The sequence below is a fragment of the Stegostoma tigrinum genome, chromosome 13 (assembly GCF_030684315.1).
Source record: "Stegostoma tigrinum isolate sSteTig4 chromosome 13, sSteTig4.hap1, whole genome shotgun sequence".
NCBI lineage: Eukaryota > Metazoa > Chordata > Chondrichthyes > Orectolobiformes > Stegostomatidae > Stegostoma > Stegostoma tigrinum.
Window position 1 is genome coordinate 41453450 of NC_081366.1, and position 144179 is coordinate 41597628.

At 40.8% G+C, this 144179-nt stretch overlaps 1 protein-coding gene across 6 annotated transcripts; it reads left to right on the forward strand.

The window, feature by feature from the left end:
* The first annotated feature begins 11278 nt into the window (after positions 1 to 11278).
* Positions 11279 to 121140, forward strand: slc23a1 (solute carrier family 23 member 1). 6 transcript variants are annotated; one of them, XM_059650718.1, is made up of 17 exons: positions 11279 to 11392; positions 20569 to 20645; positions 46235 to 46339; positions 48923 to 49172; positions 53034 to 53153; positions 57594 to 57751; positions 60461 to 60549; positions 63902 to 63969; positions 69639 to 69820; positions 70798 to 70918; positions 75067 to 75223; positions 75755 to 75902; positions 86613 to 86718; positions 107319 to 107448; positions 108201 to 108344; positions 117040 to 117135; positions 120155 to 121140. In XM_059650718.1, the coding sequence occupies exons 4-17, from the start codon at positions 49065 to 49067 to the stop codon at positions 120394 to 120396; spliced, it is 1869 nt and encodes a 622-aa protein (XP_059506701.1). In that variant the 5' UTR covers positions 11279 to 11392; positions 20569 to 20645; positions 46235 to 46339; positions 48923 to 49064; the 3' UTR covers positions 120397 to 121140. The 6 variants fall into 6 exon arrangements, with proteins under 6 accessions (XP_059506701.1, XP_059506702.1, XP_059506699.1 ...); XM_059650719.1 differs by lacking the exon at positions 48923 to 49172; XM_059650716.1 differs by lacking the exons at positions 20569 to 20645; positions 48923 to 49172 and having other exon boundaries at positions 11286 to 11392.
* The last annotated feature ends 23039 nt before the right edge of the window (positions 121141 to 144179 follow it).

Sequence of the window (144179 nt, forward strand, 5' to 3'; positions counted from 1 at the left end):
CGGCCCCCCTGACCTGTCCATTCTCCCTGGGCTGATCTATCCACCACTGACTCCCCACCTACATTCACCTTCACTGGCTCTAAATCCACCTCTTTGACCTGCCTGTCTCCTCTCATCCTATCTTTTCCTTTATCCATCTTCTACCTGCCTCCCCCTGTCTCCCTACTTACTTCAGAATCCCCTTCCCCTTCCCCATTTCTGAGGAAGTGTCCCGACCTGAAACGTCAAGCTTTCCTGCTCCTCTGATGCTGCTTGTCCCGCTGTGTTCATTCAGCTTCACACCGTGTTATCTCAGATTCTCCAGCATCAGCAGTTCCTGCTATTCCTCCGCCATTGCTCTCTGTATTGTGCCATTAAGCCAATTACAAGTCTGATTGGCAAGTTCATCCTGAATCCCATGTGACCTAACTTTACTAATTAGTCTACCATGTGGAACCTTGTGAAAAGCTTTACTGAAAATCCAAATAAACAATGACTACTGCTCTGTCATCATCAATCTTTTTGGAAACTTCCTTAAAAATCTCAACCAAGTTTGTGAAACATGATTTTCCTCACCTAAAACCATGCTGACTATCTCTAATCATTTTTTTTGCTCTCTCTAAATGTCCATGAATCCTGTCTTTTATAATCACCTCCAACGATTACCCCACGACCGACATCAGACTCACAAGCCTATAGTTCCTGAAATGGAATCTCAAGAATGCAGAGAAATTAACATTGATGCTTTAGAAATGATTCACATTATAGAAGAGGATGTTTGTGAGGCTCTAGGACCTGATTTAATGTTTCCAGAATGTTGTGGGAAGTATGGGAGGAAATTGCTAGATCCCTTGCAGAAATATTTGCATCATCTATAACTATGGGTGAGACGCCTGACAATGGTCAAGATTCACTCATTATTTCGAATGATATCAACAGCCACAATGCTCTTTGAAAGGCACATTTTAGCTTTAAGCAGTACAAGTTAACTTTAGTAACACTAGCAAGCACTGATACTTGGTGCTCTGTTGATCTATGCTGTTTGGTCATGGAAACATAAAGCATTCTGCCTCTATTCATCTTGGTAGGCATTATTTAATTGAGCATTGTGATCACTGTACATGTATAATGGCACTATTCAGTATAATCCTCTGGTTTTCCCTGGAAGTAAAGTATACTTAAAAAGGGCGACATAACCTTTGGAGTAGAATGAGATCAGAAAGCAAATAAACTGGTTGGGCATTTTACATGTCCAACTTCCTTTTAACAGCAAAATTCCCCTTCGTTGTTTTTTCTTCCCAAGAGTAAACTGGTGAAAGGTAAGTGATAAAGGAAGTAGAAAATTATTTTACAGGGTACTATGTGCTTGCTATTGAGCATTAATATATTTTGCATTCCACTGTAAATTAAATTAAGAAAAAAAAGTAACTTCTAAACAGACTCAACAGTTCTGAAGAAGGATCTAGACCCGAAACATCAGCCTTCCTGCTCCTCTGATGCTGTTTGGCCTGCTGTGTTCATCCAGCTCTACACCTTGTTATCAACAGTACACATTAGTTTTTGAATACCTAAAATTCTGTACCGAGTTACCTTTATGCCTAGGGTGGCACCATAAGTGGCAACTTGTAAACTTTTCACTGTACTCGTGAGTATATGTGACAATAAACCTAATCCAGTTCAAAAGATCAGCCTGTCCTGCAATCAGTACATTAATTTAGGTGCGATATTTCCACTATCAGGCTCAAACACTGCTCTCAGATTTGACCTTTACTTCTACTCTGACTCATTGCTGAGATGACATTAAACATTGCCTTCAGAAGCAACTGTCTCTGCCAGTGTCTGTACATCATTAATAACATTAATAAATTGACCTAAAATAAAAGCAGTAATTATATTCTGAATAGAAAGTCGGCTTATTGTAGTTTGTTCAGTTTGCTTAGACATTAAAGGAAGTAAGTCAGATTGATAGGCTATAAAAATAACTAATGGAATTCTAGGCACAGATGTAGATTTTAAAAGTCAGGAGGTGATGATTAACTTGTGTAAAATCTTAACAACGCTTTAGATAGTTCTGTGTGCAGTAGTAATTTCCTACTGCGGAGAAGGATATTGAGACTTTGGACTGGGTAAAACATGAAAACATTAAGATCTTACTTGGAAAGCTAAAATAAAAAGAAAACAAAAGGCTTAGAGACATTTTGTTTTGTTATATGATAAAATTGTTGAGAATTGTGAAAGAATGGCACAGAGAGGGTAAAAGCACGTTGATTTCTGGAGGTGTACAAATAAGGACCTCAAATTCCAAACAGCTTTATAAACCCTATATCCAACAGGGCTCAGACTTCTAGCTCTGCCCAGTTTCTGGATACAAGCCAAAGGTATTAAACTGTGGAGACCTGTTCTGGGATGTTTGGAATCAACACGGAAGAAGGTCATCGCGGAAACCACAACCCTGTTCCAGTCAGCAGTGTGCCATGTAATGTGATTTCAATGTTCAATAACACAGCCAATCATTTTGACAGCTCCTTAGAGAAGATAACAAGACGTGGAGCTGGAGCAACACAGCAGGCCAGGCAGCATCAGAGAAGCATAAAAGCTGAAATTTCAGGTCTGGATCCTTGTTCAGAAATTTCAGCTTTCCTGCTCCTCTGATGTTGCCTCGCCTGCTGTGTTCTTCCAACTCCACGCCTTGTTATCTCAGACTCCAACATCAGCAGTTCCTACTATCTCTGAGAGAAGATAAATGTGTAAAGTAAGTGAAGGGTGAGAGTGTCAGGTGAGTGGGCTAGAGTAATATGTTGATAATTGAATAGAGGGAGTTAGGGTGGCCTGTAAATCATAGAATCCCTAAGGTGTGGAAGCAGGACATTTGACCCATCAGGTCTTCACTGACCTTCTCAAGAGCATTCCACCCAGAAAATCCCTGTCCCCCATTCCTGTAACCCTGCATTTCCCTCGCTAATCCACACAACCTGCACATCTTTGGGCTATGGGAGGAAACTGGAACACCCCGAGAAAGCTCATGCAAACACAAAGGGAATGTGCAAACTCCAACCTGACAGCCCCCTGAGGCTGCAATCAAACCCAGGACCCTGATACTGTGCAGCCATAGTGCTGACCACTAAGCCACCATGCCATGGAAATGAATGAGTGTTTAGCAGGTCAAGGTGTTTGGCCAATGTTGTGTGATGTTGGGAGGTGAAGTCAACTCAGCCCATAGGATTAGTTTGAGGTGTCAAGTACAAGGGGTAGGCGGGTCATATTGGAGGGTGTGGAGTCAGGTCTGATGGGTATCTAGGGTTGGATGTGAAAATAATTGCGGTGAGTCAGCAGTTTAGTTTAATGGTTTCAGTAGATTTTTAATTCTCTAGCGTCTCCTGGATAATCATTTAGCTGAAGTGAGTTTGAACTCTCAGAATTATCTGATCCAAACAGAGGCTTTTTCAGAAGATGTCATACACATGAGAATTGCCCATTAGGGTTTTCAATTTCTGGCACAATACTCTTAAAGTCAGCTGCAACAGGAGCTCCACATGGTCCAAATGTGCCTCTCCAGTCTACCTTGTGGCAACGACTACCTGGCCATCAGTATACTTGGATCAAGATGTCACATAAAACATTTGGAGCAAATGAAAGGGAACTACCTTAAACAGAGTGTTGTACAGAACTAAAATTAATTAAGTGCCTAGATTAGTTGATGCAGAAACTAAGTCAATGCACATGACTAAATAAAAACCAAAAGAACTGCGGATGCTGTAAATCAGGAACAAAAACAAAGTTGCTGGAAAAGCTCAGCAGGTCTGTCAGCATCTGTGTAGGAGAAAACAGAGTTAACATTTCGGGTCTGCTGACCCTTCCTCAGAAACATTAACTCTGTTTTCTCCTCCACAGACGCTTCTAGCCCTGCCAAGCTTTTCCAGCAACTTTGCTTTTGTTCTAATGCACAGGGCTAGATTGCATAGGTAGATGAAAGGTTATGCATTAATGGAATATACAAAGAAAATGGATAAAGAAAGTTGTAGCTACTTCCTCACTAGAAATGTAATTACTGATGGATTGTTGGAGCAGAATTGCCTGTTCCAAATTGTAAACATGTTCTCACTTGTGATCATTTCTCTTTCAAACATTAAATCTGCCACTTTTAGACTTATTTGACAGAGAGAACTATTTGCTCCAATTCTAGTATATGAAGTAATGGCATTGAGTTTTACAAAGCTAATATGAGGCTGCGGTGAAACAATGGAGAACTATAATATTGCATAGCAATAAATATTAAGTAGCATGCATTCGTGTGAGCTACAAATTGGCACTGTTCTGAACTTTAAAAGCAGATGATGATAAATATATGTTTTATTTAACTGATAGTGGACGTGTTTCAACTAGGAAATTTGCAGTAGACGATACGCTCACTAAGATTTGCCAGGCAGTACTGGATGTAAAGACCATTTCTTACAGTTACATTAAAGATAAATCTCAGCTGGGTTGTTATAACGAGAGTTGTGTCTGACATCAAAAGTATGAGCTGTGTTAGAACAGTGGGCAGACCAAATCTAACAGTAATTTAAATTTTTCCAAAACATCTGACACCAACTGATAAACTTTTCTAATTCGATCACTAAAACAAGTGAACTTGTTCACTTCACAGCATTTTCAGTGGACTGAAAAGTTGCCTTTAAACAAAGTGAACAGAGTTAGTAAACACGCAAAAATACTTGATGCCAGAACAGATTGACCAATGCAACATTTCCCATCAATTACATTGACATATGCAAGATATGTAGGAAGCTAAATTCGACTGCAGGAAGTTCAAGCATGTAGATCGCTATGCGTGTTTACCCCAATCTCTATTCAGAGTGATGAAGGTAATATGCAAACTTTGTGCAGTCTAATTATTTGAATGATTCTGGCAAGCTGAAAGGATGGCTGAGGGTACTTGCCACATGCAAGTCTAGTATCACTGTATGTTGCTCATACAGTTGGGGCTTATTCTGAATGCAGGATGGCAGAGTCATAATAACACTGGTAAAAAGAAGCAGAAATCATGCAACAGGTCAGAGAGAGAGCCACCTCATTATTACCCACGCCACCACACCGCCCCCCCCCCCCCCACCACCCACCACATGCACACCCCACTCCACTACCTCCATATACCACCACCAAACCTTTGAATGCCTTGGATATAGGAGATTCTCTTTCCACATGTTAGCTGGGACAAAAGCTGGGGAAGGCTATGAAAGCAGCAGGCTAATGGAATCAATGCAAAGAGTCCAGCACCAATGTACTTGATGCAGGGATACAAGAAGTTTAAAAACATTCCAGGAGTGATTAAGGCCAGTGAATGTATTCTTACATTGCAGTATCTTACCAACTGCAGTAGAAAACTCACATACTATTACATCCACCATATTTCCTCACCACCAATTGACAGTCAATAGCGACCAGACTCACAGTTCACATACATAGTTTCATCTCACCCTGAAACATGCTTAAAACTGCTTCAAGCTGCATGGTCATGTCACATAATATGCACAAAAATACTAGCTATTCAGCTGTGGTAACCATGTCAACCAAACAAATTGCCCTGCACTCACTCATACGCTTCCCTGTTTAATGAGACAAAGGTGGCTTTTAGTAGATGGCAGTAGCAGCAACTAACCCATGCCTCGCGACGTGGTTGTACATGCACATCTCCATGGAAGATCTGGTTTGGGAATAATTGGAATGGTAGCCACTGAAGTAATCGATGATGGTATTTTCCTACTTAATGTGCCTTTTCAAATTCTGTTTCATTATCATCCTAAATCTATTGTGCAGATGATGTAACCATAGCTCCCCCACCATCCTCACATCCCTCATGCCAATACTTCTGTGCTTTTGTATGATAGGTGCCCACTAATTGAAAAATGTAATTGGTGGATGAGGCCAAAAGCCTAAGGGGAAAATGAGATTGAAGAGAAAGAAAAACCTACTCAATTTCACATATATAGCCAACAGTTCAGAAACTGGCATTGTATGTACACTAAAGTATAGCTTAGAGATAGGATCTGCATATAATGAATCATCGGGCACAAGTAGGCTGCAACAATAGTGACGAAAAGGACCTTACAGGTACTAGCTCCTTGGATGGCAAGGTTGCACATGGATTCTGCTGCAGAGTACTCAGATGAGGACTTTAGTAAAGTGTCATGTTGCAAAAGGCTCATGGGCATTCAGTCAGAATTATTTGGTACATCTGTGAGAAAAACAATTGACACTGTCAAGGAGCATGGAGGGTTCTGATTCCAACTAAGCAAAGGACTTTATGTGGAGCATGGGCATGAACTCTCATCATCTTCAGCGTAGAAGTGTTGGTGAACTCCATGAGAATATTAATAAACTGTACTACGTAACTGATGGCAAGACAGCATTTGAGTGTTGCAATGGGAACTTATACTGAAGCTACGACACCTCTGCAAGCCCAAGTAAATGACATATAATCTTGGACTGTTGTCAACATGGTTTCAGATGCTAGTGTTCAAAAAGAGGATACACAGGGTTTCACAGCAGTCCGTGAATCTGCCCTACAGAAGATTATTAGAGCTTTTGAAGTGCCTCGGCAGAGGAGCGACAGTGTCTGTGTGGGTTATAAGCCTTCTGTTCAATATTGAGATTCCACCATTACTGTAATCAGATCTGACTGTTAATTGTATAACAATTGTGTTTAACTATATACAACTAGACAGCATTAATTGGGGTTTCATCTGAGTATATATACGCTCGCAATGGATCATGTAACATAGGGTCCTGCGTTCCTACCTCTGGCCAGAGGTTTTGGTTTCAAGTTCCAACTGCCCTGGACGTGTGTCATAATTCATTAAGTTTTTAAAACATTAAAAATCATTTATGGATATCGAGATGTGTCTGAGTTAGGAAATATACATAAATGAATGGAGGAATGAATAAAGATGGTGTTATTCCTTACCAACTGGCTTTGCGGAAGAGAAGCGGGACTGCTAATGCCCATGCCAATGTGGCGTAGTCTGAAGCCAGGCCTTCAAGGATCAGAGCTAGTTGAGGTGAGTAGCCACTTATAGCCTACATTCATTGAAAATCTGGTGCCTTCTATCAATCATATCACAGCCAATGGGCTGTGACCTTATAGGAGCATTATTGTAGTAATAAACCCACTATAAACTTGGCATTAAGGCAATGGAGGGAAGTCTAGATAACCAGTGCAGTGTGAACATTAATGAACTGCTTAACTGATTCCATACAGTTGCATGGATTTATCAGTAAGAACATCACCAAAAATTAAAACGTTCACTAATAGAGAAAAGGCCATGCAAGGCTTATTATTTCTGTCAAATATAATGTTAGCTACAGGCGATGAAACAATCAAGACAAAGGTTTATAGCACAGCAGTAAGTCAATTAGTTCACTTGTTCCCATTCGTTGCTGAAGAAATCCATAAATAATCCCACTACCTTGATAAATAATTTAAGCCCATCATCATTCTCTGCTTCAAAAGATCAACTACTTTCCATTTAAAAATAAAGTAATACCTATGCCTCAACAATACTACTTCTTGTGACAAAGATTTCTATACTTAACACCACTATGTTAAGGATATTGGGCCACATCACATGTTGGCTGTTATATAAATTTGATTCATCTTAAAGTTCTGATAATATTTTGGAATACAGTGAATTACGTTGTTGTTATGCCACTCTGTAATGTTGGAAGGATCACTGTTCAGCACCTGAGGTCAGCACCTCATACTCTATCCACCATGAAGATATTGATTTAAATCTTGTTTGATTCCCCATTGAGAGAACATTTTTTAAAAAAAATACATAATGCAGGAAAAATTATTGCTTGAGATATGATCAGACTGTCCAGAATAAGTCATTTCTAATCTCTGTTTATTTATTTACATATCCTTAATCTCATCTCAATTTTCATAAGAGATATTAAAAAAAACAGCCTTGAACAGCCATTATGCTGTCAGTTGACTTACAAACAGCACATTGAAAGCATTACATTGACATCAAAATTCAAGGAAGCTTATGGTTAAAATATGACTAATCAAAATTGAATTTTAATTATGGAATGTAACAATGAATCATGAAATGACTGGATCAGGTCATTTTAGAAAATAGTTTACCATACCTGTGAAAAATGATACTTATTTTCATTTGTTGATTTATATTTTTGCTTCTGTATAATGTTGTTTCTTACAATAAATCACTTGTGCTTCATATAATTATGAAATATTATCATTGCTTTACAGATAAGGCAATGGTAAAAGAATTAAATCATTGACACAAGGGCAAGAGAAGGAGCCAGGGATGGAAGATGTAATGGCCACAATAACAGAACTGGAACTGTATTTGAGTCATCTTTTTAAATTTCAGTGCTGAACTGGAAATCCTACAGGGAACAGAGTGTTTCGCAGTGCAAAATATTTGAAGAATTGAACAATTTTTAATTTCAAACATTTTAAGATTGCAAATTCTCATTTCTTATGCAATAATTAGCAGTATGAATGACAAAATTATGATTCTTACTTCTAGCCTTGGGTCATCATATATGTCAACTATCATGAAATTCATGTGTTTAAAAGAGATCCTTCTTGCAAAGGCAAGACAATCGACTGATGATTTTTATATTGTTGGCAAAGTAATTCAAAGTAATAAGAAAGGGTATGCAGTGAGATAAAAAGAGGGCTTGGAATGGATAATAATAAATTGGAGGTTATTTCTTTATAAACTAGAGTTATGGTTGCTTTTAGGAGTAAGCAAAACCAAATGAGGTTGATGTGTTCTAGCCAAGTGAGGCAATGAATGACTAAACCACTGAGTGGCAGCATTACTGAAGACTGCATTCCTTGGAATTAAAGGAATGAAGTTAGCGAGCATTTAGGGAAATGACTGCAATAGCAAACATTCAAGATTTCTTTCATAGTAATGACATTGAAAAGGGAGCTGAAGGAAATGGCTGAGCATATTGACAATTGTTGAATTTTGGGATAAATCTCCAACTGAAAGCTAGGCAATATTTAAAAGTGAAACCTTAAGCAATTTGTAGAAGAGATTTCACTAATTAAAAAGTGCATTGCAAACATTATGCAAATACCCTTCCGTTGTTTGTCTAACACCCTAAGTAAGATTAAGCTACCCTTCCCAGCATTGCATTCATTTAGTACGTGGTTTACTTTTAATGACCTAGATTCAGCATTAGAGCAAACTGATATGTTCATCTCTGACATCAAAGATGGCTACACCCATGGATCACTTGAGCGCTGGTTGTGAATTTCACCTTTCTTCATATTAGTTTCATTCTGGAACAAGCTACAGTAAATCTCCAGTAACAGTGATGTCATCAGCAGGCTAAGCAGTGAAATGCATTAGAAAATTCTCACAGACAACAAATTAAGAAGCAGCAGATATGTTTTATCATTGCAATATTATTCCATCTTGAACGGATAGCATGCTTGCACTCAAGCCCTGCCCTTCCTGAAGTCACCACAAAAATTAAAGACTTTGCAAAAGAATGCAAAAATTACCCAATGTATCTGTGGATTATACCCAGATTGACAGAAAGAATGGATGATATTTTTGCATTTATAAGAATGATTATTTATTACCGATAAATAGATCTTTACTAGAAATAATTAATAATGAGCCAGTGACATATAACTTACTGGTCAAAAATCTATCCTCTTTATAAACCCACTCCCTCTCAATACATGTATTCAGACAGACACAGAGAAATAAAAACGAGTTTTATTGGTGGAGGGAAAGACTAGGACAACACTTCAACTGTCTCCATCTACAGGGCTTAGTGAGATCATCCTTTTTGCTTTTCAGGATGTGTTGCACCTTGATTTTCCTTCTCCAGGTATTTTCATTTGTTTCTAGAAGGCAACTGGCCGTCACTTAGGAAGTCTCTGACTTCCTGGGCAAAAAAAAACAGATAATGTACAGCAACTAATAAAGGGAAATAAATTGGCTTTCTTCAGACTTGAGGTTAGAACATAAGAACTAGGAGCAAGAGTGGGCCATCTGCCCCCTCGAGCCTGCCCGCCATTTTATAAGATCATGGCTGATCTCTTTGAGACTCAGCTTCACTTACTTACCCACTCACCATGACCCTTAATTCCTTTACTGTATAAAAATTTATCTCGCCTTGCCTTAAAAACATTCAGCGAGGTAGCTTCAACCCCCTCACTGGGCAGGGAATTGCACAGATTCACAACCCTTTGGGTGAAGAAGTTCCTCCTGACCTCAGTCCTACATCTGCTTCCCTTTAGTTTGAGGCAATGCCCCCTAGTCCTAGTTTCACCTGCTAGCGGAAACAACCTCCCTGCCTCCACCTTATTTATTCCCCTCATAATGTTATGTGTTTCTATAAGATCTCCCCTCATTCTTCTGAATACCAATGAGTATAATCTCAGTCTACTCAGCCTCTCTTCATAATCCAACCCTCTCAACTCTGGAATCAACCAAGTGAATCTCCTCTGCACCCCCTCCAGTACTAGTATATCCCTTCTCAAGTAAGGAGACCAAAACTGCACCTAGTATTCCAGGTGTAGCCTCACCAGGACCCTATACAGCTGCAGCATAGCCTCCTTGTTTTTAAACTCCATCCCTCTAGCAATGGCAGACAAAATTCCATTTGAAATTATTTGTTAACATACAAATTTTAACATCAAGTAATATTAATGGAGGATCAGGCCTTATGCAAGATAATTTTAGTAATTTATATTATGTTGTTGCATAATTATAAGCATATTTGCTGAAAACCCGTCAGACATATTTATAGTGTTTTTAGCTTGAAATTCTTGAACATAAATCTAGTTTAGTTTGGAAAAAAAACAAAGTTGCTGGAAAAGCCGAGCAGGTCTGGCAGCACCTGTGAAGGAAAAAAACAGGGTTAATGTTTCAGGTCTGGTGACGCTTCCTCAGAATTGGGAAAGGGTCACCAGACCCGAAAGGTTAGCTCTGATTTTTTCTTCACAGGTGTTGCCAGACCCACTGGGTTTTTCCAGCAACTTCATTTTTGTTCTTGATTTACAGCACCCACAGTTCTTTTCATTTTTATTTAGTTTAGTTTGGAAGTGAGCATGGCATAGGTCGACATTGTTGATGCATATCTTCATGAACAGCTCACAAAGTTTAGCCAAAGATAACCTTAGTTATAATTTACAATACTTGAACTCTCAGTCTATCGGTTAAAGTCCTTCACACGATTTTGAAAATCATTAACTTTCTTATTCTTCCTAAAGTATTTAAGGTGTTTGCTACTAACTTGAAATTATGTTTTTCCTATTTTTCACTGGAGCTCATTAGGTACTCTGGAACTGTGACACTATTTGAAAAGGATAAAATTAATCTACAAAATGAAAAGAACTTCAGAATTGATGCAGCATGAGGTAAAACCTTTTGAAACTTTTCTCATGAATTAACTAAATTTGTTTAAGAAAATGCAGTTGAAATTAATATGTAGCATACACACTATTTTACTGCAAATGCTGTGATTTGATGCCTTTTGTATTACGAACCTTTGCCATCGCTTTGATGTGGAAGTGCAATTTAAATGCGGTTAAATATCATTTGTAAACTGAAGATGAGTTGTAAAATTATGTAGTATGTTACCTGGGAAGACAATATTTTGGCAGGTCAAGTCTTGTTTATAATGGACATGCTACATGTTATTAAAAAAGACTAATCTTTGCCTCAGGTCGAAATGACATTTTGAAGCTAACTGAGAAGAATTATAACTGATATAATTTGGTGCCAAGAGTAAATCATTTGAGAACTAGCCGTGCTCATGGTCAAGTTTACTTAACTCAAATTTACATGAAAATGTGGAAAATTGCCCAGGTACATCCTTTCCACAAAATATAGTACAAATCCAATGTAGCCTATTACTACCCAGTTAGCCTATTTTTGACTGTTAGAAATGTAGCAGAATGGATCATCAACAGTGTTATCAAGCGATGCTTGCAAAATTACAATCTGTGCATATGTTCAAACTTTGGAATCCTTAGGGCAACTCAGCTCCTGACCTCATCACAGCCTCGGTTCAAATGTGGCCAATTGAGCTGAACTCCAGAGTTGAGGTATGAGTAACTCACCTCAAAATCTAGGCAGCATTTGACCTAGTGTGGCATCAAGGACCCTAAAAATACTAGAGTCACTGGGAATCGGAGAGGAAACTCTCTGCTGGTTAGAACCATACCTGGCACAAATGAATTTGGTTGTGGTCATTGGAGACTAATCTTTTCAGTCCCAAAATATCACTGTAGGAGTTACTCAGTATAATATCCTCAAGTCAGTCATCTTCTGCTCCTTGATAAATGACCTTCCCTTCATCATTGGGTCAAAAGTCAAAATTAACATTGATGATTGCACAATATTCAGCACCGTTTATGATTTCGTGGATAATGCAGCAAGACCTGAACAATAGTCAGGCTTCATGACAATTTGCAACTTGCATACATGCCACACAATTGCCAAGCAATGGCAGATCCAAAAAGAGAGAATCTAACTATTGTCCTTTGACAGACAATGTCATTACCATCACTGAGTTCCCCAATGTCAACGTTCTGGAACATATCATTGATCAGAAACTGAACTGGATCAGACATATATGTATCTGTAAGAGCAAGTCAGAGGCTAGGAATTCTGTGGAAATTAATTCATTTCCTGACTTCCTAATACTTGTCCACCATCTACAAGGCACATGTCAGAAGTGTGATGGAATGCTCTCCACTTGCCTGGATAGTGCAGCTCCAACAACACTCAAGACACTTGACATTATCCAGGTCAGAGCAGCCAGATGATTGGGACCATGTCCACCAGTATTCACTCCCTTCACCACTGATACACAATGGTAGCATTATGTGCCATCTATAAGATGCATTGCATTAATTCACCAGGGCTCCTTGGACAATATCTTCCAAACTCACAAGTCTTACCAAATATATGAAAAAGAGCTGTAGATACATGAGAACACCACCATGCACATCGTCCCCTCTAAGTCACTGCACTATCAGGGCTTGGGCCTGTACTGTTGTTCCTTCACCTTTGCTAAAATCCTGGAGCTCCCTTTCTAATAGCACTGTCAGTACTCCTACATCCCACATACTGCTGTGATTCAAGAAGAAAGCTCCCCAGTACTTTCTCCAGATTATAGAGATGGACACAGTGTCTACATAAATAAAAAAAAACTCACTTATCCCAGCTTGCAAATTACTCATGTTTTGTCTCTCATCATAATATTATTAAGTGTATTTTCATATTTTCTCATGTTCAGCATTACAACAGGTAATGAACAAAACAGTAAACATTTCAGAATTTAAAATAATTTAAGAATTAACCAAATGAATTAATTGTTATGAGGTTTCTAGTTTTAAATACAGTTTCAATGTATAAGCAATTTGAGGTAATCCACAGGCCTAAGCTAATGTTCTGGAGGCAAGGGGTCAGATCTCTTCATTGCGGATGGTTGATTTGGAATTCAATTCTTAAAATCTGGACTTGAAAAATTGTTTAATGATTACAGTTACCAACATTAACATCAGTTTTTATTTTTTTAAAAAAACCTGATTCATTGATACCTGATAGGGAGAAAATCTGCCATCCTTATTTACTCTGGTCTACATGCATCTCCAGACCAACAGTAATGTGGTTGATTCTTAATTTCCCTCTGAAATGTCCTAACAAACCATTAAGTTCAAGACAATTGGAGATGGCCAAGAAATGCCAGCCTCAGCAACAATGACCATATCCAATGGAAGAAGAAAGTATTCTCCCTCTTAGCAAACACTCAGCTGTCTTTGGTCCAGATTTTATGGTCACAATAATGCTGAGGATGTTAGCGGTCACCATTATTTTAAAAGAAAGTAATTCAGGAAAGCATCTGCTGATCACTGGACAGGTTTATTTAAAGGTGGTCATCAAGCAATTGCAACTTTTGGGGCACTAAACTTTCAGATCCTTCAGCATAATGTTATCTTACTGAAAGATACGGCTTTGAAATATATAGAACCTCTTCAAATTGGGTACTCAGAGAATAAATTACTAATAAACATACTGGTAGAAGCTTGTCTATTATATTGTAAGTAAATATTTTTCCAGCCTAGGTTCTGAGTCTGACCTGTCCCAAATGCATCCTTCAGGGGAAACTAAGGAGAAGCCTACTCAGGACAGGAGTAATACTGCAGGCCAAGACTCATCCTTTCTTACGGTACTTGTGAGGCTGGTTGCAGTGATGGGAAGGTTGGTTCTGGTAGAGTTGGTGTCAGGTCCATTAGATTGGGTTTGGTCAAGAGCTAAGATATTGGTTTTGGTAGGAGTGATGTGTGTCAGGAGTGGCAGGCTTGAGGTGGATGAGTGGAGACAGAAGCATGGGTTTTAGGTCCAACAGGTTTGGATAAGGTGGGGGGGGGAGCGCACAGTGAGGTGAAGTTTGATATCAGGTCTGGCAGCCAGAGGAGGTGGAGGGTGTAGGGGGTCAAAAAGCGATTGGTGTCAGATCGGGGAGTGGCAGGGGTCAAGGTATATATGTGAGGAGCTCAATCATAAGTCTGGGGCTTAGTTTAATAGGTACCCAGGACTTAAAGTAAATTTTAGTTCCTTTATCTTTTCTTGAGTAAATATTAAGCTGAAGTGAACTTAACAAATTCTCTGACTTTTGAGGAGTTTCTTTTTCTTTCTGGATGGTTCCAGATGCAGAGGGATTGCCATCAGTATCTTCAATCCCCTGGGCAATCCTGATACAGTCAACTCTATTGGGTTTTCCACACGATCCCAAACATGCAACTTCAACAATGATCTGGCTATAGGAATATCTGGGCCATTCATCCATTCCCTCTTTTTGGGCTCAATTTAATGATATTCAGGAACTGCATCAAGCTTCAAGACTTTGAGCTGTAACGCATCCACATAAAATGGTGTTGTCTCCCTTTATTAATACATGGCCTTAATCACAGTATTTGAAATTTTAAAATGCATGATTGTAAAATATTTTAACCTGAACGCATTTCCTTTTAAATCCCAAAATACAAAGAGAAAATCAGGCTTAGGTCTTATTTATTGTGGCAGATCATCACTGGTACAAAACAAAGAAGATATCAGGAGACATCCAAAGCGAAAATCTGGTAACAGTGATAAAATCTTGGGAAATAATTGTGGGAACATTTCCGTGTGCAAAGACAATGGTGGACCAAATGTGCTGATGGTGCTTCTATGAGACTGGAGATGTGGTGCAGCTGGCAGAATCACAGGCTGTTCAATGTAAATTCCTCCATTCATCACACTAGCTTTTTGAAGTAATATTTAAGCACAGGGTTAACACTATGGATCCTATTGACTCTCCAACTAGAGGTGAGACTGTGAAGGTGGTTGGAAGGTATTTCACTTGTCTAAGAGTTTAATGATAAGACTCCATTCCCCAGATCGATGTTTCTGGTCAGGGCATCGACGACTGTACAAGCTCTCACACCTTCATCGTGAGTTCTAATGGCTAAGCCTTTGCATTACATTAAAGCACAGACACTCAGAACAAGCAAAGACATCTCAAGTTCGAGACAATAAGTCAAATTACAGGGCAGTCCTGGAAACTCTGTCAGAGTTGGTCACTCTGCTACTCACATGATTGTCAATTCCTCTGGCATTAATGAGACCATGTTTCCCTCGTGCAATGTTGAGATAGAAGTAGGAATGGAATTAATCTTGCTTACAGCACCAGAATCAGTTCAAACCAGGTCAATTTTCAATGCAGATGCAATTTCTTCAATGCCTCTGAACTGAGAACTGATTTAATTCCTAAGCCATTCTTCTGATTTTTTTTTTGCTCAGGAATAATTTTAAAATTAGTCGCCTCCGTTAGGTAAACACTCAGAGACTGAACTTAACTGATTGTTAATTTTGTGTAATTGAATGTTCCTGATGACAAATAGAGCTGATTACAGAGCCTTGATTGATTACTGTGCCTGAGTTAGCAAATGTACAACATGGATCAGACAACTAATTAGCATGAGAAATAACATATTGACACAGTTTGGAACTATGTTGATCCAGTTCTGTAATGGTCAGAAATCACACAACATCAGGTTATAGTCTGACATAATGGGAACTGCAGATGCTGGAGAATCCAAGATAACAAGGTGTGAAGCTGGATGAACACAGCAGGCCAAGCAGCAAGTCAGGAGCACAAAAGCTGATGTTTCGGGCCTAGATCAAGGGTCTAGGCCTGAAACATCAGCTTTTGTGCTCCTGAGATGCCGCTTGGCCTGCTGTGTTCATCCAGCTCCACACTTTGTTATCAGGTTACAGTCTGACAGGTTTATTTGAAAACACAAGCTTTCAGAGCATGGCCCCTTTGTCAGGTGAAATCACTGGCACCTCCACACCACAGTTCTGTAAATGAAGACTAGCTTTGGCTTAAAAGTCACTGAAATCAAGTCTAAATGCTGCTCTTCAGAGATTTGTTTGAGTAGCTGCTAAAGAGCCGGACATTGGCTAAAAAGGTTTTGAGTTTAGGAGTCTAATTGCCTCAGTAGGTTTGGCAACATCTGTGGAGAGAACTCAGAGTTAAAGTTTTGGGTCGAGAGGCCCTTCCTCAGTTCAGATCTTCTGAGCTTTACCAGCAACTTCTGTTTTTGATTTTACTTTGCAGCATCATCAGTTCTTTAGGTATCTATTTAGTGTATTTGCCACATTGTACCACTGCACTGGTGGTTTCAAGACAATAGTATGCAGTTGAATCCTATTTACCTGATCTTTCTTTGTGGCTTCATTCTGAACATCGATAAATTAGAAGAGAGAATAAGGGTGCTTTCTTTATCATTGAGTTTCCCTTTATTTCTTGCTGTGTAGTAAGAAGTTGTGACGTTGCTTCTACATCAATTCATTTTTTAGGTGTCAGCCATGGTTCAGTTGTCTTGCCTTAGATCAGTATTAGTGCTTTTTTCTATGGACAAATCATGCACTTATTCATCACCGAATTTGTGTATATGAAGCAACATTATTCAACATTATATTTTCATTGCAGAATATGACTAATCAGATATACTTTATTTCAATTACACACAAACGATATTGTTTTAAATATTAGTCTGAAACCATTTAATAGTGGGTAAAAATAATATCTCTCCTTTCCCAGTAAAGATTTATTATTGCTAAAAGTCAGTGACCATCCAACAGGGAAAGGGGTGGTCCAGTGACTGGCATCTGGGGTAAAGGTTGGGGTGTGGATGGGGATGGGGAAATTGTGGAGTTTCCATAGTGGAGAGGCAAGTGCTGTCAGGGCCTGGGAAATATCATGTCAAGTCTGGTGTTGAAAGAGGGGATATCGAGGGGCAGGGTGTTGAAAGTCCTGGGGTGCAATATATCACATCTGGTGGCAGGACAGGGCAGGGAGTGTTGGGTTTCAGGTTCAAGGCAGACATAAAGATGCATGGCCCAGTGCTGGAGGTAGGAGGAAAGTTTCAGGTCTGTGGTAGAGATGGGCCATTAGCTCTGGGCACATAGGGTTGCTGTCACTTTCAGGACCCAGGGGAGACGGGCGTGTTGGGTCTCGGGGGCATAAAGGATCTGGGGGAGATCTAATTGGGATGTTTGTCATAAATTGGAGATTTAATAGCTACCCTGGGATTAGACCAGATTTTTAATCATCTAATATTTTCTGAGTAACTATTGATGCAACTAAAGAGGAGCCATCTAAATTCACTGATTTAAATGGATATTTCTGAACGGTTCCAGGCATAGGGAAATTTCCTGGTGCAATCTTCAAATATCTGGGCAATTCATTCAAAAACTGTCACACCAGGAAATTGTCAGGGCCCTGATGGCAACTCCCACCCACGCTGCAGAAGGGAATAGTAGAACAGGCACAAGGGACTTACTAGCTTAACCTGATCTTATGTTTCAATCTATCCATCAAAAAATCCAGATCAGTGATTCCAATGCAGGAATTACAAACACATCATGTATTTTTGCAGAGCAATAGAAAAGCAGCAAAAACAGTCAAGCCGAACTTTCCAAAATGGACATCAGGCAAGAAATTAGAAATGAAGGGAAAAAGCAGCTTTCTTAGGGGAAATAAAGGGAGAAAATCCGATTCTGGTCAGTCATAGCAGAAGTATAAAAGGCTTCAAGATAGAGTTTAATCTACACATTGGTGTCTTGGCAGACTAGTGGCATCTAGCCATTAAGAATTAAAGTATAAGGTCGTGGAGGCACCATCTTCAAGTACCTGGTCAGATCAATGTCAATGACAAGAGGCAAGCAATCAACAAAACTCTCTCCATCTTAAAGAATCAAAGAACAGCCCTATTCTGTAGAATGCATGTAAACAATGAGGTTTTCTGAGGAAAACCCGGCCCATCGTGTCCAGAGACATGCAGGTTAGGTGGATTAGCTATGGCAGATGCAGGACTACAGGGATATGATGGGGATGGGGGGCAGGGGGGAGGAGGAAGGGTCTAGTTGGGATATTCCTCCGAGGGGCAGGGTGGATTTGATGAGCTGAATGGCCTGCTTCCACACTTTAGGGATTCTATGATTCAATGAAATCAAAGTATGATTCAATGAAATCAAGGGGTCCATTTCCACTGTCTAAGTAATCTAAGGAAAGATTACGACTGAAAATTGCTTCAAGATGTTAAACTAATATGTCCCACAAAAGTAGCATGATTGTTGGCAAAAGTTAAAGAATATCTTGACAGAATGCTATACAGAGCAATAACATCACTGCTCATGCAGCCAGCTGCATGGTGTCTGTAATAGTGCCCAAGCGTTATGGTAAGCTTAGTCTATGTGGAGACCTGTCACAATTAAATAAAATAGTCCAGACAGAAGTTCATTCAATGTCTTCAGTACATGACAGTCTGGGAAAACTCACCAACAGTATTCTGCTTACTAAGCCAGCTGCAAACTGCAGATTTTGGCAATTCCCCTAGAAAAAAAAATCAAAGCTATTAATGATACTTATCATTCCTTTTGGGTGATTGGGCTTCAGTTGCTTTCCTTTTGGAATATCGTCAGCTACGAGATTGTCAGTGCACAACGTCACACATTCTAGAAGGTGAAAAACTGAGTAATTTGATGATATAGTTGTATGTAGTGTTACAAAACAAGAGCATAAACAGAGTTCAAGAAGTTCTGATGAATCATAATAGTCAGACCTTGCATTGAACGAGAAACATGAATTTGTAAGAATGACAATTGGGACATCTTATCAAATAGAGAGAACTATTAATAGATCTTCAGAAAGTGAAAACCATAAACAAATTTCCCTGACCAAAGAGTATTGATGGTGTCTGAAAATTTCTGAACCAGCTTGGGAAGATCATTCAAAATTTGATTACAACCACAGAACCTTTAGTGGGTCTTTTGATAACTTTGGAGTATTGAGAAAATTGTTGCATTATAGAAGATGAAAGAGAAGTTAGTTTGTTCAGATATTCTGTTGCATTATAATCCAAAAATGCCAATATCGGTGGCTACAGATGCATCTTCAACAGGCTTTGGAGTGGTACTCATCCTGGCTCTGGATAATGGTAGAAGAAACCCAACCTCCTTCATTCCCAGAGAATTAACTGAAAGAGAACACCATAGGTAAAGAGGTGAGAGTCAATCTTAGAGTACATTTGAGGAAGTGTTCACCTTGCAGCTTAACGAAGTTCTTGCTGTGAGGTATTGGTGAACGCCTACCAGAAGAAAGGGACAAAAACAGAAGTTGCTGGAAAAGTTCAGTAGGTCTGGCAGCATCCGTGAAGAAAAAATCAGAATTAATGTTTTGGGTCAGGTGACCCTTCCTGGACAGGCAAATAGTGAGGGAATCCTTTGAGTGCATTTCACTCAAGAACCCTTTAGCAAAGAGTTTGCAAGAACTTTGTAAGTTCAGACAGCAGACAAGGTAATTACCTATTCAGCAACAGTGGAAATTGAAGGCTATACTAAAAGGTCCTCTGTTCATCCAAAGGTAACCACTGAACTGTTCACAAGTCAAAATAACCTAAACAAACAAAAAGCATTCATGAGAAATGATGCTTGCAGTGAAGACACGTGGTCAGAGAAGCTCATCTAATTATTTTCTTTATTAGGTTGTATGAACATCTTGATATATGTGGTTGAAATTTTCTTAACTCGCCACTAATATGCTGACCAAGTAAATGAGGTATCTGAGCACAGTTAGTGGACAAAGAGCAACTGTTGTGAAATGCATTAATTGATTCCTGGATGATGAGTTAAATTCTTGACTATTTTTATATGTACATGGGATGTGAACATTGCTGGTAAAGCCAGAACTATGCCAATCCTGCTCGCCCTTAAGAAGTTGTTGATGAGCTTCCTTCTTGGGCCACTGTTGTTCATGTGGAGAAGTTGCTTCTCATACAGGAAGCAGCAGAATGTTACTAGAAATGAAGAAGGAACAGCTCCATATTTCAGGGTCATGATAAAATCTGAAGTAGTGGGGAACTTACTGGAGGTTATATTCCCATATTCCTTTATTCTCTGTTTTACTCATTAGTTGAGGTTACTGTTTGGAAGATGCTGTTGGAAATCATTAACAATTTACTGGAATGTCATCCTGCAGATGATACACACTGCTGCCACTGAGCACTGGTTGGCGATGGAATGAATAATTACGGTGTTTGCTGAGGTGCTGATCAAGTGAGTTGCTTTGCCTTGGATAGAATAGAACTTTTTGAGTGCACTTGGAATGGCACTCATTTAGATATAGAGAGTATTTTATAGCATTCCTCATCTTACCTTAGATGGCAGAAAGGCCTTGGAGAATTAAGACATGAGCTGCTCTTTAGAGAATGCTGAGCCTCTGACATTTTCTTGTAATCACCTTTAATGCGGCCCATTCAGCTAAGTTTTGACTTTATTTTATAGGAGACTATTATTGTATGTCAGTTTTGGCTTGTCAACACAAAATTGAATATTGTCCAGAGATGGTAAGAACTGCCAATGCTGCAGTCAGAGATAACCAAGTGTAGAGCTGGAGGAGCTCAGTAGGCCAGGTAGCGTCGGAGGAACAGGAAAATTGATGTTTGGGGTCAGGACCCTTCTTCAGAAATAGGGGAGGGGAAAGGGAACTCAGAAATAAAGAGAGGTGGATTGGCTCTGGGGGCTGGTAGGTGGGATGGTGATAGGTGAGTGCAGGTCCGGAGTGGTGGGCATTGGTCAGTGAGGCGGGAGGAGCAGATAGGCAGGAGAGAAAATGGACAGGTTGTGGTAGGTCAAGCAGATGGGAATGAGAGGGAGGGTTGGTCATGGGATGAGGCTGGGGTGGGGAGATTTTGAAACTGGTAAAATCTATATTTCAGCCATTGGGCTGTAAGCTCCTGAGGCAGAATATGAGGTGCTGCTCCTCCAGTTTCCGGGTGGCATCATTGTGACACTGGAGTAGACCCAGGATGGACATGTTATTCCAGGGAATGGGAGGGGGAGTTGAAATGGTTCATGACAAACAGCAGACGAGATGGATCACTATCCCAACTACCGACATCCCCACTTCTTCTCTCTCTATTTATTTCTGAGCTCCCTGCCCACTCCCTCATTTCTTTCGGAATGAATCCGAAAGGAAATGTTTTTCAGTTTGTTATAACTGTCTCTAATTTGGGTTATGTTAAAGGTTAAAAATATACAGTTGTACTTTCAGTTTAAGGTAAACTGTTTAAGGTTCAGTTTAAGGTGGCTTTCTTTCAGTTTTGCAAAAAAAAATTATACCTGTGTGTTTAAAAATTACAATTAGATATTTGATCTAGATAGTGGACTTGAGTGTATTAGAAACAATACCTGAATTTTTGACAGGCTGCAAGACTTTTAGAAACAAGAATGCCCAAGGTGCCCGTGTGTCAGCCATGATCCATTTGAATAGTGGAACAGGCTTGAATGGCCAAATGGTCTATTTCTATTCCTAAGTTTTATAGTCTTATGCAGCTAATCACTGACGAAGGAACAATGATTTAAACAAAAAGAAGCTGGTAAGGTTGGGACTTTAAATATAAGTAAGCTCCTCACACCAGGAGAGTGCAGACATCCAGTTTAACTGAGGATCACACTTCTATTTGTTTAGGAAGAGAGAGGTCAAGAGGATTATGTAGGGCCACATTGCTCTGTAAAGAGAGAAGTCCAGCTATAGAATGGGAGCTAGGGATGTGTTGATGTGTCCCACGGGCTTGTGTTTATCAATCATGTCTATAATTGGACCAAAAGGCGTACTGGTAGGATGTACAAATAGCTCAAGCTGCAAACTATATTCTAGATACAGATTAGAAAGGAAACATCTTCCAGAGGATAAATATTTTTAAAAGCTTAGCTGACTGGAAACCACAACAACGAAAATACCTTGGATTAAGTCCGTGAGATTGTGTCTGAAAGTAGAAGCTTATACTCTTTAGAATCATTGTGTTCCTTGATTAGTTCACCTATTCAGACATTATTGCTTGTGTTCATGTGTTCAAATTTCTGTAGAAAAGATTATTTTGAAATTTAAACTTAATCTTTGGAATTTCGCTGCTCATTTTCTTACCTTCTCACTCTTCCAAGGATTGTGCTTTTTAAATCATGGCTCAATTTAGCTTGATAAACTAACAAATATCTGGCTTGCTCAATGTTTTAAATTTGAGATCACAAGACATTATTTTAGTTCATTTGCCATGAGCACAGAATCATACAATCCATTATTTACTTCACAGGAAACTGTTGAAAAACCTAACTGAAACACAATCTTTGTTCATGATAATATTTGGCCCAACGACACAAATGTTAGGTTGGCTCCTGAATGATAAAAGCTACTCTCTATGCAATGGAGCTTAATATGTTTGCTGCATTGCAGCGTCCATTAAATGTTAGTAAAACTAACTGAAAATACCTACTCTAAAAGGGGATAGCAATCAGCTTTGAGGCTTTTTGCTGTCTAAAAAAAGGACTATAAGTGGCCTTTAACTTTAAAAAATCCCACATTTGGTATGAGGAAATGAAGGAAGCTTACTTTTCAGGTATTTTCAAATCAGCCAGTTGAAAGATGTTATTATGCACCGCAGATATAAATGGGTCTAAAACCTGTGTCTCCTAGCCTCAGAGGCACAGACATTACCACTATACCACAAGAACCACCACATCTACTTTTACTTTAATCCAGATGGGCCCCGACACATGACTGATTTTTTCACATCACCAAATCACCCATTTGTTTTCACCTATTAACTACCACCAGTAAATTATTTATAAACAATTGTCGAGTACTATTGAACTTAAACAGTGCCAAAAGTCAGGAAACAATGAAGCTTTTCATCGTGCAGTTATCAGAACTAGAACACAAAGGCCTTGGGATGCAAATTATACAGAATGAGAAGAGAAATGCGATTGATTGAGCTATCATTGGCATGGACCCAAACCAAGAACAGTTAACTATTAATCTTAATTCTTGGAGCAGGCTGTTGACTTTGATTGGTCAAGGTGTTGCCAAAGAAATGTAGCAAAGATTGGCTGTCGCCACGCCACTTTTTAAAAAATCTTTCTCATAGCCTGGACCTTCCTTGTCCTTAAAAACTATGGAGAGGAGCAAAAATGCTCATAGGAAATACTGGCTTTCCAGGTTTAACTGTGCATGTGTGGACTCCAGGTGTTTCCGCCAGATTCAAACAAGTAATGACAGTAAACATTCAGAATCTCACTATCATGACTGCCACAAAATTGTGACCATCAGAATGGTAAGGGAAGAGCAAGTTTGCATTAGAACTGTTAATTATGAAGGTATCATTTCCCAAATGACTAATTAACTGATGTTGGAGAACTGATTATTTTCTTTCTTTTTCCATGGGGAAAACTTACATGGTTGATGGATGGTCTTGACAACCAAAGCTTTACTCAGTGTGTTGTAAAATTAATGCTTTCAATATAGTAAATTGATCATCACTTAATTTAGAAGAGACAGGGTAATTGGAATAATTGGCCTAAAATAATATATATTCCTTAATTGTTAATTTGCACTTGAGTCAAGACTAACAAAATGAGATTCAAAAGAAAGCTTCTGGTGTGTACATGCATTGAAAAAAAACAGCTGCTGGGACCAAAATAATTACTTAGTTAAAATGTGTAAGCATCAAAGTCAACAGTGTCAATGTATTACTGCTAGAAAGCAGAATTCAAAGCAAAAATGAAGGGTTAAACTTATCATAAATGTACAAAGTGAGTGTTTGCTTCCCTATCTTGGGGTTGGGGGAGGAAGTAAATGTACACAATTTCGTGCTGTTGGCCATTTCATTGTTTGAATGCTTTTTGTTGAGATTATGGAACAACTACTCTTTAGCAGTTCGGATAATTATCAATTTGCTTCTTAATGTAACCGTTGTCAAAGCAAAGAAGTCAAAATCATATCCAATTAATCTTTTATGGCCCTCTGAGCCCTTTTGATGAGTCTGAAGGTTTAAAATAATTATTTGATTTTAATAAACTGCAATTTATTTGATTAGTACCTTTAATACAGTGAAATGTCCTAAGTTGTTTCACACTATTATCAGTGTAGAATAATGTTATAGAATAATGTTAGGACAGCTGAGCAATGGCTTGGGTAAGGAGGAAGATTTTAAATGCCTTTTAAAGGAAACACAAGGTTTAGAAAGGGGATTCCAGTTGCTTGCTGAAGCATGGTGAATTAATTGATTAAAATTGGGGATTAAAAGAGATTAAATTAGTGCATAAATGTGTTTGTAGTCTGTAAGCGTTGCTGGAGCAGGCTGGAAATATGAAAATCTAACTGGCAGCTCGGAGTAAATCCCATCTTTATAAAACCTACAGTGATTGTTAAACTACTTTGGTTGAAATTAAACAAATAGTCATTTGAGTGCATTTGGTTTGTGCATTTTAATTCTTAGCAGGCGTTGCAACTGTTAAAGTCAGTGGCCTTTATATAGGTATGTACTTATTCTCTCCTTGCATTCCAATGTTTTCATAGTGCAATTAAATCTTAAATATTCATCTTTACTACTGTCATCTGTCAACATTGTAGCTTGATCATTCTTGATGAAGCATATGTTTATTTTCATCAATTTAAATATACCCTTAATTCAAAAGCATTGATGAAAAGTATGACTTTTCTGTATGGTTAACCATTTGAATTGATCCTTTCGTTGAAGTAATAAAAGTGGAGTTCAGAGGAATGCATGATGCTGTGCTTAATACATTGAATAGGTGGATATATCAGTTGGGCCAAAGGCCACTTTGTCAATTGACCTTTACATTTGTTACATATTTAAGCGTTAAGCTAAATGACTCTTTGGGGTCATTTGGTCCTAATTGTACTTTTACTGAGGTATTTTTGCAGATGGTCACTTTGGATACTTACCAGTTTTACCAGTATGTGGAATTGGTTGGGGCTTATTTTATAATTCAATGTTGCTTATTCATAGGGCTTGAACAAAACAAAGATTATCTTGTGATTAGTGGTAGAGATACTCCATCATAGAATATCTATCATTGATGACCAGTAGGTCACACAAACAGTAAGTGTAACTACATTTAATTAGGTCTTAGTAATAAGACCCTGGAGTTTCTACAGATGTACCTGCTCCTTCTGAAAGCTGGAGTGGAACTTTTTGTCTCCATCCACACGCTAATACCTATAGAATATTTTTATTTATTTAAGGAGACTGGTAAGAATTTGGCTTGTGCTAGAATGTGTTTCTTTGTTCTGAAAGAGTTTCCTGGTGAAATATTTTCTTGACTACATTTTTATAACTTCAGAAAATCTGAAGTTGAAACAAGAAATTATTTTGTAAATGTTTGCTGTTCATTTGCTGATCGCATATTAGCGAATAGTAATAGTTGCTTATAATAGTGGCCTGCCAAACAATTTCCTGCTTAAATGGTCAGGAAGCAACCACATAATAGCTGCTTCTAATGTAAACGTTGACTTGACTTCACAGGATTTCTCCATGTATTTTAGAGTTCCAAATGAAGGAAAAAACAGACTTTTTTAAGCACCAATTCATGAAGTAACTTTTTTATGAATTTTTGGTTAATATTTACAGAAAAATACACAGGTTTGATTGAGCAGCACTGAATCCAGGTTGTGGGGAAGGGGTGTTTCCTAAAGGCTAATCAGAAAGAACCTGGTGTGGCACCTTGTTTGGGAAATCCTAACTTAAGTGTTAGTCAGGGACATAAGTAGTTAGTAGTGCACACCCTTCTTTGGAATTGGTTAATGCTAGATTTGCCTTAAACATACCTGCATGGATCAAGAGTTGCTGGCCAATCCAAAGTCAACTGCAGTTCATTTCAGACAGTGTCAGCAGAAATGGAGTTTATTGCAGTCAATGGGAAGACCTGACTGAGGCAAGGACAGGTTTCATAGGGGATAGGATTAAGAAGTAAGGCAAGAGGTGGTTCTCAGTACATCCTGATGCTGGGCACTCCATTTAGACATGGAGGGCCTTTGAATGAGGGGCCACTACCCAGTGTGAGAAAATATTATAGGGTTAGCTTTTTGGGCTTACTATGTCCTGAGCACACTAAAACTAGCAATGGCCATAATGGGGCTCTTGAGTAAGTAATAACTAACCACTTGAGGTCTCCAACATGCAGCGACATATCTGGACAGAAAGGTTCCGATCTACCCCTCTTCTGCTTGATTAAGTGCTCAACATCCATGGTTTTATATGTTTGTTGACATCAACACTAGTGTTCGTGGTGCACAGCAAATGTTGTTCGTTTCTGTTTTTCTGGCTCCCTTGGGTGGTGGTGTGAGATGGCCTCTGGATTCCATGCGTTCTTCAAATGTGGTGAATATTGTACAGAGAAGCTATGATAAAATAACCACAGACCAATCTGTGTTACAAACGTTATTCACACTAAGAGTTAGCCTCTGCAAGCTTGCGGACATCTGTAGGTTTTATGAAACCAATCATGCTGACTGTAGCTCATGACCTTTCTATTTTTCTTTTTAAAATAAATTTCCCCTGTAAGTTGAAGCCTAAAATTTTTAGCAATATTCTGCGACTTTCAAAATATTGCATGCGCAGGATACATTTTGGTTCTGTAATCAAGAGCTCAGTTTGAAAAATTCTCAACTTTCCTGATATTGAGAAGTGTCCTGGAACTTCAATTCATGTGTGTGTGTGTGTGTGTGAGGTGATAACTCTGGAAATGTTGTGGAAGCTGCTGGTTGTGGAGGCAGGCTGGATGAAAATCCTGCCTCAGTGCAGAGTCAAAGAATAGTTTTACCAAAGAAACATAAACATTTCTCCATTTCTCAACACTCATATCCTTTGTGCCCTCCACCACACCCATAACTCATTTATAGTCCCTGCCTCAATATCGCAAAAAGTCATCCCACTTTATCCCTCGATCTGCTCTTGTATTTGTTAACTCACCCAGTATCCACCATAGACAGACCTCATCACCCAAACCGATAGTAAGATAGTAATTTATTGAAGAATTCACTTTTCGTAAAAAAAAAAGTTTAAAAGCTGACTGGCTACAATGAATTTCCCTTAATTCCTTACTTTCCTTTTAAAAACTTGGACTCATTCAGGCTTTGAGTCTGTAACCACTTGGTGCTGTTATTTAAATTATAAACTTACAGGCATCCTACTATAATATTAGGTTTTGAAATTAGTCATGCAGCCCACACTGTCGAGTGTGATAATTGGTCAATAGTTGCATTAATAGAAGTCACTAGAGCTGATGGCTTGATTGAAATTTCATTAACTGTGCTCACCTCTGTTGCCACAGATGAAAATTAGATGTATTGGCAGAGTAACGTGCATTTGAAGCTGGTAAATAGGTTTGCAGTTCCAAACAGTATGACAGCCATTTTAAGTAGGAGTAACAGGGATATTCTCAGAGCAGATCAGTCCCTGTAGCATTTGGTGGTTTGCATTGTGGGCTTATTGGTGCATTTCCAGAAGACTTGCATGGGTGTGGGGCCAGGATCCTTGTGTCAATAAGTAATACGTACAGAGCTTTTGAGTGTTTTCACAGGATGTTATCTGCCATTTTAGCAGTTTATTTGTTTGGGAAACCTCTTACTTCATTTTGTGCTTCAACTCATAGAATCCCCACAGTATGGCAACAGGCTATTCAGTCGTTTAAGTCCACACTAACCCTCCAAAGAACATTCCACCAAGATCTAACACCCTACCCTATCTCTGTGACCATTTTCCATGGCTAATCCACATAATCTGCACATCCTTGGACTGTGGAAGAAAAAAGGAACACCCTGAGGAAACTCACACAGACACAGGGAGAACATACAAATTCCACAGTCGCCTGAAGGTGTAGTCTAATCTGGGTACCTGACACTGTGAGGCAGCAGTGCTAACTACTGAACCATTGTGCCACACATTAGATTACTACAGTTCTTTTAAACACTGGGAAATATGAGCCTAGTCTCCATCTCCTCTCCAAAGGGTAATATTCAGGGAACTAGTTTAATGAATCTCAATTGTAGTGGTTTTAGGGCAATTATATCTTGCATTATTTTGTTTCATATTCTTTAGTCAATCTTTAATCCTTGCTAGCATATTACCTCCAACCCCATGAATCTTAATTCCGTGCAATGCTATTGCCACTTAGTGCTTTCTTTAAGAAAATCTATAATTAGATTATTTACTATTTTCCTTCTATTGATTCTTCCAAGCTACATTCTGATTTGATGAACACAATGTCCTTTTGATAATTTATGATCTCTTTAATCTTATTATGGTTTTCTGGGTATTCTGTCATCATAGATTATAATATTTATCCAACTTTGGTTCTTTAGCATTGGTAATGTATAATCCAGTTATGTTAGGCTCTTCCACAAGACTGATCTAATGAGCAATGTCTTTTTAGATATTTCAAAGATAATATCCATCTAAATCACAGTAAGAAATATAACATGGTCAGGGTTCATTGTAACATTTCAGGTTGCATTAGTTCAAGAAAGCAGAAAATTAGTATGCAGATTTGATTGTACAAGGGCTTTTGTTAAACTAATTAAGGCTTGAACTAATCATTTCTGCTCTGTATCATTTAAATGTCAAAGCTTCCAAAAGAATATGAAACCATGATTGTGCAACTTTGATATTAGCCCTCCTTCCTAGACCCATCAGATTGTTACAGTGATACACAGGAATAGAACAATGTGAAATTTCTCATTACCTAAAATGTGCTGATCAATTACATTTCATTGAGATTTATTTTGTAAGTTTTTTTTGGGGACGGGTAGTGCCATTATGGTAATATAAATACACTAGACTCATTTTCTAAGAACATGAGTTCAAATCTGACCATGGCAGCTAATGTCTCTACATATTCAAGTATTATGTATTTTTTTACTGTGTTTTTAATTGTGGTCTGAAATAAGCAAATATCTCTTTCTTTTTCTAAAAACAAAGGAACAAGGACAACTGGAAGATTGCATGTTTTGAAAACAAGTCAGCTGATGCTCAAACATAATTTACACAACTTGTTCAAACAGTGCTTGAAACAATTCACAGATGAACTGGAACCAAAGGGTTGGGTTTGATTTTGAATTGATTTATTATTGTCACATGTACCTAGACACAGTGAAAAGCTTTTTTAGTTTTGCATGTAATACAATCAGATCATACCATACAAAAAAGTGTATTAAGGTAATAGAACAGAGCAAAGAATACAATGTTACAGCTTTAGTTGGTAAAACATAGTGGATTAGTTCTTAGATAATGGGAATTGCAGATGCTGGAGAATCCAAGATAACAAAGCGTGGGGCTGGATGAGCACAGCAGGCCAAGCAGCATCTTAGGCTCCTAGATGCTTCTTGGCCTGCTATGTTCATCCAGCCCCACACTTTGTTATCTTGGATTAGTTCTTTGACCAGTTGACGGATATCAGTGACAAATGTCTTCTGCCTGTGACTGTGTGCAAGATGCTCAGAAGGCTTTGGGCTATGGGCAGCTTGGAAGCTCTCTCTCTTCCCTGCAGTGAGCCATATTAAGCCTGAAGAAAACCAGTTTATCTGTCCTTTAGGTGCTATAATTTCTGACTTTTTAATTAAGTCAGACCTAATGTGAGCTAACCCCCTATGTAAGGGTCTTCCAAACCAGTGGAAACATGTGGAGAAGGACAACTGAGAAGCAACATTCTGGCACACACGAGCAATCTCAATGGACGCTGTGTACAATGACTACTGACCTGTTTTCCCAGTATTACTCCATCATGTGATCTGTACCTCTGCTGTGGATGCTTTCATTTTAGATTATGCCAGCCAACTGATATTTTCTTCCATCATGTCAATCAAAAATTCATTTCACGCTATTTGCTCATTTCAGACCACAGTTAAAAACACAGTAAAAAATACATGATTCTTGAATATGTAAAGACTTTAGCTGTCATGGTCGGATTTGAACTCATGTTCTTAGAAAATGAGTCAAGTGTACTTATATTACCATAATGGCACTACCCGTCTCCAAAAAAAAACTTACAAATTAAATCTCATTGAAATGTAATTGATCAATACATTTTAGGTGATGAGAAATTTCCTTCCTGCCTAACTTTTCTGAGATTTATAAGGAGTTTGCAAGAGGATTAGAGTTTTAATTACAAGTTGCATCTTTTTAACTCAGCCTGACCCGTGATATTATTACACATCTCTGGAGCAGGTGGAACTTAAACTTGGGTTCCTGGCTCAGAGGTAGAGACACCAAACATCAGCATAACAGTCCTAATTTAGTTGTATGAAAAGGGTCATGATCGCCTAACTGTAGCTAATCTAGTTACATGTGATAAATGATAATTATTTTTAAGTCCAGAAATCTTGTCCTTTTATTGTCAACTAGATACAGAAAATGGGTAAATTTTGGTAATTTTGTATATTTATTTTTAAAAATCTTCAACTTTTGTGGTGATTCTGAGAATACCAAGGCTTGACTTTCAGAATTTTATGCCAGTTAGTTATGACAGAATGAAATTAATTAATCTTGAATGATGTTAATATGTCAAGGATAGTATGATTTTAAGAGAGATGCTCATAAGTATCACTATCATAAAATATGACCCACGCGTATAAAGATCTTATACTTCACTGTACTTTGGATCACCTGCAGTTTGGTAGTCCACTGGACGCATGTTTCTTTGTAATCTAATAGCTTAATATTTGCCAGACACTTCAGTGCCTAAGGAATACAATTCTCATACATAAGAATCCAACAGACATTACAACCACACTACCACAATATCTATAAAAACCAAAAGAACTGCAGATGCTGTAAATCAGGTACAAAAATAAAGTTGCTGGAAAAGCTCAGCAGGCCTGGCAACATCTGTGGGGGAAAAAACAGAGTTAACGTTTTGGGTCCGGTGACACTTCCTCAGAACTGTTCTGAGGAAGGGTCACCAGACCTAAAATGTTAACTCTGTTTTCTCCTCCACAGATGTTGCCAGGCCTGCTGAGCTTTTCCAGCAACTTTATTTTTGTACCACAATACCTATGCCCAACGTCTTATGTTGCAAAAGATAACAGCATTACTGCAGCTATTAAAACACTGTTGGAAGCACGGTCATCAGTGACCATAGAACTTTAATTGGTTGTCATGGAAGCACAATTGGCTCATTAGGTTCCTATTTTTAAGGAAGCAAATTTGCCTGCTTATCTGGTCTTTCCAACTGTCCAGACCACTTCAATGTGATTGACTCTAAACTGTGTGTCTCAAATGACCTGGCATGTCATTCAGTCCCAGGGCAAATAGGGATGGACAAGAAATAGTAGCCTTACCAGTTAGATTCACATCCATAACAATATGAAGAATATAATACCAAGATTGAACTAAGTAGGCTTCCACCTGATTATAAATTCCAGAGGTATCAATCTCGTGATTTGGTTTTAATCTAAACTTCAAAACGGATGTGTATGACTGCAGCTTACTTCAGCAGCTGTGCCATGCTACAGTAAGGCATTTACATTAGGCTGCGACATACTACTGCACATTATGATTGTTCTTCACTAAAGCCACCTTGATGAAAGATACATTTGGTAGATTATTTGACACTAAATTTTAAATGTTGGCATCTAAAGGGTTTGACTGGACTAGTGTGGCAGTAAAAAATCACTTGGTAGTCCTAACCAGAAGTGATCTAATCTTAAACCGGATGAAGTTTATTTCATGATGATAAAGTACAATTTATAGTGGTATAATAGATGTTGATTCTAAGACTAAGAGGGATGTAATATATCTAACCTTTTGGAATTCCAGAACTGTTGAGGAGTCAATGCCTATGGAATAAAGATTGTAATGTCAGTGGCAGAGAAACAGTAATTATATTAATTGCCTGTCATTTCTTTGTATTTAAACTTACTTTAAAATAGAGCGAAGTTCAATACATTCTACAGTGTAATCAGGTAACACCTATATTGTATATTTGGAGCATTTGAACCAATCATTCAGCAAGTCTAAACCTGGCAGTGCTTGTTAGAATAATGGGTCAAGTTAGATGAGGGACAGAGAAGGAAAGATAGATTAGAGATTGAAGGATAAAAGATGGCAAGAAAGTGTTTTAAATTTTGAAACCCCAATATGTAAAGTCTGATGGAATGGGACTCCCCTTGTTAATTTCCATTCCAGAGGGATGTTCAGTAATTGAGATAAAATAGTACATTGGAATGGCCAAATCTTAACTAGATCAGGTTACTGTACATTTGGATATCCACAGCATTTCATTTAATTTCATTTAATGATGAAACTCTTTGGTATTTTGTCATCCACTTTCTGGAAGTTCAAGGCAACCTGAACAGGAACACCTTTAAAACATACATCAAACTGTGAGTGTAGTATGAGCCTCCACTTTGAAAAATGGTCTGATATTGACATTACAGAATTCCAGAATTACTACTGCACCTGACTTTAAAGAGAGCTTTTCCCTCTAAATAATATTGTTGCTGTGGGTTATCTGTTCAATTAAGTGAATTAGACAAAAATTACCTCATCAACGTTAGACAAATCAGTTCTTCAATACAATGTATAGCCCTGATGACATGGCGAAGCTTTGATGAGGGAGGGAATGCTAATATATTTTTCTCATCCTGTTCTTTACTTTCACTTTACGTCCTGTTTTATAACTTATTATTTCTTGCATATAACATATGAAGAAAGACTATTCACTGGAGTTTTGAAAAGTGCAGGACATGTCATAAAAACCTATAAACATTCAGCAGGACTAGTCAGGGTAAATACAGGAAGGATGTTCCCAATGGCTGAGGAGTCCAGAACTAGGGGCCAGAGCCTAAGATTATAGGGTTGGCCATTTAGAACTGAGAAAAGAGGATATGTCTTCACCCAGAGAGCAGGAGTGGTGAGCCAATGGAATTCTTTTTCACAATGTGGTTGAGCCCAAAATAGTGAATGTTAGTAAGAAGGCAATAAATTTAGTTTTCAAGGCTAAAGAGATCAAAGGGTATGGGCGAAAGCAAGAACAGGATACTGAGTTGAATGAGGAGCCAGGATTATATTGAATGGCACAACAGGCTGGAAGAGCTGAATAACCTACTATGGTGCCTTTTCCTATGTTACTCTCTCTCATCTTGTCTTTTTTTTCTCCCTCAAGTTTATATTACTAAATGTCAACAACTTTTGCAGTGACTTGTGGTCCTTCAGTAGTCCTAATCTTTTTTGGAATACGGTAATTTATTTCCTTTAGAAGTAACATGTTGAATCCCCTCTTTTAAACTTATGTTAGAATCTGCTTTCACCACCACTTTTCAAATGGAACAATCTGCATCAACATAATTGCTGTGTTGGTGGAAAACGTTCTTTCATTTTGTTCAGTTATATGGTTACTGATCCATCCAATGGAGGAAGCGTTTATTTATGAGGAGTTATTTATTCTCAAAGATTGAAACTCTTAAATGTATCCTTTGTTTGGAGAAATGCAGTTTATGATCTGGCTTGCTGTAGTCATGTGATCTGTACCTCTGCCTTGGATGTTTTCATTTTAGATTGTGGCAGCCAATTGATATGCTTCTTCCATCTTGTCAATCAAAAATGTGAAACTGAGATTGAGTAAGTTTTGCTGTCCAGGACCCAGGTTTGCAGGAATAAAGCAAAGACGAATGGAGATAACAATCTGCAACTCAGACTGATACTCCAGAAGGCAAAAATGAACAAAACAAATGAATGAGACATACCGGTTTGACTTGTCTTGATTTCACTTCAGTGTAGAGGTCCTGCATGACCAGTACATTCATTTCCAAGTATCGCTGATCTCTCTTAGGGGTTAACTCTGCACGGAGGGAAAAGGTGAATTAGTGCTAATGCTTTTCTTAAATACGTTCATGAGTTACATAGATCCAAAACATTTACATAGAACATTCCAGCACAGTACAGGCCCTTCGGCCCTCGATGTTGTGCCGACCTGTCATACCGATCTCAAGCCCATCTAACCTACACTACTCCATGTACGTCCATATGCTTGTGGATGTTGTATCAGTGATAATGGGAACTGCAGATGCTGGAGAATCCAAGATAATAAAATGTGAGGCTGGATGAACACAGCAGGCCCAGCAGCTTCTCAGGACCACAAAAGCTTTTGTGCTCCTGAGATGCTGCTGGGCCTGCTGTGTTCATCCAGCCTCACATTTTATTATCTTTTATTGCTTGTGGATGTTGTTGGCTTGGCTAGAATCTATTGCCCATCCCTGACTGCCCAGAGGAAGATGGTCAAGAGTCAACTACATTACATCGTTGTATGACTTTAAAGACAGCAGAATTCCTTCCCTAAATGGAATTAGTGAACTAAATGGATTTATATGACAATTGGTTACACAGATGTCACTGAAACATTGCAGATGTTACTGAGTCCAAATTTCACTATCTGCCATGGTGAGAATCAAGTCCATATCCTCAGTATATTATCCTGAGAAGCTTGATCACTAATCCGGTGTTCTTATTACTAGGCCACTACCTTAATTGTCAGCTTGATTAGTAATCAAGAGAGTTACACTAATGCTCTACAGGCTAGAGGCATGAGTTCAAAACCCACAATTATAGCTCATGGGATTTAAATTCAATTGACAATCTAGAATTGAGGTCTCGGTTATAGTAATTTGATAATGAAATGGTCATCAATTTATTACAAATGCCTATCTGGTTTACCAATGTCATTTTATTTCCTTTTGTAAAATAGTTTTCCACCCTCTGTCTAGCCTACATGTCTCCAGATACAAAATAATTCTGTTAACTCTTAACTGCTCTCTGAAATGGCCTAGTATTCAATATTCAAAAACTCAGCACCCAGGATAATTAGAATGGGAAATAAATGATGGCTTTGTTTGTGCCATCAGCATATACCGAAGTTAAAAATGATGTATGCCATGAGGTTATTTGACTGATGCCACTGAAGCATTGCAAATGTTACTGAGTCCAAATTTCACCAGCTGCCATGGTGAGAATCAAGTCCGTATCCTCAGTATATTATCCTGACAGGTTACAAGATATTTTACTCAGGACTTTGTCATCCTGTTGGAATGTATCTACAAGTGGCTGGGAGTGAGACCAACATAGCATCTACTATAAAAAAAGGGAATAAAAAGACGATACAATTGAAGATGCATGAAGTCAAGGATGTAGGTCATGTTCTGACAACAGAAGGATATTTCCTGTCTATTGTTGAGGTGAGAGCCGCAGCAGAGATATAGCAACCGATATAGTAAAACAATACATAGATACATGAATGCTCTAGTAAAGCTTGTCTTGCCCAATGTGTCATCAGTGTGAGCATGTACACAAGCTCTAGATCTGGGATAAGCAGCAATCTTCACTTAAATTTAAACTAAACATGCTCTATATGTTGTTAATCCAGCAGAGATATTGGGCTGAATTTTCCCCTGCTTTGATAATTTGTATTTCATGGGAGAATTTCTTCTGAGTCCTAGCAACATTTCTTTTCCATGCAATTTTGTGCTGCTCACCATTATTAGTTAGGCTTTGGACTCCATAGCACTACTTTAGTTCAATCTTACAGAAGACAAAGTGGGAGATGCTTGCCAGTGCCAGGAATTTCTGGTCTTCACACCTAAGGTGTCCTGCTTAAACAACGGCTGCACACAACTTCAAACAATGAATGTTAGGATCTGCCCTTCAGTATGTTGGTGCACAATTCCCAAAGTATATGGCTAAAAGGTAAGTTGGCCTCCCACTTCTTTGCCAACAAGAAAGCAAAGCTTTTGCCTTTCCCTGGATCAGCTGAAGGATGTGACAGCACCAGATGATGCCAACTTGGCCTAAATTTGCAACCTCGTCAGTGACGTATCAATTGTCCACAGGAACAGAAGCACCATAAGGTGCATGACTTTCAGTATTCAGCAGGTATGAGTCTCGCACTCTCGCTTTTGTGCTCTCTCTCTCTCTCTCCCCTGCTACCTCACTAACATATTCTGGTTCTGCAACTGCACATACCTCCCATCAAGGCTCAGCACTTATCACACTCATTGTTGCAGGCCGTCTTCCCTTAATGGCTGTGCTGGTAATCAGTCAAGTTACTGCACTGCTTTTCCTGCACTTGCATCCACTGTAATACCTGTGATAGCCACTTTTATTTCACTCAATCCTTCCCTTTTGTCTTTGATTGCAGCAGAAAACAGCCCACAGTGAGACAGAGGATGCAAGGCTGGTAGTGAATGGCTAACTTTGATCTCTACCTTCTGTACGAGGAGAAAATACTGGAGATTTTGGGAGATGGTAGTGACTTCTCATGGTCAAGCTGAGATCTCAATGTTACACAACCCAATATCTCAAATCCCTGGACTACACCACTTTATCATGGTCATGTTTCTGCTGCTCCATGTCCTCACCATCCACTATAGAAGACTGTTGCCTCTCTACTGGTATTCATCACATCCCCTCTTTGCCTGCTTCAGAGTGCCAGGATTATGTGGCATAATCTGAGTGTACTGTAAATGCTTGATTTAGAGTAGAACATTAGTCTTTCACATTCATAGGACATGTTCTCCCACCCCGTCCCCTTCTGGCTGACTATTTAGTACTGGAAACTACGTTCTGAATGAAGTGGCAATTCACTAAAAAGCAAGGCAAGATGATGTGACCATTCGAGTAAGGACTACTAAAGCAAACTAAGATCCTGGCGATAGCACGGTGTGGAGGTGGAAGAACGCAGCAGGCCAGACAGCATCAGAGGAGCAGGAAAGTTGATATTTTGTGTCGGGACCCTTCTTCAGAAATGGGAGAGGGAGCTCAGAAATAAATAGAGAGGAGGGGTGGGGCTGGGGATTGGTCAGTAGGATGGTGATAGGTAAGTGCAGGTGGAAAGTGGTGGGGATTGGTCAGTGGGACAGGTTGGGGGGGTGGATAGTGGGAGAAAAGATGACCTATTGTGTTCCTCCACACCACACTGTTTTCTCTGTCTCCAGCATCTGTGGTTCTTACTGTCTCTAAGATCTTGGAGATGTGTTCTGTGCAGGTGCACAAGGGGTAGCTGTGCCTATGTGCAGAGAAGTCTCGCAATAATGTAATGAGGTGTCAGTGAGAAGTAAAATGCTGTGTTGAGCAGAATTTGAAGTTAATCCAACTGTGGTGATGTCAGTTTTTGCTGATTCTCACTCTTAGAATCATTGAATTCCTTCAGTACCAAAAAAAAAGACATTTAGCCCATCAAGTCTGCACCAAACCGCCAAAAAGCATCAATTTTTCTATGATCCTGCATTTCCCATGACTAACCCACCTAGTCTACATGTCTCTGTACACTACAGGGCAATTTAGCACAGCCAATCCATCAAGCCTGTTTATGTTTGGACTGTGAGAGGAAACCTGAGTACCCAAGTGGAAATCCACAGACTTGAGGAGAATGTGCAAATTCTACACATGGTCACCCAAGGCTGGAATCAAACTCAGGTCCTGGTGCTGTGAGTCAGCATTGTTAACCACTGAGCCACCATACTGCCCCTTGAGGATGGAGGACGCAGGTCCTTGCCTGAGCATGCTCCCAAGATTTCATCATAGGAATCTTCATAGAATCCCTACAGTGTGGAGACAGGACCTTCAGCCCAACATGTCCCGATCCTTGGAGCATTCCACTCAGACCCATCCCCCTCTAACCCTGTTGAGGAATTATGGCCAGGATGGAGGTTCAGAGAAGATGCTAGCACACTGTAGTCACTGGATAACCACTTCAAGTCAGTAAGCAGCATCATCAAATTTCTTATTAGTAACTGGGAGAATAACAATTTTCAGAACTGAAGTGAAATCAGATCCAATTATATGGAGTCCTCCTTGCTTATTAACCAGATTAATACTTTGAAAGCTTAATGGGAAAATTTACTCAATGCCCACTCTTTATCAATTTTTCCCCCCCATTTCTGTTGCCATTTCCAGTGTCTGAATGTGTGGGCGAAATATTCTGTTCAATGAATCAGAAAGATCAGCATCACTATGGGAACAACACATGCCAGGAAAGGAACATTTCCTCCCCTCCCCCAACTACTAAAATAAGTAGACAAGCTGATAATGCCTTGCCTGCCTGTCTGAGCACTTCAGAGATAATGAATAACATGCATATGCAGAGACTCAAAATGGGATGAGCTAGGATTATCTGAATTTTGATCATGAATTATTGATCTTTGATTCCTGAAGTTATCACAAAAGTTAATGATTTTGTCAAGTGCACAAAATTCTTGAAAACAATTGTCTTTAGATCAAAGTTGATAGAAAGCGCGAACTTTGCTCTGCACTTAAGAAGTGCTATTTATTATCTGTAGTTAGAATCTGCTTACTGGTAAACAATTTTTTTTAATTGATTCATGGCATGTAGGCATTACTGGCTGGGCATCCATACTGCCCAGAGAGCAGTTCAGAGTCAACCACATTTACTATGTATCCAGAGTCACATGTAGGCCAGAGCAGCTGACTTCCCCTAAAGGACATTCAAGAATGAGGGCAATTGAGGATGGTCATCATGGTCATCACTAGGCCATTGCCGTCCCCTCACTTAAAGCTGCTGATTCTTTGACATTTCAACCAGCGCTCCTGTGCTGTTGATTAGCTCCACATATCATCAGGCGGCTGGATTTTGAGAGCAGATAAAGCTCAAACGTGATGCCCCCCGAATTTTTCTGTTTTTATTGTGGCTGTTCCTGAGCATTATTCTTGCAGTTGAACCTGAAGAATGATCATGGGATAAAGCTGTCAAGAAAGCCATGAGCTGGTTCACAGGAAGGCTTGGTTGAAAGACAAAATAGCAGCCAAGAAGAATGATCGGTAATCTCATACAAAAGTCTCCTGGCACTTGATCAGAAATCAATGTTAAAAGATGGCAATGGAGGCAAATTCCAAGTATACAGACAATGATCTTGCCTAAAAAATTAGGATTAATGATTTATATCTTTTTTTTAAATGTCCTATTCGGCTAACTGCTTTGTTTTCGAGATAGCAGGAACTGCAGGTGCTGGAGAATCTAAGATAACAAGATGTTGAGCTAGATGATCACAGCTGCCTCAGAACCTTTCCTGGGGTCAACTACATCCATCTAATAATTTGTCATTAACAAATCATACCTGATTCATACAGTTCATTTGCCCTCTCAGTATTGAAAGTTTCACACCATATTTCCCATGTTTCATGGGCTTCCACCTATTCAAACGTGATTATCTATTTTTAATGGTAGACCATGACACGCAATAAAAAATTACGGGAAATAGTGAAGGTGAAGTATCCACGTGGTAATTCTAGGAATAGACGTGGAATCCAGTGCATCATAAGGTATTGAAGCTGTGTATTTGTGTACTTAATCTTCCATGTTATTCTCTTGAATTGCAAGCAGCTGATGGTACACATAACACCCCTTTTCACAATATATTTTGGTCTATTTTCCATTTCAGATGCACAAACACCCCAACTCAGCTTAGCAGTGGACGAAGAGCAAAAAAGCAGTGAATGTAAAAATACAACAATTATTTCATCCCACAATCTCAATCATTGGCTCTGACACGATGATGCTCTTAATTTAAAGGGTGTGGTAGAGGTGGGATCTGCATATATTTACCTGCTGGGCACAAGTGTTCAGCTTATTGGAGGGTGTGGTGATGCTGTAGTGGAGAAGATAGCTAGGATGGTGGCTTGATGTCCGTGTTGAGTACTGATTCTTTTAGCTGGATGGCTAGTGTGCAATGCAAAGTGATACCAAAACCAAAGGTTCAACTCCCGCAAATGCTGAAGTTACCATGATGGACTCTCTTACCCAACCTCTTGCTTCACTTATGGCTCAATGACCCTCAGGATAACTTACTATGGATCGTCTCTCTCTCTCTCTGAGAGAGCATCCTTACGGTCATGAAGTAGATGAGAATAGTGTTGATCCTGTGGACTGCATAAGAAAATGATAATGATCTGGGATTAAACCATAAAGATATTATGTAAACATTGAAATGTTTAGTGTACTGAAGTCTGTAAGAAACCTCAGATCACTGCCAAGGAGGATTATAGCAGTCCACCATCAACTTGGTGAGAGCTTGGAGCCTATGCATTCCAACGTGGAATGGACACCTGCAGCAATCAGCTTACCTGCAGAACTGTCTATGATGCATTGTCTCATCATTACTTTAGCTTCTAATGCAAACCATCTACCCAATGTCTGATTTCTATAATGGAAGCTCACACAAGTTCAGATTTTTGACATGAAAGCTCAAACTTTGCCTGGCTCCTTTGTTGAGATAAGCATTGCTTACACCTTTGCAATATTCATGGATTTGGACCAGTTATACTTTTGGAAGATTCATGGTCAAGGATGCAGAAGTTGCCTGAACATTGCCTGCATGAGGGAATCTTTTGAAAGCTGTGTTCAACAGTGGAACCTCCAGGCCTCCCCTGCCCAAAAACAAAAGGTCACTTCCATGACCTTTCACCTGCTATACACCAATATCGACACAATGAACCCCATGGTAACAGTTAGTTATATAAAAGAAAACCAATGTCACTCATCCAGCTCATTTGAAAGTTTCAATACTTAAAACCACTTCTGTTTTTCTAAACATTGTGGAACTGAGAGCAGAGGTTAAATAGAGTCCTTAGTTGAGCTGGCACACAATTATTTCAAGAGAACAATGCTTTCTGAGGCAGAATGGCAATTGAAGGGGTGGGCATTGATAGCTGGGAGTATGAAGTGTTAGGGATGATGAAAGCTGCAGAGCCTTTTTTTGTTTTTATTACAGTTGGGACCAGATCAATTTGAGCTCATTTAAACTGCATGCCTCCTCAGTCAACAGCCCCTATGGCTGCCTCAGAATCTTTCCTGGGATCAACTGCACTCACTTCTTCAGACAGCTCCTAACCCTAGCAAAAGAAATTTCACCTTCTGGAGGCATTGTTTCTATGTGGGCATGCAAAGCTGGGAAATTTTCCAGCTATCACTCATTTCAAGGATAAACAGCTGTGTCTAAATTTTTATCCCTTGTAAACCAAGTGAAATTAGGATGTGTGGTGTGGGAGGCATGTCACTTACTAAATTTGTTCCTATTGAATAGAAAAATGTGGGCAGATAAGGAGATTCCTCACCCTATCTTTTTTTCCACAACGATACAAAGCTGTAGATGACGTTGACTCAACTCCGATTTTTGTCATGAACTCTTGGGTAAATGTATGCCATAAAGTTGACTGTTATTCTCAAGCCAGCTAATTATTACATATTCACTCTGTGTCTAATATTCTATGGCAATATGACAACTGAATTGTTCATCTGTGCCTTGATAAAATGTACTTACTAACATGAACATTTTTAGTCTGTTTTGATTTTTTAAGCTGACACATACATACATATAAACCATAGCTTTGTTTGTTTTTTGTCTATGTCTTATTCCATGTTTATGACCTCTTCCAATCATAAAATAAAGACTAATCTTGATGTCTCACCTCGCTTTCTTACCAAAGAGCTTTGTGCATCTTCAAATAAATGAGGCATGACCCCTGTTTGAAATGATATACAGTCAGCATGAATTGACCAGCTGAAATGCAGTGATGCATTTTTAATGTTAGTTACATGTGAAATCTAAGTTGGCAACATCAACTTATTTCCATTAAGACTGCTAAACCATCAAGAATTCTAACTCAGCCTGAGTTAATGTATGAAGAACTATTAGTTAAAGTTCAAACGTTCAATCAAGAAGTTAATCTTTTACCAGAAGAGCAAAAATGCAGCTTTCAATTCGAAGTAAAGGACATTAGTGCTAAAAGGGACTTTACCGTTTCTTGACTTTTTGTGCCAAGAGGCTGTTTTCGACAGCATTCCAGAATGAGAGACATTTTGAAGGTAATATATCGTCCTCTTTTTCGGTATGCTTGTTTTAAAGAGGCAGTTTAACAGAGCAATGTTTTCGTTGAAATAAGTAATTCCCAAAACGGGTGTCTGTAGAAAATCTATTTTGTTTCAAAACAATAAAATGAAAATATCACAAGGGAAATTGGAGGCATGCATGTTGTCTTCCTTTGGTAACTTTGCTGTTTATCACTGAACAGTATGGGAATTGGAAATCTGGCTTATAACAGTGTAGGTCACATCCCTTCGATTCCTCCTGAGACCTTTTAGGGACAGGACTGTCAATTTCAGAGGCAGAAACGCTGCCAGATTTTTTTTTCTTGAAGTGGCTTTATTGATTTTTTTTTGTTCAAATACAAGAATAAGAACATAAGAAATAGGAGCAGGAGTAGGCCATCTGACCCCTTGAGCCTGCTCGACTATTCAACAAGATCATGGCTGACCTTTTTGTGGATTCTGCTCCACTTGCCTACTCGCCATAGCCCTTAATTTAGTTAGTGTTCAACAATCTATCTATCTTTGCCTTAAAAGCATTCAATGAGGAAGCCTCATTTGCTTCACTGGGCAGGGAATTCCACAGATTCAAAACCTTTTGGTTGAAGAAGTTTCTCCTTAACTCAGTCCTAAATCTTCTCCCTCTTATTTTGAGGCCATGCCCCCTGATTCTAGTTTCACCTGCCAGTAGATCAATCTCTCTGCTTCTAACTTATCTATTTCCTTCATAATTTGATATGTTTGTATTAGATTTCCTCCTCATTCTCCTAAATTCCAATGGGTATAGTCCCAGTCTATTCAATCTCCTCATAAGCCAACTCCCTCAACTCCAGAATCAAGTTAGTGAAACTTCTCTGCATCTCTTCCAGTGCCAGTACAAATAGTTCTCTAATAACCCAATGGTTATGTTCTTGTGTGTCCTTGTGCTATAGAAAATGACTTTATAGGGAAAATGCTATAGAAAATCACTATAACAGTACAGTAAAAAGTTTATGTTACCCAGACAGCATTCACTATTCAAGTGTGTTAAGGCCAATTTGTGTTAACGAAACATGCATTATAGCATAACAACCTGCATATCCTTTCCCCAATAAGGAGTCCAAAACTGTACACAGTATTCCAGGAGTGGCCTCACCAGCACTTTATACAGCTGCAGCATAATCTGCCTATTTTTAAACTCCATCCCTCTAGCAATGAGGGAAAATATTCCGTTTGCCAACTTAAATACCAGCTGTACCTGCAAATAATATTTTTGTGATTCTTGTACAAAGATATGCAGGTGCCTCTGTACAGCAGCATCCTGCAACTTTTCACCGTTTAAATGATAGTCTATTTTGCTGTTACTCCTACCAAAATGGATAACCTCAGATTTACCAATATTGTACTCCATCTGCCAAACCCTTTCCCACTCTCTTCGTCTACTTATACTCCTCTTAGAAACTTTCAGTGTCCTCTGCACATTTTGTTTGATCATTCATCTTAGTATCATCTGTGAACTTTGACACATTACACTAGTCCTTACTCTAAACTGTCTAAGTAAACTTCAAAGATAATGGGAACTGCAGATGCTGGAGAATCCAAGATAATAAAATGTGAGGCTGGATGAACACAGTAGGCCAAGCAGCATCTTAGGAGCACAAAAGCTGACGTTTCGGGCCTGAAACGTCAGCTTTTGTGCTCCTGAGATGCTGATTGGCCTGCTGTGTTCATCCAGCCTCACATTTTATTATCTTAAGTAAACTTCAACTCAGGTGGCTTAGTTGTTAGCACTGTTGTGTCATAGTGCCTGGAACCTGGGTTCAATCCCACCCTCAGGTGACTATCTGTGTGGAGTTTTCATGTTGTCTCTGTGTCTGGGTGGGTTTCCTTCCACAGTCTAAAGATGTGCAGATTAGATGGATTGGTCAAGTTAAGTGCTCAGGGATGTATAGACTAATGGATGGGAAATGCACAGTTATAGGGTGGGGGGGTGAATCTGGGTGGGATGCTCTTTTGGGGGTGGAGTTGATGCTGAATTTCTCACGCACTGATTTTAGATGACATGGGTGCTCGGTGGTTAGCACTGTCACCTCACAGCGCCAGACACCTGAGTTCAATTCCACCCTCGGGTAACTATCTGTGTGGAGTTTGCACATTCTCCCTGTGTCTGAGTGGGTTTCCACCGTGTGCTCCAGTTTCCTCCCACAGTGCAAAGATGTGCAGTTTAGGTGGTTTGGCCATGCTAAATTGCCTGTAGTGTTCAGGGATGTGTAGATTAGGTGAGTTTGGAGAATGGTTCTGGGTGGAATGCTCTAAGGATCAGTGTGAACTCGTTGGGGCGAAGGTCCTTTTTCCACACAGTAGGGATTTGATGATTCTATGATGATAAATTGTAAACAATTGCTATCCCATCAGTGATCCTTTGGTCACACCACTAACAACTGACCGCCAAGCAGAAAAACACCCTTTTATCCCCATTCTTTGCTTTCTGTTAGTTAACTAATCTTGTATCCATGCTAATAATTACCTGTAATGCCATGCAGCAGCCTTTTGAGCAGTGCCTTGTTGAATGCCTCCTGGAAATCCACATACACCACATCCACCGGTTCCCCATTGTCCACAACACTCAAAATGCCCTCTTGGAATTCCATTAAATTAGTTCAACATGACCTGGCTCTTATGCTGAGTCTGCCTGATGTGTCAATTTCTATCCAGATACCTCGATATTTCTTCCTTGATTATATTTTCGAGCATTTTTCTCCACTACAGAATTTAAGCTAACTTTATGTATTTGCAATATCTGTATATTGAATTTTTCAACATGCTTTATCATGGGGCAACAGCTTTAAATGTTTGTGGTACTGGATCTGTAATCATCTCCATCATGAGGGTTTACTGTATTCTGGGATCATCTTGAACTTGTAGAACATGATTCAAAAACAACTGAGAAGTGATCAGTACATATAATAGTTTAGCATAACTATTTGGAAGCTAGGAAAATACTTTCATTTGCAAATAATAATTCTGACAATGCTGAAATAAGATTCAACGGCCATTTCACATTTTGTTGAGGAAATGAATACTGGGAATAGGAAGCTAGGCTTCGTTTTGCAAGTGCACTGTCCATGTTTCTCCAGTGAGGACTAATTTCAATACTACAGCCAAGTAAGCTATGTAAAACAATTGCAATGAAAACAGTGAAAATTTAATTTCTGGAGTTAGATATCTACAACTGGAGACTTTTATCAATGCAGCTTTGACCTACAAAAGTCATCAGCTTTGAAATAATTGCTGAAAGACTACAGTTGGCAGAAGGCCAAACTCTTTGAAGTTTAAGTGCATAGGAAACCAGGGTTGATTTGATGAAGGGTCTAGGCCCGAAACGTCAGCTTTTGTGCTCCTGAGATGCTGCTGGGCCTGCTGTGTTCATCCAGCCTCACATTTTATTATCTTGGATTCTCCAGCATCTGCAGTTCCCATTATCATTGATTTAGAAGTAGCTGCTTTTTTAAATAGTTAGAAAATAAAATTGCAAGTCCATCAGCATATTAAGCCAAGAATTTGATCAGCTTTGTTTTTAAACAATGCTTGCATCAAACTCCTTTTTCTACATAATTGCCTAAATATGGCATTTCTAATTTTGATTCATGAGTGCGGGATTAAACCAGGTTTTTGTTAAACGTGAGCTACTAAGTGTTCCAACTTTCTCAATGGACCACATTCATCTAACTTGTGATGCCTTTGTGGAAACGTCTGGATATATCCAAAAACCTGTAATATTCACTGTTGCTTTTATGGCATATTTTATTGTAATGAATTGTTGTTAATTTTTTTTATTTGGTAATTTAGCAAATTGGGTACCTGCTCATAATACAGAAAAATTGTCAAGAGAATCAATTGCACAGTTGTCACAATTATATTATGTATATTGAAAACTGTTTTGTAATTTAAGTTCTCTTCACAAAGTTATAACTAAGTCATGAACCAATGTTTTCATCCAGAATGGAACTCCAAGCCCTGTATACAAAGAGATGCGTGAAATCAGCATAGCTGTTGATGAAAGAGTTCATAACAAGAATGACAGCATTTGTGACAAAAGCAACATGGTAAGATGTAAATTTAACTGTGTCTGGTACAACACAAGAGGAGACCATTTGCTCCATTGTTCCCGTGCTACTATTTTAAGCGTAGCCCAGATGAGTCCTTTGCCCATATGAGTCCTTTTCTCAGATATGTCCAATTAAATTAGGAAATCACAATAAAATCTGACTCTGTATCCTTTCCATCTTTCAAATCTTAACAGTCGACTTGCAGATACTTGCTGAATTCTCTTCTTAGCTCAACACGTTTCTTAACAAACAGCCAAAGATTTAAAAATAATTGGTGATCAATCCAATTACCAGAGAGAAATTTTCCCCTTGTATTGACAGACAATGCCGCAAATACTCAGTAGGTCTGAGGGGAAAGAAGCAGTTAACATTTCAGGCCATGATCTTTTATTCATTAGAAATAAAGCTCGAATTGTGATTGCTTTTATATGAATGAAATAAGCAGGGGACAAAATGGAAGGAAAAGGAAGTGTCTGCCATTAGTTGAAGGTTGGAAACACTATGGCAAGAGTTGGTCCAGCAGGAGCAAAAAGATGAAAGAAACGAATGATAAGCCCGGAGGAAGTGTGAATGATGATTACTCGCCATCAAAGGTAAAAATGAGAGAAACAAGATCAGGATTACACATGCAAACAAAATACAAAGAAGAGTGCATAAGGTACATTCAGAAAGTGTTGAACTAAACATCCTGGGATAATGGGAACTGCAGATGCTGGAGATTCCAAGATAATAAAATGTGAGGCTGGATGAACACAGCAGGCCAAGCAGCATCTCAGGAGCACAAAAGCTGACGTTTCGGGCCTAGACCCTTCATCAGAGAGGGGGATGGGGGGAGGGAACTGGAATAAATAGGGAGAGAGGGGGAGGCGGACCGAAGATGGAGAGTAAAGAAGATAGGTGGAGAGGGTGTAGGTGGGGAGGTAGGGAGGGGATAGGTCAGTCCAGGGAAGACGGACAGGTCAAGGAGGTGGGATGAGGTTAGTAGGTAGCTGGGGGTGCGGCTTGGGGTGGGAGGAAGGGATGGGTGAGAGGAAGAACCGGTTAGGGAGGCAGAGACAGGTTGGACTGGTTTTGGGATGCAGTGGGTGGGGGGGAAGAGCTGGGCTGGTTGTGTGGTGCAGTGGGGGGAGGGGATGAACTGGGCTGGTTTAGGGATGCAGTAGGGGAAGGGGAGATTTTGAAACTGGTGAAGTCCACATTGATACCATATGGCTGCAGGGTTCCCAGGCGGAATATGACTGGTGAAGTCCACATTGATACCATATGGCTGCAGGGTTCCCAGGCGGAATATGACTCATATTCCGCCTGGGAACCCTGCAGCCATATGGTATCAATGTGGACTTCACCAGTTTCAAAATCTCCCCTTCCCCCACTGCATCCCTAAACCAGCCCAGTTCATCCCCTCCCCCCACTGCACCACTCAACCAGCCCAGCTCTTCCCCCCACCCACTGCATCCCAAAACCAGTCCAACCTGTCTCTGCCTCCCTAACCGGTTCTTCCTCTCACCCATCCCTTCCTCCCACCCCAAGCCGCACCCCCAGCTACCTACTAACCTCATCCCACCTCCTTGACCTGTCCGTCTTCCCTGGACTGACCTATCCCCTCCCTACCTCCCCACCTACACCCTCTCCACCTATCTTCTTTACTCTCCATCTTCGGTCCGCCTCCCCCTCTCTCCCTATTTATTCCAGTTCCCTCCCCCCATCCCCCTCTCTGATGAAGGAACTAAACATCCTGTTCAATTGAAGGCTATAAAGTGCTAAACTGGAATATTAAGTGCTAATCTTTCAGCTCATATTAAGCTTCACTAGAACACTGCAATAGGACAAGTGTAGAGGTCAGAGACAGCAAAGTGCAGGGGAATGGGCCCTGGAGTAGCACGAGGGGGTAACGGGTCCCAGAGTAGCACAACTTACCTTGGTGCAGCTAGGTGCCAGTGTGTGGAGTGGACTGGAGGCTTGGAACAGAGCAGGATATTTGTTGGGGATCAGAGATAATGGGAACTGCAGATGCTGGAGAATCCAAGATAACAAAGTGTGGAGCTGGATGAACACAGCAGGCCAAGCAGCATCTTAGGAACACAAAAGCTGATGTTTTGGGCCTAGACCCTTCATCAGAAAAGGGGGATGGGGAGAGGATACTGAAATAAAAAGGGAGAGAGGGGGAGGCGGACTAAAGATGGATAGAGGAGAAGATAGGTGGAGAGGAGAGTATGAGTGGGGAGGTAGGGAGGGGATAGGTCAGTCCGGGGAGGACGGACAGTTCAAGGGGGCAGGATGAGGTTAGTACGTAGGAAATGGGGTGCGGCTTGAGGTGGGAGGAGGGGATGGGTGAGAGGAAGAACAGGTTAGGGAGGAGGGGACAGGCTGAGCTGGTTTCGGGATGCAGTCCCCCACAGTTGTTGGACTTGGTCCTGGTGTGGGCAGTCAGACCACGTGTTGTGCTGCAACAACTTGAAATTCTTTACTGGACTTTTATATCAATCCTTTAACTATGTTATGGCTATCCCAATGTTAACTATTTTTAAAGTACTGTAAATAATGCTATTACTTTTCCTTTTATTCCTCTTTTTTGTCTAGATTTGTGCCTAAGTACTTTCACAAAAGATGATGCCATTAAAGGCAGCCATTTGTAAAAACTTTTCACTGTACTCCTGTACTTGTGTACTGGAGCAGATGTCACAATAAGGGATTGTCTATATTCTAAAAGTGGGTAATTAAAATGGAAAATCACCAGAGGTTGAAGCTTACACTGTGGACTGAATGGGGATGTTTCGCAAAACAGTCAGCCAATCTGCATTTGGTCTCCCCAGTGCAGAGGAGACTACATGTAAGCAGCGACTTAGTATACTAAATTGAAATAACGTTTACACATTGCTGATTCACCCTGTTTCTCCATACTTATTCTACCCACGTCACTGCATTTTGATTTCCTCCAATAGATCTCATCTCTCTCTCTCCTCTGCTCTAAGGAGAACAATTCCCGTTCATCCAGTTTCTCACCCTGGCCAACTCTGTCTTCAACTTCCAAGCTGTTTGATACCCTGATAAAGTACAGGTCTTTAGACTGTATACTATACCACAACTAAGGCCCAAATAGTAGATTAGCAGGGCTTCTTTGTTTTTGTATTTAATATGCTACTTTACAAGACCACACTTTCCATTTTCATTCTTAAACACCTTTATCAACTTGCTCTTCATTTCAAAGATTTGTGAATGATTATGCATCTGCCTAAAATTAAAACATTTTACTTAAGTTATACTAACGCATCACATATTTTTCTTTTAGTGCATCACTTCACGCCATTATATCTAACTCATCTGCTCTGATGCAGCTCGAGGTTTACTGTATACTAGTATATGTTCTTGTTGAGTCAGATATGTTAAAGTTCATTTGCAAAGCTAACTATTTACATGGCTACTATATCATTGGTTTGCTCATAGTCTAGATTCTGTAATTACTGATGCTACTATATGTTCCACACACAAACTGGCTCCATCACACAGGGTCTCGAAAGGTAAGGTGTGTGTGGTTTTTAAGACTGGAACATTACATGTCGTGAAGTAATTTTCATGGCTTATGGGTACAGGCCTGAAATGGAATAATGCCCAAAGGCTGTTGGTGTCCTCCTAATCCTGCAACCATTCTCATGATTGCCAATGTTGTTAAATTAGTCGCAAACTTGAAAAATTGCACTTACACCAAAACCAGGCTAGTTTATATATAAATGCATCGGTGGAGGAGCTCTGATTGGAAATGTAGTTGATTTTGAATCCAATTATATTCAACTAGTGTTCTAGCTGTACACTAGAACAAACAAGGTGGAATGTCAAATTAGATTTAAAAGTGAGTCCAATATTTTGTAAATCTAATAACAAAAGAACATTCATATTGAGATTGAATTCAATATTGAGCTTGAAAAGCAGAAACGTGAGTCGCAAATATTCTATATTTTTGGCATGACTAATATTAATGGAATGATTGGACTGACAGCAAAATTAATCAATTTATTATTGGGTGAAAGAAAACTATGACCAGTGAGAAGTACAAGATACATTTGCCCTGACAACATAATTACTCTATTCATAACCCATTAAAGGGAACGAGATCTACTTGTGAATTAACAAAAACTGTAGTTAGCAATAGTTGAGAATAACAAAAAAACTAAAGGAAAATAAGTATAAAATACAAGTAATGATGTAAATATAGTGGATGGGGAGACATGTAAAGAACAGTAAAACAAAATGAAATAAAAGCATCAAAAAGTGAAGCAAAAATAAACTTTAGCGTTATCCATTCTGACATAAGCTTTTAACAATTAGATAGTCAAAGATAATGAGGGCATGTCAGAAACAGCTGGAAGTAATGAGTTGAATTAAAGTTAGAAAATGGAAGGCTTGTCATATTAGTTTTCACAATAAAGGAAGGGGATAACATCAGACAACACGAGAAAACTTAATGAATCCAAGGTTCACTAAAGTAAATGTAGCTAGGCTGAGGGGGTGGGAGGCAATTCTGTTAAATAAATTATAGTAGGAACTGCCAGTGCTGGAGAATCTGAGATAACAAGGTGCAGAGCTGGATGAACACAGCAGGCCAAGCAGCATCAGGAGCTTTCCTGCTCCTCTGATGCTGCCTGGCCTGCTGTGTCCATCCAGCTCTGTGCCTTGTTAATTCAGTTATATGGCTGCCTTTGGCACTGATACGGGCAGAGAAAACCTTGCAGGCTTGCTGTTGGGTGCTGTTATATGAAGCTCTGGTCCCAATTGCTGGTGGTTGAGGTAGTTGTTTGCCATGATCGTCTTTCTATTTTAATCTTCTATGGAATATGAATATTACCATGAAAATCAACATTTGCTACCCAGCCCTAAGTGCCCTTGAACTGAGAACAGTTGAGATTCAACAACATTGCTGTCAGCCAGGCGTCACATATAGCTTAGATCAGCGTAAGGATGTAACATTTCCATTCCTAGAGGACTTTAGTGAACTGGATGAGTTTTGAAATCCAATAGTGATTAGTTTCATAATCACCACTACTAGGGTTAGCTCTACGCTTGAGTTGATTAATGAATTGCATTTTGGATTCCACCAGCTACTATGAAAGGATTTCACAAATTAGGCAGAATTACAAAGTTTTCTCATGACATCATGGAACGGTGTCTTTGGGTAGAGAAACAATGTCATTGCATTAGGTTATCTGGAGCTAAGTGACCTCCAATAATAACTCTTTGATAACCATTACCTTGCCTCTCTGAAGTGCCAGCATGTCAAGGTAAACTGGAAATGGGCAGGGAAATCTCAGTTACCTTACTTTTAATAGCTTTGACAAGGCTCTTACTGAACCTATTGATTGTAAGTTTCATGGGGATGAGGGGTCTATCAATCCTGGCAGGCCTATGTTGGGCCGAGCAGCCCTCCCTGACCCTAAATTTATCTCCCCTGATGTTCTTGGTATTTGTAGGCCCTGTCTGTCTACCAGTCTGGTCAAGACCTGAAATTATTGTTTAATAAACGTGTTCAGAGATGGTATTACACACATCTGGAGCAGGTGGGATTTGAAACTGAACCACCTAGCTCACAGATAGGGGCACCACCACAGAAGCAGAGGAGCCTCTTTTCAAGGCCTGCACATTTAATGATGATCATTGTGACATGGAAGTTAATGAGAAAACCGATAATGACTGAAAAGACTGAGCACTTGAGGAAATTTGAGCTCACAAGAAATCCTTCTTGGCTCGTGGCTAACGCAACCTAATAGTTTTTTTTTGTGTAACCATATCTAAAGTGGTAGACCGAAATATCTTTGGAATAAACAGAAAATGCTCGAAATTCTCAGCTGGTCCATCAGTATTTCCCAATAACAGAGGCTATGTTAATTGACCTAGATTTCGCTGTTTTTAATTTCCCTTCCTTTCTGAATAAAGTGTTATATTAGAAGTTTTCTAATCATCTAAGACTTTTTCAGAATCTAAGGATTCTTGGAAAATTTATTGCCAGTCGGTATACTATGTCTGAAGATATTTCTTTTATTATCCTTGGATGGACTACAACAGGTCTAGGAGACTTATGATCTTTAGTCCCATTAGTTTTCCTAATATTTCTTTTGTTAGCGGCAGGTATTATATTTATTTTTTCTCCTCCTTTTTGCCCTTGATTATTTAGTATTTTTGGAATGCTGTCAGTGTTTCCTACTGTGAAGGCTGATGTTAAACATTAATTCAATTTCCCTAGTGTTTCCTGCTTCTACATTCTTATGACCCGAGGCTTGTTCCCTGACAGCCCTTTGTTAACTTTGGCTTCTTTTTCTTTTTATGTATTTAAAGAAGCTCTTGCTGTTCCTCATAACATTAACTGCATGTTTGCTGACAGGGTCCACTCATCCAAGTTGAATGACCTAAGAATTTTTATCATTTTGAATCTGATTTGCTGGCAATGATTAGAATCATAGCCCGGCAATAAGATGCTGCATTTAGAAAGGGTAAGGGATAAATGAAATATCAAATTTGGTCAATAGAGTTCTGTCCTTAACAGATCCCATTAAATAATTCTTTTTTAATGCAACTTACTGCAATATCAAACTCCAAATATATTTCATATCTAGTCATGCTGTAATGTTTTGCTATGAATTATAACTTTGCAATAGCGTGCTTTCTACTCACAAAGTATAACATTACTATTGTTGTTTCTCAGGACTCTACAATTAAGCTGGATGATCCAGTCCAACCTGTTCCGAAAAGTGATGGTTTTGATATGATCTACAAAATAGAGGACATTCCTCCCTGGTACCTCTGTATTTTGCTTGGATTTCAGGTATTTGCTCTTTTTTTGGCTTGCTTGTGTAACCTTTTTTCATTGCAAAATGCATAAGCACAGTACAACTTTATAAGAGGAGAATACAATCACTTTTATTGTCACGTGCACTTGAATGAGTGCAGTGAAAAATTTCTAATATCGCCTCTTGGTGCCATTATAAGTACAGGGTATTTTAAGAAACTTTAAGTGTTGTTTTAGAATTGAAATAGTGAAAAAAAGATTAGCATGGGAATGCAGGGTTTAAAAGTCCAGAATGAGACTAAAAAGTGTCCTCAAAGTATTCATGTTATAGCCCTTTTTCACTGAGTTGGTGCCCACCGGGCTTTAGGACACGAGGCCTCACTGTGTCGACATGCTGGCCTCTGTCCAGGACTCATCCCCCTGGCTGGCCAGGGCTGGCTTTGCTCCTGCTCCAGGCTCCAGCCTGTTCTAGCTCTGCTCCTGTGCCAGCCACGGCTCGCTTCCAGGTCTCAGACCCCTGGCCATGACTCGTCTTCTCTCCAGGCTGATCTTGGACTCCATTTCCCCCAGATAGGGTACTTTAAGAAGTTAAAAGTTGGGGGTGGGGGCAGGTGGGGAAGAAAAATTGCAGCAACCGGATATAAGAGAAAGCAAGAGGAAAAGCAGAAGAGCTCCAGCTGGAGGGTCTTACTGCGCTGCCATCCTAAACATGTTTTTAGTTGTTAAACAAAATATTTCTACTTCTTTGTTATAAGAAGCACAGGTATCACTTTACACACAAAAAACCAGGAATTGCTGGAGAAATACAGCAGGCTTGGCAGCATCTATGGAGAGAAAGCAGAGCCAACCTTTCAGGTCCAGTGACCCAAATCCTCTAAATCTAGGTCTCTAGATAATGTTTTAAATGCTGCCTATGGTCCCTTATGCTTGTTTTAGAATATCCATATTTATGTCTGTGGAAATGCACTTCATATAATTTCTGCCATTGAAATCTTATGAAAAATTCAGCAAGAGTTTTTGTTTTATTTAAAGTTACACAAGCTATCCCCCCACTGGATTTGTCTTTTCAGTCAGGTTAGACGTCTGTGAATATTCTCCAACTTATTTCACTGCCTGATATTTTTATCAGGAAATAGCTGTGCTAGAAGCTTTTGCTGAAGAATTCTCAAAATATTAACAGAATTAAACTGTTTTTCTCCTGTGGGCGTTATATCACTGGCATCATCTGTCTGTGAGGACAGGAGTCGGAAGCGATTCTGTCCTGATTCAGCAAGCATTTAAAAATCATAGATTTCTGAGATGTTGGTGTTACATGCTAACATACTACCCATCGAGCAGGAGGTTAAGGGTTAACGAGAATTCCAACGGCTTTATCACCTTGAGCAAACCCTTGGGGATAGATGCTGATTTGAGGTGAGCTGTTATATCAAAAGGGATATTGGAAGCAAATTCATTTAGCCTCACCTCCTTGTAGATTTTGCATGGTACTGAGATCCTTGGCAGCCAGCTTTCCTTTCAACTGAGCATATGTCATATTTCGGTAGCAAGAAGGAACTACTGGCAGCTGTCACATATTTGCTTGAATCACCATACTTAAGGGAAGCATTGTAAAAATTCTTGGGTGTGTTTCTGAATTTTTATAGCTTCATTCTCAATTACTTTCAATAATACGTTGTTACAATCGGCTGAGGAGGGATGAAATTGCTTTTCTCTTTGCAACCTCCCTGGTTAGATGCAACAACGATCAATGGGCTGATTCTGCCACAATTCTGGCTAAGTGGGAGTTGCATTTTTTTGTGGGGGCGGGATGTGATTTGTTTGCCATGTGGCCAACCAAGTTTTCTTGCTGCATGCAATACAAAGTATAGACTTGCTTTTTTTTTGGCTGAGAGAGCAAGGTGCCACACAATCAGTACAAGGCAGTGATATTGTGAGCACCTGGAAAGACTCAGTGGGTCAATGCTATGATAGCAAGTGGGGAACTGAGCTGTTACCTGATCCAGTCCATTTGCTGTGTGCATGTCCTTGTGTGCACCATGTCCTTGCTGCGGCATTACAAGCAGTCCCTGATTCTGAATGGGTTCTGTTCTTGAGAACGTATGCAAGTCAGAACACAATGCAGGACGATATAAAATAGCCATTTGTGAGTACAGGAACAGTTTGCACCTTGGATCTGTAAAGTTACGTCCCTGTATGGGATCATGTTCATAAGTCAGACATTTGTAAATTGGGACCCTCCTGTAATTGCCATTCTAGCATTGAAGTGCAAATGTGCACTATAAATGGATCGGCGATGTGCCATGAGTTTTCTTAGAAGCTGGCACATACAGGTGCCAATGATTGACAGTGTGGATTGTATATGGCTGGTGACCTTGAAATGTTGGTGCCTGGTGTCTAACATGGAGGTTTTTCAGAGCAACTGGCATGCTGAAGTTACCAGGTACCTGCTCTGGTTTCTGTTATGATTTCTCAATGTCATGCTTGTTTAACTCATTTGGTAAGACGAGAAGTTGAATATTAATGAGTCCAAATGTGTCGTTAAGACATTTAACAATTTATAAGCCCTATTAATAGGCAAGTGACCACTGTCTAGTGAAAAAATTGCCACGTCACTCATCAAAAGCATAAAAGATGTCATGAGACAGTCACTATGTCAAGAGAAGCCTTCCCAAAATTCTTGTGATTCCACCATAAATCTCATTCTAGTTCATATGAATCAGAACCCTATAAAATTCCTTTCTGTATTCCTTTCATAGCATGTAGCTGGACTATTCCCTGATTAAAACATAGTTAACTATTTTTAATCAGAATGATGAGCCAATCAATAGGCTTTCTTAAGTGAAAACACCATCTTAGTACTGTTGGTGATAAGCCAACAGGTAAAAATAATAAACATGAAATAGCAAGAAAATTAAAAATATTAGTGTCCATAGTGTTTCAATTGTTAGCTCTGCTGCTTCAGCATCAGGGACCTGGGTTTGATTCCATCCTTGGGTGACTGTGTGGAGTTTGCACATTCTCCCTGTGTCTGTGTGGGTTTCCTCCCATAGTCCAAAGACATGCAAGTTAGCGGAATTGGTCATGTTAAATTTCCCATAGTATCCAGAGATGTGCAGGCTAGATGGATTAGCCATGGCAAATGCAGGATTACAGGGTTATAGGGTAGGGAGGTGGGTCTGGGAGGGATGCTCTTCAGAGAGTTGATGTGGACTTGATGGGCCGAATGACCTGCTTCCACACTGTGTTGATTCTATGAATGAAAGGAATATACAATTTAAGGTTCTGAGGTGTTTATGAAGTAGACACCAAGGCTGTTCAGTTGGCTATCTTAAATATTGCAGGTATTCCATTTTTAAACCCTAGTTCTGTTGTTTTCCTCCAGTCAGTACAGTGTTTTTCCTGTTTAAAGCAGAGAGCACTGATTGTTGTTCGTCTACTTCTTCTAGTGTCAAAAATCCATCTCTCCCATTCTACCACAAGCTTTTTGTTAATACGTGTTTTTTTTATTTCCATCGGATTAGCGGAATTTTGTTAATGTTTGCTAATTGTAGACAGAGTTTAGTCTCCAATATGTGAAAATCTCCATAAAAATGTAATTGTTTAGGTTTAAACATCCATTTTGCACCTTGGGATAAATTAATATAGACTCAATCTTACAAACATATGCTGAGGGAAACTCTTTGTAAACTCTACTATGATTTCTGCCTTGTACAGTCTCATTGACAATTTATGGCCTTAATGATCATATTTAATTCAATATCTTTACAGTTCTCTTGACATTGACCATCTTAGCACTTACATCATACATTCATACCAATATGTCCTATGCATGCTCTGAATGTATCTTTTTATTCGTCAGTAGTTGTGGAACATTTGCCATCACCATGAATCTAATGAAGTCTTCTCCTCACTTTCTTGTCACCCTCAGACTGTTCATTCAAGCAGTCATGGTCATTGAGTTTTTCAACTTGTATTGTTAACTATTTCAATGAGAACCTAGCTGCACATGGCATCATGCCAATGATGATTAGACACAGTGTTTATAGCTTTTGAAGAGACAAAAGTAGTCATCTGTATTTATTTTAAATGTCAATCTTAATCCAGTGCCTCCCTTCAGTGTGAATCAAAATGGGAGAATCAAGCCTTTTCGTGCCTGACCGAATTGAATAGTTTCACTGCCTTACAATAAAATTATTAATTTCAGTTCACATGGTTTTATTTACTTTATGTTGATTTAATTAACCTTTTTGTGTGATTAGATGATTGTTGTCACCATTATAAGTCAATGTTTTGTCCATTTTTCTTTTAAAACATTTGTGTCTATGAAAGTTCCAAGTGCTAAAATCAGACAATGGTATTTGAAAATCAATAGAGAATATATTATGATCCTGATGACAATCTGAAGTAATTTTATTCATTCAATCACAAGGGTGAAACATAAGTATATTTAACTTCATTGAAATTTTGGTTTTCCAGCACTATTTGACTTGCTTTAGTGGGACCATAGCTGTACCTTTCCTTCTGGCTGAAGCACTCTGTGTTGCAAAAGATCAGCACACAGTTAGTCAGCTGATTGGTACTATCTTCACATGTGTAGGAATTACAACTCTTATTCAGACAACATTTGGATGCAGGTTTGTAACATTCACAATGATATGTATAATGTAATTTCTTAGTTTCTTTTAAGATCTGAATGCATGTATTCCACTATTTATAAAATTAGAGAAAGTTACTGAAAGAATGCATTTTTAGCTGATATTTAAGCAATAATATTTTTGGATTCTTGAGGATCATTTTAATTGCGAGACACAAGTTTTGAGATGTTTTTGCAGTTGCTTTTCATTAATAACCAGTCAGCAACATACATTTTTTCTCCTATTTGTTTGACAATTCAATGGTTTGTATCAGCAATGGTTGACTGCTACAGAATTTTGTCATTGTTTTTAGATTTTCCTGTCTAACAAATCTCTCAAGATTGAGTTTGCATTCATGTTAGACTTTCTGGATATCCTGTAGCATTGTACAAACAAAACATTACTTTCAATTGTAGTCAGTGCTTTTTTGAGTGTGTTGACAGGAGGCTCATGATTGTCTGGTCAATGTTCTTTCCTCTTAATTAGCGCTGCTAAAAGTCAGTTGGATAGCCATTTACTGTTTCTGTAGACCTACATCGCCAGTTTGGCAGTTCTATCGCAATCCCAGAGGAGACTACCAAATTTAAATCATGATCTTGCTGTGGACCAGTCACATTTTTTTTTCATGGCCTGCAAACTGTGAAAACCCACAAAGTCCTAAGAGTATAAAGACATAAGATTCCAAGGTTTTGTACAAACAGCAAGAAACTTTGCATCGCTGTTCTAATTTTACAATATCCGTGCAATTTATTTTCAACATCCAGAATTAGCTAAAGGTAAAATCCGTGACAGACACATTTGTTGTTCAGCACTCCACTGAGCAAATCAAATCGTACATATAGTCAAGGGTTGTTCAGCAATCCCTACTGTCAACATCAAACATTCATGACATTGTATAATTTAATCTCATATTAAACCTACATCTTCGATAATGCACATTTTCTCTTGCTCAAACCTAGTATTTCCAATATCTAAAATTTCCTGATCCCAATGGAATTACTTACCCCATTTTAAATATTTTGAATATTTTATTTTGAATATTTTGAATATTTTAAATGAAACCCGTTATTTAGACTGTAGCTTTGTTTTCCTTTGCGTCTTCATACAGTATCTGACCAATTGCAGGCATCAGACAAAAAGAAAGAGCAGTTATACACCAATAAATACACAGAAACACAGCCACTTTGAACAGTGTTTTGTGAAGTATTGTACTTAAGGATTTGTTTTCTCAGTTGTTGCTTGACCAAAGGAAAGATAAATGTCAGCTGAGTTAGTAATTGCAACAATTCCCCTTGGAGTGATGTAAGAAAGAGCAACAGCAAATACAAAAGGGCAAAGGGCACGGTGGCTCAGTGGTTAGCACTGCTGCCTCACAGTTCCAGGGACCTGGGTTCAATTCTAGCCTTGGGCAACTCTCTGTGTGGAGCCTGCACATTCTCCTTGTGCCTGCATGGGTTTCCTCCCACAGTCCAAAGATGTGCAGGTTTGGTAGATTGTCCATAGGAATGTGTAGATTAGGGGGATGAGTCTGGGGCAGATGCTCTGAGGTTCAGTGTGGGCTTGATGGGCCAAAGGGCCTGTTTCCACGCTGTAGCGGTTTGATGATTCTAAAAAGGAAAGTCTGCATCTACATTGCTTTTTGAGCTCCAAGGGCAGCATTTTTTGTTATTACACCATCATTCCCAATGATCTCCATCTCATTGTATTCTGCATCTGCCCCCACACACTTATTGAGACAGCTTGGGCACCTCAAACTTTGATTGCAGATGGTTAGAGAAATTAAGGCTTTAAGCACTAAATTAAATCAGAAAGAACTGATAAATCCGCAGTACCCAAGTTAGAATAATGTTTTATCTTATCATTAATCATGATATCTGTATACCAAAAATCATCCTGCACATATAACACTAACCCACTAACAAAAAAGAATAACTTATCTTTTCCATGCAACATTACTTTGTGGATAGTTGAAGATTGAACAGATCTGTTGTTAATATTTTGTCTCCGCTGAAATGTCCTTCTCCTCTACTGCTTCAGCAAACTGCATTTGAAAACAGGCTTTCTTTAGGCGTGCAGGAAACTTATGGAGTCCTGATTTGCAGCTTCCCTGAAATTATTGATTCTCCTACAGCTAGTGATTCAGATAAATTAAAATTATGTCCAAATGTGTCACTACCACTTACATTCTTTCTTACAATTCACACTCGCATTTATTTTCATAACAAATATGTGATGCTTAGGATTGGCTCTCTGATGAAGGGTCTAGGCCCGAAACGTCAGCTTTTGCGCTCCTGAGATGCTGCTTGGCCTGCTGTGTTCATCCAGCCTCACATTTTATTATCTTGGAATCTCCAACATCTGCAGTTCCCATTATCTCTGAAACTTTAAGCAATATTGGGATTAGTTGCAAAGTATAGCAGCATTCTGATGATGTCTATACAGCAACAGTGTAGCTATGATTTGTGCTCTAGCACAATGAGTTTTACATAGCAAGACAAAAAGCCTCATTGGTACTTACCATTTCATTTCATTTACCACCACATTATATAAGCATTACGTGCAACAATGCAGAATCAGGAATATCATGACATGTAGATAGCATGCATTTTCATTTCCATAAAATATAACTGAAATTTTGGCCCTTTCGGGGGAAAAAAATCATGCATCTTGTCTGATTATGCTAACTTTGCTAAATTTTCTTTTGCCTAGGCTTCCCCTATTTCAAGCAAGTGCATTTGCCTTTCTTGTTCCTGCCAGGGCGATACTTGCCCTGGACAAATGGAAGTGTCCTACTGAAGGTACTTGAATCATATTTAAATGAATTATACAAGCAAAGCCTATGTTTGAATTTTTTTATATTTCAGTCTAATCAATGAATATGATTTTTAGAACGAACTTGACCTGTGTGTTATGACAATGCTTGATCTGAAATGAATCAGAAAATTCCTATAGTGAGGCAGCAGGCCATTCAGCCATTGAGTTCACACCAACCCTCTGAAGAGCATCACACCCAGACCCACCCTCTACCTTATCCCTGTAACCCTGCATTTCCCAAGGCTAATCCACCTAGCCTGTACCTCCCTATTCACTATGGGCAATTTAGCATGGCCAATCCATCTAATCTGCATATCTCTGGACTGTGGGAGGAGCCTGGAACACCCAGAGGAAACCCATGAAGACATGGGCAGAATGTGCAAACTCCACACAGACAGTCATAGAGATATACAGCATGGGAAAAGACTCTTGGTCCAACTCGTCCATGCCAACCAGAATATGCTACATAGATCTAGTCCCAGTGCTAGTATTTGGTCTGTATCTCTTTAAACCCTTTCCATTCATATACCCATCCATTTGTAATCGTACCCACAGCTACCACTTCCTTTGATACCTCATTCCTACATGCTCCAAGCTCTGTGTGAAAATGTTGCCTTATGTGGTTTTTAGAACTTTTCCCTCTAATCCTAAACCTATGCCCTCTGGTTGTGGACTTGCCCACCCTGAGGAAAAGACCTTACCTATTTACCCTATCTATGCCCTCATGATTTTAGAAATGTTGATATGGTCACCCACTCAGCCTCAATTACTCCAGAGAGAAAAAAAAAACAGCCCATTCAGCTTTTCACTTGTAACTCAAAGTCCCCAACCATGGCAACATCCTCATAAATCTTTTCTGAATGCTTTCAAGTTTCACAAAATCCTTCCTATAGGATGGAAAGCAGAATTACATGCAATACTCCAAAAGTGGCTGAACCAATGTCCTGTACAGTTGCAACATGACCTCCCTACTCCTATACTCAATGCAATGACCATAAAGGCAAGTGTACCAAATGCCTTCTTCACAGGAAAGTCCTATCTACCTGTGACTCCACGTTCAACCGCCCAAAACTGGAATCAAACCCTGGTCCCTGCCACTATGAAGTGGCGGTGCTAACCACTGAGCCATTGTGCTGCTCAAATATTAAATGCATTGTCAAAGATGGTCAGGACTTCAACACAATCAGTCACTACTTTCGTGATAGAAATGTTCATATCTGATTTATTTTTGAGCATGTTTTTAATTTGATGGCACAAATCTCATTTCTAGGCTCCTGTTTATTTCTCCTTGACTCTACATTTAATCATTTTGCACAACTGTTACATCTCTTTGAATGAGGAACATTTGAATACAACGGCCTCACTGATTTGTAGCTGGCCAACTTCGATATTACTCCCAAAACTTGCTATTGTAATGCATCCAAACAATCCATTAAGTGAAAACTGAAAGAACTGCAGATGCTGTAAATCAGGAACAAAAACAGAAGTTGCTGGAAAAGCTCAGCAGATTTGGCAACTGCTGACAACAGTTCTGAGGAAGGGTTACCTGACCTGAAACATTAACTCTGATTTTTTTCTTTTTCTCAGATGCTGCCAGACCTGCTGAGCTTTTCCAGCAACTTCTGATTTAATCCATTAAGTGAACTTCATATGAATCTGTTGCAGCAGCGCATGGCTAGTCGGATTAAATTGCTGAGAATTTTTACAAATGAAGCCTTTAATGCCTGATTTGATTTGATGTCTTATTGCTGTGTATTTCATTTCAAAGTGTTTAAGTCTTGGCATTAAATTGGGTGGGTGCAAATCAATAAAATTAGAAAATTTTATGTTCAGTGAGGTAGTTTTTGATATGTGCCCAGAAAATAATTTAAACTGGGTAAAAAGGGTAGTTTTCTGTTGTATTAGTTTTCTGCCACGTAAAATCCTGTTCAAATTATAGGTTATTGCCCTAACATGAAATTCTTGCAAGTTTGTATTGAAGTAAGATTCATGGTTTGATGAATGACTTTACTTTAAATGCCCATGCAATTTTGTTTCTTCCCCTGCGCTACCTTTTAATATTAATATGACATTCACAGTTACTGACTGTGCTGATTTTGTGTTCACACACTTGTTGGCTATTGAAAAAAAATTGCATCTATTTTTGCGCATGTTGAGTTTGCAATCTTCTCTTTAACTCCTCAGACTTGTGGCAGGTATATAGTGTGATCAAATCCCCTCATAGGGACTTTTGCATCTAAATTAGGTGTTATATTTGACTATTCAAAGTAAATTTTGAATTATGTTGGGATCTTGAGGATATAGTATTGAGCAAATAGGATTATTTGGTATCTAAGACTCTTAATGTTTCCTACAAATGTAAACTATTAATAACTTGGTATGAGATAATATGCAACACTAGTAAAATATGGGATGCCCTGAGCCAGTGAAATTAACATCCACGTGATTCAAAATATATAAAGGGAATGTTGCTGGAGGAACTAAGCAGATCCAGCAACAGCTGTGAACAGAATAATAAGGTTAATGTTTTGACCACCTTCTGAAGACATTTTAGATACTGGACTTGAAACTTTAATTCTGTTCTTTTCCCAGATGCTGCCAGATCTGCTGAATTCAGCACTGGCAGTTTTTATGCCCAATCTCCAGCATCCAAAGTACTTTGCTTTTAGGATGAAAAATGAAGTCTTGGGAATTTATTCCAACCCTTTGGAAAAACTATTTAATTACTCTCTGCCCTTGCCCCAATGTCCTATAATTGTTTTTCCGTTTTCAAATACATTCAATTCCATTTTTAAAAGTTATGATATAACCTGCTTCCATCACACTTTTAAGCAAGGCAGTCTGGATTACATCACCTTCACACTCCATATAAAAGTCTTTGGGTTCCAATATTTAAAGTTATAAAAGTGATTTCCAGATTTATATCCATCACGTTTCTTAGTCAAAGTTAAAGCTGTATTTTTAAAATGGGCCACTGCCAAAAATAACCACTGATTTTCAAATGCATTACTGTCTCCGGTATACACATCTATTGTTGAGTTACTTTTGAACTTTATTTAACAATTACAATTCCTTGATTCGATAATGGTATAGAAGAAAGCCATTCAGCTGAGTGTGCCTGCACTGCTTCTACTACCCAGTGGCAATATTCTTCCTTTTCTACATCTCTGCACACCATTTCTAAGCACATAATCATCCAATTCTGTCTTGAATGCTTCAATTGAACCTGACCCACTCCATTTCCAAATGGTGCATTCCACAAAATTAAAATTCCATTCAAATAATTACTAATCCATATTGAAATGTAACTTTCTGTATTTTGTTTTACTTTTACAGAGGAGATTTATGGAAACTGGACCTTGCCTTTCAACACTACTCATATATGGTATCCACGGATCAGAGAAGTAAAGCACCAGAAACGCAACTTTTTAAAATAAGTCTTTTAGGATATACAATGACAAGATATAGTGTTGGTTTTCCCTTATAGTCCAACCTTTGCTCAGATCCATGCCTGCTTTTGTTTCAAACCTTATTTGGAATATAATTGGAGGTAAATTGTAAAAAGTTGAGGCCCAGTACAGATGCCTGTGGGACTCTACTATTTCTGTCCTTCCAATCAGACAAAGATCTGATTGTGTGTAATGTTTCCTGCCAGCAAGCTAACCTATCCATGCTAATGTTACCTCCTATGTGCTTTTTATTTTCTGCTTTAGTCTTTACGACGGCATCTTATCAGCTGCCTTTTGGAAATCAAAGTACGATATGTCTACAGGTTCCCGTTCATCCCCAGTTCATGCTACTCCTTTGAAAAAGTCTAATAATTTGCTGAAAAATGATTTCCCATTGAAATCATGTTGACTCTTGCTGATTACCTTGAGTTTTACCAATATATGGCTATGACCTCTTTTCAGGATCGATTGTGACACCTTTCTCATGACCAAAATCAAGGTAACTGGACTATGGTTTCCCATTTTCTGCCTCCTTTCCTTCTTGAAAGGAAGGCTTTAGTTGCAACTTTACAGTCCTATGGAGCCTGTGGAATTTTGGAAAATTAACACCAACGCATCAACTACCTCATTCAAAATCCTAGGATGGAGTCCATCTGGATGTTGAGACTTGTCAGCCTGTAGCTTCATCAGTTGCTTCGTCCCACTTCTTTACTGATTTTAATTTCACTAATTTTCTCTCTTCATTCTACTTCCTTATTATTACCATTACTTCAATAGTCATAGATCTTTTGTGTGTAGATTTCTTTAACCCAAGTGATACGGCATGGATGAGGTCAGACACTTTTCTACTCTAACTAGAAGAGTCTTGCTAAGTAAGCAATGAAGTTTGTTGCACTATTGCAACTATTTACTGAATACTAAGTACTGCTATTATTGGATTTTTTGCACCCTCTGTAATGAAGACAAGCAAAATATTTGTTCATTTCATCTTCCATTTATTTATTATCTACTAATAACTCTTAATTTTCACTCTGACCAACTCATTACCTTCCTTTAAATGCCAGTAGTGAATCAATGTTGCTTGCAGGTATTACTTTGCCTTGTATCACTGTGAACTGTTTTTGGCTTCAATTATCAGAATTAGTGTTGATTAATACTTTCAGCACAATTGCACAAAGTAGCATAGAACATCGAACAGTACAACACAGTACAAGCCCTTTGGCCCATGATGTTGTGCTGACCTATTATCCTACTCCAAGATCATACTATCATGCATAACCTACATTTTACTATTATCCGTGTGCCTATCCAACAGTCGTTTGGATGTCCCTAATGTATCTGATTCCACCTCCACCCCCAGCAGTGCACTCCATGCATCCGCCACTGTGTAAAGAAACTACCTCTGACATCTCCCCTATAGCTTCCACCAATCACCTTAAAATTATGCCCCCTCGCAATAATCATTTCCGCCCTGGGAAAAATTCTCTGACTATCCACACTATCTATGCCCCTCATCATCTTGTATACCTCCATCAAATCACGTCTCATCCATCTTTGTTCTAATGAGAAAAGCCCTAGCTCCCTCAATCTTTCCTCATAAGACCTGCCCTCTAGTCCAGGCAGCATCCTGGTAAATCTTCTCTGCACCCTCTCTAAAGCTTCCATATCCATCCTATAATGAGGCACCCAGAACTGAACACAATATTCCAAGTATGGCCTAACTAGGGTTTTATAGAGCTGCAGCATAAACTAACCTATGAAGGGTAAATCCTGATGAGTCATAAATCAACTGCATTTCCTATGACACCTACTCATTTCTCTTCACTTTTAATAATGCATCAATATAATGCAGATCAGATGTTTTAAAAAATGCATACATTGTGTTATGGATGTTAGTTAACAACTTAAAGTTTTTAAATGAATATCGAAATGCAAGTAATCAAGGTTCTTCTGTTTATGCAGATTAGATTACTACTTCAAATGTTCTCTGTATTCTTTCTGTTCAACTGATCTATCAAAAAAACCCCAGCTTTTATGCTTCCCAATCTCATTTGATAAGAGATCGCCAATGTTGTGTAGAGACTAAGAGGATTGATGCTTGATTGGGTGCACAACCAATGTGATGTCATGAGGACTTCATCAAAGTAACAAAGGAGGTAGGGCTGAGACTGGTGTGCTCCTAACAGTCTCTTTGGTCGGCTAGATCATTTTCCTGTAGTCTGTAAATAGTTGCAGTAATGCAAAAAACTTCATTAATTGTTAGCAAAAACTCTTGTAGTTAGAGCAGAGTGCTGTCTACCCTCATCCATGCTATATCACTTTGGGTTGAAGGAATCCACACATTTAACAGCTCTGACCACTAAAGTAATTATTACCTTTGGTACAAAATATTATGTTATGAACAGTAAGAGATCATGATTGTTTTTGAGTCAAGAACATATGCTTGCATTTAGGCCATGAAGGATGTTGGCTGCTTCACCTGATATACCATGCCACATTAACCACCGTACCATTTTCTGATGTGTACAATGGTGCAGACATTTCCCTATCCATCTCCCACTGAGTTTTGGAAGTAATATTTTGTTATGCTATTTTCACAGGCAGAGAAATGATGCTTTTATTTGACAGTTAATGTCAATTTTTTTCTACAGAATGCATTTATCTGTTTCCTAATCGTTTTGATGTAAAAGGATGAAAATGCAGAATCTTACAGGGGTTTATACTACATGAGCTTTGGCGTGTTTTTTGCCAGAATCAGAACAGCCTAGTGAGATTGCTTAATGTCAGAATCTGCTCGGTCTACATGTTACACTTTTAACAAGCACTGTGCTGATTTCCTCACTAGGTAGTGGCAAGTTACCAATTAAGACAATTATTGCTTAGGTGCTTTGTTGATGGCCCAACTTGCCTCATTAGTACATAGCTTTCCACTTAAGAAATGCTTCGAACAAACTAGATGTTGAAAAAGCTAGACATTGATATCAGAGCAGGTACCTGGCAAATACAGCTTGCCACTTGGTCTGAAGGACTTCCATGTTATACATTTGGCACTACCATCTCAGAGCACACTGCATGGGCAGCAGCCACATACATCCCACATCCACGGATATTGGCATCTGTATGTGCCATACTTTGACAACTGCCACAGTACGTCTCGAACTTACAGGGCACTTCTGCACTTTGATGCTGCACTTCAGGCTGCACCTACAACTCATCGCAAAGCTCCTGCAGAGACAGTGCGCACTTTGAGTTATGCACCAAGCTCATGGATTGGACCAGGCTGCATTTCCAGAATCTGAGTTCGCTCTGAGATCTTCTTGATTATCACAGTATCCCAGTTTTTCCTTTCTGTTTCTGAGCTTTGGCCCCTCAACCAGCAATACCAGGCTCATTTTACTTTTGTCTTGTATCACTGTTTAATGTGGACGCAAGACCAGAAAGCTTGTCATGGTTGTCAGAAGGCATCAGTCAAGCCAAGGGAGGTATCCTTTGGTCAGACGGTCCAAGTGCAGTAAGTTGAGGGGAATTCAATGCCATTCCATGAACTTGGACATAGTTAGTCAGCCACTTGGAGCATGTCAGAGTCAGGATCCTCCCCATGTAAAGGGTGATGAGTGTAGTGTTGGACAGCCACCATCCAACATAGCTCTTTCTGCCCCCTGGGGGTTGTTTTGTTTTCCTGATAGAAAGGCAGATATTAAGGGACATGAAAAAGGTGGCACAACTATTAGTTTTGGTACAGTGTTTTGGGGAAGTTTCATAGCAAACAGAAAATGGTGGGCTTTACACTGTGCAGTGAAGAAGGTCATTGACCTTTTTTCTACAGTGCTGGATGTTCTTCCAAATAGCTGAGAGTGCTTTAATCTCGATGGCACCGTCGAACTAGGCTGGCATGGTCTAGTGCCATGGTCCCAACTGCTGATCTTGGGGAAGAACAAGAGCAGCTCTGTACTGAATACTTCGCCCCCCCCAGTGCACTACCATTAACACCGTAAGCCCTGCTCTGGTTTGCCTTACAAAATGTAGCACCTCACATTTATCTAAATTAAACTCCATTTGTAACTCCTTGGCCCATTGGCCCATCTGATCAAGGCTCCATTGTGCTTTGAGATAATCTTGTTCACGTCTTGCAATAAAAAATCCTTCTCCAGTCTCGTGTGTCCTTCATGTTAAATCTGATCCCACCGTTTTACAATGGAGCCGTCCTCTTCCAAACTATTATACTCTCTCTGCCCCAGTGTGATACTTCTAATTCTCACCCTTGAACTTCCCACTTTCCTCACACAGCATGGAGCTCCCAAGAAGCTTCCTTAAAGTCAATTGCCCAAACTCCACAGCACTGATCGTGATCTAGCTCCCAGAATGTCAGGGATGTGTGGATAGCCTGCAGTTCCCTGGCAGACGTATCAGCGTTCCCCAGAATGGTTGTACTTGACTCGCAGGACTAACTGTAGCCCAGTATCCTGCTTCCAAGGACACAGGTCTCCAAACTCTGGCCACACTAAATACCAAATGGCCATGAGAGACAGCTGGTCAGAAATCAGACAATTCCTTTGAAATTGACAGCATTCATATGTGACTATAGTCCTCTTTCCCTTGACTAAAGTATACTCTCCTTCGACTTACAGATAGAGCCATCTAGTTGAAGCCATGGAAACTACTGGCATGTACTGTAGGTGTTTGACATTGTAGGACATTGATGTAGCACTGTGCCATGCAGTAAGATGGCCATCCCTTTCACTGCAAGAAACTATGACAAATTGTTTGGCTTTCTGTCTGTGCTAAAAGGCAGGATGCAACATTGTGAGCATCCAAGTCAGGACAAAGTCAACGAGTGCTAAAAATGCAAGCCAGGAACCTTGATTCTGCACAGACGCCCAAGATGGGAGTTTGTTCCTGTGCACACAGCAATTTGTGGGGACATTGCAACATAAATCGTCCATGGATACCAAAGTGCTGTAGACATGTACTGAAATATCTTCTAATATAGTATGAGTTTGGCTATAAAGATACTGTGAGGTTGGTGTCTTGCCAGTGCTGATTCCCGTGGATGGAGAGTAAAGGCAGCTGCTGCACATGGACTATGCCGCAACATGCTGTGGAATGAGAGTCAATGTCATGGCCTGTAGCAGAAACTTATTTCACTGCTCAGAATTTTATGTTAGCAATTGACATTTGTCTAGTTGCTCACCTGTAACTAGGAGAATCATGCATTGCATTGAAATAGGTGAAGTTAATTACTAGTGTGGTACAAATGTCTGGAAATTGATTCCTTGTTAGTCACTAACAAAATTCTGATATAACTGTTGTAATCTTAATGGGAATTTCAGACCTTTCTCATGATTTTAAATCTCAATTTTCCACTCTTGCTGCATTCTCCAAAATTCTCATCTTTGCCCACACCACCCGAGCTCAGAAATTCCATTGATTGTAACACCGGCAGAAAAACGCGACCTTTAAAAAAATCAACCATTTCTAGTTATTTCATCAGTCAGTTACAACGCACTGCAATAAGGTGTTACCGTGTACTTAACAAAGTATTTTGATATTATAGCATCTTATTTGAGTACTAAGTTATAAACCGTGTTATGCAATGCTGACCATATTTTCCCTCCTTGACACAGATACAAGGTGCAATTATAGTATCCAGTTTGGTTGAAGTGGTGATTGGCTTTGTGGGCCTTCCAGGAGCTCTCCTTAGTTACATTGGACCACTTACTGTCACCCCTACAGTCTCCCTGATTGGATTGTCTGTATTTCAAGCAGCTGGGGAAAGAGCTGGGTCACACTGGGGTATTTCCATGTTGTAAGTACAATGTTTGATACACTTCGCTACATAATCAACAGTTGTCCTGACTAAAATAATTGATTGTAATCTGGAGCATAATGCATCTGGCATTTTAACATGTGGAAAAAAAGCACATTATATGCTACAGCCTCTAGAAAAGAACATTGAAATCCATGTCTTGAACCTATTATAAAACTGCACTGATTAGCACTTGAGTTGGCTAACACATAACGCAACATCACATTGGCACTGAAAGAGATGCTATTCCAAAGCTTCATTAAAATGCTAAAGTCTGGCTATAAGCCGCACGTGACCATGGCATGGGCTGCAGAACAGGAAGAGTTTCATTCCAGCAGCATTCACTTTAATAAGCATGCATGCAAAGGAACTGCAGAGGAATATAATTTTGCAGCCAAACTTTATTTATTACCTTTCTTCAATGCCAGGTTTTTAACAGAAGGCGTTCATCATCAACCATTGTTTTCTTTCTCAAATAAAATGTTTATGAACTTGGCACGGTTTTCAACTCTGTGATAACACAGCAGTACCTACTTCTGACATTGCATCATATTCATGAAAGATTTGACAATGAAGAACACAATGTGTCTGGTGACAACAATATATTCATATTGATTCTTTTACTGTTGACTTATCAGGACAAGACTGTGGCACCAGACTAGTAATACGCAGCTAATTGGCTAATTCTCTGGTGACAGTGGTTTAAATTCCATTTGGCAGCTGGTGGAATTTAAATTCTATTAAGACAATAAATCTGAAATATAAATTTAGTTTCAGTAATGGTAAGCATAAAATTATCATCAATTGTTTTAAAAACCTAGCTGGAAGGAAATCTGTCTTCTAAGTCTGGCCTGCTTAAGACTTCAAACCCACTTCCTCTTCAATAGCACATCAGGCAATGAATAATTTAGTGTTCACAAATAATATTGGTATACTTACCATGTTTGTAAAATGCTTCTTTTCTCCTTCTTTCTGAGAACTATAGTTTTGATTGTACTGTTTGCTCAGTACCTGCGCAATGTGAATTTTATACTGCCTGGCTTTAAACATGGACGTGGATGTACAGCAGTGAAGATACAAATATTCAAAATGTTCCCGGTAAATATTACTCTCAAATTTAAAGTAAATGGTCTTAGCTCTCTCACTCAACTCCAATTTTGCTTTCTGCCACTCTGCTCCAAAAGTAGTAGCAACTCTTGTTTATATAAAGGGTTTTTATAGAGGTCTTCACAAAGACAGCTAGACAATGAAGCAGGACACAAAATCAGACTACAAAAGGAGAAATTGCAAGTGACCAAATGCTTGCTTAGAGATGGGCTTTAACCAGTATCAGAAAGCAAGGTACACATGCAGAAAGCTGTGGGAAGTGCATTGCAGAGATTGAGACATAAACCACTGAAGCACATTGATTAAAATGAGGGATGCACCAAAGGCCTTGCATAGTTCAGTTATCTTAAAGGATTGGGGGACTTACATTACCAACAGAGAGAGGTACAAAGTCATGAAAAGATTTGAAAACCGTTATGCATTTTTTTGACTTAAGATGCTACCTAATAGGAGTCAATCAGTCTGCAAGTGCAACTGAAATCTACAAGTAGCAAAGTTTTGGGTGACCTCAAAGCTTGTGTATAATGTAAGAAACCAACGTGGAGTGCATTGAAATAATCAATTCAAGCAATGACAAGGACCTGATGAGGTTTTTAGCAATAGGTGAAGTGAGACAGGCAGAATAGCACAATGTCACAGATGTGAAAATGGATGGTCTTGGTGATGGCATAAGATGTCAGAAACTTCTCTCCAGCTTGAATGTGATACCAAGGATGTGAACAGATTGGCAACAGTTTGATATTAAGCCAGAGAGAGCTACAGAATTGAATAGAGGAAAGAACAAACAAAAACTATCTTCAGTGTTTCTACTATTTAAATGTAGAAAGGTTTGCTCATCCAGGACTGGATGTCAAATATATAGGCAGTCTGATGATTTACCAAATTGTGGAGGAGTTAAGAATGCTGCTCAGGTGGGCTTGGATGGCAGGTTACATGTGAAACCAGCACTTAAGAAGAAAACCTATTAAGAATCATTATGAATTCTTTTTAAGCTTATGAATATACAAATTGGAACTTGTCACAAGCTTAACATTGGAAAATAACATTTGGATAATTGAAAAATATAAGGTAATAGATTTAAATGAACTGCTAAATTACACAAATACATTTTTTAAGATTATTAACTTCTACTGGATATATTCAGAATCAATTTTAATAGAAACTCCCTGTAAAGATTTTATGTAAATAGATCTCCAACAGGTGTTCCAAAGCCAACATGATTAATTATATCTGTGTTTACAAAGGCCTTTGGACTGAAATGTGACCAGACGTTGTTTATTGTCCCTCTAAACAGTCTTAAGAGATGCTTTAGTCACAATTTGTTCTATTTGCCATGGTGAAACTCAAATATCAGGATAATAGATCTGTTTCAGTTGTTGTGGAATGTCATGCACAATTTGATGTTTTTCTGATGCATTCTTGATACCAGTATAACTGATCTGGATGTTAATTTTACATGCATTTTGCAGTATAGGAAGAAATATTGTCTTTGGTATTTTAAGCTCCAAGAGGCTGACTAACTGTTTATAAAACACCCATCTATCTTTTCTTTTCAATTAACTTTGGAAAGAAATGTGGTGAAGCATATGACTGATCAATTGGCAACTGTTTTATGCAGTTGCTGTTATTAAAAGCTATGTCCTACAGTATTGTTTTTAAATCAAGATAATGCCTAGCTAATGCAGAACACATGAGCGTGTCTCTGTCAGTCCTAAAAACTGCTTCCTCAAGGGTATGATGAGCTGAGACAATTTTGCAAGTATTAGCTCTTCAGTAGCTCATCCCACACGTTCATATTCAAGCAGCAAATATCAGTATACCATTTTACAACACCAAAGCAGCTTTGTTTTTACATGTGTGTATAAACAAATAATTCAGCATTGACCATTAACATTCAGATTTTAGAACCCTGCTTAGATGCTTCCCCATGTCTCCCAAACCTGTAAAGTAAGACTTTTCCCATATCAAACATTAGTGTGCTACAGGGAGTACTTAAGGTTATTGCATGAGAGCCCAAGGTGTCATGGCAGGACCCTCGTAAAGAATAAAGGATTTTTTTTAAGGATACTTTCTAGTTTACTGCGAATAACAAATTAGAACCCTATATTTATAGGTAACCGTTATTTTTTGACCTAAGAATCATTTTTTTTTCCTTTGTAGGAGGTTATGTTCACCATGCAGAACTCATTTCATTCTGGTATTGATCTACAAATGGTGATCTGAGGGGTTGCTACTCTGTCCACCATTCAGATTAGGATTTTGGATGTGTTCCCAGAGTAAAACATCAAATGCAGCTTCACGAGGAGAACAAAGTGCTACTAAGGCAGAATGACAAGCTCAAGGGTTCCCCAATGTATAAGTGTTTTGAGTGTGCTGAAAATTTTGCCTTAAAGGAGATGCAATGTTGTTGGGCCAAACAGTAGAGGAAAAATCCACACATAGCTTTGCTCATGGTTGTGGGCTTTTTCATCATTGTATCTCATTTGTTGTGCAATTGAGAGGTTACACCAAATTTCCCTTCAACTTGCCTTTTGGAGGGTGACAGTAAGGTACTGCCATTCTCCTGATTCGGCTCGTGGCTATTTCACTGCTGCTTCTGATAATGGCTCTTAATTGGCTTAATTAATTGCCTCCTCCACAGTGGCAGTCTGGCAGTAATGGCCTCTATTTTTAAACATTTAGAAGTTTTTAAAGGATATCTTAATCTCGAGGAATCCTCTTGGTTTGTCAGCTACCCCAGCAGTGCCTTCCTGTCTTGTAGAAGATTCTGGTTACTCAAAGCCATGGTTTCACCATGATTGTTGTCAGCCAGATCTCATAAAACATCAGCATCATGGCCCACAAATGGTGTAGCCTCATTTAAAAGTTAAGATGCTTTCGTATTGAATTTTCCATCACTACAAGCAAGGCCCAGTTCAATTGAATTCAGATTGTCCCATAATTCAGAACTGAGATATTGTGCCTAGTATAGAGATTGACATTAATCATTTCAAAAGAATCTATCATACATGAGGCTGATGGTGTGCCCTATTATTTATGCACAAATTATACACGTGCTACCCAATGAGTGAAAGCAAAGTTCTCGAAGTTGTTGTCCAATATTAATAACTTAACCATCTCTCAAAATGGCATCTCAATGCCTAACACATTTTAAGTGTATCGGGTTCCTTTGTTTGCATGATGCATATCAACAAAACTAACCACAAAAAATGAAAAACTTGATTCCTGTTTACGTACCCTTTTTAATATGTCTCAAAGTCTTATTTAGTAACTGCATAAATAAATCTTTCTGTCACAATGTGGAATCTCATCCTTTCAGCTGTTAATTGTGGTTGGTGTTTTAAAAATGTCTGTTTTTTATTTCTTTGTTTTCTCTTCTGAATCCATTTTTTCTTTGTCCCTCTGTTCTTTCAAATCACACACAGAAAATGAAACAGTGATTGCAAACTTATGCTTCTCAGTTCAGACACTGTGTTCATTTAACAATATTTCAGTTTGATAAAAGGGATGTACAATTGCTGTCGCTTTTTGCAGAGGTCTCCAATGTTCTGTGAAGGTGTTGCGCTTGTTCAATTCTTTTCTTCCTATGTAAAAGTTTGTAGAATATAGAATGGCCTAAGGTCCCAACCGGAACAAATTCTCATTCATTGGTATTAATTAAATGTAAAACATCTAGAATTTTACGTTGCGCTTTGAACCAAGTAAATTTTCAAGTTGTGCACAATCTATTTGCCAAAATTACTGATTGGTTTCTTTCAAGGTAGGAATTTTAATTTATTTGAGATTTTGGAGAAAGTGACTGAAATGCTTTAGTGTTTAAATATTGTTTTACAAACTTATCTCTATGCTGGATGTCAAACGCCGTAGGCAACAAAGCAAGTTGAGATTTACCAAAAAAAATTGCATGTTATTCCAGCAAAAGAAGTTGCCAAAACAAAATAAATCACTATTCTAATGCAAAGTGATTATGTTCAGAAGTCAGTGTAAGACCTCAACATTTGGAAATATTCCATTCAACTCATGGACAATGCCTTGAGAAAAAGACTCTGAATCTAGCAATAATCATGCCTTGATTATGGGATCATAAATCCAGAATAAAAGTGTTCACCTGCACTATTTGTCTTTACTTTCTTTTCTAGATTATAATGGCTATTATGGTTGTCTGGCTCATTTGCTATCTTTTAACGCTCACTGATGTATTTCCAAAAAATCCTGAGCTGTATGGATTCAAAGCCCGAACAGATGCTAGAGGTGAAATAATGTCAACAGCACCCTGGTTTCGCATGCCATATCCATGTAAGTGTTAGGAAATAGAAATGTTTTTTGTAAAATATGATAGAATGTGCAGATATTAAAAAAGTATATGCACGGTGCTGCTTGACCTGCTGTGCTCATCCAGCTCCACACTTTGTTATCTCGGATTCTCCAGCATCTGCAGTTCCCATTATCTCTGCATAGTAACTGTGATTTTTTTTTAGTGCAGGACTCTCGAGGCAAAACTAGCTTATGTTATGGGCCATAGAAAAATTAATGTTTTTACCTCGTATTCCCTTGAAGTCCACATTGAATATGAATGTACTTTTTAAAAACGTACTTCATATTTTAATTGGAAAGGTCAAATAATATTGTATGGGAAGCAAGATCTGTTTGGTTTGTTCATTATGTTGCAGTTGGTTGTTAATGTGTTTAAAGTAAAATGTATAGTTTTTGAAATTAAACTCCAGGAACATGCACTGCAAAATCTTTTTTAAGAATGTGGTATTTTTGTTTATGGTGCACATTCTCTTTTTTACACGTTCCCTTCTGGAAACTTTTTGATCTTTGCAGGTCAGTGGGGTTTACCAACAATTACAGCAGCTGGAGTCCTGGGAATGTTTAGTGCAACACTCGCTGGTATCATTGAATCTATTGGTGATTATTATGCCTGTGCAAGGTTGGCTGGGGCTCCACCTCCACCAATCCATGCTTTAAACAGGTAAACTCTCCTTTTTCACAATATAGTCTGAGAACAGATGCATTTGTATTCATTTGTTTCTTATAAAATTGAGTTGAATTATTAACCATAGAAAGTAAAATATTGACTTGTTTCCTACATGGATGTATACTCATCAACTAAAACATTTTCAACACAAGGGTTCGAGCAGCTGGGATTTTCCACTGGAGCAAAGGGTGGCAACTGGGTAGAGGTGAAGGGAGGAAATACGTCGCACAGGAGGGACATCGATTGTTCTCTCAGCATCTTCACAATGGGCCTGAATTCTTTGGAATACTGCTAATACTTTTGAGAATGAGCAATTGAATGGTATGTAAGCTAGTCAGTGAGAAAATAGAAAGGAATATGTCCAGTCCCTCCAGATTTACTGATGAGCTCATGGGGACCACGGGCCATTCAGGCCTCACACCTGCTGACTGGAGGCAATGGGGTGACAGCTGTTATATTACTGCACTTCACAGCTATGTGATGAAGCTTGTTTCCTTGAATTGAGTCATAGAGTCACCAAGCATAGAAACAGGCCATTTGACCCACCATGTCCATGCTGACCAATAAACTCCAAACTCAACTAATTGCATTCACCTGTATTTGGCCCATAGCCCAAGATGCTGAGGTTTATTATCTACTCATCCAGATGCTTCTTAAAAGTTTCCTCCAACACCTTCTTTCAGGCAGTGCATTCCATATTTCTACCACCTTCTGGATGAAAAATATTTTTCTTCAGATTCTTTTGAAACCATTCAGCCCTCACCTTAAAGTTATGGCGTCTGGTCTTAGACATGTGTGCAGCGGTAAAATATTCTTTCAATCTACTCTGCTCATAATTTTGTGGATCTTCATCAGATCCTCCCCATGGCTTTCTCTGTTCCAGGGAAAACAAATTGCAGTTTATACAGAGATAGTAGGAACTGCTGATGCTGGAGTCTGAGATTACTTGGTGTAGAGCTGGATGAACACAACATGTCAGGCAGTATCAGAAGAGTAGGATGCTCTGATGCTCCTCTGATGATGCCTGACCTGCTGTGTTCATCCAGCTCTACATCTTGTTATCCCAGTCTACACAGTCTTTCCGCCTAAATGAGTCTTTCCATCCCATTCTGGTGAATGTTCTCTGCATCCTCTCTAGTGCAATCACATCATTCTGATGGTATGTCGATTTGAACTGCGCACAGTATTTTATTTATAGCTTAATCAATGCTCCATAAAGATGCAACAAATCTTCCCTGCTCCTACATTCTACACCTTGGCTAATGAAGGCAAGTATCCCATAGACTTCTTCACCATCCTATTTATTTGTAGTGACACCTTCAGGGATAAATAGATTTACACAGCAAAATCCCTTTCTTCCACAGTACTCCCTAGTGATGTACCATTCATTTTGTAAATCCCTCACTTATTAGACCTCCTGAAATGCATCACCTCACACTTGAGGATTAAATTCCATATGCCATTGCTGTCCCCAGTTTACTGGCTGATTGATTGATATCAGACTGTAGCTTGAGGCCATCCTCCTCACTATCAACAACATCATCAATTTTTGTGTCATCTGCAAACTTCCTAATTATACCATCCACACTCACTTCAAGTTGTTAACAAACAGCGCAGAGCAGCACTGATTCCTGTGGTACACTGCTGGTCACAAGCTTTCAATCACAAAAACAACCTTCCACCATTATCTTTTGCTTCTTGTTTATTTGTAAGCCAGTTCTGGATCCAAGATAATAAAATGTGAGGCTGGGTGAACACAGCAGGCCAAGCAGCATCTCAGGAGCACAAAAGCTGACGTTTCGGGCCTAGACCCTTCATCAGGGAGGGGGATGGGGAGAGGGAACTGGAATAAATAGGGAGAGAGGGGGAGGCGGACCGAAGATGGAGAGTAAAGAAGATAGGTGGAGAGAGTATAGCTGGGGAGGTAGGGAGGGGATAGGTCAGTCCAGGAAAGACGGGCAGGTCAAGGAGGTGGGATGAGGTTAGTAGGTAGATGGGGGTGCGGCTTGGGGTGGGAGGAAGGGATGGGTGAGAGGAAGAACCGGTTAGGGAGGCAGAGACAGGTTGGACTGGTTTTGGGATGCAGTGGGTGGGGGGGAAGAGCTGGGCTGGTTGTGTGGTGCAGTGGGGGGAGGGGACGAACTGGGCTGGTTTAGGGATGCAGTAGGGGAAGGGGAGATTTTGAAACTGGTGAAGTCCACATTGATACCATTAGGCTGCGGGGTTCCCAGGCGGAATATGAGTTGCTGTTCCTGAAACCTTCAGGTGGCATCATTGTGGCACTGCAGGAGGTCCATGATGGACATGTCATCTAAAAAATGGGAGGGGGAGTGGAACTGGTTTGCGACTGGGAGGTGCAGTTGTTTGTTGCGAACTGAACGGAGGTGTTCTGCAAAGCGGTCCCCAAGCCTCCGCTTGGTTTCCCCAATGTAGAGGAAGCCACACCGGGTACAGTGGATGCAGTATACCACATTGGCAGATGTGCAGGTGAACCTCTGCTTAATGTGGAATGTCATCTGGATCCAGTTTGCCAACTTGACTTGGATCCCATGGACTTTCACCTTTTGGTCTAGCCTTCTGTATATGAACTTGTCAAAGGCCTCGCTAAATTTCATGTAAACCCCATCAACTGCATTCCCCATTGGACAGCCATTTATTTTGAGTGTATTTCCTCCACACTAATGGGATCGCTACAGTGTGGAAGCAGGCCATTCAGCCTGTCAGGTCCACAGTGACCCTCCGAAAAGCCAGACCCATTCCCCTATCCCATTTCTGTAACCCTGCATTTCCCATGGCTAATCCACCTAATCTGCCCATCTTTGGGCTGTAGGAGGAAACCTGCACAAACATGGGGCAAATGTGACAACTCTGTACCTGATGGTGGAATTGAACCCAGGCTCCTGATGCTGTGAGGTAATAGTGTACTTCTGGTAGAGATCCACTAGAGAGAACCCTGAAAGGTATGTGAGATGGGCACTGTTTCAACTGTTCCGGTCAAAACAACAGTGTCTAAGAAATACCCTGCACGTTCTGTAAGAGGGTCTTCTAATGAGGAGGAGAACCAGCAGCAGGAGCGAGTGTACGGAATGTGACCACTCAGATCTGGACAGCATCAACCACTTGGCCCCTTACAGTGGTAGTCTTTTGAAGGGGAAGTTGCAGAAACAATTTTAGGGGCCATGAGCATGTGCTAACATGGAGCTGAAGGTGGACTGTATTACGGCATGTAAACAAAGCATGAGATCATGGCAGTAGATTTGCGCATGTTTGTGCCTCCTAAAAGGCCGTCCTGAGTTGCTCATCTTGATGATGGAATAGACAAGCTCTGGAAGTAACGGTGATCATCTGATGGCAGTATTTCTCAGGTCACAGTGGCAGTGAGATTTTACACCTCTGGGTCATTCTAGGAGCCCATGGAAGATATGCATCGCATCTCCAAATCTACCACATAATACTGCATCAAGATGATCTTGGGAGCATCTGTTAATACCTGGGTTTCTAAACAGTTGTGGACTGCCAAACAAGGACAACTAGAAGACTTGATCCATTCAAGTCTCTTAAGTATACCATCTCAGACCACTCATGTGACCATCTAGGCTGTCCACAGACCAGGAAAAGATTTCATTCCCACTCAGTTCAACTGGTCTATGACCTCTGTCAGTGGATACTGCAGTTTTGTGCTCTTACCTCACAGACACAAAGCTTGCATTCTCATATTTCTGTGACAGCTTTGCGTTCCACATCTATCATTAAGGACGCCACTTGTTGATGAGGGAGTCACTGAAGTGATGGCTTCTGATATCAGTGAGGAAGCTAAGGATGGAGGCAGGAGGAAAGCTATAATCTGGACCATACTGCAACCAGAATGACCACTGAGCAGACCGTAAGTCTCCTCAAACTAATATTTTGGCTTGGATCAGTTTGATAAATTACATCAGCACATCACTGTAAGGATCTTCCAGAAAGCAGTGGTCTACTGTGTTCTACATAACCTGATGCTGAAGAGAACATCAGCTCTGGCTGCTGAAAGCAGATTGATTTATGAGGTATTCTCAGACAAAAAGCGAGCCAATGAGGAGCTGTACTATTCTATTAGATGTGAGGAGTCACTTGGACAGCATCAAGATGTCAGTGCAAGTGAGGCTGTGAAATCACTTAACCTCACTTGCTTTAGCTGGCCTTTTCGCATTAAACCAATTGCCAAACAGATTCACCACTTACCACTCTACCCACACTAAGGCTGCTTACCTCTTCCAAAAGTCAAGAACTCTTGTGTCTGGTGCATTTTTGCAATGTGCCTGACAAAACAGTATTACGGATATACAGTAGGAGATTAGTCTGACTGTACTTGATGATGACATCTTCTTAGCTCACTTCGACCTCTCTTAAGAAAGGCAGCATTCTGTTTCAGAGCACGCTGTGAAATATTTAACATTGAATGTATTTGGAAAGCAGCTCTGGGACTTTGTGCAGCCTACAAGATCTTGTTGTTTGTGAATCATAGACTGTTGGTTGCCCAGAACATTTTCTGCTTTGTAGAAATTATTAGGATTAAATCTGTAATGATCAATGTCATGGGTTATACTAGAAATGGAAAGTGCTGGAGAAGCCCAGCTGGGTTGGCCGCATCTGTGAGGATGGAAAGAGTTAACTTTTTGAGCCTGAAATGTCTCTCTCTCTTTCCCACAGGAGTCAGAGAGAGCTCAAAATATTAACTCGGTTTCTCTCTCCACAGGTACTGTCAGACCTGTTGAGTTTTTCTCGCATTTTTGTTTTCATTTCTGATTTCCAGCATCCATATTCTTATGTTTCTTCCATGATCTATACTGCTTGTGCACAAGATTTGTAAATGTCATATTTGGTGACTGCATAAGGTAAACATACAGGATTCTGTGAATCCAAATGTCTTTTCCCCAAACTGCAAAAGTGCCTGATTAAAGCAAACCCTACGTGATGGGCCTCACTTCACACACAAGTCGATCCTGCTCCTCCAGACAGGAAAACAGTCTGCCTACTTTGGGTGTATCAGCAGCCATGTTTCACTTTCATGACATATTTGTGATTCAAATGAAAATGGAAGACATCACAGCTCCAGAGGTAGAGTTGCAGGCTTGTTAATCTAGATGATCATCTGGAGCATCACTTCACAACCCTCTTCGACCTTCATCCTCAGCTTTTTTTTCTTACATTCCCTGTCAACCCCATCAAGTTTGAGCTTTTGTATGTTTCCAGATAATTTATTATTTTATTTAACTGTTCACCTCCCCATGTTATCCCCTCAGCACAAGCCTACAGCTCAGTAATACCCAACATAGTGTTGTGCTGCATCCTTCTGTTGCTCCATCCCCCTCGCCATTGAAGCCAGGATGGTAGTGACCGTAAACGGCCCACCCATGCAGTACCTTATGTCCACCCATTCTCTATAATCTCCCATCTTTATATATTGATTTAGTCTCCTACATAGTGGTTTACCTATCTGTATCACAGCATGCTACTCAAAACTGACTTCCCAACTTGGCCACCAACATCAATGGCCCCTGATAGCCTTTGTTGACTTTCAAGGCACAAACTGGACTGACTTTAACCCAGCTGTCCAAGCACAGGTGGTGCATTTGCCACATTATTTCTTGGCATAAGCCATAGTTGGAACATTGATGTAGCATGGTGTCATGTAGCAACATGCCTGCTGCTTTTAGTGATCATTGTTGGCAAGCATGAGAATTTACTTGGTTTTCTGACTGTGTGTTAAAATTCAATGAAAGATGGAACTGTGTGTGCTTGTAGGTTCTGAATGAAGTGACAATGTGCCAAAAGGCAAGGCAGACATATGCATGAGCATCCAAATAAATGCGCAGTGATGTTAAGACAGTAAGCCAAGAAGCCTGAGATGAACTGGTTCTGAAGCATAAGGTAGATGCCTGCCCTTCAATACAAAGCCTTCTAGCTGAAGGATTGCAATGTAAGAAGCAGGGAGCTCCAAGTGCAGTAGTAAAATGCAGAACTATAAGATAAGATCATCCCTATATGTGCCATGATGGTGGCATTAGGCTTGTGCTTTGCCGATGCCAACATCTGGACAGAGAGTGCAGGCAATCACTGCCCATGAAGCATACTCTGAGGTTTTGGGGAATGCTGGCCAAAATGATGACCCAGAGAGGCACCAGTAAGCTACAGCCATCATAATAAAATGTGAGGCTGGATGAACACAGCAGGCCAAGCAGCATCTCAGGAGCACAAAAGCTGACCTTTCGGGCCTAGACCCTTCATCAGAGAGGGGGATGGGGAGAGGGAACTGGAATAAATAGGGAGAGAGGGGGAGGCGGACCGAAGATGGAGAGTAAAGAAGATAGGTGGAGAGAGTGTAGGTGGGGAGGTAGGGAGGGGATAGGTCAGTCCAGGGAAGACGGACAGGTCAAGGAGGTGGGATGAGGTTAGTAGGTAGCTGGGGGTGCGGCTTGGGGTGGGAGGAAGGGATGGGTGAGAGGAAGAACCGGTTAGGGAGGCAGAGACAGGTTGGACTGGTTTTGGGATGCAGTGGGTGGGGGGGAAGAGCTGGGCTGGTTGTGTGGTGCAGTGGGGGGAGGGGACGAACTGGGCTGGTTTAGGGATGGAGTAGGGGAAGGGGAGATTTTGAAACTGGTGAAGTCCACATTGATACCATATGGCTGCAGGGTTCCCAGGCGGAATATGAGTTGCTGTTCCTGCAACCTTCGGGTGGCATCATTGTGGCAGTGCAGGAGGCCCATGATGGACATGTCATTTGGAGAATGGGAGGGGGAGTGGAAATGGTTTGCGACTGGGAGGTGCAGTTGTTTGTTGCGAACTGAGCGGAGGTGTTCTGCAAAGCGGTCCCCAAGCCTCCGCTTGGTTTCCCCAATGTAGAGGAAGCCGCACCGGGTACAGTGGATGCAGTATACCACATTGGTAGATGTGCAGGTGAACCTCTGCTTAATGTGGAATGTCATCTTGGGGCCTGGGATGGGGGTGAGGGAGGAGGTGTGGGAACAAGTGTAGCATTTCCTGCGGTTGCAGGGGAAGGTGCCGGGTGTGGTGGGGTTGGAGGGCAGTGTGGAGCGAACAAGGGAGTCACGGAGAGAGTGGTCTCTCCGGATAGCAGACAGGGGAGGGGATGGAAAAATGTCTTGGGTGGTGGGGTCGGATTGTAAATGGCGGAAGTGTCGGAGGATAATGCGTTGTATCCGGAGGTTGGTAGGGTGGTGTGTGAGAACGAGGGGGATCTTCTTGGGGCGGTTATGGCGGGGGCGGGGTGTGAGGGATGTGTTGCGGGAAATACGGGAGACGCGGTCAAGGGCGTTCTCGATCACTGTGGGGGGAAAGTTGCGGTCCTTAAAGAACTTGGACATCTGGGATGTGCGGGAGTGGAATGTCTTATCGTGGGAGCAAATGCGGCGGAGGCGGAGGAATTGGGAATAGGGGATGGAATTTTTGCAGGAGGGTGGGTGGGAGGAGGTGTATTCTGGGTAGCTGTGGGAGTCGGTGGGCTTGAAATGGACATCAGTTACAAGCTGGTTGCCTGAGATGGAGACTGAGAGGTCCAGGAAGGTGAGGGATGTGCTGGAGATGGCCCAGGTGAACTGAAGGTTGGGGTGGAAGGTGTTGGTGAAGTGGATGAACTGTTCGAGCTCCTCTGGGGAGCAAGAGGCGGCGCCGATACAGTCATCAATGTACCGGAGGAAGAGGTGGGGTTTGGGGCCTGTGTAGGTGCGGAAGAGGGACTGTTCCACGTAACCTACAAAGAGGCAGGCATAGCTGGGGCCCATGCGGGTGCCCATGGCCACCCCCTTAGTCTGTAGGAAGTGGGAGGAGTCAAAAGAGAAGTTGTTGAGTGTGAGGACGAGTTCAGCTAGGCGGATGAGAGTGTCGGTGGAGGGGGCCTGGTCGGGCCTGCGGGACAGGAAGAAGCGGAGGGCCTTGAGGCCATCTCCATGCGGAATGCAGGTGTACAGGGACTGGACATCCATGGTGAATATGAGGTGTTGGGGGCCAGGGAATTGGAAGTCCTGGAGGAGGTGGAGGGCGTGGGTGGTGTCACGGACGTAGGTGGGGAGTTCCTGGACCAAAGGGGAGAAAATGGAGTCCAGATAGGTGGAGATGAGTTTGGTGGGGCAGGAGCAGGCTGAGACGATGGGTCGACCAGGGCAGGCAGGTTTGTGGATTTTGGGAAGGAGATAGAAACGGGCCGTGCGGGGTTGGGGAACAATGAGGTTGGAGGCTGTGGGTGGGAGGTCCCCTGAGGTGATGAGGTCGTGAATGGTGTTGGAGATGATGGTTTGGTGCTCGGGTGTGGGGTCATGATCGAGGAGGCGGTAGGAGGTGGTGTCGGAGAGTTGGCGTTTGGCCTCGGCGATGTAGAGGTCAGTGCGCCATACTACCACTGCGCCACCCTTGTCTGCGGGTTTGATGGTGAGGTTGGGGTTGGAGCGGAGGGTTGTCCGTTCTGCGGGTGAGAGGTTGGAGTGGGTGAGAGGGGTGGAGAGGTTGAGGCGGTTAATGTCTCGACGGCAGTTGGAGATGAAGAGGTCGAGGGAGGGTAGGAGGCCTGGGGGTGGTGTCCAGGAGGAGGACTTGTGTTGGAATCGGGTGAAGGGGTCAGTGGAAGGAGGGTTGGGTTCCCGGTTGAAGAAGTAGGCATGGAGGCGAAGACGGCGGAAAAGCTGCTCTATGTCCGACCGTGACTGGTATTCGTTGATGTGTGGTTGTAGAGGGACAAAGGTGAGCCCCTTGCTAAGGACTGACCGTTCGGTTGTAGGGGGACAAAGGTCCTGGACTGACCTATCCCCTCCCTACCTCCCCACCTACACTCTCTCCACCTATCTTCTTTACTCTCCATCTTCGGTCCGCCTCCCCCTCTCTCCCTATTTATTCCAGTTCCCTCTCCCCAACCCCCTCTCTGATGAAGGGTCTAGGCCCGAAACGTCAGCTTTTGTGCTCCTGAGATGCTGCTTGGCCTGCTGTGTTCATCCAGCCTCACATTTTATTATCTTGGAATTCTCCAGCATCTGCAGTTCCCATTATCTCAGCTACAGCCATCAGATAACTGTTCTGACTTTCATGTCAGGAATAGGTGCTGTCTAATTTTTCTCTATTACCTAGGGATGTAAGAACTACACATAAATAAGGTGAGATTAGGTACAAATGAGGAGTTAATGTATGCAAATAAGCTCCTTGCTGCTCAAAAATGAGATTCTTCTCTGGCCATTGAAACCCTACATGGATAATTTTCGAAGAAAGGTCAAGGCCCAAAATGTCAGCTTTCCTGCTCCTCGGCCTGCTGTGTTCATCCAGCTCTACACCTGGTTATATCATTGATAATTAGACCATTTTCCTCTAATTCAAGGAACTTATTTTTCCATTGTTAATAAATTCTCTCAAGTCTTGCCATTCCCTCCATTGTTCTGAAGCTCATAGAATCCCTACAGTATGGAAGCAGGCCCTTCAGCCCAACAAGTCCACACTGAACCTCAGAACATCCCACCCAGACCCATCCCCCTGTAACCCACCCAATCTACACATCCCTGAGCACCACAGGCAATTTAGCATGGCCAATCCACCTAATCTGCACATCTGTGGACTGTGGAAGGAAACCCACACAGACATGGGGAGAACATGCAAGCTCCACACAGACAGTTGCCTGAGGCCAGAATTAAACTGGGTCCCTGGTTATGTGAGGCAGCAGTGCTAACCACTGTGCTGCTGTGCTACCTTGCCACCCCTCCCCCCAAAACATTCTTTATCTCACCCCATGCTGTAGCTCAGCAATGGCATTAAGTGTCATATGCTAAGCAGTGTTTAAATAGACCATAATTGCAATTATGCCATTGCAATGATAGAAGTGCCCTGTTATCATAGCTGCATCATTATCAGCAGTCTGCATTGTCCCACTAGTGCTGTGTAGAATTTGGGGTAAGGTGTTGGTACTGATAACCTCTTAATTGAGGAGGCCATGCTTGCAAATGAGCAAGAGATGCAACATTCCTGCTGTCTTGTGACTGTATTCCAGCATCACAGCCTGCAACAGAGTTACTGATTTGACTCCAGCCAAATGTTCTCCATGGGAGAACAGTAGCAAATGGCACTGGTCCAGGCTTCGCCCTCATGAAGAAACACAAATAACATTAGTGTTTGCATTTGAACAAGACAAATCCCAGGAATTAGTGTCATTGCTTTGCATGTTTACTGCTGTCTCTGAAGCCAAAGCACGCATATGGTGTTGGACCACGATGGAGCTAATTTTGACAATGCCAGCACTTCAGGTCTACAGACATTACTTTCCAAGGAGGTACTGTAGCTTCTACCCACTGCCACTGAAGATGTTGCTGGTCCCTGAATATTGAGGGAGCAGAGTGTTGAATGAACAAAAACAAAGTTGCTGGAAAAGCTCAGCAGGTCTGACAGCATCTGTGGAGGAGAAAAAAGAGTTAACGTTTCAGGTCTGGTGACCCTTCAATGATCCTGGTTGCTGAGGGAGGGGCTGGGTAGGAGGGAATGTAATTCTTCCCAGTACTAAAAATTATTTACCAGAATAGGAGGTGGATTTGTTTGTGACATTTGATGTAACCTGAGCTTCAAAAGTGTTTAATAGGTTACCAAATGCTTTTCTCTTAATGTATTATAAAGTTTTAATTCTACCTCGATGTATGGACAAAACTGACTGTAACCTTGCATGCTCCTTTTGACTTCCAGAGGGATCTTCACTGAAGGAGTATCTTGTATCATTGCAGGATTACTTGGAACAGGAAATGGCTCTACATCCTCCAGCCCAAATATTGGGGTCCTTGGGATAACAAAAGTAAATTTCCACTTTCATCATCTTATTGTTTTTTTTAAATACTTCCAGAAGTTCTCTTACACACAACTGAATGGATCTTTCCCCCGTCATCAAATGAACCATGACATATTTTTCTCCTTCTATTAACCAGCACAAATACATCACTGTGTTTCCAATTGAATAATTTATGTACAAAGCCCGTTAAGTGTATTTATTGTGCTTTGTTACTGGCTTGTTTTGCTTTTTGTGTAGACCACTTAATGTTCTATCGGTGATTCAGCAGGGTGCAAATACGTTGTAATACCTATTCTCAGTTCAAGCAGTTAGAAAAGTGTGCAATTTAAGTCTTTTTTAAAAGTATTTTTCATTTCAACTGTCAGTAATCATTTTTTGGAGCATTTGATTCTGGTAGAGTTATTGACTTTGGCGGTTTACAGCATCTGAATTGATTGCTATCAACAAGACTAATGGCGTTTGCGAAGTTTATGAGGAGAGAGTGTAAGAGAATTCAAATTTAACACCAGGTACAGCTTGTGACTTAAAAGCTTTAATGTTCAATCAAATCCTGACATTTACTGAATAGAATCTTGCAGCCCTACTTGTTTTTTTTAAGGTGTCAAGGCCATTTTCAATTTACTGAACCTGATTAGTGTAGTACAAGGCACCCAGTTCGCAGGAGTAAACCAATTAATGCCCTGCCTCAGAGTTCCTTCCGATCAGCCGGGCAATGAGTAATATGGTATGGCTATTTTATCAGAGGAAGTTTTTCTTTTGCTTAGCAATATCAAGGCTTCCTTCAGAGCAGCTAACTAGATGCAGTTTTTTTTAAAGGCTTCAGTCATAGGACCAATTTGAGGAGATGTGTGACCTGACCTGGTTGCCTGAGACACTAGTGCTCACATTGCCAGTGTGACTAGTCCTCTGCCAGTTGACTCTTTGTGGTGGCTCTGCCTGTTTTCACATGTACCTCAATGGCCATTCCCTGATCATGTGGAAGACATGGAGTTACAGAAAAGGCAGCTGGTGCTGTGGGAGCTACAGCAGGGGTATGTTGTGGTAGAAAACCTGATGCCTTAGGTCCTCAGCGGAGACAGAGAGTGGAATTGAAGCTGCTCCTACAAAATTCTTAAGACTGCCACCAGTAATTACAATTGAGGTTAGGTGAAGCGCTGGTCAGATTAAATATTTTCCAAACAATTGTCAATCATTCACATGATAGAAATAGAGCTTTCCTGGATAACCTTTCACTTGAATATGTCTGAATTTTCAATGCAAAAGATTAATACAGCTTCAGCTTCACAGAGACCATTGTTTCTGCTAAACTCTTACCTTCTGAAATCAGCTGAGTAGGAGATGACTGCTCTTCTGTTGGGAAAGAAGGATTTCACTCCAAATATCCCTCTTAGTGATCTTCTAGCTTTTAACTGTCTTCATGATTGCCTGACTAACCTATCCTGGCAAATACAGAAGGAAGTGCAAATACATCAGGTACCAGTCCAGTGGCATTTTTCTCCAAGTTCCTGACATGTCATCCCCACCTCCCCATTTCCACACCCCTCCCCCCACTGTTTTCCAGCCCACCCCCGTTTCTCCCCATTCTTCCATCTTACAAAACCCAACCCAAATTTACCTCCAAGCTGTGAAGCCCAACAAATAGTAATTGTGCGGGGGATAAAAAAGTTCAAATTATCCTCTGAGTGGGGACAAAACCTTCACCTTAAAGTAGAACGTAGAACATTACAGCACAGTACAGGCCCTTCAGCCCTCGATGTTGTGCCGACCTGTCATACCGATCTCAAGCCCATCTAACCTACACTATTCCATGTACATCCATATGCTTATCCAATGATGACTTAAATGTACCTAAAGTTGGCAAATCTACTACCGTTGCAGGCAAAGTGTTCCATTCCCTTACTACTCTCTGAGTAAAGAAACTACCTCTGACATCCATCCTATATCTTTCACACCTCAATTTAAAGCTATGCCCCCTCGTGCTCGCTGTCACCATCCTAGGAAAAAGGCTCTCCCTATCCACCCTATCTAACCCTCTGATTATTTTATATGTTTCAATTAAGTCACCTCTCAACCTTCTTCTCTCTAATGAAAACAGCTTCAAGTCCCTCAGCCTTTCCTCGTAAGACCTTCCCTCCATACCAGGCAACATCCTAGTAAATCTCCTCTGCACCCTTTCCAAAGCTTCCACATCCTTCTTATAATGCGGTGACCAGAACTATACACAATACTCCGAGTGCGGCTGCACCAGAGTTTTGTACAGCTTCACCATAATCTCTTGGTTCCAGAACTTGATCCCTCTATTAATAAAAGCTAAAACACTGTATGCCTTCTTAACAGCCCTGTCAACCTGGGTGGCAACTTTCAAGGATCTGTGTACATGGACACCGAGATATCTCTGCTCATCTACACTACCAAGAATCTTACCGTTAGCCCTGTACTTTGCCTTCTGGTTACTCCTACCAAAGTGCATCACCTCATACTTGTCTGCATTAAACTCCATTTGCCACCTCTCAGCCCAGCTCTGCAGCTTATCTATGTCTCTCTGCAACCTACAGCATCCTTCGTCACTGTCCACAACGCGGCAGACCTTAGTGTCGTCTGCAAATTTACTAACCCATCCTTCTATGCCCTCATCCAGGTCATTTATAAAAATGACAAACAGCAGTGGACCCAACACCGACCCTTGCGGTACACCACTAGTAACTGGTCTCCAGGATGAACATTTCCCATCAACTACCACCCTCTGTCTTCTTTCAGCAAGCCAATTTCAGATCCAAACTACTATATCTCCCACAATTCCATTCCTCCGCATTTTGTACAATAGCCTATTGTGGGGAACCTTATCGAACGCCTTGCTGAAATCCATATACACCACATCAACCGGTTTACTCTCATCTACCTGTTTGGTCACCTTCTCAAAGAACTAAGAAGGTGACCAAACAGGTAGATGAGAGTTTTTTGTGTTCTCTGCAATGTTACAAAGAGTGAAGAAAATCTTAATTTTCTATGACCTCTCATTCGGTGTAGCACTTAGACAATTCATTATTGCCTGATAAGATCTGTTCTTCAATTCTCATCCTTTCATCACTCATTCTCTTTGGACTTGGAAATTTGATACTTCTTGTGGCTTGAGGATTGTTGACCCTTGATATTGTTCTTGGAACATTTTGATAAATAAAGTTTCTGTACTTTGGAGCACATTATCTCTTGGATGCCCTTTACTGGATACAGTTCCTGCTAAACCATGCAGTCAGGATATTACCTTATCTGGACACATCTTAAACTCTGTAATTCCTTTAAAGGAACTCTTCCGTGCTGAATCAGATATTTGTCTCATTTTATCATCCAGGCAGCCAATTAATTTCACTGATGTCCCAGACAGAGGACAACTGCTCTGTTGCAATGGATATCATTTTGCAGCTTCCTGGATTCCTGGAACAGGTGACCTCTTCAATTCTGCATCCTGAATCTAAGGATTTTGGTTGCTGTATGTTGGTGTTAACTTGAATAGAGTTTTAAAAAAAGCTTACCTTTAATCTGTATAAGCAAATCCTTCTCAGTCAGCTGGTATGTCAATGTTGAAGGATCTAAACTCTTCACTTCAGCTTTTAGATTCAGAGTTGTCTTACAGGTAAACCAAATGCATTAACATGCCCAGTAGGAACTGCTGAGGCTGGAGACTCTGAGATAACACGGTGTGAAGCTGAATGAACACAGCAAGCCAAGCAGCATCAGAGGAGCAGGAAAGCTAACATTTTGGGTCTAGACCCTTTTTCAGAAATTGGGGAGGGGAAGGGGATTCTGAAATAAATAGGGAGAGAGGGAGAGGTAGATACAAGATAGATAAAGGAGATGGAGGCAGACAGGTCAAAGAGGCAGGGGTGAGGCTAGTACGTAGGAGATGGGGATGGGGTTTGAGGTGGGAGGAGGGGATAGGTGGGAGGACTGGTTAGGAAGGTGGGTACAAGCTGAGTAGCTTCTGGGATACGGTCAGAGGAGGGAAGATTTTGAAGCTTGTGAAGTTCACATTATCCACAAACCTGACTGCCCTGGTTGATCCATCGTCTCCGCCTGCTCCTGCCCCACCGAACTCATCTCCAATTATCTGGACTTCATTTTCTCCCCCTTGGTTCAGGAACTCCCTACCTACATCCGTGACACCACCCACGCCCTCCACCTCCTCCAAAACTTCTGATTCCCTGGTCCCCAACACCTCATCTTTACTATGGACATCTAGTCCCTATAAACGTGCATTCCCCATGCAGATGGCCTAAAGGCCCTTCGTTTCTTCCTGTCCTGCAGGCCCGACCCCAGTCCTCCTCCACTGACACCCCTTTCCACTTAACCTCATTTGTCCTCACCCTTAACAACTTCTCTTTCGATTCCTCCCACTTCCTACAGACAAAGGCAGTGGCCATGGGTACCCGCATGGGCCCTAGCTATGCCTGCCTCTTTGTAGGTTACGTGGAACAGTCCCTCTTGGCCCTATCCCCCATTTCTTCCTCTGTTACATTGATGACTGTGTCGGTGCTGCCTCGTGCTCCCACAAGGAGCTCAAACAGTTCATTGACTTCACCAACAGCTTTCGCTCCCAATCTTAAGTTCACCTGGACCATCTCTGATACCTCTCCCCTTCCTGGAACTCTCTATTTCCTGCTGTGGCAACCACCTGGAAACGATATCCATTTCAAGCCTACCAACTCCCACAGCTGCCTAGAGTACACCTCCTCTCGCCTACCTTCCAGCAAAAAAGCCATCCCCGATTCCCAATCCCTTCACCTCTGGTGCATCTGCTTCCAAGAGGAGGCATTCCACTCTCAGACATCTCAGATGTCCTCAGTTTTCAAGGACTGCAATGTATCCTCCACAGTGGTTTAAAACCACCTTCAATCGCATCTCTCACATTTCCCGCAACTCATCCCTCACATCCCCTTCCCACAATAATAGCCAAAACAGAACACCCTCATCCTCACATTCCACCCCACCAGCCTCCGGATCCAATGCATCATCCTCCGACACTTCCGCCACCTGCAATCCGACCCCAACACTAAAGACATTTTTCCCTCCCCACCCTTGTCTGCTTAGTGGAGGGGCGACTCTCTCTGTGACTCCCTTGTCTGCTCCACACTCCCTTCGAGCCCCACCATACCCGGCACATTCCCCTGCAACCTCAGGAAGTGCTCCACCTGCCCCTACACCTTCCCCCTCACCCACATTCCAGGCCCTAAGAAGACCTTCCACATCAAACAGATGTTCAACTGCACATCTGCTAATGTGGTATACTGTATCTACTGTTCCTGTTGTCGCCTCCTCTACATCAGGGAAGCCAAGCGGAGGCTTGGGGACCACTCTGGAACACCTACACTCGGTTTGCACTAAACAACTGTACCTCCCAGTAGCAAACCATTTTAACTCCTCCCAATCCTTGGATGATATGCTCACCCTGGGTCTCCTGCAGTTCGACAACAATGCCACCCGAAGGTTGCAGGAACAGCAACTCATATTCCGCTTGGGAACACTGCAGCCCAATGGTATCAATGTGGACTTCACAAGCTTCAAAATCTCCCCTCCCCTGACCACATCCCAAAACCAGCCCAGCTCATACCTGCCTCCCTAACCACACCTCCCACCTCAAGACCACCCCCATCTCCTACCTACTGGCCTCATCCCACCTCCTTGACCTGTCCGTCCTCCTTGGACTGACTTATCCCCTCCCTAACTCCCCATCTACACTCATCTTTACTCACGTCCTCCCTGCCTCTTTGACCTGTTTGTCTCCTCTCCTCTTCTATCCGTCTCCCCCTCTCTCCCTATTTATTTCAGAATCCCCTTCCCCTCCCCCATTTCTGAAGAAGGGTCTAGACCCGAAAAGGTAGCTTTCCTGCTCCTCTGATGCTGCTTGGCCTGCTGTGTTCATCCAGCTCCACACCTTGTTGCATTCACATGCCCAGTCTTGTTATCTGAAGGTTGTGCTGATGTGGCTCTGTCATTGTTACTAATAATTCTTCCTTGGAAGGTGAAGAATTGAAATATTCCCCAGAGCATGTTCCATTGTCTGATATCAAGTTTTGAATCTAATATTGAACTTTGTTCACGAGGCAATATTGGGGCTTATCTGATTGCAGTTAAAGATCAATTTGTAATTAGCAGGTTGTAACATGTATTCTACCTTTTTTTGCTTGCTTCTTCTTGCAAACTGTTGATTTGTTTTCTGAACTTTCTTTAATGATAGGATTGCTTTCTAGTCTTGCCAATCCTATGTGATCACAGATTTCATAGTGAATTGAAATGTTTAATCCTTGATCTCTGGCCATCCCACTGCTGATTGATCCCTTCCTGTATGCCTGGTCATTGCCAGAATATCCTCTCTCATACATCTTGTTGAATAGAAGCGGGATTAATTTGCTTTTTGTCATAAAATAGTAAATCATCTCTGATTGTGAAATAGTGTGTGTTCAAAACATGTGTTCTTGGCCAACTCACTGATCTTTGGGTCTGGCTGTCCTTCAACACAATACCAATGAATAGTAACATGTTTTCATTGAACTTCTGATCTTGTTGAATTTGCTTGAGCCTATTTTGACTTGCATACACTGATTCTTGACAATAAGAAACACATTGCGGATGCTACTATAGCTAATCGCAATGGATTTTCTTTTGGGTTCTGCCATGAGTCAAATCAATGAAATGATCTGCTGGTTACTCCTTGACTGGTTCTTCAATAACTGTTTGCTCCTGGGCCAGTAGTTATCTGACTGCAAACAAAAAACGGAAGCTGCTTTCTACCCACCGACACCCACAGCTACCTGGATTATACATTCCCTCATCCTGCTTCCTGTAAAGACTTCATTCCATTCTCCAGTTACTCTGTTTCCATCACATATGTTCTGATGACGCCAAATTCAACAATGGAGCCTCCAAAATGTCCACCTTCTTCCTCAACTGAGGATCCCCAGCACCATTGTCGACATGGCCCTCAACCAGATCTGATCCATCTCCCGCACTTCTGTCCTCACCCCCTCTCCTCCCTCCAACAACAGTGATAGAGGCCCATTGTTAGCCACTATCAGTCCCCATTAACAGCTATTCTCCCTCCCAGCCAGCTCGTTATCTACTACTTTGTCTGTACAACTGTTCTTCTCTCTCTTTGAGCTCTATCCTCACCTATTGCTTACTCCTTACAGCCACCCCCACAACTCCCACCTTATCTTCCGCATATAAACTGGTAATTTCCTATCTATCATCAGTTTTGAAGAAGGGTCACCAGACATGAAACATTAACTCTGATTTCTCTTCACAGATGCTGTCAGACCTGCTGAGCTTTTCTGGCAATTTCTGTTTTTGTTTTTGATTTACAGCATCCTCAGTTCCTTCGGGTTTCATTCAGTTGTTATCTGACTGACTTGCCTTTGTACGCACTTGACATAACTTAGTCTTTCCTAATGCCTTCTCTGTCCATTGTAACTAGTTGAATGCCTTCTGCTGCATCTAGAAGGTTGAGGTTAAGAAACCAACACTGAATGCTGGAGAAACTCTGCAGGCCTGGCAGCATCCATGAAGAGGGTAGCAGAGTTAACATTCTGAGTCTAGACATCTGGCATCCACAGTGTTTTTTGCTCTCATTTGAAAGGCTAAGAAATTAGTGCACACTGAAGAGTGAGGTTTCTTATTCATGCCCTATCTGTTGCAGTATTAATTTCAGCATACCCAATTTAAGCTTGGGGGCTGTGCCATCTGGACGTATGATTTCATTTCTACAGGCTGTAACTTCTGTATTTTCACCCATGGTAAAATAATTTGATAAGACAGTGGCACCCATCCCTGTATCAAATTAAAGTGAATGAGGTGCCCATTAACGTAATTTGGAAGAAAATGGGCTTATCAGTGACAGGCAACATGGTTTTGTGCAGGGAAGGTCATGTCTTACCAACTTAAGAGAATTCTTTGAGGACATAACAAAGTTGATTGATGAGGGAAAGGCTGTAGATGTCATATACATGGACTTCAGTAAGGCATTGATAAGGTTCCCCACGGCAGGCTGATGGAGAAAGTGGAGTCACATGGGGTCCAGGGTGTGTTAGTTAGATGGATAAAAAAACTGGCTCGGCAACAGGAGAAAGAGAGTAGTAGTCGAAGGGAGTTTCTCAAATTGGAGACCTGTGACTAGTGGTGCTCCACAGGGATCTGTGCTGGGACCACTGTTGTTTGTGATATACGTAAATGATTTGGAGGAAGGTGTAGGTGGTCTGATCAGCAAGTTTGCAGATGACACTAAGATTGGTGGAGTAGCAGATAGTGAAGGGGCCTGTCTGAGATTACAGCAGAATATAGATAGACCGGAGAATTGGGCAGATAAATGGCAGATGGAGTTCAATCCAGGCAAATGCGAGGTGATACATTTTGGAAGATCAAATTCAAGGGCAAACTATACAGTAAATGGAAAAGTCCTAGGGAAAATTGATGAACAGAGAGATCTGGGTGTTCAGGTCCATTGTTCCCTGAAGGTGGCAACACAGGTCAATAGGGTGGTCAAGAAGGCATATGGCATGCTTTCCTTCATTTAGCGGGGTATTGAGTACAAGAGTTGGCAGGTCATGTTACAGTTGTATAAGAGTTTGGTTCGGCTACATTTAGAGTACTGTGTACAGTTCTGGTCGCCACATTGCCAAAAGGATGTGGATGCTTTGGAGAGGGTGCAGAGGAGGTTCACCAGGATGTTGCCTGGTATGGAGGGTGCTAGCTGTAGGGAGAGGTTGAATAGATTAGGATTATTTTTATTAGAAAGATGGAGATTGAGGGAGGATCTGATTGAGGTCTACCAAATCATGAGGGGTATAGACAGGGTGGATAGCAAGAAGCTTTTTCCCAGAGTGGGGTCTCAATTACTAGGGGTCATGAGTTCAAAGTGAGAGGAGGAAAGTTTAAGGGAGATATGTGTGGAAAGTTCTTTACGCAGAGGGTGGTGGGTGCCTGGAACGTGTTGCCAGCGGAGGTGGTAGACGCAGGCACATTAGCGTCTTTTAAGATATATCTGGATAGGTACATGGATGGGCAGGGAGCAAATGGACATAGGCCCTTAGAAAATAGATGACAGGTTAGACAGAGGACCTCGATTGGTGCAGGCTTGGAGGGCCGAAGGGCCTGTTCCTGTGCTGAATTTTCTTTGTTCTTTGTTCTTCTTTGTAAGTAAGTTGGATGAAACTTTTTGGAGATTATAAGAACTGCAGATGCTGGAGAATCTCCAATAACAAGGTGTAGAGCTGGATGAACACAGCAGGACAAGCAGCATCAGAGGAGCAGGAAGACTGACGTTTCGGGCCTAGATCCTGGAGGCTGAAACATCAGCCTTCCTGTTCCTCTGATGCTCTTGGTCTGCTGTGCTCCTCCAGCTCTACACCTAGCTCACGCTTTTGTTAGAGATAATGGGAACTGCAGATGCTGGAGAATCCAAGATAATAAAGTGTGAAGCTGGATGAACACAGCAGGCCAAGCAGCATCTCAGGAGCACAAAAGCTGACGTTTTGGGCCTAGACCCTTCATCAGAGCTCTCTGATGAAGGATCTAGGCCCGAAACATCAGCTTTTGTGCCCCTGAGATGCTGCTTGGCCTGCTGTGTTCATCCAGCTTCACACTTTATTATCACACTTTTGTTCATTGGACCATTAGGTCTCGTGCATGTGACTATCATTTTTATGTCTTTGAGGTTCATTTGATTATTTGCTGCTCTAACTGTGTTATATCTCTATACCTCTTCTGGAAGTAATCTAGAGTTTTTACAGATTACATTAGGTAAATAGTTGGGCATTGCTTTCATCCGATGCAGTGTTTTTTGATCCACTGTTGAGTTAAAGTCTCTTAGAGTAGGTGTGTCCTTAGGGCTTTTATATTTTACATTGACTAATATGTTGAGTTCTGCTGATGGTAAAATTGCCCTTTCTTTTTCATTTGTCCACTTTTCTGATGCCAGCAAAATTTGAATCGCCTTTTCAAAAATGAATCTTCTTTGGGCTGTAATCAATCTGGCTCATCTGAACTAGCCTGATGGTTTTTCCTTTCACTGTGTCCCAGATGCTAAGTTTTACACTAAGCCCTGTTTACTGCTCTCACTTTCTGAAACCTTGAGAGTATTTTTTTTAAGTTGAGAAGTAAAGGGGCAAATGTAACTAATCACACACACCATTAAAGGCCCGATCACTGCAAGTTTTCACCTGTTTAATCACGTACTTGTTAAATGGTACACTACATTCAATCTTCACTGAGATTAGCTGCCTCTCTGTTGAGGGTTTAATCAGAATCCAGGCACCATGTGACAGTGAGGAATAATTGAATATTCTTCCCTTGGATGATTCTGTTTCATAAATTTCAAAATGTAATTTTAGAAAACTGTAAATTCCATGATCGTCCTCTTGAAATCTTATATGGTACATTTCATCACTGAAATGAGTTGAGTGAAGCATTACAAGTAAAATAAATCCATTCGAGCTGTTTGTTAACTAAATTTCTCCATGTTAATAATGCCATCATTCAGCTTTTATTTAAAGTTAACTGGATATTTCATTTATTTCTAAATTTTTAATTTTTTGAGTGGTGTTACTGGATAAGAATAGTTCAGGAGTTTTAATGAAAGGCTAATTTTAAGAGTGACACAATCTGATTCAATTAATTACAGGATTAAGGCTTGGAGTCTACTGATTATATATTTAATTTTATGTTAGAAAGGAATATGGAGCCCAAATTCGTTGAAGCTTTGCAAGCACAGTCATAGATTTTCTGGATGAGATGAGTCTTTTAAATAAAAAATTCACTTATTTCGAAAGATATGGAACAGAAGGCAGATTTTATGCAAAAAATCATTGCTAGAGATAATAAAAGACAGCCACAGATTTCTGATTGTATTCTCCAAGTAATTGAGTAAAGATTAATCATGTATGTAGAAATTGCTGTGAATTGTTAACAGTCAGCTTCCAAATAATTTGTTGAAGAGTAATACATCTTTTATCTCATTTTATTTTATTAGAAACTGTATAGGGAATGTTGGAAGTAAATGAGACAGAAAAGAATCTTTTATAGTAAACAACAATTTCATATTGTTTACTTGTTTAATTTTGAACTATTTTCTTGTCTTGATCAAAAACCAATTAGATGAGAGTCTCAGTTGATATAATGAATATTATATGTTTATATCACAATGTCGAGAACATGTTCAACGGAATTGAGGCGGTGTGTCAAATTATTTTGCAAAAGGATTTTGCTGTGAATGGAGGATTTGGGTATTAAAAATAGACTGGGACATTTTTCATTGGAGCGTAGAAGGTTGAGGGGTGACCCTATAGAGGTTTATAAAATCATGAGGGGCATGGATAAGGTGAACGGCATGTGTCTTTTCCTTAGGGTGGGGTATCTTTTTTTAAAAGTAAGAGGAGAAAGATTAAAACAATACATGAGGACCAGTTTTTCTACAGGGTGGGTCATGCATGGAATGAACCACCAGAGAAAGTAGTGAATGCAGGCAGAGTTACAATGTTTAAAAGACATTTGAATGAGTTCATGAATAGGAAAGGTCGGAGGGCTGTGGACCAAGCGCAGATAGGTAGGGATAGTTTAGTTTGGGAACATGGTCAGCATGGGTTACGTCATTCTATGCTGTATGGCTCTATGACTGTGACTATAACAATCTGGTTGCTAGAAGAATTGACACTGACTTTCAAAAAGCTAGCAGCTTATTTATATTGAATCACTTTAATATAAAAGTTAAACTGGCTGCATTATAAAGTGTCATAATATGATCTTTTAATTTTGATTAAAATATGAACATATTGTAATTTTTTGTAGAAATACAGGATTACTGGTTGTGCTTCTGTAGCACAGAGCAAAACCACGCAATTTTTGCGCGGAGTGAGCATTTCCAATGAACATTATATGATGGCTGAAAATGGCCCATGAATGTGGTCGTTAACAATATTATAGCAACTATTTAATGATGCCTATTTGTAATGTCAAACACAAATTATGAAGAACTAAATAGTAAAAATTTCCAGATCATGTCAGATGAGAATCAGCAGGCATTATTAAGATCTAAAATTCTTCAAACTATCCTATTTTGTTCACTCAGATAATTAAGAAATTCATGAAAACGATAGTCTTTAAGTTTTAGTTTTCAAGAAATAAGGTTTTGGATCTGACATGCCAACCAATAGTACCACATGGATATGTGACTCACATTCAGAATCCAGGCTAATTCCTATCAGTGTGAAGTTTAAATATAGTTCATCTGCCACGATTAGGCTGTAATTGTACACTAATATTACATTGAATTAGATTTAAGGTTTAAACTTCCTGTTCCATATGGGCATAATTGGTTCTCTTGATCAAATTAATCATCTAAGTTATGGCTGTGCATTTAAAGAAACTGAGCATCTCAAGGATGATGAGGAATATTAAATTTAATTAAAGTATGCTTTGAAAATTATTCATAATTTCCAGACTTGGTTCTTAAGCGCTATAAAACTGGACATGCAGAAAGAGCAGACACACAAAAAAAAACTTCTTTGCAGTAACTGTGATACAGAAAAGTGTTACAATTTGCATACAGTGTGTCTCAAACACGAGCTGGTAACTTGGAAAGCTCCTGATATTACTGCAACAATGGAGCTTGAACCCATGGCTTGATTTTAGCAGTCTTAGCTCAGCAGTAGCACATTCGGTTCTAACTATACATCTGATAAGAGTCATGTGTCCTGTTAGTTGATGGAGTAATGTAAATCAAGCCAACCTAGTCTGCTGCATTAATTATTGGATAGACTTAGTTCACTACTCCTTCTCTCTACTTTATCCAGATGTATTCTTCAATCTATCTAACTTTTTTTTATTTCTTTGAAAGTAAATTTCTTTGCTTTGTTTCATTTGCTTCAATTCATGTTTGAAAGGTAACTTCACCCTATCTGTCCAATTCCTTACGCTTTGATCAGGATGTCAATTAAGATTGCACAAACACATTGGTAACTTATCTGACTTTGAGTTTTCCACAAAAGTACTTTGCTAAAGCTTATGGTCCATTTGAAAGTTGTCATCAATAAATAAATATTGGTGCATATTCATGAATCCACAGCTGAAAACAGACAAAGACCTAAAATGATTATCTCGCTTAACACCCTCAAACAATACATATGCACTATTAGTGATACTTGTCAAGGTACTCCATAAAATTAGATTCACTGGAACTTTTATCGGCAAGCTTGCTGAGGTAAATTTGAAATATTGGCCTGAAATTTCTCATTTTCAGATAATATATGTTTTTCAGATGAGAGTCATGGTGCTTCACCCGCCATGCCCATGATGACTTTTCTCTTGCAATCTTCCATTCTTTTCATTGATTATGTAATAGGCCTCTACGGTTCCCATCTTTTGGAATCATCAGGCAGGAATAGTGGAAATACTTGCAGCTGCTGGGACTTAAGGAATTCATGCTGGTGGTGCCAAATTTAGACCTCCACTCATAAGACCACATGATATGGGAGCAGAATTAGGCTATTCAGGCCAATAAGTCTGCTCCACATTTGATCATGGCTGACCATTCTCCTGCTTTCTCCTCATAATTTTTGGTCCTCTTATTAACCAGATCTTATCTATCTCTGACTTAAATACGCTGAATAACTTGGGGTCCACAGCTTTCTGTGGCAATGGGTTCCACAGATTCTTCACCCTCTGTGTGAAGAAATTCCTCCTCTTGTCAGTTCCAAAGGATCGTTCCTTTTGAGTCGGTGCCTTCAGTCCTGGCCTGTCTGACTAGTGGAAACATTTTCTCCATGCCCATGCTATCCAGGCCTCTCAATAGTCTAAGTTTTAAATGAGATCCCCCCTGTCATTCTTTTAAACTCCTAGTGCATACCTGGAGTCCACAAACTAGGAACAGCCCTTCACGCTGATCCTGTACCATTCGTATTAAGGGAATGGCCAACCAAGGAAAAATTAACTCCTTAGTTTGTCAACAGAAACCTGGAGTTGTTGGTGAATGGGGTCACGGAGAAAAGGCATGCTGCTAGACCCAGCCAGCTTGGACTATGACAGCTGACCAAGTCAGTGTAATGTCTGTGAGAAATGCAATGCATAGCAATGCAAGAAGATGTTTAAAGCTGTATCAGTGATAATAGGAACTGCAGATGCTGGAGAATCCAAGATAACAAAGTGTGGAGCTGGATGAACACAGCAGGCCAAGCAGCATCTCAGGAGCACAAAAGCTGATGTTTTGGGCCTAGACCCTTCATCAGAGCTCTCTGATGAAGGGTCGAGGCCCTAAACGTCAGCTTTTGTGCTCCTCAGATATTTAAAGCTCTTCTGCATTTTGAAAGATTAAGTGCACCAACTTATCTCTGCTACGTCATAATGACAGTGACCCCAATCACGCCACCAATGCACAGACAACACACAGAGGCTCGTGGACTCCAACTATTGCATTCATCACATCCACCTGATGGCTTTCACATATATATTAACCCTTCCTGTCCTCTGCACTTCCTAAACACTGAAGGGGCCACTTCCCCACTGCACCTCCTGCATCATTACTGACTGCTTTTCCATTCACTTCCATGATATTCACTCTCTCCTTTCCTTTTGTCTTGTTGCAGGAAAAATGTCTTACCTGGGTTGAGAAGGTGGGTTAGCAAAAGCAGAAATGAGGTTTCTTATGCCATATAAAGACAAAATCTTGGAATTCATTAGAAAAGAGTGCAGCAGTAATGTGGAGAAAGAGAAAGCTCAATGGACAACCAACCCAGCAAACTTCATTGTGCTGTGTTGCACTGCTCTCCCATGCACCAATGTCTAACACATTGTTAAATGGCACAGGTTTTTATTCCTCTTGCATAACTAACGCTTTCTTCCCTTATACAGACACTAACAACACCCAGTGAGCCTCTGCCTTGAAGACCCTTTACTCTATTTCTACATTTGATGAGGAAACAACTCAACCCTCTGAGGATACACAAGCGCCATTCCTACCTGTACCTTTCATCAGTTGAGACTTTCATGGCACAGAGTTGTCTATCTAGATTAAATTCTGGAGCACAATCTGGTGAGCACATTGCTGACTCAGCACTCAAGGCGATTGAGGAAGAGATGCCTCTGATCTCTGGCACTCTGATTGTTATGATCTCATCCATTTGTCAAAATGCACAAATAGGCACAGAGTTACATCATTCTCCTCCACGTCCATAGGGGATTTACACCTGCAGCTTCTCCTTGGCAAGCTGTGCAATCACCACTAGAGGTTGCTATTCTTGCCTGGCTTGCTGTTGACATTGAGATTGCTTTCACCATTGTTGTCTTGACAACTGAAGTAAACATCAGACGATTACTGTCACTGCAATGTGCATGTCAGATGCATAAGTTGTTACTTTGTGGAGAATTTCAGAAAAATCAGCAGTTCATTAGGAGTACTACAGGGTCCTCACTTTAATTATACTTACGCCCTAACATTTGGAGGCTTCACAAGAAGCTCAATGTCGTGCCTCGTTGAGAAGCTGTGAAGTATGTGCCCTATCCAAATGAATGTTGCAAAACCAAGGTATTCATGTTACATTAGGTACTAACTTTCTGGATGATCATAGACAACCTGCACCCCATAAACCCCATTTCTTCAAAAAGGCAGCTTTGAAAATTACAAACCACAGTATTGTATACTCAAGCTTCAGTGTACAATTATGGCAAATTCAATGTATGGTGGAATTTTTCAGAAATTTCTAGCCCAGGTGATGCTTAAGTTAGCATCTGTTTACATTTGCTGAGCTGACATAGGCAATTAGCGTGAATAATTGCTTGAGGCATAATTTGTAATGTGCATTCTTGAATGGTGATTGACTACCCTGATAAAATACAATACCACGCAATGAGTGGCAATACAGAATCAGTGGATGCATGATTTAATGCAACTGCCCTTGGCAAAGCCTCATGTTCAAACAACTTCACTCCTCCCACAAAGAAAAAGAAACACTAACTTGCTCTTCATGCTGTGACTGATTCTTGGTCTCATTCTTGTGCGTTGACTTTAGATTGAAACATGGCAAGGTTTCACCTTTGTGACCTTGTAAGTGACTTAGCAGCTTGGATTGAAATGCAGGATAGTTTCCTCCTACACCCCAACTTTCACTTTGCCTTTTTGCATTGCTGTGCCTTGTCCTTAATGACCTTAGAGACTGTCCAATCATCTGCCTCACTGCACCCCCTCACCTCCACATTTCATTCAGTCCCTTTTATACACGATTTTTATTGACCTTAATTTACACCCTCCCTAATTATTTCCTATAAATGTGTTGGATAAATTTAGCCATATTGGAGAGTGATTTCCCTTGACATCAATTCCATACTCGACCAGCATTGGCACCAAGGAGCTGTAGCAAAATTAGAATCAATGAGAATTGGGGAAAAACTTTGCTGGTTTGGTTCATTCCTGACACGAAGGAAGGTGGTTGGAGGTCAGTCATCTCAGTTCCAGGACATTTCTGCAGGAGTTCCTCAGGATGGTGTTCTTGACCCAACTATCTTCAGTTGCTTCATCAATAACCTTCTACCCATCATAGAGTCAGAAGTGGAAATGTTTGCTGATGATTACATGTTGTTTAGCACCAATCATGACTCCTCAGACACTGAAGTAGCCCATGTCTCAATCTTGCTGCATTTTGGACATTAGCTAGGCTTGGGCTGATAAGTGGCAAGTCAAATTTGGGCCAAGTGATGGCTTTCTTCCACAGGAGAGAATCTAACCAGCTCCCCTTGATGTTCAGTTGCATTAACATCACAGCAATCAACATCCTAGATGTTACCATTGACCAGAAAATGAGCTACACTAACCGCATAAGTATAGTGACTGCAAAAGCATATCAGTGATTTCAGAGTTCTGTGGTGAGTAATTCCCCTCTTGATTCCCCAAAGCTTGCTCACTATCTACAAGACACAAGTCAGGCTGGTGATGGAATACTCTTCACTTGCCTAGATGTTGGAAGTTCTAGTAAGACTCAAGGAAGTTGACACCAACCAATGAAAAGCACCCCTCTTGATTGGCACCACACCCTGAATCATCCATTTCCTCCACCACCAATGCACAGTAGCAAAAGTATGCTCAATCTACAAGATGCACAGCAACACTGCACTAAGCTCCTAAGACACCATCTTCTAAACCCACAAACAATCAAGAAGGACAAGGCTGACAGAAGCATGGGAACACCAGTACCTTCAAGCTCTCCTTCAAATGTCTAATCATCCTGTCTCAGAAAAATACTGTTTTTCCTTCACTGTTGCTGTGCCAAAATCCTGGAATGACCTCTATAACAGCATTGTAGAAAAGGACTGCAACAGTTCAAGAAGATGGCTCAACAATGCCTTCTCAAGGGCAGCTAGTAATGAGCTGGTAGTTTTCCAATGCCAACTTGCATGGAGTTAGAGGATGACTGCATTCATGGAGCATGCGGCACATTGTGTTGAACACAAAGTTGAATGAATGACCAGAGAAACCAATGAGTGTTGCTGTGATTTCCATGTCAGAAATTGGCACTGTCTAGTTACTTTGTGGATAGGAGATTTAGACGCTGTGTAGAAATGAAGTGAATCGGTCTTTTAGTCTAATCTAAAAACATGGAATAAATGTTTAGCTTTATCAGCTTTATTCTTCTCCGTCCCCACCTTAAAAAATTTCAGACACGACATGACGCTGTACTCTTCTTCCACTGTCTTCACCTCCGTGTTCATTTCTTTTGACAAGAGTCCTCTCTCAGTCCCGCAGACCCCTTTGCCCAACTCCAAAACTCTACAGTTCCCATTATCACTTCAAAACTCTCCCTCCACTTGAACCCTCCCTCCGGCCTTTTACCTGCACACGATCTTTTCATTGAAAACTGTCGACATGACATTAGTTGCCTCAATTTCTCTGCCCCTCTCAACAAATCCAACCTATCTCCCTCTGAACTGACTGCATGCCATGCACTCAGATCTGACCCTGACTTTGTCATCAAGCCTGCTGCTCAGGGTGGTGCTGTTGTAGTCTGGCATATTGACATCTACCTTGTAGAGGCTGAGCGCCAGCTCTCAGATACCTCCTCCTACCGTCCTCTGGACCATAACCCCACCATGGCACATCAGGCCATTGTATCCACTACAGTTACGGATTTCATTTCATCTGGTGATCTCCCCCCATCCGCTTCCAAGATAGTAGTCCCCAGACCCCGCACAGCTCGTTTCTACCTCCTGCCAAAAATCCACAAACAGGACTGTCCAGCCAGCCCCAGTGTTTCAGCCTGCTGCTGCCCCACAGAATTCATCTCTTTCTACTTTGACTCAGTCTTCTCCCCCCGGCCCAATCACTACCCACATACATCCTTGATTCATCCAACGCCACATGCCGGTTTCAAAACTTACAGTTTCCCGGCTCCAGCCACCTCTTCTTTACCATGGATGTGTAATCCCTTTACACATCTATTCCCCACCGGGAGGGTCTTCAGGCTCTCCGCTTCTTCCTGGAGCAAAGACCTGAACCTTCCCCACCCACCACCACCCTCCTCTGCTTTGCTAAGCTGGTCCTCGCCCTCAACAACTTCCCTTTCAAATCCTGTCATTTTCTTCAGGTAAGAGGGGTTGACATGGGTACCCGCATGGGCCCTAGTTATGCCTATCTCTTCGCGGGGTGTGTGGAACATTCCTTGTTCCAGTCCTATTCTGGCCCCCACCCACAACTCTTTCTCTGATACATCAATGATATAATCAGTGCTGCTTCTCTCTCTCGTCTGGAATTGGAAAACATAATCAACATCGTCTACGATTTCCACCCTACCCTCACTTTCACCTGGTCTATCTCTAATTTCTTGCTTACCTTCCTCGACATTTCTGTTTCCATTTCTGGGGATAGACTGGCCACTAATATCCATTACAAACCCACCAACTCCCACCGCTACCTGGACTATACGTCCTCAAACCCCTCCACCTGTAAAGACTCCATCCATTCTCTCAGTTCCTCCATCTCCGTCGCAATTGTTCAGACAAGGCCAACATCAACAAGGGAGCTTCTGAAATGTCCACCTTCTTCCTCAGCTGAGGTTTCCCCAGCTCCGTTGTCGACAGGGCTCTCAACCAGGTCCGACCCATCTCCCGCACTTCTGCTCTCACTCCTTCTCTTCCCTCCTGCAACAGCGATAGGGTTCCTCTTATCCTCACATACCATCCCACCAGCATCCACACCCAGAAGATCATCAGACGTCATTTCCGCCACCTCCAGCAAGATGCCACCACCAGACACATATTCCCCTCTCCTCGCTTGTCTGCCTCCCGCAGGGACCGTTCTGTCTGGGACATCCTGGTCCACACTTCCATCACACCCAACACCTCCCCACAGCCCTACGGCACCTTCCTCTGTAACCGGTGAAGGTGCAACACCTGCCATTTACCTCCTCCTCCCCAGTATCCAAGGGCCCAAACATACTTTCCAGGTGAAGCATCACTTCACCTGCATTTCCAAGAATCTAGTCTACTGCATTCGCTGCTCACAATGCGGTCTCCTTTATATTGGGGAAACGAAGCGTAGATTTGGCAACCACTTTGCAAACATCTACGTTCTGCTTGCAAAAAAACCCCTGAACTACCTATTGCCTGCCACTTTAAAGCACTACCCTGTTCCCATCTCTGTCTCAGGCTTGCTACATTGTTCCAGTGAAGCCCAACACAAGCTGGAGGAACAACACCTCATTTTCCGCTTGGGGACCGTACAGTCCTTTGGACTCAATATTGAGTTCAATAATTTTACGCCCTAAGCTCCCCCATGTCCCAGTTCCCTGCCCCACACACCAGGCCTTGTTACCACGTAGCCTGTCACTACACACTCCCTGTTGTTAGTCACTAACGGTCTCCACTAACAACTGCTTACCCTCCCAGCCTGATCGTAAGCAACCCCTTTGTCTGTCCAACTATCTTTCTCTCTCTTTGGGCTCGATCCTATCGTTTACTCCCCACCCCACCCACCTCCCTATTTCCTGCATATAAACTGACATTTTCCCAGCCACCATCAGTTCTGAGGAAGGGTCACCAGACCTGACACATTAACTCTGTTTTCTCCTTCACAGATGTTGCCAGACCTGCTGAGCTTTTCCAGCAAATTTGTTTTTCCTAATTTACAGCATCTGCAGTTCTTTTGGTTTTTATGGGATGTATGTTGGTCACTGTTCCCATTAGTGAGATTCTGAACTAGCTTTTTAAAGTCTTTTAGGGTTGAATGTTAGAATACTTTTTCTTGATGTTGAGATTTATTCTCTTACATTTCTCACTGTTGCCCATGTTGCTCAAGGGAGCAGGAAATTCTGCACGTAATTTTTTAACAGCCCAACGATGTATTTCTTATCAGGATTATTTATATAAAGCTTTCATTAGCATTTTCATTGTAAAGCATAAACCAAATCTATATAAAAGCTTCTCTCACGAATTGTTTGTATATTTGAAAAAAGGTTTTGGTGCTCAATTTCAGTCAATTTTGCTTTGACAAAACTATCTCTGTTTTACGATTAGTTTATGAAGTTAATTTGTATCACATTGTTATTTTTGGTCCTCTAAATAGTGTTGTTCTGGTTATGTAGGTTGGTAGCAGGCGAGTGGTCCAGTATGGAGCAGTTATAATGTTGGTCTTGGGAACAGTAGGAAAGTTTACAGCGCTGTTTGCTTCCCTCCCAGATCCCATTCTCGGAGGCATGTTTTGTACTTTGTTTGGTAAGTTGAAATATACAACTTGCAGCTTCATCAAATTATAGTCAATTTTACATACATTGTAATTTTAGGATTACAATTTTTTAAATTGTCGTATTCACTCCAAGGAGATCTGCAAAGCCAGAGAGACTCTGTGCATTTTATAACTAGCTTTCTTTATGGTACTTTAATATCAGGTTGTATTACATGGAGACATGTCATACACATTACTGCAATACAGCCAGTGAAATTGCAAATAAGAGATGAATAGTCATTTTGATGTGGTCTGTTCTTTTTTTAATTGATGTCATGATCTCATGTAGATTTGTAATGGGAATGCATAATGAAATTGTTACTAAGGAACTGTAGCTGTAAGTAGCTGTATAGACTTTTGGATAAAAAGAGAGAGTGGAATTGTTTGTTTGCTGTTGCTTTAGTGGACAAAACATTTTGCTAAGGTTTCTCTGATCCATTTGTTAGAATTATGACAGACACTTAGAATCACCAGGATCATGGCCATTAACTCTTAAAGTAAACCTTTAGATTCATGGTAAATGAAGTTAAAGAATGACATTTTTCAGCTCTTACGTTTGTGATATATTTTGTCTGAATTGCAGTCCTGAGGGATTTTAAGTGAATAAATGCTTTTTAAAAAGCGAATAAATATTTATCATTATATCAATTCCATTACAAAACAAATTTCGTGGAAGCTGCTTTGTTAATGCAGAAATTGTTGGTATTTCTTTAAAATTTAAGTGGCTGGTTTTGTTTTCCAGGAATGATCACTGCAGTTGGACTTTCCAACCTTCAGTTTGTAGACATGAATTCAGCACGCAATCTCTTTGTCTTGGGATTCTCCATGTTTTTTGGTTTAACATTACCGAATTACTTGGATGAAAACCCTACGATTATTAACACTGGTAAGCTAAATAATGCACATAAATAGGTTATGATAAAATTGTCAGAGTAAAATTGCAGGAGGGAAGATTGAAAGTGTTGCGCTAATAAATAAAGGCATAGTATTCCTTAGTAACAAATAGCTAGGGTTGTACAGTCTGAGAAATCACCTACTTTCCAAAAGCCACCACAAAGTCTTCTACCTCACCTGAGATAGCAAATAGAGCTTTGACTTAATGCCTTTAACCTGAATGCGGAATTTCTGATTAATAAGCACTCCCTTTGTATGGCACTGACGATAAAAACATCTTATTGTTAAGGATATACCTGGAACCTAAGTGGTGACATTGAATCTCTAATGGCTAAAAGACATAGGATCAGAATTAGGATAATGGGAACTGCAGATGCTGGAGAATCCAAGATAACAAAGTGTGGAGCTGGATGAACACAGCAGGCCAAGCAGCATCTCAGGAGCACAAAAGCTGACATTTCGCGCCTAGACCCTTCATCAGAGAGGGGGATGGGGAGAGGGAACTGGAATAAATAGGGAGAGAGGGGGAGGCGGACCGAAGATGGAAAGAAAAGAAGATAGGTAGAGAGGAGAGTATAGGTGAGGAGGTAGGGAGGGGATAGGTCAGTCCAGGGAAGACGGACAGGTCAAGGAGGCGGGATGAGGTTAGTAGGTAGGAAATGGAGGTGCGGCTTGAGGTAGAAGGGAGGGAAGGGTGAGAGGAAGAACAGTTTAGGGAGGCAGAGACAGGCTGGGCTGGTTTTGGGATGCAGTAGGGGGAGGGGATGAGCTGGGCTGGTTTTGGGATACAGTGGGGGAATGGGAGATTTTGAAGCTTGTGAAGTCCACATTGATGCTATTGGGCTGCAAGGTTCCCAAGAGGAATATGTGTAGCTGTTCTTGCAACTTCGGGTGGCATCATTGTGGCACTGCAGGAGGCCCATGATGGACATGTCGCCTGAGGAATGGGAGGGGAAGTTGAAGTTGTTCACGACTGGGAGGTGCAGTTGTTTGTTGCGAACCAAGCAGAGGTGTTCTGCAAAAGCAGTCCCCAAGCCTCCGCTTGGCTTCCCCAGTGTAGAGAAAGCCACACTGGGTACAATGGATACAGTATACCACATTGGCAGATGTGCAGGTGAACATCTCCTTGATATGGAGGGTCATCTTGGGGCCTGGGATAGGGGTGAGGGAGGAGGTGTGGGGGCAAGTGTAGCACTTCCTGCGGTTGCAGGGGAAGGTGCCGGGTGTGGTGGGGTTGGAGGGAAGTGTGGAGCGGACAAGGGAGTCATGGAGCGAGTGGTCTCTCCGGAAGGCAGACAAGGGGGGGATGGAAAAATTGTATCTGGTGTGGCTTCCTCTACATTGGGGAAACCAAGTGGAGGCTTGGGGACTGCTTTTCAGAACACCTCCGCTCGGTTTGCAACAAACAACTGCACCTCCCAGTCACGAACCATTTCAACTCCCCCTCCCATTCCTCAGACGACATATCCATCATGGGCCTCCTGCAGTGCCACAATGATGCCACCTGAAGGTTGCAAGAACAGCAACTCATATTCCGCTTGTGGACCCTGCAGCCCAATGGCATCAATGTGGACTTCACAAGCTTCAAAATCTCCCCTTCCCCCACTGCATCCCAAAACCAGCCCAGTTCTTCCCCTCCCCCCACTGCATCACAAAACTAGCCCAGCTCGTCCCCTCCCCCTACTGCATCCCAAAACCAGCCCAGCCTGTCTCTGCTTCCCTAACCTGTTCTTCCTCTCACCCATCCCTTCTTCCCACCTCAAGCCGCACCTCCATTTCCTACCTACCACCTCATCCCGCCTCCTTGACCTGTCCGTCTTCCCTGGACTGACCTATCCCCTCCCTACCTCCTCACCTATAATCTTCTCTCTACCTATCTTCTTTTCTCTTCATCTTCGATCCGCCTCCCCCTCTCTCCCTATTTATTCCAGTTCCCTCTCCCCATCCCCCTCTCTGATGAAGGGTCTAGGCCCGAAACGTCAGCTTTTGTGCTCCTGAGATGCTGCTTGGCCTGCTGTGTTGATCCAGCTCCACACTTTGTTATCTAGGATCAGAATTAGGCCATTTAGGCCATTGAGTCTACTTTACCATTCAATCATAGCTGATAAGTTTATCATACTGATACTCCTGCTTTCTCCCTGTATTTACTGATCCTCTTACTAATCCAAAAACCTATCCACCCCTGTCTTAAATGATGTTTGAAGATGGCTTATTTTGAAATCATATGTTAAAAATGTGATTGCAGAGAACTCTCTGCCTTAATGAGTAGTATCATTAGGCTACCTCTTTTATTCTGTTGAAACAAGATTCCACACCATCTGTTAATGGAATGCTATTTCTTTCTTTGTAATTGTGTGACCTGAAGTGTTTTGATTGTTGTGAATGTCACAGTGTTATTTAAAACTTACAATATTGATACAGGCAATTTAGCTCAACAAGTCAACCCTGATTTTTGTTTAGAATTTAAATGCTAAACCTCTATTAAATCTAGGTTAAATCTTCTAGTGGTTTGCTGTAGTTGTTCCACTGTGCTATTTGTACCCCCACTGCTAACAACCATGTAACTCAGGTTAGCAAAATACCTCGTGGGGGATGCTGATGTCTTCAATCTGTGTAATATAGTTCCATAGTTATGCTCAACTGCAACTCTCACTACTAGATAAGATTTTACTTATTATTGTCAGAGGTAACTAGGTACAGTAATTTTGTTTTGTGTGCAGTACAGGCAGACCATACCATACAAAGTGCGTAGAGTAATTGAACAGAGAGGGGAATATAATGTTACAGTTGCAGAGAAGGTGTACAAAGATTGAGATCAAAATTACATTTAAAATTTGAGAGTTCCATTCAGAAGTGTAATAAAAGGGAGGAAGAAGCTGTTAATGAATCTGTATTTTATTTTTAGCTTTTGTTATTCAAAATGAGCCTCTTCTGACAAGACTTTGTGTGTTCATCCTTTGCCTTCACTAGTTGAGGTAATGACTCATATTAATGAAGGATTGGTGGTAGCATGCAAGTTCCTAGCAGAACCATGTGTCAGCTCTAACCATCTCTTGCAACAATACCATAAATTTGTGGTTGTACAGATCAGGAAATTGTTGATAGACTGGGAGCCTAATTTTGTGAAAAGAGGAGGAACACCCTGATGTGAGAAATAACCTATTAGAGGTCATTAAACCAATTCAAGGTTTTGGTAGTGTGGATCTAGAGAAATTGCTTCCTCCCATAGAGAAGGACATAAACCAGAGGCTATAAGGTAGACACCAAGAAATCAAATGCAGAATTCGGAAGAAGCGTCTTTACAAACTGAATTGTCAGAGTATGAAATTGGCCACTACATGAGATGATTGAACTAAATAGCTTAGTGCATTTAAAAGAGAATGGAATAAGTGATTTAAAACTTCTCAAACTTTGAGAAAAGATGGGTCAAGGCTTGAGTAAAGCACAAATCCATCTTGTTGGGCTGAATGGCCTGATTCTGTGTCATATATCCAATATCCATATATTTTCACATAAACAAAATATCTTCTGATGTATCTACTTTATATTCTTAAGCACAGCTTTTAACTTCAGAATTAAGATTTTATGGGGTAGTAAAATAGTCATACATCCTGCTATATTTTCCTTTCATTGAAAATCTATCAGTTATGTAAGTAAGCACCTGGAAGTTAAGTTTATCAGATTGTTGGTATGGATTGTAAAGGATACATTACATCCAGCTAATCTAGTTGCCTTCCTTATGAACTGACATAGTCAATGGGGGAGTAACCTGAAGACATTCCTCCAATGAGACATTACCAAAAATGAGCGTGTCCTTGAATTTAAAAAGTTGAGTGATCTAATGTTGTTACTAAAAACAATGTTGGGGATGCAATAAGAAAATTGGAATAAGAGACATAACCTTGCAGTTGGAGATAGTTTATTTAGTTGTGACATTGGAAAACACTTTTATTCGAAGTGTAACTGAAATCTAGGATCTCTTCCAACTAAAGTCTGTAGGTTATTAAAACAAAAATTGGCAAGATTTTTGGTGTGTATTGAGGGTCAGCAAACCAAGGAGAGTAAAGGCAATTGAGTTACAAACCACTCATGTTCTGATCAAATGGCAAAGATGGTTCAAGGGGTTAAATTGATTGCTTTTACTTTTCAGAAATTCAAGATTGCACATGCTTAAAACATGAATACGGCCAAGACTATAAGGGTGCACCATTGTTACTTCTAGCTCTAGTTGGTACAGAGCACAGAGAGACAACTTCTTTTTATTCATTTTTTTTAAGAAAGTGAGAAAAGGAGATGAAAATGTTTGAGGAAGCAAATGGCACCACTGAATCAGAAGGTATAACATCTGTTCTTAACACATTTAGGCTGGTAAATTATAATTGAGTCCCTGAAGCTCAGCTGCCGACAGACATACAAGTCAGACAGCAGTTAACTAATTCTCCTCAATCAGGCATTAAAGAATTATACTGTCAAGGACTACTGCAGAGGAGGTGGTGCTGGACCTCTTAAGAAGCATAAAAGTGGATAAATCTCCAGGGCCTAATCAGATGTATCCCAGAACTGTATGGGAAGCTAGGAAAGTGATTGCTGGGCCCCTTGCTGAGATATTTGAATCAATAGCCATGAGTGAAATATCGGAAGGCTGGAGGTTGGTTAATGTGATGCCATCATTTAAGAAAGGTGGTAAGGAAAACCGAGGGAGCTATAGACCAGTGAGTATGATATCAGCGGTGGGTACATTGTTAAAGGGGATTCTGAAAGCAGGATGTGAATGTATTTGGAAAAACAAGGACTGATTAGGGATAGTCAACGTGTCTTTGTGCATAGGAAATTGTGCCTCACTAATTTGATAGAGATTTTTTGAAGATGTGACAAAGAAGATTGATGAAGGCAGAGCAGTGGACATTATCTATATGGACTTCAGCAAGGTGTTCAATAAGATTTTGCATGATAGACTAGTCAGCAAGGTGAGATCACATGGAATCCAGGGGATCTAGCGATTTAATTGCAACATTGGCTTGAAGGAAGGAGGCAGAAGGTGGTGGCTGAGGGTTGCTTTTTGGACTGGAGGCCTGCGACCGGTGGTGTGCCGCAAGGATTTGTGCTGGGTCCACTGTTTTTTGTCATTTATGTAAATGATTTGAATGTGAATACAGGGAGTTGTGGTTAGTAAGTTTGCAGATGATGACAAAATTCGTACTGTAGTGGGCAGTGAATAGGGTTATCTCAGAGCACAACAGGACCTTGAACAGAAGTGCTGATAGGCTGATGAGTGCCAGATGGAGCTAAATTTAGGCAAATTGGAGGTGTTGCATTTTGGTAAGGCATATCATGGCAGGATGTACACATTTAATGGCAGGGTCTGGGGAGTGATTCTGAACAAAAAGGCCTTGGATACAAGTTCACAGATCCTTGAAAGTGGGGTTGCAGATGGACAGAGTGGTGAAGAAAGTGTTTGGCATGCATGCCTTTTACTTGTCCGTGCATTGAGTAGAGGAGTTGAAAAGTCATGTTGCAGCAGTACAGGACATTGGTTAAACTACCTTTGGAATACTGCTGGTCTCCCTGCCGTGAGAAAGATGTTATTAGACTTCAAAAGATTCAGAAATGATTTACAAGGATTTTACTGAGGTTGGAGTGTTTGAGCTGTAGGGAAAAGCATGGATAAGCTGCGATTGTTTTCCCTGGAGCATCAGAGGCTGAGGGGTGACCTTATAGAGGTTTATAAAATAGTGAGGGGCATGGATAGGGCGAATAGACAAGGTTGTTTTCCCAGGGTAAGGGAGTCCAAAACTAAAGGTCATAAGTTTAAGGTGAGAGGGATTTAAAAGGGGTCTGAGGGGCAACCTTTTCATGCTGAGTGAGGTGTGTGTATGGAATGAGCTGCCAGAGGAAATGATGGAGGCTGGTATGATTACAACATTTAAAAGGCACCTGGATGGGTACATGAGTAGGAAGAGCAAAGAGGAAGATGAGTCATATGCTTTCTAATGTGACTAGATTAATTTAGGATATCTGGTCAGCATGGATGATTGGACTGAAGGGTCAGTTTCCATGCTGTACAGCTCTGTGACTCTAAAGGATTTAATATTGTGATTTTAGGCAGCTCAATAAGGCTCAGTAAAAGAGGCTGATCAAGTGGTCAACTGTGTATCTTCCTCACAGGGAAATGGACTGTGGGGGGAAAAATGGGAGTGAAAGGGAATTAGAAATGGAAATGAATTAACAGTACGAAAAAACTTTTATTTTTCAATCTTTGATTGAAAATATTAAATTTTGACAATATTCATATTAAAAACTTACATGAATATTTGAATGCTTGCATTATGCAAGCCTTCTCCATCTCAATCATATTTTAATTTCTTGTAAAGAATTTATTTGTTGGCGCTGGTTTTATGATTTGTCAAGCTATTAAGCATTTGTTCTCAGGAATAATATGACAGCCTCATGTCACAATGATGACTGGTGATTAATTTAGTCCACAGGGACCATTGGCAATTCGATATATGAGAAAGAAATAGAGCTGATTATCTAGTTGGAGGGATACCACGCTGCACATCAAAAAGAGGCAAAGCAATTAAGCACACATTGATGATTTATTGCACTGATGCAGGGTTTTAACCTGCACTTTTGCTGCCATTTTGTAACATGCTCCAGTCATCCAGCCAATTGAGCCAACTTGACCACTGAAGTTTTGGGGACCTAGGCAATTAATGACCAGAGACCATGCTTACCCTTCTAAGGTTGGAGGACCCCTCTGAAGACTAATGTTCAAAAAATATGAGAAATGGCGGCAGCCATGACCAAGGAGCAACAGCCATGATGCATTGATACATGGGAGTTTCTAACAATGTTGTTTCTGTTCCCTCCTCCCCAGCCCTGACCTGCATCCTTACCCTATCACTAAACTGGAAGCTTGTTATCTCTCAGTAGCTGTGATTTGACCACAATATTGCTTTGATCGGTCCCTAGGCAAGGCTCCATAATCCATTACAATTGCAGCAAAATACTGCAAATGTGTTCCAAAGTGAGGGGGGGATGAGCTGGGCTGGCTCTCCTTCATTACTCAGACCTTCCCTTAGCTGGTCTCAAGAAAGTTACTTTAAAAGGGTCCCTTCCTACGTGGAAAACTTTTCCTAGCACAATATGTTATTTCTTTTTAAAGGAGTCAATTTAGGAAGGCTTTCTTGAATCCAAGGACTAGCGAATTTATTAGTTACAATAATACGAGCAAAGATAATACAATGGACACTTGGACTAGAAATGAGAAGTGAGTCAAACCAAGAAAAGGAAGAGAAAATGAATTGATCTTTATCTTGGCCACTCAAAAGTTGAACTGCAGTTGCTTTTTCATTGTGTCCCAGGCTATAGATATAATATGAAAAATGTATATTTCTAAGTGAAATGAGTGTTTGTGGCTTACCTTCCAGGAATACACCAAGAAAGGGGGTTAAAAATGAACTGCAACCTCAGGTCTCTGTCAGTGTAGTAAAGCACTGGGGTGATGCATGTTCCTTTATGTCAACATGTGCTGTGGGGGGGGCACAGCTGAGGACTTCCATTAGACACCCCTGTGTCCTTATATGTGCAGAAAAAAGAAATCAAATCTCTCTGAATGCTGAAAACAAATCAGCAAAGCTGCTGTTGAAGGAAACTAGACAAACTCTATTCAGCTAATGACTGGACTAAGAATTTTCAAATAGTAACTTAACTACCAAAGTCACTGGTTAGGTGTGTGATCTCTTTAGCACTGCCCTTGGCAGTTAAGACTTTGTTTGGCAATTTTTAGTTCAGCAGTCAGCTGAAAGAAATTTATACTGTTTTAGACAGTACACATCAGCGTAGAGGAACATGAACTACACCACCTCTTTAGTACACAAACGCAGGAACTGGGGTTGCATTGGCTTTCAATCCCCTTTCTTGTATATTCCTGGAGGGATAAAACACAAACACATCTTTCACGTTAAAAACATATTTCTTTCATATTATATCTGTAGTCTGGGACATGTAAAGAAGATTGCAGTGTAGGTTTTGAATTGCATTTTTCCCATTTGGAATATTACTGTCATAAGTCCTCTTGACCCTTTTCAGGCACCACATTCTATTGATCCTTCTTTAAACTCTAAAATCCTTGTGTTGATTATACAAGCAGCCATTAAATTTATAACCTCAGCTTTTTATTTTGCTGTTTATTTCTATCTTTTTCTTTAAAAAAAACTTATTATTCCTCACTCCAAAACACAAACAAATACATTTAGCTTTTTGATCCATTATCATGGTAGTGTGTGGCCTGCTAATTGACTGGATATTTCCAATTGGTAAATGGGAGGGGTCTTGATAGACTCCATTTAAATACCTCATTGGCTGCTTGCTCCTTGCAGGTTGATGTTCTGCGTCTGCAAATTTCTGACACTGTGCTGTTATACCAGCAAACAGTTTTGAATTTCCAATGCTCAATGACTTCAAACATGCTGCACTGGCTTCCTAAAAAACAGTCCTGCTAGTGGTCTCTAGGAACTTGACTTGCAAGTAAATATAAACGAAGTTCTAGGAGCAACGTACAGACAGTATACTAGATGACACTTTTTCTTTTATCCTTTCTGTATTCCAACTCTTAATTATAGTGCATTATTTTATTTGTGTTATGTTTTTAATATGATTTGGACATAAATTTTCTTCTGTTGCAGGCAGTCCAGAAATTAATCAAATTTTAACGGTATTACTGACAACAGAAATGTTTGTGGGAGGTTGCCTTGCTTTCTTCTTGGATAATACCATCCCAGGTATAGTTACTTTCACAGCCGACTGAAACCCATTTAACAATGCAAATATATTTTTAAGAAACAAAGCCACTGATTTTATTTGTTAAATCCCTATGGTTTAAGTTGCCTGGTATTGCTTGTGTTTATGTATGGCTGTTTTTGAGGATCAAAATGTGGTGAGGTGATGATGAGGGAAATGTGAAGGATGATTCCAGGATTTAGAGTTGGGTGTGCATCTTAGTTATGACTTACGCAGCACACAAGCTATGAATGCAGATTTAGTTTGTGTTCTTATTTTACCATTCCACAATGAAATATATTTCCCAACTTACCCTCCCAACAAAGGCTTTCCAATTGCAAAAGTATGATTGAAGGAAATTATCCATATTCTTTTTGATATGCTGTTCAAAAGCCATTTGAGCTTTGTTCTTTCTTCAAATCTGACTCTTTAAAAAAATTCTTCTGCTCGAATTTATTTTAAGAAACACAGTTCTAAATTTGAAGGATAAATGCTCCCCTTGACAAATGAACATGTGGAAAAATGTTTATGCAAGTGTTTTTTTCAGCTTTTTTTCTTTCTGAAAGTGATCACCATTAGTAACTATGTCTAATAAGGGAATGAGACTGAGGACAAGTGCAGTAAGAGAGGACATGAAGTAATCAAAAGATTCCACTGTGATATTTCACTGGCAAAAGATGAATAAGTTCAATGGCTGTCCTTTCATTTTACTTTTAGTGGAGGGAGAAGCCAGAACAAGCAATTCTTGACCCAGTTCACCTAGACACCTGTTCAGAATTTTTTGAATGTTTATTATTAGAGTACTCTCTGGAAGGAATAGACCAGAAAATTTAGGTTCATGATATTACAATTTAAAATACAAGCCATTTGGCATGGTGAACCAGGATAGATTCTTTAAATGACGCACATTTACTTGCATTTCAATTTTTTTTCTTTCTGCTTATCCTTTCCAATGCCCTTGTCTTATCCAACACCAAGGGAACCTATTTCTAGTTTTGTTCTACAACTTATTAGATTTACATTTATTTAAAAACCTTTCTCATACTGTTGTCAACTTCATGCACAATGTCAGTGTCCTTTTTAATTTCCTATCTTTTGAGCTCCAATTTGACCAAAACATACACCATTTTCTTTTATTCAGCACAGTCCCCAATACCCATCCTTCATGTACAAATTTCCATCTCCTCATCCTTGTTTTCAATTCTATCCATGGCTTTCCCCTACCTTAATTATGCAATCTCTCCAAATCTTTGCTTCTCATATCATATACAATGAACCTCTTCATTTAGTTCTCTAACTTTGGCTTTCAGAATATTTCTTCCTCACTTTAAGCATCACTGCCATAGTTTTCATTATCTTGCCCCTACTGTCCCTTTCAGTATCTCATTATTTCTCTCCTTTTTGCTTCACAGAAATCCTTTCCAGCTAGACTTTTTACCATGCATTGTTAATGCATGGACTCTAATATTGTGGAATCCCTACAGTGTGGAAACAGGCCCTTCGGCCCAACAATTCCACACCAAACCTCAGCACATCCCACCCAGACCCATCTCCCTATAACCCACTTAATCTACACCTCCCTGAACACTACGGGAAATTTTAGCATGGCCAATCCACCTAACCCGCACATCTTTGGACTGTGGGAGGAAACCGGAGCACCCAAAGGGAACACACGCAGACATGGGGAGAATGTGCAAACTCCACACAGACAGTCACCAGAGGCTGGAATTGAACCCAGGTCCCTGGTGCTGTGAGGCAGCAGTGCTAATCACTGAGCCACTGTGCAGCCCCTATATAATAGTGTAGGAAGTAACAATTTAACTCAATAGGTCTATTTATATTCCATTCCAAATACTTTCTACATTACGTGTGTCACCCCTACTCTATTCTCCCTCAAAAATACACAAAGCCTCCCCTTATATGTATCAGTGTTAACTACTTTAGCCCCCTCTGTGGCCTGCAGTTTTACATTCTTGACAGTGTGAAGAGATGTCTTCTGAATTCTTGACTTAACCTTTTAATTTATTTTAATATCAAAGCAGCACCACTCACTCCTTACCTCCATTCCTGTCCTTGATTCTTCCACAAGTGGCAAAAATCTTTCCAGTTTGATATTACTGAATGTCTGCATAATTTAAAGACCTTGAGTAAGTCTCACCTTGTGCTCCAGCTTGCTTAATATTTCCTGATGGATACATTGACAAGCTAATAGCTGTAATTCAAATTTTTTTTAGTGTTTTCTCCATTGCTTCAACATCCTTTCCTAGTACAGAGACCAGAAGAGTGAAGCATAATTATTTAAATTGTGTTTGATTTTTGGCAATTCTTATTTATTTGTAGGCCAAGACCTCCTTGATCCACTACTCCTTTTATTTTCCAAATTTCCAGGGAACAATACGTTCCCTGCAACTTTCTATCAAAATGAACCATCCAAAGATTGTTGTATTGAATGTTGTCTGTATTGTGGAGCAGCCCTTTCCCTTTGCTGTGAATATCTGAACAACAGTATACTTTCTTATTTTCACTCTCTTCCAGTCTTACAGCCTAACTCCTCTTTCTAGTTTTTTATTTGGTCTCCTGAAAAGTGATAGGAATCCTATTTGTCACCTTTTGAAATAGCATGGGGCTTCTGTCTGTCTGCCTGTCTCTCTCTCACCCTCCCTCTTCCCCTCCCTCCTTCATGAAATAACTCCAAAGAATCTGCTATCCCATCACCAAGTTGCCCTTTATTTTTGCGTGTACTGTTCTTGAACACAGCACTGCCTCATTCAGAATCAAGCATCAGATTGTCAGTAACTCTGACACTCACCCTTTTTCTGTCAGTGGGGATTCCCTGATTGGGCCAGTTGAACAGTCCTAATCAGAGAACTCATACTCTATAAGGTCCAGCTGACTGACTTTGCTACTATCACTACACTTCACAGTCTCTGTCATGAAGTATCTTAGGACTTATTTAAAGTTAAATTGTTTTGTATGTACTGCATTTCTAATGCCTTGCAAAATATTATGTTTCTTAACTAGGTACAAAACAGGAGCGTGGACTTGTGCAGTGGAAAGAAGGTGCACTTGCAAACAGTGACACAACTGCAGATATGAAAACATATGATTTTCCAATAGGAATGAGTCAACTGAAGAAAGTGCAGTGTTTACAGCACATACCTGTTTGTCCAGTTTTTAAGGGGTTTTATAGGAGGAAGAAGAAAAGCGACTTGACTGCACGTGTAAACGAAAATGGTGATTACGTTGTATGCACTAAAGTGTAATGAATATATCAAAATGCCATACACAACACATTTTAATGTGGTCTTCTAGTACTGTATGATCTCTGAGCTTTACAGAAGGCTTATTAGCAAGATGTTTTTAGCAGTTGCATCTTGGTTTTTCAGAGAGTATGTTGAGCAAATATATACATTGCTAACATGGTAAAAGAAAACAATTCAATTCTAATGGTGTTAATTGTTTCTTTTCTTAAAAAAAAGACAATTTTGTGATTGTGCCAACTATGAAATTGGTAATTGGTTCAAATATCTTTTCTTTGAAGAGACATTTTTCTCAAATACTGCTTTGAAGAGAAGTGCAGATCTATGAAGGCAGCTGAGGGTTGGCAGGCAGTAAATGCCATTTACTCTTTGCGAGCATATTATTTTTCTGTTTAACCACATATGTTTTTAAACATAGTTGGTTTCAACTTTTGGATAATAATGATTTAGAAAGTCAAAACTCTGAAGGATTGAGAAGGGTAAAATTCAGTTAATAAAGCATGAATATCTCCCTCTCACCTGTTTGAATGAATTATCTTACATAGAAACCATTCTTTAAAAATATGTTGTGATAAAGAAGTGTATGAATTTCTAAACAAAAAATATGCATAATTTTAATGGCCAACTCTGGATTTAACAGATCCCTAATTCTATGTTCAGTTATTTACTCTGATCATTTTTAATAAATTAATCATAGCTACATGTACAGAGGCTACTTAAAATAAACTGAATGCAGGACATTTCATATATTTGGTTCTCAAGGTGTATAAATTTCACATGTATAGCTCATAGTTTTAAACCCCTCCCCCCTTAAAAATACGTAATCTGTAGAATTTGTCTCCATGGCAATCTGTCTAACAACAAAGAACTGACAATGCTTTTCTTTTTAACCTTTTTAAAAACCTTTTTCTACACACGAAAAGAACAAAGTGGCTTTGCACTTCAGTTAATAAATAACATTTTATCACTTGCACAAATGCATAATGGATTTGATATGTCCACCCCGTAGGTTTGGGAACATTGCTTCTATTATTTGGCTGCTGATCACTTTCCTCTGGACATCTATTTTGACATCATTTCTCATTTTTGTTACTATGTCCTGGGGTCTCGCTAAATTGGGATGACTGTGGAATACTTTTAAACACAGTCAACCAATCAGGATACAGGGATTCCAAAAACGCAGAATCAGAAGTATTGTTTTGTAGAGGATGGCCATGTGACTGATTTAATGTTTGCATCAACTCTCCGAATGAACGTTATGATTTGATGCATTTCCCTGGCCTTTTACCCATTCTCTTGCACTTTGTTTCTATTTAGATCATTTCAAAACCTCTGAGAATGAACTCGCTGACTTGTATTAAACAGCTTTAGTTATGTTGTTTGATAAACAATTTGACTTTGTTGATTGCTGTTCTGCATTGTTTCACCCAGTCTGGAGTCGACAAAGACAATCAGTAAGTAGGTCTTTGTTGGTGGTGAGAGTCTAAAATCAGAATGGATTAAGTCTGCAATGGCAGAAAAAAAACAATGCTTTTTAGGATCTGCACAGTTTTGTCTTCTTTACCTTTCAGCTAGCATTGCACGGTTTCTTTAGCTTTGTGTTTTTACTGTATCTGTCAATACTACTGGCTGGTATTTAAGAGTAGGAAATATTAATGGGTTAGCGGGGTGCAGGGGTCTTAAATGGCAGGAACAGAAACCTTGTTTTCCCAATGTTGTGGTCAGTTCATGAGATTGGCAACAGGTTGCTTGACGTTGGGAACCAGTTCACATTTATTGCATACCATGGAAGTGTGTTAAGAATGTTGATCGGGTGGTAACTGGATAGATTGGTAGAGGCGTTGCCATGGAAAATACACCAAAATTCGTGACTATTTCCATTTAGAAGAACAAAGGCAATTGATACATGGGAACAGCACTGCCTTCTGAAAATTCCCCTTCAAGCCACTCAAGATGATATGTGGAAAATCAGGGAAACTCTGCAGACTAAGAATCTAACTAAAAGAGTGAAGATACTTTTCACACAGTTCCTTTGGTTTCTCACTAATGAGTTCACACTTGAAGAATGATACAAATCTTTGGACCAGATTTCAGAATCAGATGAGAAACAATTAGGAGTCTTGATATTTGAAACTTTATCAGGATTTTTCCAACTATTTCACAGAGATATGTAATGAGAGCTGCCTTCAGCTCCACTCAGACTAAGAGAAACCATTTGGCTTCTAGATGTGAGCTCAAACAAATAAAAACACCCAATACTTTGATCCAGAGACTGTTGCTAGGTGATGGCAGCATAGATCCATGGCAGTTTTCCCTGGTTTGTTTATTCAACAATTAAAACAATAAAACACCATTCTAATCTCTCTCAAAATATTGCTAGATGCTTCTTTCCAAAATCACTCTTTTCTCTTTGTAAACAGCAGGTCTACCTTATTTTTATTCATGAGTGGGATGTGAGTGTCACTTTTGCCCATCCTTAGTGCCCACCTGACCTGCTCCTCTAGCCACATTACTGACATGATTAGTTCTGTTTCTCATCAATGGTAAGCCTCAGCACATTGATAGTGGGGGATTCAGTTGATGGTAATGCCATTAAATATCAAGGATTGATGCTTAGATTCTGTCTTGGGGGTGACACTGGCATGGCATGAATGTTAATTGCCACTTGACAGCACAAACCTGGATTTAATTCAGGTATTTTTGCAGTTGGACATGGATTGCATAAGTATCTGAAGAGTTGTACATGGTGCTGAACATTGTGCGATCATCAGAGAATATCCACACTTCTGACATCATGATGGTGAGAAGATTATCAATGAAGCAGCTGAAGGTGGTTGTGCCGAGGTCATGACCCTGAGGAATTTGCGCAGATTTCCTTGGAATTGGACTGGCATCCAAAAACCTCAACCATCTTCCTGTGTGCCAGGTATTACTCCACCCAGAAGACAGTTTACTCCCGATACCCATTTGATTCCAGTTTTGTTAGGACTTTTTGATCAAATACGGCTTTGATGTCGAGGATGATCACACTCAACTAACTCCTAAAATTCAATCCCTTTTGTCCGTGTTTGAACCAAGACTTTAACAAGATCAGGAGCTGAGTGGGTCTGGCAGAGCTCAGTGAGCAAGGTATTGGTGAGCAAGTGCTGCTGATTGCACTGTTGATGACATCATTCATCAATTCATTGATGGAATGGGGCAGCATTTGGCAAGGTTTGCTTTGTTCTGTCTTTTGTGTAGATGATATAACTGGTCAATTTTCTATACTGTCGAGTAGATGTCTGTAGCTGAACTGAAAAAGTTTGGCTATGGCTGTGGCAAGTGCTGCAGCACATGGCTTTAGGTCTATTACTGGAATGTAGCCTGAGCCCATAGATTTGCAGTGTCCAATGTCTCCAAACATTTCTTGATATCACATTGAGTGAATCAAATTGGCTGATGAATGGTATCTGTGATACTGGGAATCTCTGGAAGGAGACCTTTTAAAATTTAACTTTAATTTCAAGCAATCCCTGGGGGGTTGTAACCCAGATATGGCCAAATGTTCATTTTCCAGCTCTCATAGTCCACACAAACATGTAGTTTCAAAAACAATCGCCGTGCCCTACTGTAACCATGTCATCAACACCTGATGCAGAGGTGGGCTGCTGACAATAACTTCTGCTGTAATTATATCCTGTCCACTGCATGCACTTACATTTTGTGTTGTGATTACAAGTGTGGTTTTTGCTGGCATGTAATGCCAACCCCCCTGTCCAGCCATTGAGAATTGTTCACTTCTTAGGTTCACTGCAGCTAGCACTTTATTTATGATAGGATCTGAAAACTAATTGCTACGCAAAATTTAATTTGAAGTCTCGTAAAACAACAGCCATGATTCCATTTGATAGACAGAGCTTGCAGAATAAGTAAAAGTGGAATTCACTGTAACCATTGGCAATAACAAACCATTTCTTATCCTCCTCTGCCTTCAAGTGATTGAAGTAGATAACTAAGTGGTAAATGTGTATAATGTAGCACCTTCTGAAAGAGCTAATGTTGAATTACTTCAACCAAACCTAATGACATCATATACATTCTGTGGTGACAGTGAGTTCTACACTGACCTTAATAGGAACAGCAGTATTCTATACAGTCTGACAGTCCCAGTAATTGTAATGGATTGGAATCATACAGTGCAAAAGAGCTCTGCCGGCCCATCGTGTCTTGAACATGGGCATCAATCTCAGTACTCTTCATCTCCTAAGTGACCACTCTACTTTTTGAGCTAATTTCCCCACTAGCAGCAGATTTGTATTTATTACCATCTGCAACAAACCATTTTCTTTACAGAAGAGATTCATTCTTAGTTAAGACACTAGTATTGTGCCCTCTGCCATTTGTCTTTAGAGAGGTCCTAGACGATGTAAGGATCAAGGAGGATTGGTGACAGAACAAACTACATCAGGAAAACTTTGCACTGAACCACAGTCTGACAAATGTGGTAGATGTGACAAGGTGCCAGCAGTAGCAATCAGGGTAATCACAATAACATTCCTGTTGAGGTTTTCACATTCCTAAAAGTGTCAATACTCTCTGTAGCCAACTAATTCCAGAAACGTGGCAGTCTGACTTACAGTGGTGTTCATCCTGTTTGAGATTGAGATTGAGTAAAATGTAACTCCCAATAAAAATTTTGAACAATTTGCCTGAATTGCATTGAACTAATGAGAACACCTAAGGTTTAAGTAGGCTTTTAGCAAAGGAAGTGAATAGTGCCTAGAATGTCTACTGCTTAAATTCTGTGCAATGCCTGATGAATGGATAATGCTGATGCATACTGCACATGAGAAGGATTTGCTCAGTTAGCCACTCCAGGGTGCAAATTCCACAATAGAACATTGGCGAAAGGTAGTCGCCAGATCCAAAGGCTGACGTTTCAGGCCTAGACCCTTCATCAGAGAGGGGGATGGGGTGAGCGTTCTGAAATAAATAGGGAGAGAGGGGGAGGCGGACCGAAGATGGAGAGAAAAAAAGATAGGTGGAGAGTAGAGTATAGGTGGGGGCGTAGGGAGGGGATAGGTCAGTCCGGGGAAGACGGACAGGTGAAGGAGGTGGGATGAGGTTTGTAGGTAGGAAATGAAGGTGCGGCTTGGGGTGGGAGGAAGGGATGGGTGAGAGGAAGAACAGGTTAGGGAGGCAGAGACAGGCTGGGCTGGTTTTGGGATGCAGTGGGGGGAGGGGAAGAGCTGAGCTGGTTGTGTGGTGCAGTGGGGGGAGGGGACGAACTGGGCTGGTTTTGGGATGCGGTGGGGGAAGGGGAGATTTTGAAGCTGGTGAAGTCCACATTGATACCATTGGGCTGCAGGGTTCCCAAGCAGAATATGAGTTGCTGTTCCTGCAACCTTTGGGTGGCATCATTGTGGCACAGCAGGAGGTCCATGATGGACATGTCATCTAAAGAATGGGAGGGGGAGTTGAAATGGTTCGCGACTGGGAGGTGCAGTTGTTTATTGCGAACCGACCGGAGGTATTCTTCAAAGCAGTCCCCAAGCCTCCGCTTGGTTTCCCCAATGTAGAGGAAGCCACACCGGGTACAATGGTTACAGTATACCACATTGGCAGATGTGCAGGTGAACCTCTGCTTAATGTGGAAAGTCATCTTGGGGCCTGGGATGGGGTGAGGGTGGAGGTGTGGGGGCAAGTGTAGCACTTCCTGTGGTTGCAGGGGAAGGTGCTGGGTGTGGTGGGGTTGGAAGGCAGTGTGGAGCGAACAAGGGAGTCACGGAGAGAGTGGTCTCTCCGGAAAGCAGACAGGGGAGGGGATGGAAAAGTGTCTTGGGTGGTGGGGTCGGACTGTAGATGGCAGAAGTGTCGGAGAATGATGCTTTGTATCTGGAGGTTGGTGGGGTGGTGTGTGAGAACGAGGGGGATCCTATGGGGGTGGTTGTGGCGGGGGTGGGGTGTGAGGGGTGTGTTGCGGGAAATGCGGGAGACGTGGTCAAGGGCGTTCTCGACCGCTGTAGGGGGTAAGTTGCGGTCCTTGAAGAACTTGGACATCTGGGATGTGCGGGAGTGGAATGCCTCATCGTGGGAGCAGATGCGACAGAGGCGGAAGAATTGGGAACAGGGGATGGAATTTTTGCAGGAGGGTGGGTGGGAGGAGGTGTATTCTAGAGGTGGTGTATTCCCTTCCCCCACCGCATCCCAAAACCAGCCCAGTTCGTCCCCTCCCCCCACTGCACCACACAACCAGCCTAGCTCTTGCCCTCCCCCCACTGCATCCCAAAACCAGCCCAGCTTGTCTCTCCCTCCCTAACCTGTTCTTCCTCTCACCCATCCCTTCCTCCCACCCAAGCCGCACCTCCATCTCCTACCTACTAACCTCATCCCACCTTCTTCACCTGTCCATCTTCCCTGGACTGACCTATCCTCTCCCCACCTCCCCACCTATACTCTCCTCTCCACCTATCTTCTTTTCTCTCCATCTTCGGTCCGCCTCCCCCTCTCTCCCTATTTATTCCAGTTCCCTCTCCCCATCCCCCCTCTCTGATGAAGGGTCCAGGCCCGAAACATCAGCTTTTGTGCTCCTGAGATGCTGCTTGGCCTGCTGTGTTCATCCAGCTTCACACTTTATTATCTTGGATTCTCCAGCATCTGCAGTTCCCATTATCACAGTCGCCAGATCCAATGCTGGTTACAGAATATGTAAGAAAAGTTTAGGGATCAACCAGACTAAACTATGTGCCATGTAACAAATAAACATTCCAAGGCGTCACACCATATCTATTCTGAAAACTGTCACAACATTACAACCCTTTGTTATGCAGCATTATGTTTTGGGTGAGTTTTAAACTGCAGTTTATAATTCACAGCCTTACAACATATTCGTCTACTAAGGCCTTTAATGCATGAAATCATTCTGACCTAGATGTAATTACTTAATGACACTCAGGCTGAACAATAGGTTGGGCATCGACCATCATTTGTGTCTCCATGTCCTTTTCGAAATGAAACATTGCAGCGACACTGTGCACTCATATCCTGTTATTCAGTCTTTATAGGAAATTAATGTGTTAGCTATGCTGATCAATACTTCAAACACTCATTTGATACACAAAGGAACAGCATGCTAAATTGCCTGTAGTGTCCAGAGGTGTGTATGTTAGGTGGATAAGCCATGGGAAATGCAGAGATACGGAGAAGGGGTAGGGGGATGATCTGGGTGGGATGTTCTTCCAAGGGGCAGTGTGGACTTGTTGAGCTGATTGGCTTGTTTCCACACTGTAGGGGTTCTATGAATCTGTGATCAGACAATATTTCTGTGATATTTAAAAATGTACTCCATTTGCTGTAGGTGAAAGCAGTGATGTCCTTGTCAATTACTGACTGTTCTGCTTATTAATGTTACCTGCCTGCTGTAGTCTTTCTTATTACTGGCAAAGCTAGTTCTCTGCCATCTCTGTGTAAGCTGAAGCAATTATTGGGACATAAATGTATCGAGATCCGCAGACATAAAGCAAAGATTTCCTATCTTCTAGATCTGATGAACTAGATTGCCATATGTAGATGGATTGGTGTATAAAAGAATCAGCATGAATTTCCTCCATTAATTTTAAAGAAAAGTAATAAGGAGGATTTCTTTACAAATATGTATTAACGGTTGGTTGGATTTTTAGATTTTCACTGTGCTCTCCTGATTGTTGCACCCAACGCCAGGAAGACATACCATGGGGCTTGGTAACTGCTGATTTTCTTTATTTTTCTATGACTGCAAGTGTAAATTTCCGTAGCTGAAGTTCTTTAAATACAAATTCTAACTTTTGCACCTCATGCATTATTGTTGCCATGTTTTCAAGTTGTTGTAGCTTTGAGCTCTGATTTTTTAAATATGTTTCTCCCTATAGTCCTCTGTTGCTTTATTTCTCTTCTGACATTCAACCTCCCCTTAAGACCTATCTTTTCCCAACCTTGATTGACTGAATTTTAATATATTTTACTGTTGCTATTGTCTGTTTGTACTCCAAAAAAGTGCCTTGGGACCTTTCTGTACTTTAATGTTGTTATAGGAACCTGTTACCTTAAAAAACTATGGATCAGATTAATGCCAGCAGCATAGTGTTCAATCACCTTCCAGCTTCGGTAAATGGAACCTGTCTTCTCTAATGACAGTAAAACATTGAGATTGTGATTAAGTGAATATAATCATCAACGATCTGCTATGAGGCAGAGAACACAAGAAGAATTATACTCCATATTTGCAAGCTGTTTTGCTCTTTTCAGGCAAAACACAATTTGAAACCAGCAGAGGGCATCAGTCTTCTGTAATGAGGTAGGTTGAACTCTGTTCATTGCATGTGGCAGTAATAAATGAGCAGAATTCAAAAAATGAGAACTGTTCTGTATGAATTAGTAAAACACAATTCAGATGTAGTTGCAATCAATTTGTGCCTGGTTCCAAAGGCTTAGAGGGAAAGTATTCAAATATTGAAGATAATGCAAAAAAGAGATGGAGAGCTGATTCTCATTAAAGTAGTGAGAGGTTGGGTTAAATGATCGGATTTTACAGGATGAATGTATTAGAATGAAACAAGTGACAATTTTAACCTCTAAGTATCTAGTGATCTTGTAAGAATATCAATGAAATTGTAAGACCAATAAACGGGGGTATGCAGAGAAAATGAACTATCAGATTAGATTTGAGTGGAACTTTAATCTTGTGTTCATGAGCAGCAGTTACTTCCATTTTCTCAATCTCCCTTCCTCAATAGATTTCTCTTTATGAATTTCTTCACTAATTTCTTAGCATTGATTCTGAAGTGCATACATTTATTTATAATTTTTCTTCTTTCTCAATTTGGTTTGTTTTTATATTTTTCACTGCATTTTTCTCATTCCTTTGGCAGCCTTGAGTTTTCTATTGTTTGCTCATATTCTGTTGATCCATTTCTGTACCTTACTTTTTTGATTGTTTATATTTTCTTACAGTTGCCCCTTCACTTGCTTCCTCTTCATTTGTGTCTTTGATTTGCTGTTGCCTTTGTTGTATTGTCATCATGATTACATTTCGTACATAAGAAACATATGAAATAGCAGCAGGAGTAGGCCAGTCAATAAGATTATGGCTGATTGTGTCCTCAACTCTACTCTACTGTCAGCTTCTGATAAGCTTAGACTCTCCTGTCAATCAAGAATCCATTTACCTCTGCCTTAAAAATATTCAACACCTTCACTGCTCTGTGCCAGAAATTTCATAGACTCATCTTGCACTTAAATGGAAAAAAAGACTCATTATTAAAATGTTTTCCTTAGTTCTAGCCTCTAACAAAAGGGGAAAAACATCCTTTCAGCGTTGACTATGTCAAGTCCACTCAAGGTGTTTTATCAATAGCACCCCTTGTTCTTATAAACTCTAATAGTTGAAGGCCAAAATTGTTCAACCTTTCAGGAAACAGCTAAGTGAACAATCTTTGAACTGCTTCTGATGTAAGTGTCTCCTTTCCTTAAAATAAAATCAAAATTTTATTCAGCTCTTGGGGCTAGCAATCATTAGATTGTATGCCATCCTAATATTTTCACAGGATTGATGGCCTTCATAATTGGGTACACCTTACATTTATTTCTGATGGTCAATCCACCAGTATTGTTCATTCATATCTAAATCCTTCTATTTGAATAATGTTAATATCTAATAACACAATTAATTCTGAATTTGTTTTGCCACAATGCTTGCAATGGGGTGAGTTTAAAATCAATTCTTATTTAATTTTATATTTTTGAAGCTGTTAGCTAAATAGTTCAGTTAATTTATTAGTTGTGTTTTTAAGTGAACAATCTGTACAGGCCCATTATGGATAGATAAGAGAAATAGGAAAGACAGGGCAAACAAACAAATGCAATGTCCCAACAGATTTGCTTTTGGTCTCTAATAGAATTGGATTCTTCAATAAAGCAGTTGCATGTAGAATGATAGATTTATTGCAAGCTGCGAGATAATTAAACAAAAATACGTGTTAAGATGGATTTCATTTGTTCAATTCTTTTATTCAATCCAAAATTTGAATTTTAATCAAAGAATATTAAATTCACCATGTTAGATTACTACAGTGAAGTTACAATGGTTATTGACATGAAAGAAACAAATACAGAATATCCATTGTTTATAACCATGAAATTCATTACTTGACAGTTTATAATCTTCCAATCCACCTCTGATATATTGGTGGTGCCAGATAACTAGAGAATTAGAATTGTCACACCCCTCGTTCAAATAGGGTATACGGATAAATCCAACAAATATATGCCAATCAGTTTAACCTTAGTGGTGAGAAATCTTTCAGAAATGATAATTCAGGACAAAATTAACAATCACTTGGACCAATGTGGATTAGTTAAGGGATGGCGACATGGATTTTTTGAAGGATAATTGTGGTTAACAACCTTGTTTTGACGAAAAAGAGGGTTAATGAGGTTAAGCAATTGTAATCATACACATGTACCCCAAAAATTGTTTGATAAAGTCCACATAACAGAAAGGCCAGGAAAATTAAAGACCATGGTATAAAAGGGAACGTGGCAGCAGGGATATAAAGATGGCTGTGTGACTTGAAATAGACAGTAGTGGTAGTGGTTTTTTTAGGAAGGCAAATCCTACATAATGAGGTCCTCAGGAGTCCGTGTGAGGACCGTTGCTCTTCTTAGCTTTATCGATGAGTTTGGTCCGCTTGTAGGCCACAATTCTAAAATGCCCATGTGACACAAAACATGGGAGTATAGTGAATTGTGAGAATAGTAATAACGTTCAAGAGGCTATGGATGGCTTAATGAAATATATGACCACATGGCGGGTGAAATTAGAAGCAGTAAAGTATACAAAAACAGACTTAGTAGGAAGAATGAGAAAAGTCAACACAAAATGAGAGGTGCCATGAAAGGACGTTCAGGAGCAGAGAGAGGTCTGGGCAAATATGCATAATCATTAAAAATTGCAGCTCAGATTGAGAAAATCTTAATTAGTCTAAAGAGATTCTTGGATTTATAAATATAAAGATAGAGTAAAAATACAAGTCAATAATAGTTGACAGTTAGCAAGAACTGCAGGTGCTGGTGTCAGAGATAATGCAACTTGGAGCTGGAAGAACACAGCAGGACAAACAGCATCAGAGGAGCAGGAATGTTGACTCTTCGGGTCGGGACCCTTTTCCAGAAATGGGGAGGGGGAAGGAAGCTCAGAAATAAGTAGGGGGGTGGTGCTGGGGAAGATAGGGGGGATGGTGATAGGTGAGTGCAGGTAGGCAGTGGTGGGGATTGGTCAGTGAGGTGGGAGGGGCAGATAGGTGGGAGAGAAGACGGACTAGTTGATTCAGGTCTAGGAGATGGGGATGAGAGGGAGGGTTAGTCATGGGATGAGGCTGACGGTGGATGGATTTTAAAACTAGTGAAACCCACATTTAGGCCATTGGGCTGTAGGCTCCTGAGGCAGAATATGAGGTGCTGCTCCTCCAGTTTGCAGGTGATGTCTTTGTGACTCTGGAGGAGACCTGGATGGACCAGGGAGTGGGAGGGGGAGTTAAAATGTTTCGTGACCAGAAAGTGTTGTCATTTGTTGCATACAGAGTGCAGGTGCTCTACAAAATGGTGTCCAAGCCTCTGCTTGGTCTCACCAATGTAGAGGATGCCACAGCGGGAGGAGCTGATGCAGTAGACCAAGTTGACAGCAGTGCAGGTGAGCCCCTGTCTAATGTGAAAGGTTTGTTTTGTGCTTTGGGCAGAGGTGAGGGGGAAGGTGTAGGGGCAGATGTAGCACTTCCTGTGATTGCATGGAAAGGTAACAGGGTTGGTGGGGTTAGTGGGGAGCATGCAGCGGGCGAGGGAGTCACAGAGAGAACAGTCCCTACGAAAGGTAGATGGGGTGGGGAGGAAAATATATCTTTGGTTGTGGGGTCAGATTGCGGGTAGCGGAAGTGGCAGAGATGACACGTCGGATGTGGAGGATTGAGGGGTGATATGTGAGGACAAGGGGGATTCTGTCTTTCTTTTTGTTGCAGGAATGTGAGGGCAGAGATGTGGGAAATGCAAGAGATGCAGTTAAGATCATTTTTGAGCAGTGGAAGGGGGATGTTGCAGTCCTTGAAATAGGAGGACATCTGGGATGTATAGGAGTGGAATGCTCCATTTTGGGAGCAGATGCAGCAGAGGCAGACGACTTGGGATGGGAGCAGTTCATCAACTTTACTAACACCTTTCACCCAACCTCGAATTCACCTGAACCATCTCTGATACCTCCCTTTCCTTCCTGGACTTCTCTGTCTCCATCTCTGGTGACCACCTCGGAACCAACAGCTATTTCAAGCCCACCGACTCCCACAGCTGCCTCAACTACACCTCCTCTCACCCATCTTTCTGCAAGAATGTGCACATTTCCATCCCCCACCTCAAACAAAAATAACGGCAGAATCCCCCTTGTCCTCACATATTACTCAACCAACCTTCACATCCAATTTACCATCCTCCGTCACTTCTGCCACCTGTGATCTAACCCCACAACCACCCCACCTGCCTTTCATAGGGACCGCTCTCCCTGCAACTCCCACATCCACTACTCACTCCCCACTAACCTGACCACCCCCGGCACCTTTCCCTGCAACCGCAGAAAGTGCCACACCTGCCTCTACACCTCACCCCTCACCCCCATCCAAGGCACAAAACAAACCTTCCACGTTAGACAGGGGTTCACCTGCGCTTCCGTCAATTTGGTCTAATGTATATTCTACATCAGTGAGACCAAGTAGAGGTGCGGAGACTGTTTTGTAGAGCACCTGCTCTCTGTTCACAACAAACGACAGCACCTTCCGGTCGCAAACCATTTTAATGCCCCCTCCTACTCCCTGGACGGCATGCCCAACCTGAGCCTCCTCCAGTGTCACAATGACGCCACCCAGAAACTAGAGGAACAGCACTTCATATTCCACATCAGGAGCCTAGAATCCAATGGCCTAAACATGGATTTCACTAGTTTTAAAATCTCCCCAAACCTGGCCTCATCCCATGTCCGACCTGCTCTCTCATCTCCACCTCCTTGAGCTGACACGACCTGTCCTCCCACCTATTCATCCCTCCCACCTCACTGACCAATCCCCACCACTCCCTACCTGCACTCACTAATCACCACCTACCTGCCCCCGCCCCAGCCATACTCACTCTATTTATTCCCGAGCTCCCTTCCCCCTCACCATTTCTGCGCTAACAATTTAAGAACCAGATTTACAGTGAATTTCAAAAGAATCAGATGAAGCAAAACATTTTCACAGACATAATTCCTACAGTGTAGGGACGGGCCCTTCAGCCCAACTAGTCTACCTTGACTGTCACAGCATCCCATCCAAAACCATCCCTCCATAGCCCACCTAATTTACACATCACTGAACAGCACAGACTATTTAACATGGCTAATCCACCTAGCCTGCACCTCTTTGGTCTGCGGCAGGAAACCAGAGCAAACCCACACAGACATGGGGGAATATGTAAACTCCACACAGTCAGTCACCCACGGGTGGAATTGAACCCCGGCCTCTGACGCTGTGAGGCAGCAGTGCTAACCACTGAGCCACCACACTGCACATAATGGCAATGAAAAGTTATGCTCTGAATTGTGCCACTGAAGAGTGAGATGGTGGCAGATTCAATTGTGGTTTTCAAAACAGAATTGGATAATTATTTGAACTGAAAAATTCTGCAGGACACTGGGATAGAATAAGGGGAGTTGTCCCTTCAGATGTCTGGCATGAACACAATGTAAATGTTACACCTTTTGTCATTGTGCTCATTCTACAGGTGAAAATCCTTTTTGCTCTCACAATGCTCTGTGCTTCTTTGTTTTGTTAAGGCATCTGTAAAACTCTAGTTCTGACAAAAACTTTCAAGCCTGACTGTTTCTCTCTCTACAGTCGCTGTTTAGTTGGTAGTAATTGTTTTGCCGCAAATGTAAGATTTAGAGAAGACCAGATAAAGGCCTTTAAAATGATGAATGTGTTGGATACAGTCGATATAGGAGAGAATTTTAATTGTTGGAGAATGAAAGGCTTAGTCTATAATTAAAGGGTGAAAAATTGTGCTGGTATTCGTAGATGCTTTCTCTTTTTGAGGGAATTGCTTCATGTCCTGGGTAGAGCAATTGACACACGATTTGTTTCATATCTTCCAAAAGAGCAAAAGGGAATCTGCGTGTGATACTTATTAAGAGCCCAGACTAGGCTGTCAATTTTGTTTTTAACTGGGTAGGGATCAACAACCTTTTATTTTTAAAGTGGACAAAACATAACGTGCAGGAGGATAAAGCCACAAGAATCCACAATTTTAAACGAAACCTTCTACTCTTATAGTAATGTTTACCATTAATACAATCTACCTCAGTTCATATTTAAAACCCAGAATTGACAATGCAGTAAACCTGGGTGTTATGCTGTGAATGGTTATCCCACAGCACACATCAAAATAGCAAATACAGTTAAGACAGACCCATAGATTTTTCTGCTACTCCTCCCACAAATGTCAATGAAACACTGTCTTTACATCTCATTAAAGAGATTACAGTTCTTCATTTTTGTCATTCTAGCCTTGACACTCAATGTCAAAAATGTTTTGTCATGAATTGTCACAATGATTGCTCCCGTCTAGTTGATCACACTTTTCCTGAGTCCACATTCCCCTTGATGCTAAAATTGTCCACTACTTATTCAACAACACAACTATAGCTTTTCACCCACAACTAGGTTCACTAAGCTAGATATGTGCTATCTTTTGTTCAGAGATCCAATCTCGTTCTGTTGTACTTGTGGCTTTTCAACTCCAAATTTCAGTTATACTGACCTTGGTATCACCCAGCTTCTATAAGCTACCACAAACTCCAGGAATTATTTGAAGCTCTGACTTTAATTTCGACAGGTTACTGTTGCTCAGATAAATTTCTGAGTGCTAACAGCACAGACATTCAATGGTTCTTGGTTCCCTCTCAGAGACTCCTACAGAAGCAGATAGTTCAGTTGCCACCCCTGCAAGGCCTGCTAAAAATCCAGCACTTCTAGCATGGTCCCTACGCTTGGGGTCTCTTCCATACTTTTGGATTTTTTTACTGCACAAATAACCTTTTAACTCCTCTTTAGTCACTCGCAAACCATTTTGAGTGTTCCATTGAAAATTTTGAAATAAGCCCTTCTATTTCTGCAAAGGACTGAATGGTGTTACCACAGCTATTGAAAGTGCCTGGTCCAGGAGCATTACCAGTCGTACATGCCCGGCTTTTTCAGTGCAAAATTAAGATAAAGTTTGAGGATTTCATCACAAGTTTCCGTTGTTACTTTTTTGAAGGCCCTTGCTCTCGCACAAGCATATGCCTGCACACTCACAATTTGCTCACTCTTGTTGGACCATTCCCATGATTGAGCAGCATCATCGACTTCCACTACCAACCCCACTACCCCACTCCACCCCCTTAGCAATCTGGACACCCTACTCCCAAAACCACAGACAGTGACTTCAGGACTATAGTCTTATGACCCCTCATGCCAATTGCCCCTTATTGTTATCCCAATAACCCTCATATATATGACAAACACAATTGAGGAATTTGGTCTAATTTCTGAGGCAATGTCACAAAGAAGTTGTTGAGGCAAAACTCTTCTAAATTTTCCAAAGCAATCACGTTGAGAGAAGTAGAATATGGAAAGGCTGAGTTGAAATATGAGAAGACTTGTGTGGAGTATAAATATAGACTGGTCAGGTCAAATGGTCTGTTTGTGTTTCAAATTCTACATGAAAATGTAAATTGTGATTCTAAATCTCCTATAGTCCCCTACTATTCTAGGGTTAACTGAAAGTTAAACTGTGCTTGATAGGGTGAACTGTTTCTGTTATATTCACAATCAAGTAGAAGATTAATCTATTTTGAATGTATTCTGTTGTCTAATGGGAAATATTATAGCTTTACTCACCTCAAGCTGAGCTTGCCAGGAATCTGTTGTTTGTTCCATAAGGTAGATGTGCAGGTAGTTTTTTTGAATGCCAACGAAAGTATAAACTCTGGCTATTTTATTTATTTTTATTAACTATATCATTCCCAGAAAGTGGGCGACTCATCCAGATCAAAGATAAGAATCATCATCATTTTAGTAATTAGAAAAGGCAAACATACTTTCAGAGACTTTTGATTTTTGAGTAGGATGTAGTTTTAATGAGGAATCAGGTAATTTTCTCCAGCAAGAAATATTAAATGTTTGGAACCTATATCTCAGCTGAAAAAGTTACTGTTGCTTCGTTTTCATTAACAGTTTTTGCATTCTACATGGATTCTAATTCATATCAATTAGAATATTGAGGTTGATGCATGAAACTTGACAGATTAATTTGGAGCTAAAATTTGTTGGGTGATTGGCTAGATTATGCTGCTCATTAGCAATCGTTAGATTCACATTCGTGTGACTTTGTGCCAAAGTATTCTTTGCACTGTTCAGTAGCAAGATTGAAATTGGCCTGCTCTGTGATATCCCTCTGTAGGGGATAGGTAGATATTGGCGAATAAGGAATCATTGAAAAATAAGAGCAGCCATGTCATTACAATCCTGCTTAATTTCTAAAACAAAACTGTATTACGGTTTTGGAGATAGCAGGACCTGCAGATGCTGGAGAATCTGAGACAACAGGGTTTAGAGCTGGATGAACAAAGCAGATCAAGCAGCATCAGAGGGGTAGGAAGGCTGACGTTTTGGGCCTTTTCTGTAGAAGGGTCTCGGTCCAAAACGTCAGCCTTCTTACTCCTCTGATGCTGCTTGGCCTGCTGTGTTCATCTAGTTCCACACTTTGTTATCCCTGTATTGTGGTTTTGTCTGCAGCAGGGCACAAGGTACCATTAGCTTCCATAAAACTAAGTCTTCCCTGCTGAGATCAGAGATAATGGGAACTGCAGATGCTGGAGAATCCAAGATAACAAAGTGTGGAGCTGGATGAACACAGCAGGCCAAGCAGCATCTCAGGAGCACAAAAGCTGATGTTTTGGGCCTAGACCCTTCATCAGAGAGGGGCATGGGGAGAGGGTTTCAGAACTGTCTCCCCCTCCCTCTCTCTGATGAAGGGCCTAGGCCCGAAACATCAGCTTTTGTGCTCCTGAGATGCTGCTTGGCCTGCTGTGTTCATCTAGCTTCACACTTTGTTATCTTCCCTGCTGAGCTTGTTTTTTTAAAAAGAAATGTGCCTGGTTACCTTTAAGAGAAAAAGGAAAGGTCTAAAGGGGCAAAGGTGATAAAATTTTGTACTTTTTAATTTCCCTTAACATGCAAGAGAATGGATGGAAACAACACCCATGCAGCATTTGGCCTGCGGCTAAGATACTCAGTTCTGGCACTGTTTACTCCTTCTAAAGGCAGATATTAATTCTTTGCAATGACATGACTTGCTATACATGTTGTTAACAGTCTGTCTGACATTGTGTAAAGGCAAAGAACGAGGGAAACATTTATTTAGTTGTTGAAAGTACGTTCACGTTAAATAAATTTGAGTTAAGATTAATGTATTACATGTTTCACATTAAAATAGAACTGGTAGCAATTGAATGAAAATCTGCAGAGTTGGTGTAAAACCAGTGCAAAATCCCAAATGGAAATGTTTCAGTCTAAAAATTCCTGGCAAGGTGTTCCATAGCCCAGCTCTGATTTAATCCCAAATCCATGGCTGGAGCATTGTCATGAGGGAATGAATGCCTATGCAGTTCTCAATGCTCTCACTGCGGGTCATTAACATTTAACAACATTAGCAATACTTTCTGTTGGGCCATTCTAGCTGAACTAGCTGAAGCGTAAATATGTGCAGTGGGCAGGAAGTTTTGTAACTTATTTAAAAACAGCTGAACACTCTGGGCCACTTATGTTGGTATAGAATAAATATGTCTCCATCAGGTAAGTCAAAGAGGAGATGGAAATTCTTAAAATTCCTGCAGTGAATTTTATTACACCAATCTCACTTCTTATGGGTGAAGAAATGGAAGAAAAAGAAGAAGCACTACCATTGGAATTCTGCATTCAGAAATGTGTAAAAATGCATTGAAATTGGGTTCATCTCCCCTTAGTTAACATCCTGCTCCTGTCTCACAAACAGTGCTATTAGAAAGTTCTTACCTGCTTGTTTTGGCTACTCCTATCACCAAACTGTTGAGTTTTCTCAATCCTGAAAAACTTGAATGTCTACGGTTAAGTTAAAACTCTCCTAATGGGACATTAGGAATCTGTAACGAACAGTCCCACATATTGAGTGAAAGACATAGAAAGGCCACACAACCTGTCACCATATACACAAGTTAACATCTCCTTATGTGTTTATTTACCCAAGCACCCCCACCACCTCCTTATAGGAGGGCTGAAGACCTTCTAATGAGATTGGTAGCTTTAGTCCCTATGACACGGAATAAATGTCCTGCCTTGAAAATTAAATACAGAAAACAGCCAATGCTGGAAACAAGCAGCAGAGCATGCAGGAAGAAACCAATTTACAAAAAAATTTGGAGGAAATGAGAATGCACATCATATTAGGGTTCTATTTTTGAAGTATACAAGATAGATTAGACCAAAAAGTGACATTTATAAGTTTTGTTGTTTTTACCATCTGGGCAGCCAGCATTAAAGAACAAGATAATGAAATGTGAGGCTGGATGAACACAGCAGGCCCAGCAGCATCTCAGGAGCACAAAGAACAGTTAGTTCCATGTTTCAGGCACGTACTTGATCCCAGCACCAGAACATTCCCACTGACTTCTAGCCCTAATGTCTCTTTACAGCATGTTTCAATATGCAAGCATGTGAGGTATCCTGCTTAGAATCTTTACTAAAGCTGTAAAAGTGAAAAAATATATAACCGTGAGTGCATTATAGCTTGTTGATGGATTAAATGAAAATGTCAATCAGGACCGGCTAAGCTAGTTGACTTATTTATGTGGATATGTATTTTTCTGACCCTAGGAAATAAATCATGTCTCCTTGTTTTCTGCCAAAATAATTTTTGAAGATCAGGAAACCTTATACTCCAGCAACTTACCAGAATGATGCTTGTCAGGTTTATGATGTGAATTGGCTCTTGTCAGGGAAGTTACTGCTTTAGCTCTGGCACTTTAGTATTCAACATATGGCATGCACAGCTTCTTCAGTTGTTTGTTAGCCATCTTCTAAAAGGAATTTAATGCTGCAATGCATATCTCATGGCCTCAAACATATCAAATTTATTAGTTTTTCATCGGTGTCCCTTCACACTGAATGTAGTAATCAGTGTTGGCCTCTTGCAGTTTAGAATGTCAGCAGGTATATTAAACTCTATTACTATTTGCAATTTATATGCCTGCACCTGCTATGGAGGTTATGTTATGAATAATATACATTATAATCAATATGAACAGACAAGTTTTTAAAAAGATGTTCAATCTGTAGAAAGATCTTTTCCTTAAAGAAATGATGTGTACTTGCAATTAATAATAAGTTTAAGGATAAAAGAAATGAACCTTCCTGATTTGTTGCATTGACTGATCACTGTTAGAAGTGCACGGATGAGAATATCATTTAAGAGAATGGAGTGAATCAGGCTCGATGATGAAACTTGCCTGAATAGTACCATATTCTCACTGTTGAGTTTCACATGAATAAGGCCCACTTGCTGCAGTTTAAAAAAAATCAGTTCCTGTGCTAACCTGGCAGGGAGTCAGCACCTTCATGAGAGAAAGGGAGAAAATTAACAAAAGAAAAGGTAAAATACCGTATAATTCAGCATTGACATGGTTACTGATCTCCTTTCAGCACATGTTAATTATATTGTACAGTTCCTTACCCATTCTCTCACAAGATGCCATTTGAGTACAACGGTATGAGATTGAAGTTTGAATGACGTCAACACACTGCTGTGACTCATTGATCTGCTACAATCCAAACTAACAAAAGCACGTGAGATAATAGGAACTGCAGATGCTGGAGAATCCAAGATAATAAAATGTGAGGCTGGATGAACACAGCAGGCCAAGCAGCATCAATATCTCTGATGAAGGGTCTAGGCCCGAAACGTCAGCTTTTGTGCTCCTGAGATGCTGCTTGGCCTGCTGTGTTCATCCAGCCTCACATTTTATTAACAAAAGCACGTGTTGTTTTATGGGGAAGCTCAACAGATCTGTCTTTGTTCCTTTGCACAAATCCCTATAGCCATCTGTTAGTTATCTGGTCCTTGCAAGCAAAACTGTTCCCAACAATATAGGCACAAGGCAGAATGTTAGACATGTTGATGAAACTATGAGACAGACCCTGCGTCCACTCTAGAAGGAATAACAGTTATATGGAAAATAAGACAGAGGGAGTAGATGCAGAAGGAAAGTTACAGAAATAAATGGAGTGAAACTCAAGCACAAAGTTAATGAGAAAATGCATTTAAAATGCACAAGAGAAAGAATAAAGATGTGTAAATGAATAATGTTCCTAATAAGACCAATGACATTTTTTTAAAAAAAAGTGAATATCCAGTTAATAGATGGAAGAATGTCACATCATAATATTTATTATAATAAATGATTGAAGTTGTTATTAACTAAATGTCATCTTTGAAGGCAGCACATACATTAAGCCACAGAACAGATGTATCACCTTCTTGTTGCTAGCCCAATCAAAAAAAAATTGCACTTCACAGGTTTCTATCACAATGGCTTTACATAGGCTCATAGGATCCCTACAGTGTGGAAACAGGCCGTTCAGCCCAATCAGCCCACACTGCCCCTCTGAAAAGCATCCCACCCAGACTCATTCCCCTAACCCCGCATTTCCCATAAAAAACAAAAGAACTGTGGAAGCTGTAAATCAGCATCTGTGGAGGAGAAAACAGAGTTAACATTTTAGGTCTGATTCTGAGAAAGCATCACCAGACCCAAAGCATTAGCTGTTTTCTCCCCCACAGATGCTGTCAGACCTGCTGAGCTTTTCCAGCAACTTTGTTTTTATTCCTGCATTTCCTACATCTAATCTCAACATCCCTGGGCACTATGGACAATTTAGCATGGCCAATCCACCTACCCTGCACATCTTTGGACTGTGGGAGGAAACTGGAGCACCCAGAGGAAACCCACACAGACATGGGGAGAATGTGCAAACTCCATACTGACAGTTTTCTGAGGCTAGAATTGAACACAGGTCCCTGGCCTTGTACTTTCTTCTCAGTCTGGTAACTTGCAGTTTAGAACTGCCCTGAGATGTTTCCTTTTGAGAAATTCTTGTTCTCGGCCAAGCCAAGCAGCTCTTCCAGCTTCTTTTAACAGTATGACTCAGGTGATGTGTTTTGCATTCTGTATTCTGGCTGAAAAACCTTTCCTACCTGTCTAGCCACTTTCACTGACTCATAGACATGAACTCCTAGTTTCTGAAATGCTCCGATAAAGAGTCAAACTAATCTTGAAACATTAATTCATTTCTCTCTCCAGAAATGATGCCAGACCTCCTGAGTTTCTCTTGATCTTTCTGCATTTATTTCATTTATATTAAACCCCTGCACTATGGAAGCAGGCTATCCAGCCCATCAAGTTCAGATCAACCCTCAGGTAACCTTGTCACCCTGCATTTCCCATGGCTAACCCGCCAACCTGCACATCCCCAGATGCTATGGCCAATTTAGCATGGCTAACACACCTAACCCACACATCTTTGGACTGTGGGAAGAAACCAGAGCACCCCGAGGAAACTATGCTGACATAAGTAGATTGTGCAATCTCTACACAGACAGTTGCCCAAAAATGGAATCAAAACTCTGTTTCTGGATCTGTAAGACAGCAGTTCTGACCACTGAGCCACCATGCCATTTCTTTGACTTGCTGCAGTTCCTCCACATTACTCAATGGCCTACAACTTATTATGTATTCCCTTGCTGCGACAAGCTTTCCTAAAGGCATTATCTGACACTTCTCTGGATTGAACTTCATTGGCTAAAGTTCCTCCAACCTGACTAGACAATTTATGTCTTCTTGCATTGTACAGTTGGGAATGAGAAAGTGACAAGTGTTTTGATCTCTATTAACACAGAAAGTTTCTCTGTTCTCTGCAGAGAAACTGCATTATTAACTGCACAATTATTTTTTGTTTAATCTGCAAACTTCTCAACTATACATTCTGCATTCAAGTCCACATCATTGATGCACATCACATGAAAGAAACAGAGATAATGGGAACTGCAGATGCTGGAGAATTCCAAGATAATAAAATGTGAGGCTGGATGAACACAGCAGGCCAAGCAGCATCTCAGGAGCAAAAAAGCTGACGTTTCGGGCCTAGAACCTTCATCAGAGAGGGGGATGGGGAGAGGGAGCTGGAATAAATAGGGAGAGAGGGGGAGGCGGACCGAAGATGGAGAGTAAAGAAGATAGGTGGAGAGAGTATAGGTGGGGAGGTAGGGAGGGGATAGGTCAGTCCAGGGAAGACGGACAGGTCAAGGAGATGGGATGAGGTTAGTAGGTAGCTGGGGGTGTGGCTTGGTGTGGGAGGAAGGGATGGGTGAGAGGAAGAACCGGTTAGGGAGGCAGAGACAGGTTGGACTGGTTTTGGGATGCAGTGGGTGGGGGGGAAGAGCTGGGCTGGTTGTGTGGTGCAGTGGGGGGAGGGGACGAACTAGGCTGGTTTAGGGATGCAGTAGGGGAAGGGGAGATTTTGAAACTGGTGAAGTCCACATTGATACCATTAGGCTGCAGGGTTCCCAGGCGGAATATGAGTTGCTGTTCCTGCAAACTTCGGGTGGCATCATTGTGGCACTGCAGGAGGCCCATGATGGACATGTCATCTAGAGAATGGGAGGGGGAGTGGAAATGGTTTGCGACTGGGAGGTGCAGTTGTTTGTTGCGAACTGAGCGGAGGTGTTCTGCAAAGCGGTCTCCAAGCCTCCGCTTGGTTTCCCCAATGGAGAGGCCTCCTACCCTCCCTCGACCTCTTCATCTCCAACTGCCGTCGAGACATTAACCGCCTCAACCTCTCCACCCCTCTCACCCACTCCAACCTCTCCCCCGCAGAACGGGCAGCCCTCCGCTCCCTCCGCTCCAACCCCAACCTCACCATCAAACCCGCAGACAAGGGTGGCGCAGTGGTAGTATGGCGCACTGACATCTACATCGCCGAGGCCAGACGCCAACTCTCCGACACCACCTCCTACCGCCTCCTCGATCATGACCCCACACCCGAGCACCAAACCATCATCTCCAACACCATTCACGACCTCATCACTTCAGGGGACCTCCCACCCACAGCCTCCAACCTCATTGTTCCCCAACCCCGCACGGCCCGTTTCTATCTCCTTCCCAAAATCCACAAACCTGCCTGCCCTGGTCGACCCATCGTCTCAGCCTGCTCCTGCCCCACCAAACTCATCTCCACCTATCTGGACTCCATTTTCTCCCCTTTGGTCCAGGAACTCCCCACCTACGTCCGTGACACCACCCACGCCCTCCACCACCTCCAGGACTTCCAATTCCCTGGCCCCCAACACCTCATATTCACCATGGACGTCCAGTCCCTGTACACCTGCATTCCGCATGGAGATGGCCTCAAGGCCCTCCGCTTCTTCCTGTCCCGCAGGCCCGACCAGTCCCCCTCCACCGACACTCTCATCCGCCTAGCTGAACTCGTCCTCACACTCAACAACTTCTCTTTTGACACCTCCCACTTCCTACAGACTAAGGGGGTGGCCATGGGCACCTGCATGGGCCCCAGCTATGCCTGCCTCTTTGTAGGTTACGTGGAACAGTCCCTCTTCCGCACCTTCAC

Bases quoted from the DNA above. Each gene is read 5' to 3' on its own strand.
- slc23a1 (XM_059650715.1), top strand. From the start codon at position 23,540: ATGGAGAGGAGCAAAAATGCTCATAGGAAATACTGGCTTTCCAGGTTT. The intron at 46,340-53,033 runs GTAAGATGTAAA...GTTGTTTCTCAG, and splicing joins TTTGTGACAAAAGCAACATG to GACTCTACAATTAAGCTGGA. The intron at 53,154-57,593 runs GTATTTGCTCTT...TTGGTTTTCCAG, and splicing joins GTATTTTGCTTGGATTTCAG to CACTATTTGACTTGCTTTAG.